This window comes from Ixodes scapularis, unplaced genomic scaffold, assembly GCF_016920785.2.
Source record: "Ixodes scapularis isolate PalLabHiFi unplaced genomic scaffold, ASM1692078v2 PGA_scaffold5__190_contigs__length_132052651, whole genome shotgun sequence".
Classification (NCBI taxonomy): domain Eukaryota; kingdom Metazoa; phylum Arthropoda; class Arachnida; order Ixodida; family Ixodidae; genus Ixodes; species Ixodes scapularis.
In genome coordinates, this window is record NW_024609880.1 from 97,854,165 (window position 1) to 97,997,111 (window position 142,947).

Below are 142,947 nucleotides of genomic sequence, written 5' to 3' on the forward strand. Positions count from 1 at the left end.
GGGGCTAAAAAGATACAGGTGAGCTGCTAAACTTTCAATATCTTGAACATCCGAGAGTAGGAACAAAAAGCCTACAACACGCACACAAATGTCATTGTATTAATTATATTCTAGACTTTAGAATATAACAACTACAGTAACCTTTGTGTGCGCCCAACTAAATGTGTGAACTGCCCAAGATACCGAAACTTGAATGTGCAAGAGCGATATGGAGCGATAGAATCGGTAGACGGTTTTTAACACTGACGTTATTATTCCATCAACGTTGGATATTTTAATCACGAAACTTTTGGTTATAGTAAATTATTTGTACTGCCTGGTAAATATTGTAGTTTTGGTTGAATTCACATCGTTGCGTAAGACCAAGCGTAAGACGCTATTTAGCATGCTATTTAGTTGGCTTGAGGGCTTAAGCTAGCAACATCGACAGCCAATCCAAAGCCGATCCGGCACATTCGAATTTCGAATCTCGCAAATATTGTCGTATTGTTTTGTCTTGCGCTTAGGAGCATGGGAACCGACGACGTACGCTCGAAGCTATGGAATACCGCCATAGAAAGGGCGAGTAAGGACCTCGAAGCTGTAGCGGCTGACCAAAGCTCAATCGAAAGGACCGTGGCAAGCGTCGACGCCCTTGTGGCCCAGGTGTCGCACTCGGTGGAGTGCCTCTTTCCAACCAACGGAAAAGAATCGCATGTGGTTGTCGAAAATGAAGATATCCGGAAGTATCTCGCGCTTGAGCGAGAACTAATCTCCACAGCACTTCCAGATCCACCAGCGGTAAGCAAGAACGAACGGCCGGAAGCGCCGGCTACGACTAATTCTCGGTGTAACGCTTCGCTGCTAGTGTACGACGCACTGAAAGCGGTAAACAGCGAGAATCCACAACAATTTTTAAATGCAAGCAAAGACAGGTGCTGCGCAGAGCTGGTTAACGAGCTCATCTGTAAGGGGAAAAAAAGGTTCCACTGCAAAACGTGGACGGTTTCCACCTCAATACCTGCGGGTTCAGCGGAAAGTCTGGCTGGTCCTGGAGAACAGGAGAAGCTTCCAGCCGTCATTGCAACCACTCTGGAAAAGCTGGTGACAGAGAACCTGCGCTCCAGGCTTGACGACATTTTCCAGAACGTCAAACCTCGCGACAATGTGGCAGAGGAAAAGACGAAAGTGTTGAAAGAATTCGGCGACCTGGCCAAACAGATGGCCAAGTCGTGTAGCCTCGACGTCATGGAAGCGCAGTACAGCCGACAAGTCGGGGAGGCGACTGCACTGTACAACAGGAGAGTGGAGCTTCTGAGGCAGCTCACAGATCAGCACGCGAGACTTCAACGTGTGAAAAGGACGCAGGAGCGACGCGGAGCCTCCATCGAAGCAGTCTCGGATCACATCGCCGAAACGCGTAGAGTCCTCGAATCAAGACTCGACGAATGCTCAGACATAATGGACGCCACGCAAGACCTGCAGGTCATGCCCTTGGACACACTTCCATTCAAATTCAAGAAGTTTGTAGCTGAACCCGGGTGCGCTGAGGACTTCGATAAGCTTTGCAAAGAGCTTCGCGGTAATCTGCCCGTCGAGAACCGGCGTCTGGAGGCTCTTCAGAACGACCAGCGTCATTTGGATGAGCTTGTGGCCGACTTCCATCGGGAACTGTTAAGACAGTGTCAAGGCAGCATCCCTGCCTGGTGCGCGGATCAGAAGGCGGCGATGAAGGGGAACCGCAACGAAGTCATCGTGCGGGAACTCTTCAAGGAGTTCCACCGTAACCCTGATAAGTTTGTAAAGCGCATGCGCGCCTTCAAGACTCGAGGTGTCCCTGGTTTGCGGGGGGCTTCTGTGGGCTCGTAGTGCACGCGACGAACTTCGTTTGCACAATAAATTGTGTAACAATTCTTTTTAACATGATGGTAACCTTGAGGCTGGGAAAGAAGAGAGTTAAAACGAACAGGAAAAAGGGGAGAGTGTGTCTCAAAGAGATGGTGTTTGTCCATTATGCTCAATAATCAATTACACCAGCTCGCCTGTACAAACTCTACAAACTTTTTTTTTTTTTCTCTAGGCGTATTTTGAAGATGTCAGAACGCCAAGCTCTAATTGTCTGATTGAAGAAAATAGTGGGTAGACCTCAAGGCATCTAGCATTGCGGTCTGCCCACTATACTTCCAGTCAAAGCCAATCAGAACACGGCGTCGTTCCGACATCACCGCAACCTCCTGCACAAGAAGCAGGCGACTTGTTCTCCGCATTGAGTTTCGGTAGACTCTAGCTATGAAGTAGAAAAGTGAGTACGAAAAATTTTTAAAACTTTCAGCCTTTCCACTCTAGTGAAGAAGGGAGAGCAGCGGAGCTTTAGCTTCTGTTCTCGGCTGTGGCTTTCCAGGCGAGCAATCTGCTCTTCTTTCGCAAGGGAATCTGAAACACTCGACGCAGTGGAATTTTAGGTGGTAGCGGCCTCGCGGCGGTTGCGGAACCATTCGCGCTGCTGCGCTCATCGCCGCTCGTTCCGTTCCCGCTCTTCTTACTCCGAAGAAATGTTGCCGTCATCTATGAGCGACGGCGGCAAGCAGACAACCGGCAAACGCAACACTCTGGACAGCTACTGCCATCTATGAGCGACGGCGGCAACCAGAGTGTTGTGTCGACATTTGTTTGGTACCGGACACGATCCTGGGAAAACTAGCCCTTACCTGTAATAAAAGAAAAAAAGCAGTTTGAGGAGGGTGACATTGCCGAATGAGGAGTAAACTTCGAGTAAACAACCCCAACTTTAGGATTGCCCTTCTATTTTTGTCTTGTTTGCTTAGATGTTTCGTGTGTAGTAAAAAAAAATTATACATTACGGCTGCTGAATTTACAAGATTATCAGTTATCTTTGCCAGTGGCGTCACTAGGAGGGGGAGGCGAACCGCCCCGGGTGTCGGACTCGGGGTGGTACGGCTGGGCAGGAAAATAGGCGGGGGGGGGGGGGGTCGTCGTTACGGCGAGCTACGAGAGCCTGGGGGGTTGTCGCGGCGGCCCAACCGCTACACCTATAAAAAAAGAAAAAAAAATGTGGTGGTTTATTCAAAAACCAAACAGTGGCTTACTTGCCACTGTTTGGTTTCTTAGCTTTCCTGGTTCTCTAGGATTAGCTTGATTATCATGCGTACTGCTGCTTCAATGACGCACACACGGTATGCACATTATGTGACTACTTCGGGATCCGATGAGTTAGACTTCTCCGCTCTTATTGCGGAGGAGGCGCCGTATTAATCCTCAGTCCTCCGCTGGGGCGTGCCAGATGCCCGTCGTTGGTTTGGCCAGCTGTGCGCCGTGTTTTCATGTATCAAGCAACCAAGCTGCCGCCCAGAACAACCGGACAGTGCGAGCCATGATCTCGAGCGGGTGCATGCGCGCGACGCGTGTATCAGGGACTGACCTAGGTGCCATACCAGTCCTGCCCGGTCCGTCACTGCTCCTCGCGCATGCGCAGCACGGCTCTCCAGGAGCCACGCGAAACTGATCAACCTCGGCCCAGTGTAGCTTACGCAACAAAAATAAAAACAAATTACCTCAGGGGAGCCAAAGTTGCATGCTTACGAGGGAACACGGACAACCACGGAACCACTCACACATCTGAGCAATGCTCAACGATTTAAGTTTAGCGCCTCTTTAACCGTCTTGACTACTTGTCACGGGATGGCGCTTGGAGTCAAACGAGCGCGCGAATCCGCACCCGCACAAACGTCGCGACGGGATGACGTCACCTGATTCGACTCCCGTCGTTCCTCGCGGCTGAAAGATGGCCGATCGAGGATTTTAGGTCTCCTAGGAAATAGTCTCTTCTCCTTTGTCCCCAGCGTTTTTATGAATGGTGTGCTCAATTCCTAGCGCGCGTCAAGGCTGACCGACATCGCCCGAGTGCGCGCCTACCGTGTTCCGTCCCAAGAACGAGGATTAGCGGCCCAGATGTTCAGCTGACGTGCATCATCGGGGCCAATCATGGAGACTGTAGCATAGGCCTAAAAGCCTCGGGATCGATAGGCTGCTAGCGCCGGTCATGCGCTTTATTTAGTCCCCACAAAACTGTGCTGTATTTATACCGATCATGCAAGCCCCAAACGTCCCCGAGCCTCCGCCCGCAGAGTGCAACATCAAAGTCGTATGCCGCTTTAGGCCGCTTAACGATGCCGAGGAGCGTGCCGGCAGCAAGTTCATCGCGAAGTTCCCCTCGGGTTCCGAGGATTGTACGGCGATTGGCGTGAGTACCTCTTGCACATCACCTTTTTCACGTATGTAGACCTTTTTTGAACGCGACACCTGACTCCTGTTTTAATCTTGGGGGCGGTTGCACTGCCCGGTAGGACGTCCTACCCGTCCTAACCTAGGCGTTGGCTCCCGGACTGCCCATCCAATCGCCCCACGGTCGCCTAACCCTAGACAACTTGCCTTGAGCGCTTCCACGAATTTCGTGGGTTGAGCGTGTTTGGCGAAACTTGCTCTCTCGTTGGTCATTCAGAAGAAAGCCATTCTACGCGACGCGCAGATCGAACGAAGCCGTTTTATTTGCGTGCGTCGGCGCTTGGCTCTCTCGTTGCATGCCGCAGTTTTTCGGGATGTCAGATGGCTGTCAGCGCGTGTGTTAGTACGGACCGACGACAGCGTGACCGTGGTCTTGCAGACGGTTTTGGTCGCTGCAGACGATTGCGGGACCGGTGACGCAACCGGGGAACGTGAGGTCCCCGTTTCACGCCCGCGGGTGCCGGTACACGACGCCGTCGGGTCTAGGTCGCGACGTGGAAAACAACGCCCGCACTTTCACTCACCGCGCTGGAGCGCAAAAATAATCGCTCCGCTTATCTCGAGACGCGGTGACTAAGAGACAACATTGCCAGGACCTCCGATACGAAGTGGCAGACTTTTTCCCCCCGAGTTTGTGTATGATTGGCGTCGGCCGGCTGCGAAGGTCCGAACGTGTGCGTTAAAACGCCATGGTACTAGTACTTCGGTGCAGTCAAAGTTCTCATAGTCGTTCTCATCCTGCCATTAACAATAGTAGATAAGTTACTGGAATTCGCGATTGTTCCAGTGCGATAACGTCAAATCGAAAACTGACCGATTGCCCCAAGACGTTTTTGCGATGGTGTGCATTCAAGCAACGTCCAGAGCGAGTCACGTTCGCGCTCTCGACCGTTTTCTGTTCGCGTTTGCACGCGCTGAGCACACCCCACGTGGAAAGCAGCAGCAGACAGAGCGTCCTTGACACCCCTCCGCAAAAGCGGTGCGCCGCCGATGATTATGTGGGGCGACCGCTGGCGATACAGCGGCGCGAGCAGTGACTCACGCCGACCGACCTGCAGTGATCCGTCAAGACCGGCGATTATTTCAAGCCCGTGCAGCTGCGAAAGGAACTTTGTAGTTTCTGCGTACTTTGTAGTTTCTGCGTTTGATAGGAAAAGGAACGGCATTTGGGGGGCCGAGTCCGCGGCTCGTTCTTTTTATCTATTTATCTTCTTATTTCGTATCTTTTACGGTGACAGGTGCGACCTCGGGCATTTTGCGTCTATTTCAATGTCTGGCTACGGAGGCTTGAGATCTACATTTCTTTGTTGCCCAGTGCCGACGCTTGAGCTTGACGTTTGCCACCTTTTGCATTGTCCAGTCCAGCCTAGCATGCTACGTCCAAAACGTTCAAATTATTCGGTATAATTTTTAGCAATCAAATACACGTCCTTTGAACTGGATCACTCACTCAAATGCAAGGTACTTGCTGGCGATATTCAGTGAAACCTTATGGATGGATGACACTTGCACCGCCTAGTCTAAAAAGATTTACACCGCTCCCCTTTCACCATTTCTCTACATTTCATGTCCCCTTTACATCATCTAACCCACCAATTTCGTGTATTATCACGCTTCTCTAGACCTTTTCCACCAATCTTCTGATCCTGTCTTTGAGACTGTATTTCGTTAAAATGTGCACAGGGCAAGGTTGCTTGTCTTGTGACAGCAGTCAGTCAGTATTTTTGTAGCTATGTTTAGGTGTATCTCCAAAATGTGTAGTCCCTTTAATGTGGATATCTGAAGTGTTGGAAATCTAATCAACATGAGAGTGGGTTTGGCTGTAGCATTACGTCCTCACTAGTCAACATACACGCAGCATTGTTTGAAAATATTTGGCAAACACTGAAGGATCCTCCCCAGAAGGACAATGGCTGTTGTTGTCTTCATATCCTATTTGCAACCTTGGCACTTGTGCATCTACAATGGAGTGGACATCGTTTTCGCAAATTGCAGTTCTCCAGGGGTGGCAAGACAACAGGAGATCTCAGAAGCATGCAAGTGTGTCTAATGTCACAACATTTCACTTTTTGTTCTTTGTCAGTTTGTTGAGGCTTTTGTCTACCGTGTGTTCATGCCCTTTATGTTCGTTTGTAGCAAACATCAGCTTACATAACCTCCTTCATGCTTTTAAGGCTGAAGGTGCATATGCGTGACTAAATTTATGGTAATGAGATTTACTCACGTGCCGAAGTAGCTTTCTAACTCACGATAAACCGAACATAGAAAACTCTTAATGACTTGAGTGAGTCTCTCAGAGGGATATAAATACATTTTTCACTCAACTTTGTCATGTACAGTTCTGTCCGAAGTTCTGGAGTCTGGGAATCCTTCCTGTACATTTAAATGACATCCTAAGTTTGCCTATTTGCTTAGCAAACTGTTTATTCTTGCAGAAGCACAACTCGCCACACGAAGTTATCCTAAGGGATAATGAAATGAAATGAAATGAAATGAAATGAACCAACTGAAAAGCAAAATATAAAGCTTGGAACCATTCATGCTGCTCATTTCTCGTGTTGTGTGATAACAATAATAATCCTTTATTTCTTTAGTGCTCCAGAACAATTATTATGCTTTGATATGGTTGCACAGACTTAAAAACAGTACTCTATAGTTCGGCGGGGATATTTATGAAAAAGTAAAATCGCAGTTCACATTAACTGAAGAGCGTGTATGACAAGGTTGCTATCGAAGCTTGCTATATCCTTTTGATATTGATGGGCGTAGTCCTCTTGGGTTATCCGTTGCAGCATCCGAAAACAATCTCTGCTCTCCTGGTATTCTTATCGGGTCTGATTGTTGAGGGATAGTCTCTATGTAAGAAACGAACAGATAACAGCAGCGCGATAATAACGGTGACCTCAGTTTGCACTTGGAACGAACGTCCTAAAAAATTCATAAAACTTTTTTTTTAATTTCCATTTCTTTATTTTAGTAATTTCAGATTTTACGTTCGCAAATTTGAACGCGTTTTCGGTGTTTTAGAGATAATAAAATGTTTTTTGTTGATTCTATTAGTTTTATGATTGATAGCGTGCCGCAGGCGGCTGATTACTTCTAAAATATTCCTAGTTCTATGTCGTCATTGCACGTGACCAAAAGCCGCCAAACCTCGAAACACAATCTTATTTAAACACACACACACACACACACACACACACACAACACGCACGCACACACACGCATAATAATCTAAACTTTAAAATAACGAAGAACACAAGCATACAAACAATTAGGCTGAATACATTTTTGTATTGTGTCGGCCGTTTTATTTTTGTTTTGGCTCGGGGTTTAGTTAGAATACGACACTTCCTAACCATGCGGATTATCAGCCGAAAATCTATCTTTGTTTATTGTTGCGTGCTTACGGTTCGTGTTTCCGTAAACATCGGGGCCCCGTACATGCCTTGTTTCCTCTAACCAGCTGGCCTGCACACATTCGGTTCTTGCGAGGGATTATGTCTTCGCGATGGATTATCGGATTAGTCGGGCTTGTCGGATAATAGACTCACAGGACACGCGCGGGCCCGTACCTTTGACTGCGTTGCCATAGAAAGTTGCCCCCAAATTAGCGAAGCTAAAGAGAGAAAGAAAAAAAAAAGACAAAAAAAAGACCATTTAATAGTTTTTTTGGAACATGACGCGTCTCCGTTCTCTGGAAGGTTCTGAGAAAGGGAAGTGATGTTGGGCACAGGCGTGCAAAACAATGTCCCGTCGAGTTTTGTGTCCTTTCGCCGAGCGAGCGTCTAAATTTGGAAGTGCGGGCGGAACGTGCGTGGACGCCGGCCGCCACGCCGACGAGCCCCTCCAACGTAAACACCGTGTTGACGTTCGAAGTGTTTTGTCCGAAGCTGGCTCTTCGTTGCTGCCCGCTGACGTGTGCGGGAATGAAGTCCCTGTCAGGCCCAGTTGGCTCTATCTGCTCTGAATCTAACCTAAACACGATGTGTAGTTGCAATTACCCTTTCAAGGACCGACACGAAAGAGCGGCACGAAATTGACGTCATGAGCATCGCGTGACCGCGTCACGTGAGGTGGTGCATGCACGAGTTACGTGCTTTGGTGTAAACACGATCGCACGGACGCTAACGGCACTAATCCGTAGTGTACGTTCAAGCCGAGGCTATGTTGCCGCCAGGGCGGGCGAATTTGCACGAGTAGTGGCTATTAAACGGGCCTCAAGTCTGGGCGCGTCATCGCGAAGCTGGGCGAACGGCCGGCCCTTGCCGCCGAGGTTCTTCGGTCGCGCTCTGGATCGATTTCCTCGGTCTGGGTTAGGGTCTTGGTCTGGGTAGGGTCTGGCACATGGGTTTGAACTCTGGGGGCCGTGGTTGCGACACGGCCCGCGCGAGCTCGGCTGGCACCCCCGCGCGCTGGACTGGCGGTGGCAAGCAACGCGGCATTGCGCAGCTGTCACAGCCCGTCGACTGCCGAGCAGTGCGCTCAATATTGTTAAAGTAATTTTTTTATGTTTTTTTTTTTTTTTTACGATTAGTGAATTGGAAGGTTCTTTTTTGGGTTAGGCATTGATCCCAGAATTGCTTATAGTCAGTTACAGGTTAAGAAGGTAGCGGCAAATGCCCCTCAAAGGGAATCAGATATCCCTCCGCCACCTTTGCATCCAATAGCGTCCCACCGTTTCCGTGACGTCGCGGACAACGCGCGAGGAGGGTCTTGCCTTTCTGTGCATATTTGCTTTATCTTTCGACTTTGACTTAGCATTGTGGAAGCCACGAGAGGGAGATTAGAGTTCTCCCCCACCGACGGAAACAAATACGACTTTCGGGGATTAGCTTCCCCCCCGATGGATACAAAGGCTGCTTTCAGGGGCTCGGTTCCCTCTCCGATGAATACAAAGGTCGCTTTCTTAAAATGTGGGATCGGAGACAAGTGGGAATCCATTGAAGCGGAACAAGGAGCGTTTCCAGTGAACTCTTCTTTCGACTGCGGAGGGATTTGAAACGGGCGCATCACACTTGTGGGAGGAGCTTCTCCTACCTTCTTGACTTGTAACCGACTATAGACGTTTATTCATTTGCTTTGAGGGCCCGTTTCAGCGTGTTACAATAGAAAGAGAGAGAGAGAGAGAGATCACACCAAAGGAACAGAAGCAGGCACATATAAGGATGAATAGAAATCATACAAACCGGAGTGTTCTGCTGTTGTACCTCGAGGCCATAAATTGATTGAACGCGTTCAATAAGTCTAGTATTTGGTAACGTCCCAAGAAAAATGGGCGTTAAAAAAAATATGTATATATTGGTTATGAAATAACAAAACGTAGTATTTATAGCCTTCGTTTACGGTAGCAACCAGGCAACCGTAACTATAATTCGATCTGGTCATTCGACTCAAATCTCCGCGAAATAAAAGATGCAACGAGCCCCGGCACCGCGGTCGTCGAGCGCGGGCAGTCTGTCACGCGCGTCCATTTTACGCTCAGCACTAGGATCGCTTAATTTCGAAATCAAAGACGCACACGTACGGCTCTCCCGGACAGCGAAGAAACTTGATCGAACGAATCACAGGTATTGAGTTTTTGAGGAAATGAAGGATGGATTGAAATATTAATTAGTATTCGCCCAAATATACCTTTAAATGTTAGCCTGAGCCCAGGTTTTCATAACACAGACCACTGACACGGACCAACTTTGTACTGCGTAAAATATTTAATAATTTCAATAATTGTGTTTCGACCAGTGTTGCGGAATGGGCACTCCCATTCCATTCCAATTCCATTCCGGGGAATTAGAGTTTTCGATAATTCCATTCCTTTCAACTCCTAGGAATGGGGACACTAGGCCCATTCCCACTCCTGGAATGGCTGAGTCGCTCCATTCCATTCCTCCAATTCCTAAACGTTAAAAGTGTCGCTTGACAGCTGCATTACGTTGCAGGGTTGGGCAGAAATATTGAGAAATGTATTTGGAAGTAAAAATACTGGGATAGATGAAAATAGTTGCTGAGATACTGATACTCAAGTCTCAAATATATCCATAAAAATGTATCGTGATACGTGTCGGAAATACATTTTAAGAAGAGGCAAAAAGTCTTTGGAAATACAAATACAAGAATACATTTTAGGGAGGGCAGAAATATAAATACTGATAATACAATACACTTTTTCAAATTTCTTTGAGACGCCAACTGAGATGAGGCTTTAAGTTTGAAGTGGAAGTTTCTTTTCTTTTTTTGGTCCTGAAATTACTTTTCCGCAGGCTTGGCACTTCGCCTTGAAGGTAGTGGTTCCGGACGAAGAGTCCTAAATGGGTTTAAAAAAAACGTTCCATCAAGGATTGACCGCGGTCCCTTCCCTGGCATCCTGTCTGACAGACCAGTGATGCGAAAAGACCGACCTCTAAAATAAATTCCGTCAAAAAATCACCACTTCCCTGTCCAATAAGGGTGCCCCTGTAAGCACTGCATGACGTAACGGTGGGATGAACCAGTATTCTTGAATCTGTAGGTGTTGCCTTGAACATGAAACTTTATCCACGCTGCTGTATGAAAGGACAATACGTACTTTCGTTGTAGCTGACCTCGTTGAAGACCATGCAGGCAGTTGCATTTGGAATTTTCGAGAAAACTGGACCACCTGAAGCATCCTGAAGCGCATGTATTATCTTCTGTTACGGTTGAAAAATCGATACGGTGGCATCCCTGTTGTGACGGTCCTTCCTGCCGACTCTCCGCCTCCAACACATGAATGGCAGTCTTCAAGTTTCGCCTAGCATAATTCAAACAGGGACCTCGTGGATTGCGACCTGAGATGGCCGGCACAGGTGCGAGCTCTTCGAGAAGCAGCGCGCTCGAGACGAGTCGAAAGTGTACGAAGTCTGGGTCCGCACAGCGAGGCCACGTCTGGCCTCCTTCCTGGGTATCGGTTCACCAGAGCAGCAGGTCACGTTCACGTCGGCTGATGACGTACCAGCCGTGCAATATTACAGGCGCAGACGCATTCGGATATGTGTTGAACTTCACTGGTGAAAGGCGCCACCGCCGCCCCCCCCCCCCCCCCTTCCCTCCCCCCTCTGTTCGTTGCTTTGACGCTTGTTTTTTGTATTGCATTTTTTTCTTTTGCGCATAAGTCTGCTAGGGCCTTACGCGGTTCGCAGTTTCCCGCTCATTTCATTTCTGAACAACACACTCCCTGACTGGGTCGGTATAGCTGAACGTAAAAAATAAATAAATAAAATATAAAGAACCTGGCCCATTCCATTCCCATTCCATTCCGGGCAAAAGGCATTTAATTCCATTCCAATTCCATTCCCCTGAGCGTTGCAGCCATTCCATTCCCATTCCATTCCGGGGTCGCGAAAATGCGGAATGATTCCGGAATCATTCCAACTCCGGAGTGGCAACTCCGCAACACTGGTTTCGACATCTTGTAAACCCTGAGATGGGGAACGATAAAAATTTTTTTATCGTTCCCCATCTTAGGGTTTATAAGATGTCAATCCATTACCAGCTCGCCTGCAGTCTGTCACTTCTTACAATAGTGTTTATCAGTTTTTTTCTTATTTTTTCTAAATTTTTTTTAGTCTCGGAGCAGATTTGTTTACTGACGTAATTTTTCTCGTGCATGCGAACTTGTGAACAGTAGGTTTATGTTAGAGTCCTGATAAACTCTAGCAAAAACCCACATACAAACTAAAAGAAAGCAAAAAAAAAGTAAAATCTCCTGGAACCGAAGCTGGGACTCGTTTCCACGTCAATTTCGACGTGGGAGCTGCAGATTTTTATTTTCAGCATGGAATAAAGCGTTTGTTCGTGACACGATTAAATCTAGACGTGAAACGTAGCATGAAGCCATTGGTTTTCGATTTTATTTCTCGCCCACGCCGTCAAGCACGACTGCGCTTGTGTGTCTGCCCCAACAGAACAGTTCGAACGGATAGAATGTGTTTCCAGGAGTGTCGCGTGATCGTAACAAGTCGGACGTTTTCTTACCTTATCTCCCGGGGCAGACGTCCGCGTCTGCTACTGTATCCACGTGAATATCATTCACGGGATCGCCATGGTAGGTCTACGTTGTCACAGTCACATCTCCACTCGTCGTAAACACGCTGTTTTTTTTTTTTTGTTGTTTTTTTTTGGAGAACGCGCAATTGTACACATTACGACGTCTTTGTCCCAATCACGTTATCCCTACTGGTCGTGAAAACGCACCACTCGCTTTTTCCCAAGCACGACCGAGCGCGAGTGGCACGATCCTTAGCACCTTGCTTGAACTACGTCCGTTAGGCGTAGCGTAGTTTGCCTTTGGCCAGCTCGGACACTCACGGCGACGACGCGCAGTTTGTGAAGCGTTGTTGTGCTTGCACACGCTCTTCCGTGCACGGTTCGGATGATTTGTGGGCGTCTAACTTCGTTGGATGCCGTCGGGTAGGGCCACGTAACTTTCGCCACGGAGGCCAAATAAAGCGAGATGCGGTGCTTTTTCTTTTTGGCGCCGTATGGTCCAGAAACACGCATCGATCTATCTTGCGTCCGGGTTTTGACGTACCTTTTCTGATTTTCTGCCCTGCAAAACGGAAGACGCGCTGCTCATTCTTGCTCATCGAAACATACGCAAGAAGTTGGTCGACCGGACGTTATCTCGGCCACAGGAAGTTCCGCCGTTACTTCTTTATGTTTTGTTTCGTCCGATTTGGCTGCACTTCGTGCACCGATGCAGAAAAGTGTAGGGCAGTGTACTTTCGGTATGTGTATTGAGATAGGACGGGAAGTACACCACCTATACACTTTTCTGCACCGGTACAGGAGCTGCGCGTAAATCGAACGAAGCTACTACACACATCGTGACTGTCATCTCGAGAGCTAATGTGCCTGGAGCGCGTCTCCGACTTGTGTGTTCCCTTAGTGTTCACCGTCGTATCCTGCCCCGTTGCGTCGACACTGGTCCCCAAGGGGCGACAAACTGCGTCGCAGGACCCGGCGTATCGTGCTATCGGGACGTCGCGATCCTGGCGATTGGTAACAGAAATGCTGGTGAAAAAGGCGAGCAGATGCGAGGGTCGAGCTGTCGTTCCAAAGGTCCGCACATCGTGGTCCGCTTTGGCTTCCGTCGGTTTTCTGCAGCCGCAGAGCGGCCTGCAGCGGAACAGGCGTCTGTCTCATGCACATCCACCGCTGCGCCACCACTAGGATCGCGGCGGGCGACAGCGTTATGACGTCATCGGGCGAAGATCGAGAGGCCACCTTTGGGGGCGCAGTAAACACACCAGTCCGATACGCGTTCCAGCCGTTCCAGGCACTTGTACCATGCAGGGGTGGCCAGACGTGCATATTTCGAAAGCCATAAGAAGACAAAACCAGAAAAGTAAGTCAAGAGTTGCATATATAGAGTTCTTCCAAAAGATTGCTCCCCAGTTAGCAGCTGTGGAATCCCTGTACGATTAATGGCGGACTAAAACCGCCACGTTACGGCACACTTTATACGTTTGGTTGGACTAGAAGGCAAAAAACACCCGCAAGAAGGGGATGGGTGCATGGACGTTGCACTTCCGACTCCGTTTGATTAGCTCGTTGGCTCCTAGCCTTGGCCGCGCTCCGATCTTCGCTATATTATGGAATGACTTTCACTTTCCATGATGTCAGTTGTTCCGCCATTGTGCCGTGGTTCCGACCTTCTATTATTAGGCACGTGACTTTGGAAAAAGGTCTATAGACTAATTCCTCAATGACGTCACGCAACTGGGGTGGCGCTGCTGTCGGTACTGGGCATGCGCAAACGGTTCTCCTCCCCAATTTGTTTTTTGCGCATCGCCCACACCTGGTGTGGGCGATGCGGGCTTTTCTTTGGAAACACTGTTGGTGTAAAGGGAGGGCGTGACACTTTTTTTTTTCTCAGCTGGGGTGAATTCCACTCGTAAAGCGATTGACCTGTGTGTTTTTTTTCATGTGAGTCCTCTCATTCGTAAAACGAGAACCTTGTCGGATCTGCGTATGATGGCAGAAAGCTGACAAAACACGAGCTGCCCTTTTTTTCTACATGCTGTCGTGAGCCGCGGTTTGGCCACGCCTGCACTATACCATAACACCACGGCCTCTCGCGTACTTCATCTAGCGTGTCATTGGAACGGGATATCCGAATAGACCTGGGATCGGGGATAAGCAATCAGTTTCGTGATGCACTTTGCGTTGTGCGTCGGATAGGTTTTCCCGAAATCTGTGATGAACGTCTGAACTGAGATCGACGTGTGTTGTTTGCTGGGAAAGTGCCGTTTCGTGACTGTCCACGAAACGCGACTGTTACATTTCTGACTCTCTGACAGGGGCAACAGGGGTGGTAAAAGAACAGGGCCGCGAGTGCCTCCACAGCCCGCGCTCGTCGCCTTCAAACGTGTTCTAGCTTCGTGTCCACGCTCGAGGCTGGCGAGAGGCCGCTATCGAGGGTAGGAAAGTTCGCGCTGGAGGATGAGAACGGCTCCCGTTCTCATCCTGCCAGAGTGCGGACGACGTGCTCCATCCGGTTCGCGCACCGAGGTGGTCACTCGTTGAAGCCAGACGTTGGAACGCCAGCGAACGTCGTCGAGAAACGGCTTTTCTTTTGCACAGGAGACATGGAGACCTTTATGTCTGCTGCGCAACATTTGTAGTGCCAGATTGACGCAACCGCACGATGTGTTCTTGATGGCCGCAGTGCTGGAATTTCTACGTCACTTGGGTTACCATATGGCAGCCTTCCACTGGGTGTCGAGCTCTCACTAAGCCCCATACTCGCCCCAGGTATACATGACGTAGGAAAGCGCGTATCAACATGATGGTTCTTGCCGCCTACCTAATTTTCTCACTAAATCGTCTAATTTCATGGACATTTGTTGCCTTTATCTAACTCGTCCATCTCTCTTTCTCGTGGGTATTTACACCACCGAGAATATGTCTGCAAACACGGTACCGTTCCTCGCGGTGTCATGTTCAAAACTATCCGTTGATCTTAGCCCGAGACTGAGGCAGGAAAAGAGGAAAGGCTTCGAAGTAGAAGAAAAATGAACAGTCGAGGACATGTCATTTCATTTTTCTTCTACTTCGAAACTTTCCTGTTTTCCTGCCTCAGTCTCGGGCTAAGAACAAAATGGTTAACATCCACCAGCTCGCCTGCGCAATCGCTACGTTATCATGTTCAAAACGTCTGTAATTTTTTTTTTTTTTTTGGTGTGGGGGGTTGGGGGGGGGGGGGGGGGGGGGTTGCGTTATGTTAAATTGTGGTAAAGTTTTTTTTTTTTTTTTTTTTTAATCATGAACTCTTGTGGCTTCTGAGACATTTTTGCAATGTGCCTTCTTCTGGCAGCACGTGATTTTTCGATGGAACCCGGCCCCAGGTTGTGGAACTTGGAATGGCAGTCCGTGTCCCGAATGACCGGGCGGTTGTTGTATTCGGTCGACGCACGGGAAGGGGGGACGGTATTCGGTTGTCTTCACTCGAACGCCTACAAAACGAAGCGACCTCTGGGGGTCACCGATCGGCCCCGTCCCGATATGTTGGGTCGTCTCGCGGCTGCCGCGCTCTCTGCCGCCTGCACGGATGGTGGAAGCGTGCGGTCGGCGCGGCGTCCAAGATACGGCCGCTGCCGGCCCGCGAGGACCGCGATCGAGCGGAGTCGGACGCGGCCGCTGTTGCGCCGACGTATCTGGGCCAGTGTCGTTACTCGGGCAACGTCCACCCCGCGCGGAATGCCGGATCTCGGTTTTTCGGGCCTACTGGACGCAATGGACGCCCAGGGCTGGCGGTCGTGGCCGAGCGTGTATCTACACCCTGTATACCTATAAAGTCCCTAGATAATAGAGCTTCCTACAAGTACCTACATTCTTTCAAGCGCCGACCGCGTGACGCCGTGACGGTGCAAGTTTTAGGAACCGAATGGCGGCGCACAGTGGACGTTTGAACAGGATACCACCATTTTGTTCCAGCGGAATATGCTTTGTCAGTTGTCTTGGTTGTCGTTACTTGTAAAAGAAGTATCCAGGGACTTTATGTATACCAACACCACCTAAACATTGCGAGGCCGCGGGGTCTGAATGTCGGTGTCATCTAGACGAAAAAACCAGTACCCCCTAGAAGACAAGGTCTGAGTCACTCGCCCTAGACCCAGCAGTCGTGACGTCAGAGTTGAGTTGGTGTTTATATACTGTCGACGATGTTCGCACCTCCGAGGCACAAAATGCACGCATTCACATGCGTGTTTTTCCGTGAAAGCAAGCGCTTGCACGAATGAATGTTACGACATTGTAGTTAATGTATACTTTTGTGCGAACGTTACGGGGGAAGGGGTATCGAAATCGCCCTCGTTTCAATCGATCACGTGTGATCTATTCTCTTTCTCGTTCCATTGTTTCGTATCCGACGCTGTGTTCTTCGTTATAGTGTATCGCGAGCTTCTACGGAGAACGCGTTCCGCGTCGCGGCGACATGTCTTCCGGAACGCCGCTTCGACGTATAGCGAACTGCGGCGACGGTGTGGAAAATGACGCCATTCCTATGCAGCAACTATGCGTGCCGACGTCGTGGTCGCGCAGTTGCCGAGGTTCTAAGCGATCTCTCGCGTACGTTATTACTTTCTTCCCCCGACCAGTTGCTCCAAAAATAGGCTACTATATCGGTTCGTGGTCATTCTCGTTATTGTCGTCGCGACGGTTCCAGGTCGGGGAGTGACTCTAGGCGGACTGTGACTCTAACCGGAACTCATTGTACTGGGGAAGCCGGGATGCGGCGATTTTGCGGAGATTCTGGTTCGACCAGATTCGACTGGTTCGAACTCTTAACGCAAAGTTCGACGAAGATTCGACTGAAGTTCGACTATTATGCGCATGCGCGGGAATAGGGAACCAGCTGATGGCCACCTGCTGGAGAAAGGTGACAAACTAACTTTAAAAAATATATATATAGTTTGCTTTTACATATTGCGTAAACTTTGGAAATTATTTTCTGAAATTAAAAATAAACTACTTCATAATTTTTTTTCTTCACAAATGATTTTTTTTTTTCGGGCAACATTATTTAAAAGATAGAAGTACAGGGGAGAAAATGATACAATCACGAAGAGAAAGTCAGAAGATTGGGGAGTAAAAGTGTAAAGAAGTTTGTTGATAAAAAATTGGAGGGGTAGACGATTTAACGGGGGATATGGAATTAAGGGCAACATCGAAAAAGGGAGGGGTGTAAATGTTTCTAGTCTAGGTGGCGTAGGCTGCCACCCGATTGGCCGCCAAACCTTCGTCGATTTCTGTCAAAAGTACGAAGGTTCGCCGAACCATGCAGTCGAACTCCGAGTTTCGACATCGAAGTTCGCGACAGCGCTAACTGGAACAGTGGTGGCTGTGTTTTTGGCCGAGAAGGCGACAGGCGGTTGCTACAGTGTCGGGCAAACCAGTGTAATAATTCTAAAATACAGCGCGGCACGGGGAACTTTGTGGGTAGCAGCTTCCTCCACGCGGAGATGTCTATCGAGACGGGCCCGCGGCCGTTCCGACCAATTTGGATAAGTGGTAATTAGTGCTGCGGAGAAGCCGATGGTGGCGGCGATTGAGGACGCCTTCAGCTGGATGGTGTGGTCTGTCTCCTCGGGACGTTTTGGAAGCGAGAGGTGCCTCCTCCCCCTCCTCCGATGCGAGAGTGATTCCGCGTATCGATTATTGGGAACGTGTTTGTGTGCCTTGGTATAACTAGGGTGCTTTCATGTCCCGCTTCGAACATGAAGGCACTCTAGGGATAACGCTGCCAGCGGGCCAAAGCGTTATCTACAACGTACCTCGAACAAAGCTCGAAGCTGCAACAAGCGCTCCTTGCTCCTAAAAAAAAACAAAAAAAAACTACATTCTTTTTTTTTTTCTTTTTCTTTTTTCGTGTTAGTTTTACAACGCGTTCGTTCTCCGGCACAAGACCCGTCGATTCGAGCGGACCACTCTTGTTGCTGTTCTAGGAGCAGAACGCGTCTCTGCACCTATAGACCATTCCAATATTTAGGAGCCCTCAGCTCATCAGCCTGGGCTTGTAAATATTGGAATGATGTATACTCCACCTCACAAATGTCTGCAGTAATGACAAAAGCACAGGCGCGTGGTCCTAGCTCGGCGGTATGCGTTTGTTTGTAGGAGGACTCTTGCATAAGGGGCACTTTCTAAAGCCACGCACTCGTGCTCATGACTTCGTCCTCACTGCAGGTCCTCACTGCCGATGCTTGTGAGATGGAGTATAGCTTGCGGTGCATTCGACTAGAATTGATGATGAGTTATCGAATGACACTTACCAAAGGACAAATTGTGGAATGGCAAGTGAAACACACGCTACCCCTGGTAAAAAGTATTATATGTATAAGAAATTTCTTTGTCCAATAAAGGTATGATCAAATAAGATCTTATAATATATTGTTCTTATATGGTTCTTTGTATGCTCTTGTAAGATCTTATTTGATCATATGCCTTTATTGGACAAAGCAGTTTCTTATACATATAAGGTTTTTTTTGCTGAGGACGGAAGGTGCAGTGACAAGTAAGGCATCCAAGTATAATTTGTAAGATTACCTCTTTCTATGTGAGTCGGCTCTAGCGTGCACAACTGCAAGAGCTATAAATCAAATTTATTGTGACACCCATTTTCACTGGTTGTCGGGTGTTACAGGCAGAAAGCCACCTAAATATGGCTTGATTGGGCTGCACCCCCCCCCCCCCCCAAACACACATACACACTGTTAAAAAAAATGTGCAGGGTGTGCGAATAGTAGGGCGAATGGAATAATGCAGTGTCATCCATAGCTTTTAAACGGTTCTCGTGAAACAACACGTCTCTTGTTTTTGTCCCTTCCGTTGTCTCTCTGTAACTTAAATCAGCTCGCCTATCTATTAACATCATCGAGGTTCTCGCGACTTTCCCTTGCTCTTGAAGAAGACTATGAACGACGCAACGCTATTCGATTCGAATCACTAGAGAGTTTTAGTAGATCGTTCCCATGACTCCGATAACGATACCCGATACTCCACCACCGCCTCCCTTGAGCATGCATAGTATCGTTATCGGGGCTATCGGAGGTATCGGAACGATCAACTAAAACTCTCTACTATTCGGACATCCCTAGAAATGTGTATTCATTTAAAAGATTAGTCTGTCTACGTTCCCGCGTAACTAAAAAAATTTAGTCCGTTCTAATGTTTTGTAGTTGAACAGTGTCCGTGTAAATATGGTTAATTTATACCCCAACAGAAAGAACAGGAACGTCGTTCAACGCAGAAAACGCGAACGAGCTCCCATTTGACCAGTGCAAAACGCAAAGGCGGAACGTGTTCCAGAAACGTCCGCATACAACACCTATCAGACCGATCTCACTACGCGTTCCACGCATGTGTGACGCCACCATAGCTGTAGTATCGTACAAGGCAGGCGCCAGAGGCAGCTCGCGCCGCCTAGTGCTTTGTTTGCACAGACCTGCCGCGGAGTTGCACGTTTCAAAAAGGTAACGGAAGTGACGTAATTGCGTCTGATTGGCGGATCCCATTGCCTCCACCAATCAGACGCCATTACGCCACTTTCGTGACCTTTTGAAACGTACCTGTAAATGTCAAACCTAGCCATCCAGTTTTCACGATACATCGTGAAACTGTCTATTGTTCGGTCTGTTGTCTCTCGCAAATAGCTCAAACTGGGAGTGTGTGGTTCGCGAGGCTCGGAGCAAGGTGTACGGGCCAAAATCTAGAGGCTCATGCCGTTCACCTCAAGATGTCAGATCGCGCAGGCACGTGTCGGCCGCTTTTGCACTTTTTCCTCGGAAGCCGCTGAAGTCGCTTGGACATGAATTGCTTACTTCACCTGCATGACTGGCGGAGACGGGCAGGAAATTAGGTAGTCTTTCCTATGCCCGACTGTCCCCACTTTTTGTTATTCCTCGGACCAGTAAAATTGCAGGACACATCCCCGACCGTTCTGGGTATTTTTCGCCAATTTCTTCTAAATAATAATGACAATAATAATATCGAATAACTGGGCGTTACAAGTTTTCCGGGCAGAAGTCTGTAAACCCGGCTTCGTTGTGACGCCAAACTGCAGCACTTCGCCCACTTCTAAGCGCACTCATAACACAAGACTACACTTTCTTTTGCGGACGTACCCCTTAAAGCCGATACTTTCCGTTCTTTCCGACCGCCAAGAAAACCCTCGAATAAAAAGAACGCCAGCTATTTCATTCTTATTATTCTAGTCATTCGTAGTTCGCAACGAAACACGAAACCACTATACGAGCGCGGCCGAACCTCCGCGTCAGCGATATGCCCCCCAAGAGGCGGCGCGCTCGTGTGTGTGTAGCAATGACTTCCGGAATTGCTCAGGCAGGAGGCCCTTTGTTTTCGGCTTACACCTGGGCTTACGCACGGTCGGCTCTGAGGGAAGGAAGGCTGGGGCGGTGCACCAGTTCCGGTCAGGTGCCCGCGCGTCCGTGCGCGCGCTTTCGGGGGCGGCAGCGGGACGGGGTCGTTCACCCGCCTTTCCTGACGAGCCTCGATAGACGCCGCCCGACCGCCTGCAATTGCTGGCTCGCTCGCTTGACCCGGGACAGCGGAGATCCGTCGCGGCGGTGTGTTTCCAACGGCCGGGAATCGGCCTCGGAACGTGCGCTGAGGACAGAGTTGACGCCACTCATAACCTCCTCCTCTATACTGACAAAGCCTGGCAGGTCGCCACGAGAAGCGGCCGCCGAAATGGAAAAGGTGGAGCGGCAGACAACGGATGAGAGGAGAGCCACGTGACTGGCGCCCCGCTGCGGCAAGACGCCCGAAACACACTTTTCCCGAGCGAACGAGTGTGTTTCGGGTCCTCGCCTCTGGGAGAGCTGACGTCCAGGTTCCCCGAGAAATTGCTCTATGATGCTCTGTGCCACCAGATCCTCGCGCTCCAAATCTGCGATTTTATGGCTTTGTCGTCGAACTGCCGGGCCTTGTGAGAATAGAGGAGGCTCTAAATGGATCGTTTTAGTAGATCGTTCTGAAAACTCCGATAACGATACCCGCTACTCCGCCGCCGTCTTTGTGCGTGCAACGTATCGTTATCGGGGGTATCGGAACAGTCTACAAAAAACTCTAGTAAGTGACGCTTAGAATGTAGACCTTTCCAAAAATATTTGACCCCCCCCGCCGATCTGCTTGAATAAGTACGACGTTCCGATGCACGGTACGTGAGATTATCCGGGAATCGAGGACGAAGTTGACGTTGGCTTAACATTTTGTAATTTCAGAACGCAGAGGAGGCAGACAAAACAGAGTATGTTATGACCTCATTTCGCGTCCACTTTATTCTCTGTGCGTTCTGAGCTCCTAATTATGAGGGACAATGAATCTTGCCGCTTACACGGTATAGACCTTTTCCGCGAGCGCGCCGCCATCTTTAGTGTCATCACTTCTGGTAGGGGGAAAACATCGTTTTGCCGTCGCCACGCCAATAGAATGCATTTAGGATATAAGCGTCACCATCGCACACTTTCGTTTTGCCTCCCAAGCTGAGGGGACATCGTTTTGCTCTGTCGCAGACGCTTTAACATATCTGGAGGACGGGAAAACATTTTCTGCGATTTTAGATAAAGTCAGTAACGTACGTTGCTAGGCTGGTCGGTGCATATTTAGGTACAAACAAAATACCCCAAAAGAGACGATGGAAAGTAGGCAGGACAGGCGCCTCTCCTGTATACTCTCTTGTCCTATTTTGCCCCTAAGTGGCCTGTTTAGGTTCTGTAATTGCCGCAAACACAACACTTTTTTTTTTTTTTTTTTTGCAATTTGTTTAAAGAGAACATCGAGAACATCTTGTTCTGCCGTCGTCTAGTCGAGCACGTTCCACTGCACTAATATAGTACTGAGAATAACCTTTGAGTGATGAGAAAAATACAGGAATGACCACGGATCGCGCTAACTGTGTCGCTATCTGTACCTCCAAATGTTTTTACTAAAAGAAAATTGGCCCGTTTAATTTGAGTTTGCATATTGCTACTCGAAATTCTGGAACAAGTCCAGATTTGGGAGCAGGATCATTTCACTTGTTGGAACGACGCTAAACCCAGATGTCGAAACCCCTTCCTCACATTGAACAACGGGAGCTTTATTTAACGAATAATGGGGCCACTCATACTTTTTTTTTTAAATTTTTATGGTAAGTGTTTATAAGATGTAAAGCAACGAGATCATCTTGGATCCATCTCCGCGATATAACCGTTTAAAATTTGGACGACGTCGCGGTTTAAAAGCCACGGTGTCTTGATGGGAAAAGAAATATATAAATGTTAGACCTACATCGGGTTCTTCTCAAACTTAAGACACTCCTGTATTATACATGTTTCTTTTTTTTTTTTTAACTACTACTTTTTTTGTATGGGTTATTGGGCTACTCCGGCCTATATTTAGGTTTGGTGACCGCTTCTGTTAAGCTTTTTGCTGAAAACAAAAATACATTGAGGCCAAACTTGGGCCGTCCGTAATATGCGCCTGGCGTGCAGGTATACGCGTGTGAGCTAAGCTGACAGTTTTGTTCGCTCGCGGATCAGTTTTGTTGACCGATGGAGAGCTTCGAGTTTATCGCACTCGCTGTACCCCCCTTTTCTCAAGATTTCATTTTTTTTTTTTTTTTTTTCATTTTCTTCCTGCTTAATCTTGACGGTGTAGGGGTTATGCTACCAAAGACAGCGCCTTTCTTCTCTATGCGGTTATGCGAACGAAGACAGCTTCTCTCGTGTTTCATTCCTTTATTTATAGGCACTTCTGTCTTTTTTGTGTGGTATTAAAAGACGTCCCTTATTTCGGGAAAGCGGAAGCCTATATATTCGCAGCAAACTGCCACTCAGAGCGAGAAATTTCTTCTTTTCTTTTCTTTTTTCTTCATATTTTTGTTTTTGGTCAGTAAAATAAAAAAAAAAAAAAGCATCAAAACGCGAAGAATCCGCTTTTGCTGGGGAACTGGGTGACCTAGATGTCATCCGTTGGACGAGCGAGAATAGACGAAAAAAATAAACAAAACAAGTGTAGTTTCGCTTAAAATCGCCTTCTCGGATAGGAGTGGACACGAGGTGCTATACCGCGGACAATATGCGCCGAATCGGTCCCCCGTGCGTCTTTGGCTTTTCTGGCAGTTTTTTAAAGAAGCTTTGGTTTACACTTGACTTGAACGCGATGCTTCGGTCTCAATCAGGAAACTCGTGGGAACTGTAGGCACGGTAAACTTCTAGCTCGTGTGTTTCAGCCTGTATTAATCTGGGGTGTACACCCATAGCGCCATGTTTCTGACGTCACGCCCTGACTGTGGGGTCTGGGACATATGCAAATCGTTCATTAAAAAAAAAAAAAAAAAAAAAACACGCGATATGGGGTGGTTTTTTGACAAAGTGTGGGTCGTAGATCAGAAATATGATCACGTACTGCCAGTCCAGTCCGACCCTTTCACGCAGCGTCTTCGATAAAAGACGTCGTTGATTTACTTGGGTGTCCCAATTCATTGCTTCAGTGACGAGTCTCGCGACCTCGTCACTGATCATTCCTTTTCAAGAATGTTGCTGCCGTCTTTCTTCGTTGCACCGAAACTGAATAGCAACCCATGGCATGTACAAATGCGTTCTCATCATGAAAACCGAGTTAAATGCAGAAGCGCCGCGTCCATAAATGGAAGATGTAAAAAAAAAAAAAAAAAAACTCAATGTGGCGGCATGATGGCATGATGATTATTGCTAGTGTGAATTTTTCCGTGTAGCCTTTGCGGTGTTTATACATGTGCCGCTTGTATCCCGTGTTTGTGTATGAAATTGGTTATAATTACGCGAACGTTGTCTCGTGTCTGTGGGCGACGCTCGCGCTCTGGGTCACCACCCTTCTTACAAGTTGCTAAAAAATATAGCGTTGTGTTATTTCGCCAGCCATATTTTGTGCGCAACGCGGCATCGCCTTTTTTTTTTTTTGCGTTTTATTTGTTTAGGCAGCACAGCAAAATTTCACCTATTAGGTTGGTGCCCTAAATGAGCACGTTTTGGCGTTATTAGTTTCATATGACAGCCTTTATATTCTAGACAAAAAAAAAAAAAAAAAGCTGGCGGTCGCTTGTCTGTGCTGTGTCGAAGTCTGTACATCCCTCAGTTTTCCAGGGAACGAATCACCATTAATGTATATATACACCTGCTAACTTCCCAACCTGTTGTAGAACGAGAGCAGCTAAGGGTGAGTGTGCGACCTCACTCTTAGCTGCTCTCGTCTTTTTATTTTTCTGTTTTTTTAGAGAAAAGCAAGGCACCAGCCCGAGTTCTGAAATTAACCCAAAGCACCGTTTGCTCTCCAATTTTTTTTAGCGTCGCAGGTGTAGTGATCAAAGTTATGCCTAGGCTCTCTCTCTCTCTCTCAATCATTCACACTCGTTCGTTCATAATTGCGTCGGTTTTCGAGTTTAATTTTCCATTAAAATTGTATTACTCCGTTGTACTTCGGCCTAGTCATCCTCTTCTAGAATCAGCACTGTACTTGTAAAGCCCCGAAGCGGTAATCAGCGGCAGAACTCGCTCACAAATTGCTCCACTCCAAGAGTGGTTTCCATCACTTGGAGCAGACCGCGGCCGGAACACCGTTTTTAGTCCGGGTTGCGTCCACTCTCGCAACGTCTCGCCTGAGGGTCATGGCTAACTTGCTTCACGTTGTTGCTGTGTAAAACTTTTTTTCTTTTTTTTTAATACGGGAGAGTCGCGCGACTTTTACTGACGGCTTTTCTTCGGCTCCTGAAATTGGCCGGGAGGAGCGTCACGCGAGTATATTTGGCAGGGCCCTGGCTACAGCCCTCCGCCAACTGTCTCGGGGTTCGTCCACCCGCGCCCGAGGCCCTTGTTTTCCCCTTCTAAATTTTTTTTTTTTTTTTTCACGTTTGCTTTTAATTTGTGTTTTGTCCCCGCACTGTTTGGGTTTTTCCCTTCACTGTTTGGGTTTCTCCCCTGAACCTTACCCCCTTTTTTTTTTTTTTTTTTTTTTATTGCTTTGTTGTGTCGCGTTTTTGTACTACTACTCCTTAGTGTCTTTTTTTTTTTACGCTTGAATTTACGGTTTGCTTGGGGATAGAGTTACAAAGTACACTGTTCGAGGTGCGCGCTTCTGATTAGATTTGCCTGAGTTATCCCTGGTCCTCTTGTTTATCACTCTCTGCCTCGTCTCTTTCCTCTTCCTTATGCACATGCTTCATCTCATCCCTCTTATTCCCGTTCTCCGTCTTATTTTCTGGCTTTCTTCGAAGCGTATTGTATTTTCCTTTTTGGTGAGCGAGTTCGAAGGAAGGAAAAGCCCGTCGATTCCTCGGCAAAGCCAGCCGCGGCGCCTTGCAACATCCTCTTATCATTCCTTATATTTATTTTTTTATTCTCTTCGCCAGTGGTCTTTTTATTTGGTCGTCTCTCGTCTACTCTCGCGTGGTCGTGGTTCGGTATTTTCCCGGAGAGAGAGAGAGAGAGCACGGGCTCTTTTATTCCGAGTGCCGTTATTCGGGGAGGCACGTACCGCTTCGGTCACGTGACTCCAGTCTCTCTCGAGCGGTCCCCAGCTGTCGTTTGGTTTCCGGAAAGCGCATCCCATCGGAAAGTCGGTTGTCGGCTGGCGCTCGTGCTGGGAGTGAACTAAAATACTTCTGTGTGCGGAGTGTCGTTATACAATGCCGCCAGTTCTCTGGAGGCTGGATCACGCATGTGCGTGTGACTCTTACCGACTGTGTTACTTCGTTGTATTATCGCGCCCGGTGTGAGCTGAAACAGTCCTTCGTGCTTCCTCGACGTGCCCGCCAGTTTTTGGAGGGACCTGTGGTCCGAACCAGGAATGGAATGCGAGGTGGAGGTTAGCGCTTCTGCTGACCGAAGACGAAAAGAAAGGCCGGATCGGGCGTTGAAGCTCACATTGATCGTGATACTTCGTAGTGGTACTTCGTAGTACAGTGTATTTCGTAGTACGTTAGTTCGTATAACTTTGTAAGCAACTATAGCGTCACAATAAATAAATGAACGAGCTAATGAACGACGCAAGTACCCAAACAAACGGGAAAAGGTGCGTCGCACCGCTACCTTGATCCATTGTCGCAAAACTTTTCGCGAACACCTTTTAGCCGCACAGGAACAAAATTATATATATATATATATATATATATTGTTGCGTTGTTCCGGGTCCAAGCAAGGAGACGATTGTTTGCGGTTCGGCTTTTTAATTCCAAACTGACCGCCACCGGCGCGAGCCCCTCGCTCGAGTCCGTGGCGCCGAGACAGCCCGTCGTCTTCTTCCTCGTAGCAAATGCCCGGGGAGAAGCGTAGGTCGTCCCGACCGTAGGCTGCAGGCGTTGAGGGTGATGGGGAAGGGTGCTATGGTGTGAATGGGGGATGGTAGGGCTTTATGCGGCTGACGTGAACAATGTCTGTTGAGGTTCGACGGCGATCGTGGAGGGGTTGCGGGAGTTGCACTCTGTAGGTGACGTCGGAAGTTTTGGCGATGATTTTGTAAGGCCCGGCATATCGATGAAGCAGCTTGGTTGCTTTGCCTAGTTGTCTAGTTGGCAGCCAAATCCAAACTAAGTCGCCGGCAGAATACCTTGCAGGCCGATGGGTGGCGTTGTACTGCAGGGATTGTCTTTGCTGTGAGGCGCGGGTACGTTCACGTGTAAGTTGGCGTCCTTCCTCCGCTCGACAGATTATCTCTGCAACGCTGGGGGAGAGCCGGGTGACATTGTCGCGGGAAGGAAAAAGTGTGTCTAGCTGGGATACTGGGAAGCGGTTATAAAGAAGGAAAAAAGGAGAATAGCCGTGTGTGTCGTGAACTGCAGTGTTATAAGCGTATGTTACAAATGGGAGTACTGCGTCCCAGCGGCGTTGGTCGACCTGGACATACATAGACAGCATATTTGCAAGTGTGTGATTGAATCGTTCGACCATGCCATTTGTTTGAGGGTGGTACGCAGTCGTAGGCGTGTGCACAGTGCCGCAAACATGCAAAAGATCTTGAAGAATCTGAGAAAGGAAAGCACGACCACGATCGCTGATCAGCTGGCGAGGTGGGCCATGCCGTAAAATGACCTGAGAAAGAAGAAATGTGGCAATTTCTCTGGTTGTACCTTGAGGCAAAGGGCAAGTTTCCGCGTACCGCGAGAAATGGTCGATTGCGACAATCACCCAGCGGTTGCCTGAGAAGGATTTAGGAAACGGACCGAGCAAGTCAATGCCGACTCGCTCAAATATATAGTGAGGTGGTGGGAGGGATTGAAGGAGACCGGCTGGTTGTTGGGTAGGCTTTTTCCGCCGCTGACATTTGATGCAGGACGTGACGTATTTGAAGATATCACTATACATGCCTTGCCAGTAAAAGTTGGTGCGGGCCCGCAGGTACGTTTTGTAAACGCCCATATGACCGGCAGTAGGGTCGTCATGCAATGCCAACAGAATATTCGCTCTGAGGTGTTTGGGAACGACGAACAGGAGATCAGGACCGTGTGGATTATAGTTTCGGCGATACAGTATGTTATTCTGAAATTCATAAAGGCGGGTTCCTCGTTTGTCCTTCTGGGTTAGGTTAGGGTTTTGAAGAGTAGCAATAATCCTCTGTAGTTTTGGGTCCTTCTGCTGTTCGGTACCGAAATCAACGGACGCCGTTAGGGACACTGCGGCGGCGAGGGCTCCATGGTTTTCGGGGCAAGCATCAACTGGATTCCGAGACAGGCAGTCGGGGGCTTCATGCTTCTTTCCAGATTTGTAGCTACCACCGGCCATTCCGGCCGGTGGTAGTTGGCGGTTGCTGCGAAGTAACGTGATGGCAGCAGAGGTGCGAGGAAGGACCAACCTCCACCAAGTATGTTGCGTTGTTCCGGGTCCAAGCAAGGAGACGATTGTTTGCGGTTCGGCTTTTTAATTCCAAACTGACCGCCACCGGCGCGAGCCCCTCGCTCGAGTCCGTGGCGCCGAGACAGCCCGTCGTCTTCTTCCTCGTAGCAATATATATATATATATATATATCGGGCCCTGGAGGTTTTTTAATGACCATGCTGGACTTAAAGGGGCACTGACACATCAAAATCTTTTTTTTTTTTTTATCCGAAACGATAGAAAACGATGCCGGGACATTACTCTCAAAATTCGAAACTTAAGAATTCAGTACTTGTGAACTAAAAAAAAAATATATATATAAATTTTTAAACGCCGAATTTGAACTTCCCGCGCGATCCGCGCCAGTGCAGAGAGTCGAATTTTGCGGTCTCCTGCGACTCGACTTTCTTTCGGACCTCCGCTCCACGTTACGAAGCAAAGCGCCGTTGCCACCGCGACCCGAAGCGAGGAGGAGGTGAGCAGGCGGCATAGAAGGGCGCCGGCGCGGGAAAAGAACGGTTTCTTCCCCGACTCGCCGATCATCCTCTGCTCGAGCGCCGCCAAGTTTTCCGGGGGAGGATACAAATCCAGGAAGCGACATCACACCGGACTCTGATTTTTGGTATTTCAAAAAGAGGGGCCGTGCGTTCGCAATTGCGTTAAAAAACCTGTTTTACGATTGCCGTTATTAAATGTTACTGGCGACGTGAGCGATCGAAAGCGTCGCTGTGGTCGGCCCACCACAATTGGCCGAATGCTGACATGACGTCAGCAAAGGATGTCTCATCGACGGAAATAAGAGGAATGTAAGAGCTTCAATTTTGACGGTCTTGACAATGTTGCTTCGAGAGCGCTATGATTTCAGGCTTCCTCCTGCTCCTTACACACACCATTCAACTTGTTGTTCACAAGGTAATGACTTCACGAAAGGTTACTAAACCAGGGCGCCACCGAAACATCTCGCCGCTAATAAAAATGTCGCCTAGAAAGCTTCTAAATTTCCTGATTTTTGACGTCACCGATCCAAAGAAGCAAGGAGGTGAGCGGCGGGAGATATAAACGCCAATAATAAACAGGCGCGCGCAAAAAAAAAATTTTTTTCGCGATGCGTTTTTTTTTTGCATGTCTATGACTACAACTTGTATCCTTTTAGACAATAAAAAAAATACGGCCTTTGGGGTGTCAGTACCCCTTTAAGGGGGTACTCCGGCGTTTTCTTCGTGATCTTCGATTTGCCTGACAATTTGCCGAACACACCAACAAACGTCGCTGAATAGTTACCCAAATATTGGGCCAAAATAATGTTGTTGTTGTTTTTCGTGTGAAGTTATCGAATTTGGAATTTCGGTCCTTACCGTGTTTTTCAAAGTGAATATCTCTCCGGCAACAATGAAAAAATGACGTCACCGCAAGACGGGGGTTCACTCTTTTGTCTGTAGACTTTGTTCCCAATTGACTACGAGCTGTTTCACGGTGCCAAATGAATCCAAATGAATGCTTTGGAAGCTCGCTTCAGCACCCACGCACCAACACGAAACAAATGCTCGGCATAGTCCATGTTTGGACTTCCCGCTCGGCCCGCAAGCCTGCCTTCCCCGATGTCACGGCACTGAAATGTGCTGGTATATTTGAATGTTGTTTTTGACATCATTTTCACTTCATTTTCGCAATAACTATACTCAATTTTGCGATACTAAATAGCATAACGAAAAAAGGCAAAGACCGGTGATTCCGAAAATGCAGTTAGTTGTTGTGGCTTACAAGAACTCCGGAGCGCCCCTTTAACGATCCGATGATCGCTTCTTCATTCGAGACCAAGAAAAGGGGAAAAAATAATAATAGCGATTGACGCTGATATAACTGGGTAGTAACCGAAAAAGAAGAAAAAAAAATGTAACCAGGGAGGCGTGCGTTGAATGTGCAATTCGCAGCTGAACAAGCGTGTCTCTAGAAAAAAAAAGGGGGGGGGGGGATTGTTTTGACAGTTTGTTTTTGTGGTCGTAAGAATTTACTAGAGGGCGTTCCTCTTCTAACTGAGGACAGCTGAAACTAGGCTGCTGTTAGTGGGTGTTGCTCAAACAAAAATCGAGCTTTATTATTATTATTATCAACGGCGTCATCACTATCATCATCATCGTCGTCGTCGTCGTCATCATGCTTTTCTTTCCGTTTTTGGCGCACGTTGTGTTTTGTAATTTTCGAGGTCTTCCGACACTTTGAGCGGGTTTTCCATCGCGCAGCATGTGAGCTGCAGACCCTGCTCATTACGTCTCGGGGTCGAGAAGGCGTCTGGACAGGCGCCTGCCCTTCTTTGGGCTCGTTTGTTTCGCTTTTGGGTTGGGTCGTGCCCTTTCGAGACGCTCGTTTGACTGGACTGACCTCGCCCTAGTTGGCGCGCGACTGCAAAAACGGCGGGATAACCGACACGCGCGAAACAAACTCCGGAGATAAGTCTCGGTGCACCGGTCCACCGCTCTCCAAGTGCCAACGCGTTACTGACCGTTATACAGGCTGTCCCCTTAAAAAAATTTACAGGCTTTTTTTTTTTTTTTTTTTCTCTTCACCGAAAATGAATTACGCATTACCGAACTCTCATTCTCCGCCACAATGTAGCGCTAGCGGTCCGAACCAGGTGGCAAAGTTTCAGAACAAACGGTTATCTTATTCGAAAGTTGCGTTTTTACAGCGGAGCTGTAAAGGGCTAGTTTGCCCAGTATCGTGTCCGTGGGCAAACAAATCTCTACACAAAACTCTGGACAGCTACCGCCATCTATGAGCGACGGCCGCAACCTTTCGAGCCTTTCCACTCTGGCTTGCCGACTTGCGGCCGGACATTACTTCATTCCCACCATAGTACAGCTTCGCTGGTCTTCCTTCTCCACTAAAATAATAAAAAAAAAACGTTTTTTTAATGGGAAAACGGCGGCCGGCATGTAACTGAATGGTGCCAGTTGTCGAATACGGGCTCCATTTTTCCATCGAAAATTTTAGAGTCCCTTCTCTCGAATAAAGTAACGGTTTGTTCTGAAACTTGGGCATCTGGTTCGGACCTTTAGCGCTACATTTGGGCAGGAAGTGAGCGTTCGGCAATGCGTAAATTATTTTTGCAGTGAAAAAGAAAACAAAAAAACTATACATTTTTGGGGAAGGACACAATTCCTACGCCAACATGCTGTTGACGAACAAGCGCGCGTTCGCTCACTCCCAGTGTGGGCGCTACGCGTGCGAAGAAAGCAGATTCGCCCGAGATGAAGCGTCTGCCCATGCGCAGGGCGGACAGTAGCGCCGCCGCACCGGCGTGACGTCACTTCCTCTTCCGATATAGCTGAAAACGATGGCGTACGCGAGAGACCCGATCGAACGAAAAGTTAATGCGCCGAGAAATTGACGGGGAGGAGGAAACGAGCCGAGCTCTGCTTCGAATGATTAGTGAGTAGATCTCAGGTCTACCTACGCAAGTGTGCACTAGCGTCGAGCTGGACCGAGTACGACTGCAACTGCTTGCGACGTACGCGTTGCTATGGCAACAGCTGCGTCGGCTCCGACAAAACCGGTTTTTACCCCGTTTTGTTGGAGCCGCCGCAGGTGTTCCTATAGCAACGCGTACGTCGTAAGCTGTTGCAGTCGCACGCGGTCGGACTCGCCGCAAGTGTGTAGATAGATCACCCTTAACAGAGTCTTTAGAACGAGGTACGCCCGCGTCCGCCGTTTGGTTTTCTCCTTCGAACGCTTTTACGAGTACACTGGAGATAAAGGCAGCCTTTGTCTCCACTGCACTTGTCGAACGCGTTCGAGGAACGCCGGAGTTCACTTCACGATTATCGAGTTCAGTTCACGATTAATACAACGCAAAGCGCGGCATGAAGGCTGAGACAGCTTACTAAGACGTTGTTTCTCTGGTTCATCCATCACCTTTCCTTCCTTCTTTTTTGCTTTGTTACTTGTAGTGATTGACGTAAGTCATCATATAGGACGAAGTGTTTTTTTGTTTTGTTTTTTTTCTTCCCAGAAGGATGTGTTCGGGTGTCAGTCTGCGCGCCCTCGTTTCGAGTTTTAATAAGGTCTCTGGGCGTGCTTCTTTTCATTTGGGGTGTGCCGCCTTTTTGAGCGAAGAGCCAGTAGTAGCTGTTTGTGTACGCTGTTGAGAAAGAAAACGGGTGGGCATACAACGGGCAAATCGACCGTTCAGTGTGACGTTGGACGTGACCTTGGAGGTCCTGTCTGTTGCACTCGAAGCCATTGGGCATCAGCCATCAAATGTTATTTTTATCCGTACATAGCGTAGAATGCTCTTGCTTGGTGATTCGTTCTTCGACGTCCTCATCGTCTTCTACTGTAATATCATTGGCTGCAAAAGTGATAATAAGAAGCTCGGAACTATAATTTTTTTTAGGTCAGCTTTTGAACTTGATTTTTTTTCTTACCTGTATATTTTTATTGGCCCTGCGGTGTTCTTGAGTGTAATTGAAACCGTATGCCCTCGGTAGATATGCTGCCTCTCCAGAAATACGGCCTTGTCCCTTTGCCTAGAGAACAAGAGAGGACCACCGTAGCTCGGGTATCGACGACCGCACCCCAATGTGTGCTCTTTTTTCCCCCACCCAGGGCAAAGTCTACGTGTACGACAAGGTGTTCAAGCCGAACGCGACGCAGGAGAAGGTCTACAACGAGGCAGCCAAGGTCATCGTCAAAGGTGTGTGGCGTCGCAGTCTTTTTTGCTGCTCCGCCCCTAGCGCTCTCCCCGCGAGTCTTTTATTATTTTCGTCGCCATTATTCTCCGATCCCCCCATTTTCTTCTCTCTTATTTTTTTCTTTTGTGCTTACGGCGTGCCTCACTTTGGCTGTCAAAGCCCTCGTCGCGAAGTGGAGGGCGGGACGGCGCCAGTTCCTTTTGTAGCCAAAGTAGCTGTCGCGGTGCGTGATAGCTAGGACACATGGATGACGCAATGTAACAGACCAAGCGCAGATCCTGCCTCCCCTCCTCGTCGTATCCCTCTATTTATTTCTCTCTCCGTTCCCCCCCCCCCCCCCCCCCCCAAATCTGCGCGATTCTAGCTTTCCTGCAATGTGTTGTGAATCGGGTCACGTGGGCGTGACGTCACGGCCGCTTTGTGACGCCCCTCTTTCTGCTGTGCACATCCTCACCTTCCGGTGCCTGTTGCATTGGATGCCGTGACCATGACTTTGACTTACCAGGACTTCGACATCATCTCTCTCTTTCTCCTCCTCCTCCTCGACCCGCGTATCCGTCCCTTGCGGCGTTTGTTAGATGTCGAACATGTCGGGACAGCCCTCCATAACAACACACTCTCCATCTCCTTCGTTTTTTGTTTTTTTTTGGGCTTTATTTCTTTGGCCGTGACCATGACGTCGATGCCATCTTATATAACATTCGTGATCGTGATGTGACGATCTCCTTGCCGTCTTTTCTGGGTTTGCTTCATTCACTTTGTCCTTCGCCTGCTGGATGTTGGGCAGACACCTGTGTCACGTCACGGTCTCTTCGCTCCATCTATCGTCGTCGCCACCTGTGCTCTCTACGCTGGCCACGTGATTGCGACGTGAAGCCCTTCAAGTCGTGTGTTTTTTTTATTTGTCAACGAAGCAGACTGCTCTGCTGAGCTGGAGGCGCGGCACTGGCGACGTTTGCGACCACGAGCGTCGATCTGGTCGGTCCTCCACTATAGGCAAAACGCCCACTGTGGTGTCTTTACATGGGTCGAATTGTAATGTGTCAACTTCGACAGTGTTGGTCTAAGAACGCCCTCCTTCCAAGCTTCCACCTTTTTTTATGCGCACCGTTGGAACATGTTCCAACGGGGCCGTAGGTGGATGCCACCGAAACTTTTCGTCACCGCGAGCATTCGGTCAACGTTACTAAAACATTCAGTTGGGAAACTCGCCCTTGAAGCCCAGACCATTCCCGTCCGCCGAGACCAAACTGGATGCGACAACCGCGCCGCCCATTAGCGACGAGTCAAAACATAAAAGTTCGTTTATATAGCTACTGCGAGATGGCGCCACCGGCCCTTGCGAGACTCGAGCTGAACCAATACGTGCAGTTGTGCAGTTCCCGGAGTGGCCGCTGCGGCAGAAATGGCGGCGTTGCGATCGCCTTTAGTTCGGTTCCCGAGTACGGATCGGAGCCACTTTTTCAAAGCCGGCTGTATGTCACTTTCCCAACCGAGTTCTAGCAACGTTGCACTCGGTGCAGTGTGCACCCTCTGTTGTTTCCGCGCAATCGGACGGTTAATCTTTATCTTAATCTCGGGATATTTATCACTGTGACACGGCTCAACCGTCGCTGCCCTTTCGAGTGATATCGCTTCCGCTGCCCTGACTTCACCCCTGGTTTGTCCCGGGTGTATCTCAAAACGTCCCATTCGCATTTGAACCTTGCACATTTCGACCCATTCTCATTTGGTCCTTCTCGTTTGAACCTTCTCATAAGATCCGAATCGTGTTTTTCGCAACTGGACCCATTCTCATTTCGCCCGTTCGTGCTACGACCGAATGGCACTAGTTCGGCATGGTTCTAACGTCGTAATGCCTTCGCGGCTTTGTTGATGAGCCTTGCCTTGTTTGGGCACCCAACATACCATCAGACATATGCTACGTGTAGAGGTACGCACTGAGAAGCGTAAATTGACGCCTGCTTCCCTTCCTCTCAGCAAACGAGAGGAAAAAAAAAAGCGATGAACATTTAATTTGGAAACTTTGTTTGAACAGAAATAGCATATTTAATTGCAGAGGTTCTCAACCATTGATGTTTCGCGGACGCCTTGCTGAAAGGCGGAGATGATGCAGGACCCCGTTCTGGGTGAGGGGCATATTGAGGTATAGGTTATCATGATAATGATTTAATAAATGGATATAACTAATTGCTAGTGTACAGTAGACTTATCTCATTGACATACTGACGTGAGTACTCTCCCGAAAATTAAAACGTTTCTTCTCAACGTGAAAAAAGACAACTAATATTGCCGTGCCTGACTGATGAGACAGGGTTTCGCAGAGACCCCTAGGATGCCTTCGCAGACCCCCATTTGAAAACCTCTGCATCATTGAAGTGGTGGCAATGTCCCAAGTCGAGAGACCTCAAAAACTTGACATTTCGGAATATGATCTTGCTGCGATAAATAGTTGGTCTGTTTTATTGTCAGCTAGTAGCTTTTCACGGCGACCTCGACGCACTGCTAAAATCCTTAGCAGAGTATGCCTGTAGTGTGGCACACACACACAACTTATATCAATATATTAATATTACCCCCCCCCCCCCAAAAAAAAAAAAAAAAAAAAAAAAAAAACGATTTTGGTATAGAAAGAGTCAAGTGCGACGGGTCAAAGCGAGATATTTTTGAGAATGCCTGTTTTGAAAAGGGCGAAACGAGAAACGGGCCCAAATGAGGAGAGCTGGAATGCGAAAGACGAAACGGGAAAGGACCAAATGCGACAGGTCCAGAAGAGAAGATCTTTTTGAGAATGGTTGTTTTGAGAAGGGCCAAGTGAGAAGGGCGAAACGAGAACGGGCTCAAATGATAACCACCCGTGTTTGTCCCCTGTCTTTGGCGGCTAGATTCCCAAAGCAATCGTAGTGGAAATTGTTGTCAGGCTCAGAAATCTATATTTGCCGCTTTTATTTATTTATTTTTTTACTACGAACGTTTCGTAACAGTCGGAAATTTTAGTAGATCTTTCCGATGACTCCTATAAGGAAACCCTGTGCTCCGCCGACACCTTTGCGCATGCATCGTGTGGTCATCGGGTATCGTCATTGGAGGTATCGGAACGATCTATACTACCCCTCCCTTATAGGGAGTTTCAGTAGATAGTTCCGATGACTCCGATAAGGAAACCCTTTACTCCGCCGACACCTTTGCGCATGCATCGTGTGATTATCGGGTATCGTTATTGGAGGAATCGGAACGATCTATACTACACCTTCCCTAGTAGTGAGTTTTAGTAGATCATTTCGATAACGATACTCCACCGCCGCCTTTCCGCATGCATCGTGTGGTTATTGGGTACCGTTATCGGAGGCATCGGAACGATCTATACTACGCCTCCCTGATAGTTTTAGTAGATCGTTCCGATAACTTCCGACAACGATACTCCGCCGTCGCCTTCACGCATTCATCGTATCGATATCGGGAGTATCGGAACGAACTGCTTTGTCTCGCTTCTTCATTGGGGAGCTCTAGTAGATCGTTCCGATACATCCGATAACGATACCTAATGAAGATACACGATGCATGGGCAAACGCGCCGGCGGTGTATCGGGTGCCGTCATCGGAGTTTCTGGAACGATCCACTAAAACTCCCTGTTCATACCCCTCTATTGTTCGCCTAGCGAGTTTTCGTTTCTCTCGAGACTGCCATCTGTGAACAGGGTTGAGTTGCGTACCGTGATTTCTACGGAAACTGGAACGAGCCGTACAAATCTGCTCACGTCTGTCTTTTCTCTCTCTCTCTCTCTTTTTTGTGTATGTATGTTACAATTTTTGTTTGTTGGCTGGGAAACGGGTCCGCATTGCTGGAGCGTTTGCGCTCAGCACTGCGCGTTTTGGCGATCGCTTCCCGGGATTCTTAATGCGGTGAATCTCACAGAACATCGCAACCGAAGAGTATCGATAATTATTCGCCAGTAACGAAAATGCAAAGTTGCTCAAACCCGAGAGAAAACAAATAAACAATCAAAACACCTGTCGCTTAAGATTTCTTTTTTTTATTATTAGATACTGTTCTTCGGATGCCATATACTGGTTTTGGAAATCGCAACAAGGCATTATGTTGGTCTAGTTGGTACATAATTATAAAAAGGTAAAACAGCGCTGAAAAGAGACGAATAAATGGATCTACAGGCCCTGTGCATGTACCTTCCCTGTGTCCTTCGTCTATTTAACGCTGTGTTACCGCTTTGGATTTTTTTTTTTTTTTTTTTGCGTTAACCATCAGTTTTAGTTCATTTTCATAGCCGCCCACATATAAATGATACCATGCCACTTGTTAATGACGGATGTTTTTACAGTTTACCATTAATTCGCGCTCATTTTCATAACCTCTCGATAATGGCTGGGTTGCTGTTTACTGCTTTTATAAATCCCTTATAAAGTTAACCATTCAATCGCGCTAATTTTCACAACCACTTGGTACAAGTTGACACATCGTTCGTAAACGAGGGAACGCACATAAACGAAAAAAAAACAACAAGAAAACCTTAATACAAAATCAAAAGAAGAAGAAAAAGTTGTGAGGGGAGGTTTAAACGTCCACAGAGGGCCTTACCGGCCTTACACACATCCGCTGAAAGTCGACTGGGGCGGAAGTCGACGTCTGCTGCGAGCTCGGAATGAGTCTCTTGGCGAATGTGGGCCGCCCAAGAAATGTTTTCCGTCCCGCCAGGCGTCGTCAAGGGCGCAGAGGTTCTATTGTGCTACGCTCGGACTTGGTTTCATTGTTCCGCTTTTTTTTTCTTCTTGCCTCGATTGCGACACCGCTGTCGCCGGAAACGGGTCACCCTCAACTCGGAGAAAAGAAAAACAGCAAGGAAGCAACAAAAGGTTGGAAACAAAAGTTTCAGCGTACACCAAATACGAAATCGAAAAAAAAAAAAAAAAAAAAGTATCTGACGCGGAACTTTTCAAATTGTACATCGGCACTTTTTTGTTTGTTTGTTTTGGTTTTTTTTTTTTTTTTTGGCACTGGTAGCGGTTGACGTCGGAAGGTGTTGTAGGCTGACCAAAGTAAATGTAGGGGGAGAAAAAAAAGAAAAAAAAAGGCGGGGACATTTAAAGTTGCGCGAGCAATACTGAAGTAAATGAAGCCTCGCTGAAAAAGCAAAATAAGCCGCGTGTGCGAAGTTTCACCCTAGGAAGCGCAACGGCAAATGATTCCAAACCTTCGTTCCAATGCGGCGTCGCGAAGCGCGTCACTTGATGGGGCGCAGCCCAGCGATACGAAACTCGCGCGACACGCTGCCGGCTCAGGATCGCGCTCGTCGCAGTCCAAGCCGAGAGCGCGAGCAAACGCCGTCGGTTTCCCGGAGATTTCGTGGGTGTTGCGGATCGGATGCATTTCCGGCAAATGGTGTTTCGGCTTCAGCCGCTTTTTCCGTGTGTGCTTCTTTTATTCTTCTATTCTCCTCTATCGTCTCGTGCAGTTGAGAAACACGCTTGTGTTGGTAGCTTTTGTGTCGGGTATCGGGGACACGGGCCACTGTGCGGTGTGGCGTCTGCTACAACGACTCAAAACTTCTCCGTAGAAAAAAAAAAAAAAAAAAAGAAAAGAAAAGGGGTTGGACCATTTGCTGCCCGCATGCGTGACTCAGTGGAACGATGACTGCACAAAAGATGCCGCCTCTGCTGTGAGCAGTCGGGTCAACTCTGTTTTATTGAAGCTTTTTTTTTCTTTTTTTCTTTTTTTTTTTATTACTAGCGTTTTTTTTTTTTTTTTTTTTTTTTTTTGGTGTTTGCTGTTTCGTGGACTGTTTCTAACGGTGGGCTGAGAAAGGGTAAGGCGAGGATGGGTAAGAAGGGGAGAGGTGTCCCCATTCGAAAGAGCCGAAATTTAGTGGTCGGTGACTGCCACTGTCTGTTTGTTCCCCTTTCTCGATCGGAAATCGAACTGGGGGTTCATTTATAATACTGCACCACACCCCCTTCTTTACTTATTCTACTACCACCATTTTTATTATTTTTTTTTACTTGTATTTTGTTCTGTTGAGGAGAGAGATTGGGGGAGGGGGGGGGGGGGGAAGAAACACTTGAGGCGGAACGTGGTAGCAGCTTTTGGTGCAGCGTTTACATTTTTTGTTCTTGTTTTGTGTATTTAAAAACCCCTTGTATTTTTTTTCTTTTTTTTTTTTTTGTATACGACGGGTGCTTTATGAAGAAACCAGTGCAGTGTACCCGCGTTTGTTTGTGAAAACCTCAGTAGCCAGGCATCCTTGACTAGAGACGATTTCCGGGTCACGTGACTGGTGGTGGTAGAGCTTTTTGTCTACTAACCCCGAGTCAGGACCACGGTGGTAGGAACTCGTGTTTAGTCTAGATGGCGCGAACTACCGTCCAATTGAAAAGGAAGTCGGGTCCGCCGTTACACCGAGTCACTCATCGATCGAAAGGAACCGTTGACTTAAAAGCTTTGTTTCAGCTTTTTCTTTCTTCATTTATTCTTTTTGAACACGCAATATGTGTTTAATGGCTCTCTTTGGTTCCTGTCAGTCCATTTGGGTTTCCTCGAGGTTTGAGTAGCCATTGTTTGTCCACGTTGTCTTGGGGACTCGGATGGACGAGAGGTCGTCCTTGCTGCCTTACTCCGTGTCTCCTTACGGATGGACCTGAGCGGACGCTACGAGTCATTCCAGCCAATTGGAGTGCTACGAACGTACCACGTGACTACGCGTGCCGTGTCTCTGCGCCCTTCTGAAGGTCACATGATGCTCACGCCACATTGGGCTGGCTTTGATGGCGCGTGTCACCCAATGGCGGGCTGCCATTAGGTGACACGCGGGGTTTTTTCTGCCGTGATCTCTTCTGCGGGTGGCCCGCATTGCGCTGTCGTGTTTTGACGGCCGCTGTAAACGAACAAACAAGAGACTGGATGGATGGGTGAGCGCCTTGGCTTCGTAGGGACGAGCCGGAGGCGCGCGTTGTCGAGGTCTAGGGGCGGGCGATGGGCGGACGTTTTGTCCGGTCGCTGATTTTCGGTCGCGACCTACTTTTCCGGAAGGTAAAGGTTAGAGCGTATGGTCGAATTCGAGCGGGTTCTTCTTTGGGCTTCTGACGTGTGCCTAAACTTTTTTTTTTTTTTTTTGTGTGTGTGTTCGAGTGTTTAGGCAATTTGGGAGGGGTGGGCGTCTTTGTGGTCTCCGCGGTGGTATTGGAGCACGAGCGGACTTCAGCGTGCTTTGTTTTCTCTGCGATCAAAGCGAGACTAAGACAGCGAGAAAAAGAAATGATAAGAAACGCTCGGGTGACAGTTAAGTCCCGTTTACACACTTGCAACAGAGTACGACCGATAGAGACGAGACCGGTTGAAACCTCTTAAAATTTCTTTGGACGAGTAAACACACTCGGAGCCTATCTATGGCTCTGAACACACTGACCCGCTGCTGCCATCTATGCAGTCACCCTGGAACTGCATTTCACAAGAACGAAGGTTTTGCGGGATTTCCGAGGTCAAATGTGCGTAATACATATGAGAAAGGCCCGTTTATAACGTTGCCAAAAGTTGTTCGAGCCAAAAAGGAAAAGATAATGCGCGAGAGAAATAGACAATATGCCGAACCGCCAAGTTTACACTGCTACCCAATAGATGGCCCCAGTGTGCCCCTAACCTTTTGTAAAAAATATAGACCTTTTCCACAAGGGCGCCGCCATCTTGAATTGTCGTCACTTCCAGTATGGGCGACGAAAAAAAAGTAAAACATTTCAAGCTGTAACTAGTAAAAAAATAGAGGCGAGCCAAAACGAGAATGTGTGACGGTTAGGCTTATATCCTAAATGTCTTCTATTGGCGTGGCAACGGCAATGTTACGTTTTCGCCCATACTGGAAGTGACGTCAATTCAAGATGGCGGCGCCCTTGTGGAAAAGGTCTTGCATTGACGTCACATCGCACACATTTGCACACCAAGTAAGAGGAGGAGAGGGAAGCTGCTTTTGTAAGAATTTTGAGTGACGGGTTAATCTTCTATAATCTTCTGGGAGGAGAATAGCGACGCCTGTGCAAATCCGGAAGGCACAAAGGAGGGTCCTGATAAGAGGGGAGCTCCTTCTTCCCCTCTTCTCTGGAGGGTATCGGAAATGACGTCATGTGCAAGGAGCCTATAGTTACACCACCACCATCTCGTCCAGATCCGTATATGGGGAGAGTTTGGCCAGTCTATGATCTCGCCGCCGTAACGTCCTTCTCCCGAGTGAGCCAATCAGCCCGCGGCTCAGAGTGATAGGCGTGAGCGCATGCGCGTGAACTCTCAGCTGCTCCCAGCTGAGCGGAGGTGGTCGCCATTTTCATTCCTTCGCCTGGCGAAATGCATGGGATCGACATCCAAATTTCGGTTCTTTAGTTTTATTTGGCAGGCTGTGGCAAGAAAATGATATAATGTTATTCCTCGGTGGCTTAAAAAGCTAACGAATTACGTTTCTTCACGTTTGAACGCAAACTTTGGTTCAGGCGAAAAAGAAATAAGCCCGTAGCAGACGTCGCGTAGCCTCGACACTGCTCCGCGCCGACAGCGTTGCGTCAAAATGGCGGTCGTCTCTTCTTTGCTCCCTTCTTTCTCTCTCGCTCCTCCGGCGCTCTCCTCCCTTTCCTTTACTTTTCTCCTCTCCGCCGCCTTCGTCGCCACAGCCGTAACAGATAGTTCCAAGGCACTCGGTTCTACGAGGTCGCAAGTGTGTGAACGGGCTTTTATTTGCGATATAAGTTAGTCACTAAATTTTTCCCTGGATGTGAGCGTTCAGTCATAATAGTGAGTTTTAGTAAACCGTGTTTCCCGCTCCGCTAAGCCCCTCCGCTACCCGGAACTCTACAGCCAAGGCCATCGGCGCGCAGGCGCAGTGGCGATTCCGCGCTCCGCTCTGCAGAGCGGCTGCACGAAAACGATCTACTAAAACTCCCTAATGTAGAAAACCCGAGACTGTGGTAAAAGCAGGGAAACAGTGTCGGAGAAGAAAGACAGGGGAAAAAAACGTCTCAAAGAAGTAACTTTGTTGGTTGCGGGTAGCTTGTGGGTCCATAGAAAAAAGGGAAATAAGCCTGCTTCCGGAATTATCAATGAAAAAACTGTGAGTGCGCAGGCGAACTGGTGGATGTTGATCATAATGTACAAAACCCGAGACTGTGGTAAAAGCAGGGAAACGGTGTCGGAGAAGAAAGACAGGGGAAAATAACGTCTCAAAGAAGTAACTTTGTTGGTTGCGGGTAGCTTGCGGGTCCATAGAAAAAAGGGAAATAAGCCTGCTTCCGGAATTATCAATGAAAAAACTGTGAGTGCGCAGGCGAACTGGTGGATGTTGATCATAATGTAGAAAACCCGAGACTGTGGTAAAAGCAGGGAAACGGTGTCGGAGAAGAAAGACAGGGGAAAATAACGTCTCTTTCTTCTCCGACACCGTTTCCCTGCTTTTACCACAGTCTCGGATTTTCTACATTATGATCAACATTCACCAGCTCGCCTGCGCCATAGCCTCCTCTATACGGAGAAAGCCTGGCGCGTCGCGTGAAAAGACGGCCGCCGTAAATGGGAAAGGAGGGGCGGAGAAACGGGAGCGGAGAGAACCTTGCTCGCTAGCGCCACAAAAGAGCGAGCGGCCAAACGCAGAAACAATTTTTTTTTTTTTCTCTCTCTTTTCTTGTCGCTATCGTGGAGAGGAGAACCTCAACGTCCACCCTTTCCCGTTTCTCCCTGCGCCCTTTCGAATCGCCGCGCCCGTTTCACCCGGAGTACAAAAACGACGGTGACGAAAACACAAAAACAAGCGTGGTTCGGGGAGCGGCCCCTCACGACCCAAGCGCTCGCTGTCTAGGTCTGCCCTTTCTGCTCTGCGCTACCATATTGGTCACCGTTCGGCGCGCTCCTCCTCTCCTTTTTCCTGCGGCCGCGCGCTCTATGGCTCCGTCGTCGATGTGCCAGGCTTTCTATCGCGACTCCAGCAAAACGGACGCCACCAAGCGGGAAAACTGGGAACCAGCCGGTCCAGGTCGCTCCGCGCCTCTCCGCGTCTCTGGTGGCTTTCGCGGACACCTGTTGTCGGCGCGGTGGCGAACAGTGTAATTTCACGAAGGTCCGAAAATTTCTTAAGTTTGCCTGAGTGTTCATTAGTGTGGCGAAGCCTCAGTAGATTGTTTCCTTCCACCACGTGTTTTCGATTTCTTGGATGGGGAGGAATCGCGGAAAAACGTTTTGATTTCTTGTCTGTCTCGAATCACATTCAAAGTGACGAACACTTGGTAACTGATAAGGGGTTTCTTTATAAGGATGTAGATCAGTGGACTGAGGATGACAGACGAGGTGTTTCACTGGAGGGAGCACGAATGGTGCGGTTAAGTGAATGGGAGGGTTCGATAGCTGCTTTTCTTGAGTTTGGTTGTGTTCGATTAGCTTCAAGTTTGAGCCACCACGCCGGTCGGTGCGTTGACTCTTCACCTTGGCTGCTTTTCGCCGAAAAAGCCTCTGGACCACTCTGAAGGAGTTGGGCTGATTTCGCAATTATACTTGATTCAGGAAAACCTGCTCGCTGCAAATGATCAATGAGGGAAATTATCTGTTTTCAAAAGGTGGGGGACGCGTCTCGCAACGTAAGAAGCTGTCACGGCCTTTTGATTTATCACGCCTCCAATATTTATATTATACCCCCGTCGCAGCCAGCAGCAATATATGTCTACATTGCTCAGCTTGATCGGCCATAAAAAATACTTATTTTCTCCGTTCAGGATTCGAAGCAAAGTTCAATGCAGAGAGGTTCTGCGTGAACTCCAATGAAGACTCTCTTCAGTTTGTCTCCGTGCTGCCGGCTAGAACCATTTGGCTAAGTTTAAACAGTATCTCTCTGTCTGTCAAATATACTTCTATTCACCAGTTCACCTAATAGCTAGTCAACTAAGCTCATATTTCAACCCGAAGAATATACTAATGTCGCTTTAGTGGGACATAGTACGTAATATAATACATAACGCGCTCGTCGAAATGAATTCTCGATTGCTACTAAAACCTGAATTGAAATACGAGTATCAGCTGCTTAGTGGGGTGCCGGCGGGTTAACATGCTTCTTGGCTCAAAAGCGCTTGCGTAATTTTTGTAATTTTCCTCCAGCTTGTGTTGTTGATCGAGCAGACGACTGGAGCTGTTTCTTTAAACGCGGATACGCACAGAAGCTCGATTTCGCGGACAGATAAGTCGCATGGTCGAGGCATGAGAGTTGGCTGAAAATTACTGTCGGTGGAAGAATTCTGCAGTCATTGTCGTTTTCCTTAGATGATCAAAACTGACTAGTATATTAGCGTCTCCCCGGAGCCCATAGTTTCGGTTTTGAACGAAATCTCCGAGACGAAAGTTTGACATGAAAAGAACAAAAAACACCGGGAAAACAAAACTATTCTCATCAAGTTTATGTGCAGCTGCTGCACTTAACCGTCTCAGTTCAAATACCTATAAAATGGGCCATTAAACAAAAGAAAATCTGTTAAATCGAACGCGCCACCTGTTCAGGCGGCCCGGCCGAGCCAACGCGACCTGGACTCAGCCGCCATGTTTGTTTGGTGGTGGCGCCCCCTATAGGTCGCTGGAGTCGCGAATAGAGGAGGCTATGCCTGCGCACTCAGTTTTTTCATTGAGCGTTCAGTGTTGAACTGCCCATGTTCGCTGCAACTCAAGAAGGTAGGGCGAGGGTAAGACAGGCTGGGTAGGAGGAAGCGGGCGAAACGCTGGAGAGAGGTCGTTTCCCTCTCCTCTCTAGCGTTCCGTCTGCTTCCTCCTCCCCGGCGGTCCTCTCCCTCGCCCTACCTTCTTGAGTTGCACTATGCTTTTCTTTTATTTCATTTCATGTGTGGGAACGGGAATAATACGAGGCAAGCTAAGAAAAACGGCTGCACCTACCTCCTGCTCCATCGGCCACTAAAAAAAAAAAAAAAAATAGAAAACATTAATTTTAAAAAAGTTTACTTGCATTTCTATTTGTCCGTCGAACTGTTATAATCAGAATTGCGTTTTCTGAGGATGTAGCCGACGCTCAAGTTCAATATCCGCCTTCCTGGCAGGCACGGGCCGCCGCGTCTTTTCGAAACGTCGCCTCGTCGTCGACACGCGGCGTTTTAGTTCGCGGCGCGCGGGTTCGCCAACACTGGGCCACGCCACGGCGCGCAAAAGGAGCTCGCGAGGTTTCCATAAAACGAAAAATGCAATTCTGCATAAAAACAGTTCAGCGCAAATTTTATTTCTGTCGTGTTGTCCCGTCGTTAAAATGTCACGGTCATTACATCCCTGGTTTAAACTGAGGCTATTTTTCGTACGGGAGAATGGCCTCAGTGCCGGACCACCGACGGTGCGCATTTTATAGTTCAGTTCGAGCGCGTCCACGCAACTCCACAACGATCAGGGGGGGGGGGGGCCACGCAACTCCACAACGATCGGGGGGGGGGGGGGGGGGAGGGGAGGGGAGGGGAGGGGATTTACGGGTCAGGTTTGAGGGCAGAGAGATCTGACGTCAAGGACGGATGTGATGCCAATGGCCAGATCTATTTTGGTCGTCGGATATTTGCCATTTCACCAAAAACTAAAGGTGTCTTAATAATAATAAAAATTGTGTATATAGTTTTTTTTTTTAATATATATAATAAAAAACAAGGTGGCCATGGGAGGCTTAGGGAGGAGGAGGGAGAGGGCTGCTTTCGTTTTAAATCCGCAGTGCTGAATTCGGTCGGGGGACTTGCAGTCCTGGCTGGCCGGTGATCGAGGAGCCTCTTCCGCGTGTGTGCGTCGGCGGGACAGCCGGCGGCGACTGATCGACCGGGCTCCGTGCTGGGTCCGTGGTGGCCACCCCCGCCCCGCGTCTCCTCGGCAGGACAGGCGAAAACTGGTCGCGATCGATGGCGTCCGCCGGCGCCGACGCGTCGGACGACCGACGCCCTCTCGCCCCTCTTTCACGTCGCCGCCGCCGTCCGTACGCGTTCGTGATCGGAGAGCGGCACACCTGTGTCGTGTGCAGGGTCGGACGGCACTGGTCAATCAGACTCTTCGGGACGGCCTTACCAATTCACAGTAAAAGCGAACGCTTTTTGTTTCTCTCTCTCTCTCTCTTTGTGTGATTGTATGCGCACTTTGCAGCTGCTGGTCATAGGACAAAGTTAAATTTATTTCCTGCTGAGGAAAATGCTACGATTCCGTTGGACAGGCGGGCTTTTCTTTTTATGTTGTATTTCCATTTTCTGTGCACCAGTATGAGCCTGCTTCTGTAACCCTACTCACACCTTCACACAGTGCACCTCCACATTTGATAATAATATTGTATGGTTTTGGGTGTCCATTTGCTCACTATTTCATAGTACACTTCCTTCATTTCTTTTCCCTTACATATGCAGTGTGTATCTATGGCTGACACCTTAAATACAAAACTTTTCCAATATTATGTTGATGTCATGGTTGAGATAGAGCTTACCCTTTTCACTTTGCCATTGCAAACAAAAACCTACACTTTAATAGTTTACATGGATGCAAACCTTATCTAGGCTCCTCACATATCTGGGTCACTTTAGGTGGCACTTATTTTTGGTTTATAAAGATTCACGGAAAGATTGGTCTGGAAACAGTATACTCTTGTAGCACATTTCATAAAAAGAATTTGTCAACATGTCTTGTTCAAAGTTTACTGGCCTCTGCAAGCTTAGACAAATTGTTGTTGCTGTAAGTATGAAAATGCAAGGATTTCTTTATTTGAAAATGTACATTGAAACAGAAGATTTATAAGTTTGAAGGAATCTTTTTGTTATATGGGGAATATTAAAAGTCTGAACATGATGCAATGAACTTCTGATACTGCAATTATTATACTTGTAGCCCATAGTGAAACTGAAGCAATACCTCTTTTGGTTTGCCTCCTCACATTGTAGCTATGAAGTCGGGTCCCCTGGAAAATCGAGACACGCCTCGCTGGGTAGCCTTCCTTTTTCCGTGAGAACAGAAAAAGAGCTGCTGGCTGTAATTGTTCCCAGTTTTTCTTTCTTCTCTGCAAGAAGTCTTTAGAGAGTGTAAAAGCAGGCGACCGGAAACCAGTTTATATCTTTGAAACCGGACTTGTTTTTGTTTTTATCTTTCTTTTTGCTAAGGGCGCTTACCATTCCTTGAATTTCCTCATCAGTCCCGATTATCAGCAATTAAAATGTGCGAGATTAATGAAGAAAATCATCAGTAATCTCTGATGTCTCTCTCTATACAATAATATTTTATCAAACAAAATCTCGGACGGTTGCAGCTTCTGCTTATTTATTTATTTATTTATTTCTGTTACACTAAGCACCATTTGCGACTCCAGTTCACTTTAGGTGGCCCCACTTATTTTCCAAAATGGCCGTCATAGTGAGGGTCGAGATACGTGCTGGAGATACAAGTTGCTGAGCCTCTCTAGTGTGCTTTCTTCACTGAGTGACACAAATGATTCCTGCTCATACGAGAAAGCTAAGGTGTTATGAGTGCAGGTCACCTCCTTACCCTGAAAACAAGAAAAGTGTTTAGCGTAATATTTATGTCAGGAGGCACTCTTTAATTCTGGAACGAAACCAAAACTAATCTCTATTTTAAATTTTATTTCTCTGTATAGGTGTTAATTTCGGATCCTTTCATAACTCAAGATGTGTCTCACAGCATAATTATTGAGCTAAAGTTGTTCTTAGAAACTTTATTTTGTTACGTACATATCCGATCCAGGCACTTCAAACTTTTTGGAGAGCTCAGTGTCCCTTTGAAGACAGGGTCCTTCATACAGCCTAGAGGTAAAATAAAATACTGTATTTGTAGAAAAAATTGGCGCTGATATTTGCATGATCTTGCTGCCTTTTCTTGCTGAGATGATTGTTGTGTGAAACAGTGAACTGTGGGTCTTTTAATGGATTTTGAGATATTTAGACGGGCAAAACAGAATTGATCCAAATTTTGCAACATATCTCCATGGGTGACGAGTTTAAAATTTTTTCGCATAACATATCAATTAAGAAACATTGTTCTCACTACAAAAACCCAAAGACCGAATTCGAGTCAGACAGCAGAAGCGTGTGTATATTCTTAATTAAAGCAATACGTGATGCATAGGACTTTATATTACATCCAGTGTTTGACTGTTTGTCTATCTTGATAACAATGGCAGTTTTTCATATGCTAAAAGGAAAACAAAATGAGACCTTTTTGGAAAGACTAATTTTGTGATCGTGACATTTATTGGAAGCCTACATTGCTGCAATTTTTATTGATGATAATAATACAATTAATATATTTAATGCATAGATTTTCAAGCTCTGATATAATTTGTTGGTTACGATATAATTTCATGTGCACAAACAAGCATGGCAATCAGAAGTGTGCAAATTATCATCATTGGTGCCAATTACAGCATTTCTAATTACCAAGTTATAAAATAAAAATAGCCTCAAATCAATAAAAACATTCCAGCTAATCTGAGAAATCCATGTAAAATTACATTAATTCTGGGTAAAGCATATGGTTCTATCAAAGTTGTGACTTCTGACAATCGGCAAAAACTTCCAAAGTCCTTCCAGTCCAAATAAATAAGAAAAATTTATATTTTTTATTTATTTAATTGGATTTAGAACATTTAGTTCCCTCAATTTTTATACACCGTCGTTTTGCCAATCTCATCCTTTGCAATTCAAAGGAACGCCTACCTGCTGGCACTTCTGCCCACTGCAGCACGTTGCGTTGGCATTGGAAACTGGTGAAACAGTATTGAGTTTTAGTATTGCATATACAAGCGAATGCAGGCTCTGTGTTTGCATGTTCTACACTGCGCGTGTGTGGAGCCCAAAATTGCGATCTTGAATTGGAGCACGGCAGCAGCGCGCGTGCGCATGCGTGGAGCACACAACTCTAACACAAATGCACAGCGCTTGCGTCCAAACGCAAAACTAAAACTCCCTAATAAGGTACAATCCCATACCAGCTGCAGCACTACATTAGGACAGTGAAGAGTGCTGTTTGCATTCGGAAATGACATTTCGCGAGCCATGATCGCGAGCAGTTCCGCCGTGCCCAGTGAGCAGGAGAACCAGGGGACCCTCAGTAGAGCGCTCCTCGTTTCCTGTTTCCGCCGTGGGGGGGAGGGGGAGGGGGAGGGGGAGAGAGGAGAGGAGGAGGAGAAGGAGGAGGGAGGGAGGGGGGAGAGAGAGAGGGGGGGGGAAGGGGGGGCAAAGGCGAGGGCGAGCAACGAGCTGAAGACTCAAATTGCTGGCAGTACAACCGCCGGGGGTGGGAAGAAAATGTATGCAACTTAGTCCATATGGATAAAGAATATAAAACAATCATGTCATTAAGTCATGAATGCTGTTAATTGGTTATAGTAGTCCCATTCATTGAGTTTGAAGAAAAATGACCAAAGATGTCACCACTGCGGGAAATTTTCCATTTCGTTTGCATTTGATCATACGGAAAGAAACAAAATGAGGAGCTCTCATATATTCATTGTTTTGGCTCTAAAAGTAGAGGTTATGATAATTGAAAATATTACAAATGTAAGTTGGAGGCACCACCTTCTCTGTGTATCGAGCACTTTCCATGTTAAATGTAAATCAAATTAGGTGGAACAGGTACTTATATATTTATCGTAATTACACTGAAGAGAGTGTCTGGCTAGGTTTCTAGGTTTTGACATGTAGATTTTGCAGCATCAGAACTGTGTCCCATTTTTGGCACTTAGCAGGATATAGTTTCTAGACAAGCTTGAGAAACGTTACAAGCCTCATCTTTTTTCATTAATCTGCACAAAACAAAATTCTAAACAACCAGTTGCATCTTAGAGCAGACATTTTTCGCAATATTTCAGTGAAACCAAATTGATCTTAAGGGGATAGTGTAACGAAATTCTAGTGCCTTCTTTATTGTCTAAATGTCTGCCACGTTCTGGCCACGCCATGGATGCACCAATCTTTTTCTTGAAAAGATACGAAAACATTATTTAAAATAAATAAACCAAATGTTACGTCACTACTCACTTAAAAGCAGCGCTGCTCTGCGGAAGTGCACCGGCAAGCTGCGTCTGCGTCAGCTTTGTTGAACCGGATTTCCCTTCTCTCCCGGCGTATTCAACCCTTGCGTGGAGCGGGGAGACGCAACTGAAAACGCCCAGGTTGTAACTTGTTGGCGACACCAGGTGGCGGAGCTCATGACCATGCCAGCCCCCAAATGGCTTTGCCCGTGCTGGACCAATGGACGTCACGTCCCTAGACAGCTCGTGCCTTCTCGTGCGCTGCATGCGCAGAGCTCCAACTAAAGTTCCCTCGATGCATTGCGGCAGCGGTGGCATAGCCAAACTGGTTTGTGAGATTGGTCTATTGGTCCAGCTCCCGTGATGCATCGGGCTCTTCGATGGCTGATCTTCGAGCGCTTGCTTTAACCGGTCGTTTGGAACGGACAATATAGCCATCCATTCAAAATACAAGCGTGGGATTGTCACTAGCAGATAGAGTTGATCATGTTTAGCTTATTTCTTAATGCAAGGGGTTTTCGGTATCCCTTTAAATGGATCCCTGGGAAGTTCAGAAGTATCATCAGCAAAGATGAACTAACGACCGTTAATAGCCACGCACTGACACCCGACAAATAAATATCCACATACCACGGAATAGCTCCAGAATCCACGCTCTACACATCCAGTTTAAAAATTAATAAGCAATTTAGCTCTAGTTTTAAGGCTCTGCTGAGGTTGAGAAACATTGAATTGGCAGAGCATCTGTCAGATGTTTTGGCCGAACGATGAGCAAATTCTGCTGAGATACCCATGGCAAGTCCTTATGGAACCCATGCTGGGATGTCTGTAACATAAAGAAGGCATTTATATCATTAACAATACTCCTATAATGTGTTTGGTTTTTAATTCTGTTCCTTTGAAGATTTAGTGTTTTTGGAATTGTTTGAGTTTTGAAGTCATTTTTTATTATTATTACTATTATTATTATTAGCAGCTTTAAGCAGGGACAATATTTGAATTAGATCTATTTCAATTTGGCTACCAATATGATTTATCAACCTGAAATTTGCTGTTTTCATTCTTTCATTGGGTTCTATCTACCGTAAAATTCCGAGCAAGCGCCCTCTCAAATAATGGAAATAATCGCGAAAATTGGGGAATGGCCGCCTGTTAGGTCATCAATTTTACCTATATATCCACTGTGCCCATTTTTTAATATGTTGCGAATTTGGGTGTGGGCGCTTAGTATGGAATGGGCGGATGCTTGGTGTTTTACGGTAATTGAGATAACTTTATGAACCTTACTTTTTGGGTATCTTATTTGATGTTAGTCTTTCTTTTGTTTTGTTTTTTCTTGTCTCCCTCATTTCTTTGCTTACTTTTTTTTTACTGTGGAATTTTTCTAGTCCAATGTGCAACAGAAAATATTTTTTATTGTGCCTGAAAATTTTAAAAAGCGAATGACATTTCGTCTTTTTTTTACTTGCGTTGAATGCAATAGGCCAAAGGTAGTTCTGCCCAAAGTTATGCACGTAGCCTGGCGCCTCGGTGTTTAATAGACGGTGGAATTCGCACTTTGGCTGGCCAAACTCTCTACGCTCCGATTCACACAGTGCCTCGTTGAGATCTGGGGCAGGAACGTTAAGTAAACTTTGTTCTGAGGAAGCTTTGCTTGGGCGGCTGCTCTCTTTCCTTTGCGTTAGAGCTGTTCGGTATCTAACACAACTGATTTAGAAGAGGCAGTTTGCGCGGCTTTGTACCATAATCCTCATGGTAAACTCTGCCACTTTCAAAGTTTGTTGTTCCAGCTCAAGCGTCCTCCCGAGCTTTGGGGTCACAAGGCCTGAGGGCATTAGACCTATTTCTATCCCGGCTTCACCTGCACAGAGCAGCTATTTGGGCCCTGCGATTGTTGAGTCTTGATAGTGTCCGAATAGGAATAGGCTTGTCCCCGTGTGTGATTTATGAGGACATCAGTTCCCCTCAGAACCTTGCAGGAATACATTACATGATGTTGTGTTTTAGAAATTATTGCATGGCTTAAGGTGGATGCAAAACTTTCCTTGGAAATAAGAAACTGTGATAAGCACACCGTTACCTATGTTTGATTTTGCCTTCCCTGTTAATGGCTCAGCATCATAAAGAGAGGCATCTTACTATATGACACCAAGTGCATTATGTCGTGTGGTTCTATCTTCGGCTCTCTTAGTGTGGAGCTATTCATCCTTGCGTCTTGCCCCATTAGAAAATGGTTGAACTGCATCCTATAGGAGCACTTGGGACAGTTTTGACCTTATTGCGATCAAGGCCATATTAGGACAGCCTGCTAAACATAGTTCACTGTCAACAAAGCTTTCAGGCTATAGGAGATTGAGCTGCTACGCTTCGAACAAAGCAAAGGCTTGTTACGAGGCACCGAAGGTTCAAACGACAAAGGCGCGTAAGCAACAAGTTGTCAACGAGCAAACACATCAGTCGTCTTTGACACGTTAAGCAGCATCAGCGTGCTCCCCACACACTCTTGTAAAGCATGTTTGTAAAGCGCGTCCCTTATCGTAAGAGCAAGCGAAGGCAGAATTTGGCTAATAACCTCGTCTAACGCGTGGCCTGTCTGTTCCTTCGTTGACTGCACTCTTCTCTCTTTTCAGATGTCCTCATGGGCTACAATGGAACCATATTTGCCTACGGCCAGACATCCAGTGGGAAGACCCACACAATGGAGGTGCGTCTGCCATTAGCAGAGCTTATCTTTCTGGGACTGTCTCGAGAAGAAAAGCAGTGCTGAATAGAAGTGTGCTCTCTTTTGGCGGTCTTCCTCGTTGTTCTTTGTTTTCTTTTGTGCTGTTTTTTTTTTTTTTTTCTTTTTCGTAATTTTTTTTTTTTTTTTCTGCAGGGCGTTCTCGGAGACTCCTACAGCCAGGGCATTATCCCCCGCATCATTAACGATATTTTTAATCACATTTATTCAATGGATGAAAATATTGAGTTCCACATAAAGGTCAGTTGGCCCATTTCGTCTCTCCTTGTTGTTAATGATTGCCGAATCAGTGTCTTTGTTGTGTCTCTTTTTTATGCTTTGCTGCTGTCTGATGGTGGTTCGTTTGGGATTGTTCCAGGTTTCGTACTATGAAATTTATTTAGACAAGATACGTGATCTCTTAGACGGTGAGCCTGCGTGCTTCTTCTTTTTCACTTGTCGTAGACTAGTGGCTATTCCGGGTGTGACACACCATTCTTTCCAACAGATGCTCTTCGTCACTAATATGTCAGTATTTTACCTCATCATGTTTTTGAGTCTTTTTTAATGATAGATTTAAGCTGTAATAAATAATTATTTCAAAGAGGTTTACTGTCCTTTTTTTTTCTTCACTCATGGAAACTTGTATTACATTAAAACACCTTCAAGCACAAAATGATTACCCTCTCGTTGCAAGAGAAAAATTGTAATCCCATTAAATAGTCATGTGATAGAAATAATGTTTTCTATTCTGTTTTAAATATTTGGAATTCCAACAGGGGCAAGGTAACAGAATTTCTGGTATAATTTCATGCGACATGAATAATAATTTCACAATTTAATGCGACATGAATCATAAAAACCTTTGCTGAGTGTTAAATCCGTTAGTGGCATGCTCATCACGCTGCACGTTTGTTTTGCTCTGTTTCAGTAACAAAAACTAACCTCTCCGTTCATGAGGACAAGAACAGAGTTCCCTTCGTCAAGGTAGGTTTAGTTTTGGTGCTGCCTTCTAAACTGTTTTGCTTGTTATGTTCATGTGGTGCATTCCTCAGTCAATCATTAACCCATCGTTAATGGCCATTAATTATTCGCCTCTCTGTAGGGTGCAACCGAGAGGTTCGTCACCAGTCCAGAGGAAGTGATGGAAGTCATTGACGAGGGAAAATCTAACAGACACATCGCCGTCACAAGTATGTTTATTTTGTTTTTTCCCCTAGTCTTCCCTTTCACATTTTGGGCAGACCAGCAGGCAAGGCAACCCCTGCCATACATGAAAATTTGTCTTTTTCTGTCAACTCAACTACTGTTCTTAGTCATAATGGTTAATTTCCAGATACCTAGACTGTAGAAAATTTAATTTATTTAATTTTAATTAAATAAATCAAGAAGTAGAGCAACAAATTTAAATAAATTTTATTTAAATTTGTTGCTCTACTTCTACAAGTCTTTGGTTGCATCAGAAGCAGTGTTCATGCTTGAAATGCTTTTATACAGTCTACATAGCTAGGCATTTGCTTGTCTGTTTACATATTTGTTCTTCATAGTTTTATGTCCCTGATAAATTTTTACAAGGTCTTGCTGCTAGCTGGAATAGGTATCTGTATCACTTGTTCGAACTGAAATTAGTGCTGTCAAAAAATACCCACCATGCCTCGAATGCTAAAAAAAGATTGTTGAAACTACTAGAAATAGTGTGTGTCTTTCCTAAAGCTTATGCTTGGAAACTTTAACATTTAAGTTAAACCCAGATTGCAAGTGAGTGGATTTCGCATGAGACCGCTTAATTATTTTTTAATCAATACTGCACTTTATGTGCAGTATTGCTGCTACAGTCCACTGCGCTTCGCTCTCCAGGCTGTGGACATAACCAAGGAGAAAAAACAGTGACAGACTTTAGGACAGTTTTTTATTGGTTAGTATCTCTAGGGAGCTAGGGTGACATACGAATGAGAACCATAAACCGGCTTACAGTCTATGCAACTGAGGCACTTAGTCCATCGTTGGTGAACCTCGAGAACGAAACAGTGTTAAGGTTTCTCGTGGGGGTCTGTGGCAAAATTCGCATACACCAGCTTGGGACGAATCCTTTTGAATTTTGCTGCAGACATGAACGAGCACAGCTCGAGGAGCCACAGTGTGTTCCTGATCAACGTCAAGCAAGAAAACCTGGATGACCAGAAGAAGCTCAGCGGGAAGCTGTATTTGGTCGACCTTGCGGGCAGCGAAAAGGTGCATTTGCTTTGCTTCGTTCGAAAGGGGCATCCGGTTCTATTTGCAGGACGGTGTGCTGGGATGCCAGTGGGGGCAACTTTCTGCAAAGCTGCAAATGACAGTAAAGCATAGCTTTAAAGCATGCCTGTGTGGGTGTATTCGGAAAAGTTTGTCAACAGGCAGATTTCTGCGCTCTTATCAGCGTTTCGTGGACGTCGCGTCGCCTGGTTTACTTCACAAGCTTTTCTGAGTACACGCCTGCGCTGAGACTGCAGCAATCTTAAGCAGGTTTTAAAGGGTGACACCATTCAGTTCTGAAGACTTCAGGGTGGTGTCTAATCTCGGCTCTAGTTGTATAAACTAATGACCCTTTGTCGTTTGTTTCCCATAAAGTAAAATATTTTGCATACAACCTTTCCTTAAACAGAAGGACGAACTGAAACTTTTGCTGTCGTAAGCCACGAGGTGCACTATTTAATCCCTGTTCTCTCCCGGTTTATCAGTTTCTTATCAGTGTTTTTGCTGCACCAGCCTTGCGCCTGTAGCACTAACTGTTTCTTTTGCACACCACCACACTTCTCGCACGTTTCAAGTTTTCGAGCATTTTAGGGTTCCTTTTATGATTCCCAGCAAGTTTCTAATTAAAATTATGTTTATGTTTACTAATTAAATCATTAATAGAAAACTAATTAAAAACTTCATTAGCTGAAACATTGTTTGTCTTTAAATTGCCCCCTCGGCAGTGATGAATGCAACAGCAATTGTTTCTTTCACGCGCTGCATAGTTTTTGCGAGAAAATTTTGGCCAGCATTTCGTGAAACACCCTACATAGGCTTCTACTATTTTGCCAGAGCAGGTTTTCTCTGAGTGCCGACCTGCTTTTAGGCTATGTCACTCATTCTAGCATACCTTTATACTTGAGACCAAAATACTTCCTCTGCTTTTATGCTAGATACAGTAAAGCAAGTTTATATTGTGGTCTAAGGCAGTACTAGGACCAAATCTATTTGGTTGAGGTGGAATATTTACTTTTAGTATTGTTAAATTAGTTCTTTTCTTCTAGCTCCTAACATAAAGTAAGGCGTATTTCCTCCGTTTTATTTCCTCATTCTTGTGATCCTGTTCATCTTCTCTGCACTTTAGTGTCATCTAAAGTTCTTTCTCTTTTTACAAAGGAGCTGTTAATGGCTATTTTCCCCAGGATCGTGTCCGTCTGCAAAGAAATGTCGACACAACACTCTGGTTGCCGCCGTCGCTCATAGATGGCGGTAGCTGTCCAGAGTGTTGTGTTTGCCGGTTGTCTGGTTGCGCCATCGCTCATAGATTGCGGCAACCTTTCCAGTCTTTCCACTCTGGCTTGCTGACTTGCGGCCGTCCATAACTTCATTTCCACCATAGTACAGCTTCTCCTGGTCTTCCTTGTTCACCAAAATAAAAAAAAAACTGAAAGTTTTTTTAGTTTTTTTTAAAGGTGTAGTTGATTGTTATTGTGAGTAGAAAAAAAGTGCCGTTTTCCTGCCTCAGCTACTTGACTTTACATTTCAGGCAGTCGTGAAAACAGTTCTGCTCTAATGTCTGCTGTGCTTTCGGTGCAGTCGAGGAGAGATAGGTTTGGATAGGTTAAAGGCACTGCGAAACACTCACTCTTGTGTTGTGGTTGGACCTATTTGGATGATAGCTCCTGAAATTGTGGGACCGTAATTTTCCGAGACCTATTTTTGAATTTTATCTGTACGGTAGAGTGTCAGATACAGGGCCAGGAAACTGAGCTTTACATCCACAGCGTTTTGGAGGAGAATGTTATCTTTATCTGGAGGGTTCATACTGCAAAGTTGCTTGCAGATGTCTATCGCTTTATCTTCCACCCACTCATGTTGCTTTGTGTCCCACTTGATAATGCTTGCAGTGATGTCGTAATTGTTTTAAAATTACAGCATTACTAAAATAGGTTGACCCGTTCCCTAATGCCTTTTAAAGCTTCTTCTTGATCTGTACTGCACGACGCTCAGTGGTGCAGCCAGGAATTCTTTTCAGGGGGTGCCGAGGTGACTGACATGTACTGACATGTCCATGGATTGGGGTGCGGAGGAGGGGAGGGGGGTCCAAAATGCACATGTATATTATAGGGTTGGGGGGGGGGGGTGGGGGGGTGGGCTTGAAGTTCTATCAGCCTCCCTCCTGGATATGCCACTGGCGGCACTGTTAGCGCAAACACAACATTGGCGCTTTTTTATTAGTAGCAAGCACCAACTGTTACTCCTCAGTTTAGTGCCCCAAATTAGTACTTTCAACCGGATTAGTAGTTTTGATGGAAGCTTTTCTGTTCGAAGAGAAAAATGACGATCTCATGTTTGCACTAACGATGTCACAGAGTGTACATTAAGTTATTCAGTGGCCCATAAAATGCTGGTAATATGTTAAACTTTCAAAATTATTTTTTTTTTTGCCAGTGAAATCCTGGAAGTGGAAGGTTTCTAGATTATATTCGTAGTCATTGTCTAACGACATTGGATGTAGACAAAAAGTGATATGCGAGATTTGAAAAAAATTGTTGTTGAATGCTGCTTAGGTAGAATGTTTTTTATAAACACAGTGAGACCCGTTTAGAACGAACCCACGTACACCAAATTATTGTCGATATCGAACTGACGGAAAATTTAAATAAAAATGCATGTAAAATGTACTTTTTATAACGAACAGCACATTGGCTATATCAAACTTTTCCCCCCCGAGAAGGCTTCCAAAAACGAGCAAACAATCGTCTTCAAGCCTGTCCCTTTTCCCCAAAAAAGGTAGGAAAGAAAGAAAATCCCAAAAGCTCATGCCGCAAACAAAATTGAGCGAAGAGAGGAAATTCAGAAAGAGAGAAAACTAAAAAAAAAAACTAAAAAAAAAACACCACACGCACACACAGAAAAAAGAAAAAACTTTTCATCTCAAAGCGGTTGCCCACGAAGAGAAGCAATTCAGAAGGGAAGATAATCCCCCCCCCCCCCCCCCCCCCCCCAAAAAAAAATTGCACGCATGCGAGAAAAAAAAATAAAAAAATTCAGCACGTTGTTACAAGGCGGAAGTGAAGAGATGAGAAAGAAAGAGAAGCTCTTGGCTTTACAACGAACGCGTCGTGGAAGTTCGTTGTAAATGATTTTTGCTATACCGAACTACTTGCTATATCGAACTGATCATAGCATTTCCTGCTGTTCGTTATAATTGAGTTTGACTGTAATCTGCCGGGAATTTTAGCAGCTGCCTTTATTTGTTGACTACTGAAATCCTCGCAATGCGAGCATTAAAACCGTGAAGCGTGAGAGCCATCATTGGCTATGTTTACCTTTACCTACTATTTGTGAGCATAAACGTTCCTAAGGCATTTGTGCCTAGCTTTTGAGTTACGACATTAATTGGTGAAATTGTCATCCACTAACCACACCTGTTGAAATTGTCTTCTTGCAAAGTTTCTCTTTCCTCTGCCAAACCGTCGACTTGTAGGGTTTTCTTTTAGATTCGTCTATTCTTTGTAGATCTTGTGTACAACCAAGTGGGACTGCTCATTAACAATGCCAAGCCATAGGAACATTGGAACATTTATTCGGGGCTTCTTTGTTGACCTTGTAGGTGAGCAAGACAGGAGCCGAGGGCATGGTGCTGGACGAAGCTAAGAACATCAACAAGTCGCTGTCAGCCCTGGGCAATGTGATCGCCGCACTGGCTGACGGAAACGTAAGTTGAACCTGTCTTAGTCTCTGAGTTCTGGGTAAACCAACTTTATTTCAGTGTTTGCTTAGTTGCACTACACCATTTGGTGGCTAAGTAGCTCTGCGACTTTCAGGTTTGTGGTGCGAAATCAGTGCCACAATCACGTATATCCTGTGGACGGCAGCATGTTTTTGTCGGTGAACATATTCAAATCTGGATATAGTAGAGATGAACAAGAGGGTTGTAATATAGTTTCAATGACAGCCCTTCAGATAATAAAAAAATTAAAAAAGCTTTTGCAATTTTCGAACATAAATTCAGGGTGCAAACTAGCTGGTCTTGCTTGTGCTAAATGTGCCTTACTCTGCGGTAGTTCCTGGTCCCCCTGAAATGGTTGACGGTAGTGACTTGAACTATTTCATTACTCCATTGTCAGGGTTCCTTTGAGTTGTGGTTGCAGTTCATTGTTGCACATATTTTAATATGTGGTTAGCAGTGAAGTTACATTCCTTACTTTATATCTACTATTATCATTGTTCGAAGTTGGTGGCATTGGGCAGTGGGGAAGGCAAGAAAGGACAAAAAAAGCTTCCGAGAGAAACTAGGGTTTACTGCCACCTTTCTTTTTGTCGGTAAAGCACGAACGGTTTGATGGTATTGACGTGAGGAGCACAGGCTCCTCACGTCGATTCAGGTGCCTTGCACGATTCAAGTTGAGGCATTTGAGCAGTGACACGGCATTTGTGTTGCTCCATTGCCCGTGCAGAAGTCCCACATCCCATATCGTGACAGCAAGTTGACGAGAATCCTGCAGGAGAGTCTGGGAGGCAACTCGCGGACCACAATCATCATCTGCTGTTCCCCTGCATCCTTCAACGAGTGCGAGACAAAGTCAACGCTAGAGTTTGGCAAGAGGTAATGCTGTACTCAACCTTAAGGGTGCTTGGTTGACCACACGATGGTCATGCTCGTTGCCACTGCGTAGACCACGCTCCAAGGACTAATATTGCGAGAGCCGTACTGCCGCAAACCATCGGAGCTGCCACTTGTTACCGGATTTTGCCGACATACCTAACTGAGAATGCAGGAGGTGTTTTCTGTCCCAGTCATTAAAGCTGTGGACGACCGAGCAAATTGGCTCGTGCCGTATCTTTCCAATACCGATTCTGAAATGCATAGTCACATTTCGGAACTACCATAAAATACCGAGCAAGTGCCGACCCACTATTTGGAGATAACCTTGAAAAACTGGGGGACGGGCATTTGTTTGATTCGATTGCAGAAATACAGAAGGGGCGTATAATAGATTCGGCTTCACCGCTTTGCACCGGAGTGCTTGGAGAAGTGGATGACAAGGAGGAGCATCTCGGTTACCTAAGCAGACTGAGAAGTCTGGGGTGGGCACCCGATATGTCCTTTGCTTATTTTTCAAACATTTAGAAAGCGGCAGGTGGCCGCTTCATGCAACATGGGTACTTGCTCAGCATTTTTTTGGTATATGTCAGAGCATCACTGTAACACAAGACAGCCTCGTTGCACTCGAGGAAAAATGTTGTCGACAGCCTTAGCATAACCTTTGACTGGCTTTGATAGTGCCTAGCCTCACCCGTTGCCTGTTCGCCACGGTTGCAGGGCCAAGACGATCAAGAACACGGTAATCGTGAATGAGGAGCTGACAGCCGAAGAGTGGAAACGGCGCTTCGACAAGGAAAAGGAGAAAGTCACCAAGCTCAAGGGTCAACTCAGCAGAGCGGAGTTCGAGCTGGGGCGCTGGCGGAATGGTAGGATGGCCTCTTGCTCCCTCTAAAGACACACTGTAGCACTGTAGTCTTCAGAACCTTCTAGACATCTAATTTAGCTTTCCTAGTTGTACTGGCACGGTTTTTTCGTCGGTGTTATGTCCAGGGCAAAACTGAAAGGGAACTTGGAAGAAGTATTGTTCGGACCGAATTGTCTTTCTTGTCCTCAACTCCGGCCGTTTGAAAAATGGCTGGAGTCATAATTACAAACGCGTCGGTTGTAAAATATTAGAAAACGGCATAAAAAAACGGGGGCAAGCAGAGGAAGGTCACGTCCAGAGCATTGACTCATGACCTTGTCTTCTTTTACTTCTATAAATTCTTAAATAAAAGAAGCATGTAAAGGAGTCAATTGGGACATCTCTTTGCCATGCCACCCCATAATCCAGAGCCTGTGCTGTCACACAAATATGTCCAATTCTCTAAAAAAGCGGAACGTTCCAATAAGACCAGGCTTCCGTCCAGTAAAACTGCTTTGTTGCAAAAACCAGGCGTGTTTTATTGAAAATAATATTGATCTCCGGGTGCTTCTTTGCGCCAACACGGTGGTCCCAGTGTAGCTCAACTGGCTCTAGAGCAGTTGGACACTATAATCTGTCTCACAAGTTGACTTCCATGCCGGCAAAGGCGCGGGAACAAGGGCGTGACTCTGCAGAATACTTTGTTTGCACAAGCCCTCGTGCAAGGAAGCACTTTCGCAAGCCACGCGCTTGTGCCCATGCCTTTGCCGGCACAGAAAACAACTTGCAAGTTATTATTTTTTGCAACTTTGCCGGCAAGCCATTACCTACAATCCCGAGTGATTTTCGTTGCCTAAGTGTAAGTTTTTCCGCAATAGTGTAAGCCTAAGTGTAAGTTTCCCCCCCCCCTCCTCCTCTTCCTCCTCTCCTCCTCCGCCTCCAAAAAAAAGTTGTGTTTTGTGTTTAGAGAGTGTAAGGTCAGTCTGCCTGCCTTTGAGGAGCAGCGACACTAGTTTACGCTGTCAACAAGAAATTTAGCCAGTGCAGTAATACCACGGCTAGCCCGGGGTCTTTAACGTGTGTCATGCAGTAGGGATACACGACCGCACACCGATATGACGCTCATCCAGATTGAAACGGGCAGGCGTGGGGATAGAGCCCAAATTCCCGGGGTCCTGCAGCTCAAGGTTTCGCATTACGGGCTATAAGCTGCGGTGCGCTGATGCGCTCTGCTACCGATTCCTCCCACAGGAGAGTCGGTGCCCACGGAGGAGCAACTGAAAGACCTGGAGAGCAGCACCCTGAGCCTGTCGGAGACGGCGTCTGCCAGCTCGTCGTCTGCCAACCTGCCGGCTCTAGCCGCGGCAGCCGGCGCCGGTGCCGCCCCCGCAGCCGGGGGTGCCGGTGCCAAGGCGGACCCCCTGGTGGGGGAGGAGCGCAGCCGCCTGTATGCGCAACTGGACGAGAAGGATGACGAGATTGACCGCCAGAGCCAGCTCATCGAGAAGCTCAAGGAGCAGATGATGGAGCAGGAGGAGGTGGGGGCAGAGATTCATTTCAGCTGTGTTAGCACGTTAGTTTTATCGAAATTCAATTATATTGAATTTCAATGTACAGGGCATAAGGGTGCAAGTGAGCCGGTGTATTTACTTAAAAATACTTTCAGGGCCCGAGGGCATTACAGCGATAAGAAGACATACCTTCTCTTCTCTTGGTGTCAATTCTCGTATTTCCTCAGTCTTGGGTTGCCTCAAAATGTTCAGTTTCAATGTTAGTGAAGCTATAATTGGTGAGCTAAGACAAAAAAAGGAATTTCAGTTTTATTTAAATTGTTTTCTGTCCAAATGTTTGAGCAATGTGTATTTGAGCTGTTATAAATAAATTGTGGAGAGCAATTCGCAGGTTTTGTCTAAAAGGGGCACTAAGGTGGTTGAAACCTTCTTTTTATAGCACATACTCAATCTATGCACCCTTAAGCGTCCTATGAATGCCCAAACCACAATCGTGCATGACCTTTTTCGCCCTTAAAAACACAACCGGACACCATTGCACGCCTGTTGTCCGGGATATCTCGAAAAAAAGGCGTGTTGCGGTGTTTGGTCGCGTTTTTGATAGGGGAAAAAAAAACCACTCTAGGTTGTAATTTTAGGTTTTCCACGATAGTTAGGGCAGATAGATTTGAGTTTTCACCGTAAAAAAAGGATCTGAAATTCATTTTAGTGCCCCTTTAGGGCTCTGCTGTATGTGCGAAATCAAATCCATGCACTATCTACGAGAAGTGGTGGCTTCTAACATCATCAGGATTATTTCGAGCCCACGGTGAGAGAGTGAAGCGTGAAATATATGCAGGTTGGAAGTATTCAAAGGGTAAAAATAAATAGCTCCAGAGTCGATTACACTCGTACGCAAATCTGTGGACAAGCCTTCACAGCTGATAGGGCGTAGTTTCTCGACTGTGGAGTAACTTGCCCTGTTTCGTCGCCACGCAGCTGATCACGTCCATGCGGCGCGACTACGGGGGCCAGCAGCAAGAGATGCTGCGCATCCAGCAGGAGAACGAGTCTGCCAAGGAGGAGGTGAAGGAGGTGCTGCAGGCCCTGGAGGAGCTGGCCGTCAACTATGACCAGAAGTCCCAGGAGGTGGACACCAAGAACCGGGAGTTTGAGACGCTCAGCGAGGAGCTGAACCAGAAGCTGAGCCAGCTGAACAGCGCTCAGAACGAGCTGCAGCAGATGAAGGACCACAGTGTGCACCAGAAGAAGCGCACCACTGAGATGCTCACCAGCCTGCTCAAGGACCTCGGCGAGATCGGCACCGTGCTCGGAGGCAACTCGGCCGACGTCAAGGTGCGCACCGCGTTTCTGGGATTGTCGACTGCCTAAGAAACGCAGGGCGTGGCAGCTCCCGCCACGCTAGGTAGCGAATACGCAGCAAGGATAATTAGGATCATGATTAGTTTTGATTCTAGTTTGACAGGTCTGCCTTTCTGTCGTGGTTGAACATGCTTGAATCGAAACGCCATCATTCTTGACATCCAGTGTCCGTGCTGCCTGCACTTATTGTTTAACTGGACACCCAGATGTAATACCAATAGAATGTCCACTTTCATAGGCATGCAGCTGTACCACATTCTTGGATTACATTTAGAATTTCTAGGGAGTCGAAACATAGCGTGTTCATACATCTTTGCGGTGCTTATCGGCCTGCGAAAAATGCAGAGTCACCGGGGTCTGCATCGGTGCCTTGCGTCTGATAATTTGCATGCAGAAGAGAGCTCCTCTGCATGCGTTAAACACATTTTATAGCCCTGTAAACAAAGGGGGCAGTGCACAGAAGGCGACCACTGGAGTGTCTATGCCGGCCTGCGGCAGAGGCGGTTCTTAGGACCACAAGTCGACTCGCGAGTGTGTCCTCATGTGTTGCGGGTGCTTCTTCTGTCTCCTTTGTGGACAGCAGCCAGGCACAGACATGAACGGCAAGATCGAGGAGGAGTTCACGGTCGCCCGCCTTTACATCAGCAAGATGAAGTCCGAAGTGAAGGCCCTGGCTCAGGTGAGCTCTCACTTTTTCTTTTTATTTGGATCACGAAGTTTTCTCATCTCGCAGGCTGTCGTAGATCATCCCCTCGCAAAAGTCTTTTAGGAACGAGACAGCCTTGAAGGTCGCCGAAACGTACTGTGCTGTGTGCCTTGTAACTGCTGCTGTGAAATCTCTGCTAAAAAGAAAAAAAAAAAATGTGATGAAATGCAACATCCTGCGTGTGTTCATCCAGTTTCTTTGAACCGTGGGGTTCGCTTAGTTCCCAGCAGCCCAGAGGAGCCCCGTAGTACCCGAAGGCATTTCTTGAGAACTTAACGTTTCTCACTTTTGCATACCGATAAACAATGCCTCTTCTCAATTTAGGCATACCCAGCTTTGCAATGCATCGATGTATCTGCTGCGAGCCAAAATATTCTCGCCCTTATCTCGAGTTTATGCGTTTGTTAACAAAATTTGACGGTTTGTGACATGATTTCTTACAAAGACACTTGTATTTAATACATAGAAGATGGCTGAACAAGTTCAGAAGGTCAATTTAACAGTATGAGCATGTTTGAACTACCATGCTTTTAAAGTATGCTGGTGAGAATTTCAGTGAGGCCACTGCACTCTTACATATTATGTATTTCTTTATATATATGTATATATATATATATACATACATACATACATACATACAGTCTAAGCTCGTTATAACACACCTTGATTTTGACCAAGATTTCAATCTGTTATAAGAGGAGTATGTTGTATGTAGATATGAAGTGGAGTCAAAGGTATGTAGAGGAAAACGAACCAAACTTCACAAATATCCCTATGTTATATCCAAATGTCTGTTGTAACCAGGTCTGTTGTAATGAGCTTAGACTGTATATATATCCCCCTCGGAGACCACGTACGATGACGTGAAGTGCCCGTGTTGTATATATATATATATATATATATATCTTTTTTTTTTTTTTTTTATGGCTGAGGGGAAGTGTTTTAGCATCGGCTTAAGGTGATGCTTTATTTTAGTTGGAAGGAAGGGTGTGGCTCACTAGTGGCTTTGTTGTCTTGTCATACCCAGCGTTGCCACCAGCTTGAGTCATTCCAGTCGGATTGCAACAAGAAGATTGAGTCCAATGAAAAGGACCTTGCAGAGTGCAGGCTACTTATCAGCCAGGTGAGTCTCTTCTGCATTTGCACAAATGCTTATCCATCTCTGCAAGCTCTGAAGTTGTGGCCAGCCTTTTCCTTGATACGCATTCCTGAAACCTCTTGTATGTTCAAATTATGTCGAATTATGGAGTAGCGACTGTGACTCCTTGCTGCTTTTTGTTCAAAGAGGAAGGCAACTCAGCCTCGCACAAATGTTTTGAGTTTGGCAATGCATAATAATCTACTTTGTTGCCGAACTTCATAACACAACCAAATGACTCTTCTAATAGTGAATAGATAGCTGTCTTGCAGTCCTTAAAAATATTTCAGAGGCGATAAATTTCAAACCTAAATTCAGTGTCATTTGCATTATTCAGGGTACTCTGTGTTGCTTGGAATGTTTTGCTTCACTCGAGCCAGTTTGAAAGTGGGTATTTCTAGCCAAATTTTTATCAGATGATTTGAGATTGATTTAGGTCATTTTTGAGATTAAAGATTTCTGTTGATCAATTCACAGCAGCACTACAGAGAATGGACTATCTAATGCATCTCTAGCTAACGTAAAGATACATTTCGTCATATTACGACGAGCTGCGCTGTACATCTCACAAATGTCGACTTCAACAAGGAAAGCTTGTATACCTTGAAAAGACTAGAATTCAGTTGAAACTGTTTTTGAAAAGCGGTCATGTGGCAAGGCGACTTCGACGGTGCTTTGTTTTGCCTGTGGAAACCCTTCTGGTTGTGTGTTTCAGTACGAGGCCAAGATGAAGTCTCTTCAGGAGTCGATGAAGGACATTGAGAACAAGCGACGCTCGCTAGAAGAGTCTTTGGACGAGCTCAACGAAGAATGCTCCAAGCTCAAGGCAGCTGGTGAGCAAACTTGCTCGAGTTGGCCGCAGATGGAGAAGGCGTAGCTTTCAAGTGCGCCTAAGAGCTAACAGTAATGTCATTGCATTAAACAACATTGTTTAATGTAATGAAGTTTTTGCAGTAGCTATGCTGAATTGGTAGATGAAACGTTGGCTTCTTGTCATATCATGCTTTTCCTTTATGACACGTGTGGTGTGGAAAAGCCACCATTCCCGTGTGGACTCTGAGGAATAGCACCGGCCTGTGGATCCGCAGGTGGCGGGTTCGAATCCCGACCGAGCTGCTTACACTTAACAGAGGCTTATTGCGGAGAAGACGCCATGTAATCAAGATTTTGGTTGCACATCAAAAGATCCCCAGGTGGTCGAAAGTAATCCTCAGCTCTCCGCTGGGGCGTGCCAGATGACCTTTGTTGGTCTGATGCGCTAACCTCAAGTTTGCTTGTTCTTCATTGGGTAGGCTTTAAATAGATTTGCCCATGACTATTGTTTCCGATGCGGAAACAGTAGTTGTGTCTGGAACTTCGTTTGCGCTTAGTCTGCCTGGTTCTTCATCCCTTGCAATAGAGAGGCAAGATTCTCTCGCTCTTGGATGCAGTCGGTGATGTCCGTCTTTGCATGTTTGCGGCAATGCAGAGGAGATGCACATCATGGCCTCGAAGGAGAAGGAGAAGGAGAAGGACTCTGCCGAGAAGATGAAAGAGGCCCTGGAGCAGCAGATCGAGAAGCACAGGGACGCCCACCAGAAGCAGCTGTCCTCGCTGCGGGACGAGATCGCCGACAAGATGACCCACATTGACCAGCTCAAGGAGTGAGTTGGGCCCTTCCCCTTTTTGCCCTAAGGACGGTCAGCCTGGAGACACAGTGGTTTCACTTGGCTGGTCTCTTCCTCGATTGAGATGATCCCCCCGTCAACATACGGTGTGTATGCTCTCCTACATGTAGGAGGACAATATTCTACAAACGACTTAATTTTTGCGAGGACTTAAGTCCTTTGCGACATTTGCGACTTGAACAAAGTCGCAAATAATTGCTTTCACGAATATCGAGTTTTCACAAAATATTGAGTTTGGAAAAAAAAGATTTGTTTACCGTATGTAATTTTTGTTGAAAATACATGCAACATTTACAGAGCACAATACAGTTTTAACAAGTAAGTGATGTAAGGTTTTCTTCTTTTTTTTTCTAGTGACAGAGACTGTCACTAAAACTATTAGCGTGGTGAAACATACATGCCCATCTTAGGCACCAACTGAAGGAGTAAAATTCGGTGTTGAAAAATACCTCCCCTGAACGAAACCTAAATGTTGCACTCACATTGACTGGGTTTTGCGGTCTATTCTATCCGTGAACATGCTTTCTAAAAGCTTTTAAACAACTGTTTGTGTAATTGCCATGAACCAAATAATATAAGGAGCACAAGAATAGGAGTTTTCATTTAAAAGCGCCGACTCGGCAGCTGTCCAGGGCACTGCTCTCGATGATGGCGTCCAGACAGGGCTCTCCTCACTGTGGGCACCTGTGGTTTTGCTGCCCACCAGTCTGGCTGACTGCCCATCTCTACAATGTCCAGCCCACCTCTATATTTTAGCTCTGCTGGACAAGACAGTGCCGATTTTGAAAATGCGCGACGCACCAGATTGTTAAGTTTGGCAGATTTGTGTGGCACTACGCATCTGAACTGCCTAATCCCTGCAAACAAGATCGCTGGTGGAGGAGGGGGCCATAGCGGCACCAAAAAGTCCAGTTATGGCCCCCTCGTCCCTGCCAACACCCTGGGGATTGTCGTATCTCCACATCTCGGAAATTTCCAAGGAGAACCCTGCGTTCAGATGATTCGAGCCACTGGTATTTGCGCACCTCTAAAGATATCTCAATGTGAAAATTGGAATAGTTATGATTGACAAGTGTTTGCTAGACTCTTGTCCTCAAAATTCCCAGCCACCAGCAATGGTTTATTGAAGCACCTAGTAAAATTTCTTTATTTCTTAGAACTGGGAATGCTAGCTCTTTCCCACGATGCATGCCTCTTCAGAATTTCCTTGCAGGTAGCAAAAGGTTGAGGTGTGAGTCGTTTCTTCACTGCCGTAAACAGAGCATCTGCTGAAGCTTGTAGTGCCGGCTTTGAGAGATGCCTTGTGTGACTGGCGGCATTGCCTGTTGATGCAGCACCAACCAGAAGTTGTCCCTGGCACAAGACCGCCTGCAGCAAGAATATGAGAAGCTGAAGCAGGAGGAACAGGAGAAGAGCCAGAAGCTGCAGGAACTACAGTGAGTATGAGAGCAGCTTTGTTTTGCCCGAGCCTTTCTGTGCCCTTAGTTGGAGGCCTTCCAGATCTTGTCCCTACTCTCCGTTTTAAAGACAAGAGACAGATCTGCGAAACAAGAAAGCATGATCGTCTTTGAGTCTGCCTAACATTGTGTTTGCATAGCAGCTTCAGCAACTGCCAGAATTATCGATCACCTCATAGTTTGGGCTGGGGTTTGGTAATGCATTGCTCCCAGCTGTGTGCAGACTTCCGTGTCGTCTTAAGAGTGGCACCGAGTTTAGTTCGAGTCTTATCCAGAAGGGAGGACGCATTGCTGGAAACATTTTTTTTGTTCATTGGAGTTGGTGGCACCATTGCTTTTTAGGTTCACTCGTTGTCAACGAGACACCAAACCATGGGGTTAGGCCCCCGAGTCATTCTCGCCACATTTGGTGTCTAGTTGAAGGGTACGGCGAGGCTAGATGCAGTGAGGGTGATTCTTGGCGGGCAGAACAGTACATAGTACTAGTAAATAGTGAGCTTACTTACAAGGAAAATTGTACAGGCTTGATCATGCGGACAAATACCAGGGAGCACACAATGTGTCCCACACAAACCACACTCAGTGTGGTGTCGTTTGTGTAAGATTTTTCAATCTTTTTGTTATCTATTTTTATTTTGTTTATTCCAAGTATTTTTCGGGTGTTTTATTATTTTTTTGTTATAATTTTATTCTCATTCTGTTATTTGTTTTATTATTTTATTTGTATTGTATTTTTACTGATTAATTTTGGTTGTGTTTTTATTTGTTTTAAATTATATTTTCACCCAAAACCTGCCGTTCCAACCAACACGTTTGCATTCATTTTTTTTTACATTTTTTTAAAGATTCTGTGTTAATTTTTGAAGGCCAAGGCATGGTGTAGATTTTATCCCTCCAAATAAATCATTACCGTAATATCCCGAGTCATCGCCCATCCCCGAGCCATCGCCCACCCCAGTTTTGGGGCCAATATTGATTTCCGAAAAAACACCGAGTCATCGCCCACCCCTTCAAATACCCCAGCGCGGACTCTGCGATCCGCGAACACTCATCCTACCCGAATGACGCGGCCGCGGACCTTACAGTTGGAGGACGTCCGTGACAAAGTAAAACGAAGGAGGGAAAGACACTTCTTTTTGTTTACGCATTTCCTCCATGAGCGACCCCAAAGTGGTCGTGTATCCGTGCGAAAAGAAAACGATGGAGATAACAAAATAAGAGTTTGTTAATGTAACCGCGGAGTGTTAGGTCAAAGTCTGTCTCGGCCGAAGTAAGGTCACCGCGAACCCGCTCCTTCTTCCCGCCCGTCGCGACCGCGGTTGTGCAATATTTTAGGCAAAGCCAACGCGTAAATAAAGCTTTGCTGGAACGCCCTACACAGACGTTTGCAGAGCGTACCCACCGTGCATTAATAGCCCGCCGTGCACGAACGCACGTATGTACGCACCAAACAAGAAAGTTGCGCAAGAGCTTGCAATTGACAAGGCGCCCGACTTGGCCCGAGGCCAAAGTATTTGCCAACGCGACCGCCGGCTTTCCCGCTTTCCCAGCATTGCTCTTGGTCGCTTCTTTGGTCCGCTCGCTCGCTCGTTGCGCCTGGTTGGTTTTTCTATTTTCTTGTAGACTTTTCTTTTTTTTTTTACTAACTAGGAGAACATAGTGGTGACATTCTTTCACGGAACAAACGTACGCGCTATATGCAGATCGGCGGTGTTTCTAGCGCGTATGCAAGCAACGGACTTCGCTATAGAGCATTTTTTTTTCTATAAAACAATGAAGCTAAATCGAGTTTTGAGTTTGATGTATCTTTTGTGCATCAGCGCTAGATACGCAGAGAAAAATAGGCGGTTTTTTCCGCTTTTTTTTAAGTGTTTGTGCTCACCCACCGAGACATGGCCCACCCCACTTTTTTAATGAATTTCAGGCGGTAGGGGGGTGGGCAATGACTCGGGATATTACGGTAATTTATCCGTCCAGATCAGCTGTGCTAATAGCTTAGTGGCTACGATATCCGGCTGCCATCGCATCGACCCAGGTTCGAGCCCCACCAGTGTTTGAGCTTTATGTATTAACTTTATATAAAATCTTCACGATGGTCGTTATGACGCTTGTTCATGACGATTTCATCGCGCGAAACGCCTCATAAAGCACATTCTGCGTTAAACGATACTAGAACACGGCTCCTTTTATTCTAGCAGAAAGACTGTTTCTACTACAAAACCCTGCTCTCCTGCTTGAGAGTGCATCCAGCAAATGCCGAGTAACCACCTCCCGCACCAAATGCAGATTCCTGAATGCCCGGCGTGAGCAGGCCCGCCAGGACCTGAAGGGCCTGGAGGAGACTGTGTCCAAGGAGCTGCAGACACTGCACAACCTGCGCAAGCTCTTCGTGCAGGACCTGCAGAGCCGGGTGAAGAAGGCCTCGGCCGGAGAGGATTCGGAGGATGCCTCGGGGGGCAGCCTGGCCCAAAAGCAGAAGATCGCCTTCCTCGAGAACAACCTGGACCAGCTTACCAAGGTCCACAAGCAGGTGGGACAGGGTGCATTGCTTTTTGGACGTATGGACGTACGGCCAAACCCTTTGGATGGGGGGCAGACAAAAGGAGCAACGAAAAACGATACTTTGCGATGCTTTGCGGCACCATGAACACGGAGCTCGAAATAGGACGCTCTACAAACATCTGTGTTCAGCGTTCCAGCAAACCTTACTCATTGGCTTTGCTTCAAACATTGCACAACCGTGGTCGCTACATGCCGGGAGAAGGAGCAGGTCCGCAGCAACCTTCGGCGGAGACAGACTTTGACCCCGCAGTTATATTCCAGAATATGGGTCGTTCGCTAACCTCGCGATTCCTGAATGGGTAACTGCTTGTGTTATTTTTCCGACTGTTTTTTTTTTGTCCGACGAATTTTTTGTAAGCAAAACAAAGTTTCATTTTGTTATTTCCATTGTTTTCTTTTTGCACGAATGCACTACGACTTTGGGGTCGCTCGCGGAGGAAATGCGTAAGCAAAGAGATATCTTTCCCTCCTTTGTTTTACTTTGTAACAGACGTCTTCCAACTGTAAGGTTCGCGTCATTCGGGTAGGATGAGTATTCGCAGATTGCAGAGTTTGCGTTGGGGAATTTGTAGGGGTGGGGCGATGACTCTGTGTTTTTTTGGAAATCAATATTTGCCCATAAATTGGGGTGGGCGATTAGTTGTGGTTGTCTGTAGGTTCTCGAAGAGAGCACTTCATAGAGCGGCTATTGCAAGCAGGTTCTTTCTCCTAGCTGGTTCCCGATACACTGCAACTGTCTTGTTTTGTGTTGCCTATGTCCGTGCCAAGGAGCTGCCGCAGTTGTCCAAGCAGTTCCCCAACTTCTCGGTTTTCCTCTCCTGTGCAGTTGGTGCGTGACAACGCCGACTTGCGCTGCGAACTGCCTAAGCTGGAAAAGCGCTTGCGAGCAACGATGGAGCGAGTCAAGGCTCTGGAAACTGCTCTGAAAGAAGCGAAGGAGAGTGCCATGCGCGACAGAAAGCGGTCAGTGGCCCTTTTCTGCCATTTTCACTTGCTTTCCCTTTCGTACTGTTTCTGGCATTTGCATATTTTTTACATATTCGCATGTTCGAATGGCTGCTACACTCGATTCAAGAATGGCAGCATCAAAGACGGCATACCATGATGTTTCTGTGGAGTCCTAAGCGATTATCAAAGCTTTTATAAGGGATGGGGTTCATATGACGATATGAAGTGTAGGGACTTCAGCGTGAAAGTGCCCCTCCTTGAATTCCGTCATGCTATCAGGAACAACGTGCAGAATTCAGTGATTTGTATGGGCATGCATGGGTGCATTGGCCTCCAGAGGGACTGCAAGGGGGTCAGTTGCCCCCCCCCCCCCCTTGGAATTTTCTGGGGTATTGGGCAGGAGATCGGACTATAGGGGGCGCTCTGACCCGTTTGTTTTCCCCACGCTTGGTGTTTACTCAACACAAGGCCTGTGCACATGCCGACAGGCCTTATGGGCATGGCCATGTCATTTTCTACTATAGAGCGCGGGGTGCAGTTTAATAAAAAAAATACTAACAATTGACGAAGCGACGTTAAGTGCCGGATCTATCCTCAAAAAATGCGAGCTTGACCCACTTCGGCTTTTGTGATGAGCTGGGATCGTGCATGCTGCATTGTTCATGCGGGCCGAGTGGAAACAAAAGAGCCCCTCCTCCCCTTCGCCGGAGAACACGGAACTCCAGCCGAACGCTGACGCCGCGTTCGGTTATGTCGGCCGAACGCTGCGTCATTGTATTTGTTGTCCCCATCCGTGTAGTTGTTAGGTTAACCGCTTGGGGCATCACGGTCTGTCCTCCTCCCCAATAGGGTCCAACAGTAAAGCTCCACAATTACAGGGTTGCCTGTATCAGGAAAACAAATAGGGCTGTGCCCTTTCCTTCCCAAAAAAATTCCTGTGAACGCCCATACGGGCACGCTTTCAACTAATGCCGGAGTCCACGTTGGTTTACAAGCTCTGTCGAAATCTTCTGGTTGGTTAGCATGCCTGCTTTGCTGGGTTGCTCAACCAAGCATCTCTGAATGCCTCGTGTCTTTCCCACTGCAGCTACCAGTATGAGGTGGATCGCATCAAGGAGGCAGTCAGGCAGAAGAACTTGGCCAGGAGAACTCACATGGCCCAGATCGGTAAGAGCCTTTTAAATGAAGGGACATGTCATCCTAAACTGACATCAATCTTTTTTTTTCTTTTTTTTTTTTCCATCTTATTGTGTGCATTATGCACAGCAGTACAAAGCTGTGATAGTTCCCGAGCCAATGCACAGACAACGGTGTGCCTATGTGTGTGCATTAGCTAAGCTTGGTGTGGCTTTTTCATACTTGCTACTACTTTTCTTCCAATGGAACCTACCAGATGCATCTAGTAGACTTAGAGGTTGGTTGTGCCTGGAAGCAGCGCTGGTAACGTCGCAGCTTAGCGTAACCACTTACGGTGTGCTAGTCTTCAACAGAAGAGCTTGTCATAAGTGGACTTCGTGCTTAAAGGAGCTGTGCAACAATTTCAGGGCTTTGCTTAAATTATTGTGGAAGTTGATGCCTGACACTTTTGAAGTGAACTACAGAAAACAGATTTTGCCTGGATACCCTAGTTTTTATTTAAAAAGATTAAAAAGATCCAGGTTTTTGCTGCCTCTCAACTCATACGTCGTTTTCCGGGTCACGTGCGCAGTGACGTTGATGGCATAGGCGCGGGGTTCCGGAAAAGTTCTCTCCTTAGAGCCATCAGTGAGCAGCAAGAACTCAACCGCTCGCGACCGCGTGACCACGTGCTGGCGGGCGCCGCGCGAACAATAAGGTGAAAGGAGGAAAGTCTCATGCGGGTCCGGCTATACCCGTCCGGCCCTATCTCCCTCCCCCTTTGGCTTCTGGCGGCTGTTCGCAGTAGCAGAGAGAGCTGAGGGTTTTGTGGACCTAGGATAGATGGCGCCAATAAAACTCTGTATAATAAAAGTTTTGGCGATGATACCAGGTTTTTGACGCATTTATATATATGTTGGAATGACAAGATTTATAGAAAAGTTACCTTTTATCGAGCAGGTATTCGCACAACTTGCTATCTTTCTACAAGATTCCCCATTGACGTCACGCCGCATGTTTCTCATGGCCGCCACTCGCGGCTGCAGGTCGGGGAATATTCCAAGTTTTGCCTCGCTATTGCGCGGCAGAATCGCAATATTTTGATGAAAAGAGGTGTGTTTTCTGTCATTTGTGACAAGGTGAACAATATCAAAAGCAGAAGATGCCGATTCTTTCAACGTTAAAATCGCTGCACAGCTCTTTTAAAGGCCTACCTACAAAAAGTTTTTCAGCGGGTTAGGAAGGCCCTTCTTGACACCCTTCACATTTCCCCCTCTCCCACTGCTACCTTGACGGCGGGGAACGCCCTTTGTTGCTGGCTCTTGGAGCTGGCTAAGCCGGGAGAAGATCCTGGCTTATCCAGTCCCCAAGAGGCAACACCAAAAGGAGTCCCCCAACATAAAGATAGCAGTGGGAGGGGTGGATTGTGAGGGTTGGCAAGGAGGACTTTCCCACCCTGCAGAAAAACTTTTTGTAGGTCGGGCTTTAAGGGCCAGCATTTGGGAGTCTACACTTGGAAAAATCGGGTTTAGAACTGTACACTCCTTAAGTTGCGCAAATTTTGTGAATATGCTGATCAGTTCATTTAGTCTAGACATCTGCTCCCATCATTGCAACATCCATAACTGTAGAAGTTTGTTTTAAATTCTCTGGTGTGCAGATCACTTCTGATAATTAAATGTGCCAGTCACTTCAGGTTTGAATTAAATGAGTGCTGTAGCAGCAACATGCTTGGCTTGTCAGATAAAGTGTAATAGAAAGCTTTTTTGCTACTCTCATCGAGCAAGCAGATAGTGTCGAGTGGCATTTCGTTGGAAAGTTGTTTCTCTCGTTTTTAGAGCGCAGCTCTTAGGGGCCAGTTTCCGGCTTGAGCGGCGTCGGCGTAACCGTGCGGTGCATCATGGGAAATGTCCCATAATGCACCCCGTGAGCCCCCCACCGGGGTCACGTGACTCCCCTGAGGTCACGTGACCCCCTCCTCGAGGTCACGTGACCCCCTCCTTGAGGTCACGTGACCCCCCGAGGTCACGTGGCCCCCGCCGATGTCGCGTGACCCCCCGATGACGTCATCGTCACTGATGACGTCACCGGCATCCACATCGTCATCGTCATCATCACTGATGACGTCACCGGCATCCACATCGTCATCGTCATCATCACTGATGACGTCACCGGCATCCACATCGTCATCGTCATCATCACTGATGACGTCACCGGCATCCTCATCGTCATCGTCACTGATGACGTTACCGACATCGTCATCGTCATCATCACTGATGACGTCATCAGTGACGTCACTGATGCCGTCACCGCCATCCGCATCGTCATTAGTGACGTCATTAGACGTCAATGACGTCATTAGTGACGTCACTGATGACGTCATCAGCGACGTCACTGATGACGTCACCGACATTCGCATCGTCATCGTCATCATCACTGGTGAAGTCATCAGTGACGTCACTAATGACGTCATTGGTACCCGCATCGTCATCGTCACTGACGACGTCATCAGTGACGTCAGTGATGACATCATCGGCATTGGGGGTAACGTCACCCCCAAGGTCACGTGACCCCCCAAGGTCACGTGACCCTCCCCTGGTTAGTTCAACCCCCCCCAGTGCCCTTCCCTCCTCCTCCTCAAGAGCTGCGCTCTAATTCGGCGTTACAGGAAGTTGTAAGCGGCTTTCACTTTTTTTAAAATGCAGTCTTTTCTGATTGAACATGTGTGTGTCCACATTATTCCCACCAGCCAAGCCAATCCGAGCCGGGCAGCCACATGCCCCAGTTGGGGCGGCCATCCGTGGCGGCGGCATGGTCTACCAGCCACCCAGTGCAGCTATGGAGAAGGCCTAAGGTGACTACTCATGCAAGAGGAACACACCAGTGCAAAAGTCCTCTCTGTGGTCCCCTCTGTGGTCCCCTCTGTAGTCCCCTCTGTAATTCCTTTGGAGTTCCTTTGGAGTTCTTTCTGTAGTCCCTTGTTTAGTTTTTATTTTAGTTTTCTCTCTAGTTCCCTTGGCAGAGTGATACCTTAGACCCATGTTACGGCTAAGAAAAACAGGGCGCGGGAGGGCAAAAAAAAAAAAAAAACGCTTTTCGTGTAAGGCTTGTCAAATTACGAGGCACTGGAGAAAACCAGCCTTCTGTGTTAAGTCCTTATTTTGAACTCTTTTTGTTCATGTTCCGCCCATTGAAAAGCCTGTGGGAAGCGCCTCAGCACGCACCTCGTATCGCTGCGTCACAATGTTCTTCTGCAGCACAAAAGCCGTCTGCTTTCATCGCCATCACCATGACAATGAATACCGAATGACCTTTTCGGATGGCGCGTGCATCACTAGGGAGCCTGTTCACCCCCTCCCCCCCCCCCCTCCCCCCACCTGTGTTCACGCCGCTTTGCGGCGACAGTCTATGGCTCATTACAAAACTTTTAAAATATGGCTGGCAAACGGCGTTGGGAAAAATCGGCGTTCATTGCCATAGTGACAGCAATGAAAGCAGACAGCCTTTATGCTGTGGAAAAACACTGCGATGCAGCGTTACAAGGTGAGTGCTGAGGTCCTTCCCACATGCTTTTCAGTGGGTGGAACACGAACAAAAAGAGTTTGGAATAAGGACTTAACGCAAAAGATGGTTTTCTTCAATGCCTCAAAATCCGCCAAGCCTTGCACGAAAAGCATGTTTTTAGACCGGAGTTTGGAGATACCTTTTTTTACAACAACATGGGTCTAAGGTACCAGTGTGCCGTTCCCTTTTAGTTCCTCCCATGGTCCCTTCCACAGACCTTTCTGTAGTTCCTATGGAGTTCCTCCTTTATGTAGTTCCTGGCCGATATAGCATCTGTCCCTTTTGTAGTCTCTTCTGTAGCTCCTTGCCGAGATAGCATTTGTGCAATTTCATGCTGTCGTATCCATGCCTCTCCACACAACTTGCGAGTGGGGAGGATAGCTTCTACTATTTGTACTTAAAGGATGGGGACATGGGAGAGCAATGGACAGCTTTGTTTACATGGATACATGGTGTTTTTGCCGAGGTTGGGATCGTTCTAGTGAATGGACGGCAAAGTCAGTGGTACCTGAAAAGAAGCTCTCTGACTTTGTTGTGGTTTTACACAACTCGTGTCACCAGTGCAAGGACTGTCACAAGGAGCTGTGGGCACTAGGAATCCAGAGAAACGACTAGTCCTGCAGTTCACATAGCGTCTGCAAGGATTATGCTAAGGTGGCTTTGCTGCACTGCGAGAGTGTGAATTTTCTGAGGGCTCCTGCAACTCTCCTTCTAAGGAGCTTTAAGGACCGACAACCAGTTCGCACTTTCCACGTTTCCCTCGCTTCCTCCTCTCCCCCCTTCTCCCTGTCCACCGTTGCTTGCTTCCTCCTTCCCCATGGTGAGGAGGATCTTCTGCCTTGCAGAATCTCGAGTCTGGTCGTCGGCCTCTAAAGGGGTACTCCGGCGATTTCTTCATGGTCTCCGATTTTCTTGAAATTTCGCTAAGCTCGCCCACAAACTTTGTTAAAATAGAATCCCAAATATTACGTAGGTCAAAATATATTTTTTTCACGCGAAGTTATTGAATTTACAGTTTTGGTCCTCCCCGTGTTTTTCAAACTGAAAGTCTCTACTGGCAACAACGAAAAAGTGACATCAGTGGAACGCAGGGGCTCACTTTTTGGACTAGAATTTGTGCCCATTTGATTCGAAGCAGTTTCATGGTGTCAAATGAATGCTTTGGATGCTCGCTCCAGTACCCGCGCTTCAGCTCGGAACAAATGATTGGCATGTTCTATTCTTTAGGCCGCTTGCTCTACTCGCAAGCCTGCCCGCCACTGACGTCACGGCACTGAAAAGTGCGGGTATCTTTAAACGTTGGTTTTCGCATCATTCTCACTTGCCGATTTCACTATAACTATTATGAATTTTGCGATTCTAAATAGCATACAGGAAAGGGTAAAGGTTGGGGAGTCAGAAAATATGGTTAGTTGAGGTAGCCCAGAAAAGTCATCTTCTGTACCGCTTGCTGGATTTCATTCAAATGTGCAGTGGAAGTTTATATGAGTGGCAAGACCATCCCTGCCAAATTTCATTGTCCTATGTCAATTCTGAAACTTGTTTTGAATGTTACAATATGGAAGACAGTGTGTTCGTTTAAAAAATCCATCGTTTTAAAATAAAATAAATATTTCTAACATAATCATAGAAATACCCATAGCACATACCCAGCTAGTTACTTTGCTATATTACATTGTTTTTCATAAGTATAACTCCATAAGAAGATTAAAAAAAAAAAATTTCATGTCTGCTTTTTTTTACACATGTAGTTTTCTTTAGCATAAAAGAATGTTAAAGTAGAAAAACTAACCAGCCAGGCATGTTCCTCACAAAATTGTATCTCAGAAAACCACCTAAGAGTAATTTTCTGCTGTGTAATAGGAAAACAATAGTTTTCCTAAAGTGAAATTTATGGCAAAAAGTGGAACATAGAAAAATGTGTTCGAAGTGCTTCAACCGCTACCTTTCCTTTAGCATCGGTGGGTCGAAAATAAGCTATAAAATTGAACTATGCAGTGTAAACTAATGAAACGTTTTGGGAATGCTCTCTAGATGTTGGTGAATGTAAATATGGCATTTTTCAAAATTGACTTTTTTTGGTAGAAATTGTCTGTTTTTTGGGGGCTAGTGTCCCCCTTAATAAACTTATACAATTCTCAAAATTAAAAAAAAAAATAAAAATAAAAAAATAATAATGAAGTCCATGTTTATTGTGGCACGCTCCATAAAATCAGCAAGGTCTTAGATTGTTGCTCATTTGGTGCTTGAAAGAAATTGTCAAACTCTCCCTCTACACGTTTAGTCTCTCTCTCTTCCCACGCAGTTTCTTTGTTCTTGCTTCCTTTCCTTTTTACGATGTCTCTGACTAGCTGCTTGTCTGAGACATTGCTGCTAGTTATATGCTGGCTGGCAGGCTGTTTTCAATGTAACAACTTGTCACTCTACCCATGTAGCGACCGCAAGACGGTTGTTTGCCGGCAGACCCGATGACTTCCGTCTCTTCCGTTTGTTTGCAGCCGCCGCTTACACAGACCGCCGCTGCAGCTCCCAGCCGAGGAGGATGACAGAGACAACCAACCGAAGGCCTTGCTTGTGTCTTGCTCATGCATGCTTTCCCTGGAACATCTCTCTTCTGCACTGTATACTGCAAACCAGCACAACAGCTTCCAAAGAGAAGGCAAAGTGCTTTATAGAACCAAACCGCTTGATGCATTCTACCAGTCCATATGGTTAAGCCTACCTAGGTTGTTTTATGGTCCCCTGCTCTTTTTATGGTACGAACATTTTGTGTCTACTAAGTCTTTTTTTAGTGTGTTTTAATTTTTTTTTTCTTTTGTTGGGGGTTATTTATGGCATGCCGGATGGAAGCGGCTGGCTCGGACACCTTGGTGTTTCTAGCACTGCCGAGGGATCAGACGTGCGCGCTTTTCCTCGCAGGGTCTTAATTTGGCACTTCGACACTTCCAGTTTTTGTTGCTATTTTTCTTTGTTGCTTTCCAGTGTTTCCGTCCCCTTGTGGCGAACTGGCAACGCGAAGCTAGGGAAACGAAAGAAAGTGAAACAACACGCACATGCAGCAGCATCCCGGTTGCACACGCACACCTGCTCCGGAAGATTCGGGTTTTGTCACACGGTGCGGGACAAAGTGGGGCGCTTCCCGTTTGTCTCTGAGCGAGGAGGTTAGCCCAGAAAGGTGGTGCGAGCCAATTATATGGCAGAGCCTGAAACATCCCCCTCTCTCCCCCTCTGCTTTTCCTCTTTCAACATTCTCCCTTTTAGGAATACAATCGCGGACAAAATATAACTACAAAGCTGCTTTTTTTTTTTTTTTTTTTTTACTTGTTTTGCAGGGTTTGTGTTTTGCTTATTCTAGTTTGACTTTCTTTGAAGTATGCTGTCTAGCCCCTAGCCGAGCCGATCCGTGCCCGCCCTAGTTTTGGGGGCCCCGCCCACTGTCGCGATATGTGGAAACTATCTGCTGCATGCAGATGCTATCCGACGAGTGTGGCGCTGCGACCCCCTGCACGCTTATAACTGGCGGCGGTGGACTCTGGCTTGTTTTGCGGTTGCTTTTGCCGTCTTCTCGGCCTGTATATACTTTTGGGTGGGACGCTGCGATTGCCGGCAACGGTGGCGGCTGGCTTTGTGCTTGGTCGCCTTCTCTCCTGCCTTCCTTTCCTTTCCTTCGTGAGTGACGGTAGAAACGGCAGTATATTTTTGGACGAGAGCCGCCGCGATGGTATCCCGGAAGTTTGTTGTGCCTTTTCGTATCGGTTTGTTGCGGCGGTGCAGAAGCGAGACGAGAAAACGGAAGCTGGCGAAAGTGGAGGAGGAAGAGGAGTGAGTGGAGCGTTTTGTGTGATATATTTTAGGGGTCTTTGTTTTTGCTCGAGTTTTCTTGGCAGTTGTTTGGACCAAAAATGAGTATAACTACACTGGGGCCGCTACGCTATCCGTATGATTTTGGCGTGCAACTCTCGATTGATACCCGCATTTCGTTAGTAGCGTAGTAATCTTTTTTTAAAACTGTGCTCCGTAACGGTTATTTATAATCTTCGAAGCAGTCGCGGAGTAGTTGTATTTTAATTGTTTCGAGAGTATACCCCAACAGGTGCGAAAGAACTTTGGCCGGGGGGCGAGAAGTTGCCACATCTTGGTTTGTATTTCCCGGGCGCACAGCGTGCACGCGTCAGGCGCTTTGAAGCCGAACTAGGCTCATTGGCACCGATGGGTTAGTGCAATTACTGTGTGCAACACACCGTCTCTGGGCGGATTGCTTATAATGATTTGCATACAAAAGTGAACACCCGTTTTCGGCACCATGTTTGCGGAAAACTAACTGAGCATTTTTATTTATGACATTGTATTGTAATACCTGTGGCTTAATAAAACTTTCGTTTTCGGTGGTCTCAAGTATTGCTTGCCTCAAAAGATTCTTTCCTCTTGCCTATTTTGGAGGGTGTTGGAAGAGGGTTTTCATAAAGTTCTTTATTTTGAATATGGGGAAAAAGTTCAGGATGTGTTAACGACTACAGCTAACACCTGCTAGAATAATCAAATTGTAAACAGCACCCTCTGCCTCTACTTGATGTCATCACATTTGGATGGTGCCAACTTAGCAATTGGGCCCAAGTCAAATGCGTTGACTGGACGTGTGGTGCAGCAGAACGCTGTTGCAGCACTCGTGTCCAATTTATGTCTGCGCTGGATCTCGCTGTGGTGATGTTTAAATCTAGCGCACAGGCTTTCATCGGTGGCAATCACTTCATGGAACAACATTTTATCAACAGATAGTTTCATTGACATGCAATGTTTCATTGACAAATCGTTTTATCAACAGCTGAGATGAGCTTTTTTCTGTAATAAGCTGTATGAGACTGCCGTTTCAAAGCGGCGTGTACGGGTCAGCCAGGTGGGTTAGCATTTTTGTAATGAGCCGCTGCAGAGTGTCGCCGGGAACCGGTGTGAACGCTGGCGGGGGGAACGGGTTAACGCCCACTGCAGTGATGCACGCGTAATGAAATGTCCCTGCAGCGTGCAATTCGCGTAGTGATTGTCGATGAAACGTTTGTGTCAGTGAAACGTTTGTGTCAACGAAACGTGTGTCCATGAAACTATAGAAACCCTCCACGCAACATGTACGTCTGTTTGTCAGTGTTACTGTACTGGTCAATGCAATGAATTGAAGCTTTAGGCAGGCTCAGAATAATGTTTTGGTGGAAATGCTGGTTATCAAGTTTCAGAATGCATCTAAAAAATATCTGAAGAGCATAGCTGTAAAACCAAGTTGTCACAGTAAGTAATTTTGACAGAAGTTATTAATGGAGAAAAGAACACTTTTATTCAGTGGCGTACCAACTTGTTTTTGAGTGGAGAAGCTAACCAACCCCGCCACCCCCCCATACGCCCATGCTTTTATTAATGTCCGTGATAAGTCAAAATCCGCAAAATCTCGCAAAAACGAGACTGACCTAGTGAGGAAATTCGGGGGGAAATGGCGGATGTTAGCAGGGTGGAGATCATCAAGGTTATCTGGCTGGTGACAGAACTCTGGAAAGAAATATTTTATTTCCCTGTCGATCTGTTGGGCGGAAGGTGCGTATACCCGGTTCTGAAGGGGTACTTCCGTCACACGGATATAAAAACACAAGCCAGATGGCGCAAGCCGCCGCCTGTTTTGTGGCGTTTGTTATGCATTTGTCCACCCCCTTACGTCATGCGCAGTCATGCGCAGATCAATGAGGTGTGGACTGGTGTGGACGTATGGACGGTATGGACTGGAGTCTGTGTTGTGACACTGTTGTCTGTGCGGTCGTGTGGTGATGAACAGTCGGATGAGTTCATGAGGCTCTTTGGCTGTGGGTGTTGGTATGTGTAAACAGTTCGTGAGGTGAAGGCATTTTACATTCCTATTTGCGCCCATCGTACGCTTCGATGGTCGGTGCAACCGACGGAGGGATGTCACCGCTAGCGCGGGATTCCTCCGAAAAACGCAGCGACGACGGAACGGTGAATCCCGTGATCAAAAAGATCTCTTCGAGGATCCTGCCCGGTGCTCTTGCCCCAGCCAATAAAGATGCCATAGAGTGGTGAGTTGCTGGCGTTGTGTTTAGTGGAATTATTCGGATACCGCTTAAAGCATGTCACGACAATTCGGAGCATGTATAAGGCCGCAAAGACAAACGGTTGTGTGCCCCTTCCATGTAAGTGCACTCAATGTGCCTTAATAATTCTGGAGTACGTCATCTTCTCGAATTGCAGGGGATTCCAGTCTTTACTGGCATATGGGTGCCACAAGCATATCGTCGTCGTCGACACGAAGTATGCAAAGGTACGTTTTGCCGTGGAAAGTCTCAGTGCTACAAAAGCCACCTGTTGTGGCCACTCTTACGAATGTACCTTGACTAGACTAATGATGAAAACGGTGTTCAGAAGACGAACGGGCAAAAAATCTCATCACCTGTTAACGAAATGAGTACATCACTTGGTGAACCCACGACAATGTTCATTTTCGCCAAGGTTAATTGTATTGTATTGTATTGTATTTTTATTGCACTTTTATTGTACAGTGCCGCCTGGTGTGCAGGTATTCAGGGAAAGGCAGTGTGCCCATACACGTTTAGTGCCCCTGACACCGACCGGGCGGCGCTATAAATTGAGACTAGAAGAAAAAAAAAAAAAGGGGGGGGGGGGAACGAAGATAAGTATCGGTCAGGGACAGACAAAAGGGTCCAGGCACACATACTGTACAGTACCTAAAGAGGACATATATGTACACACACACACTATATGGGGGACGCGATTGCTCTGCACAGCTCCCGAATGTCATCACGGTGGTCGGGGAAAGTTTCTGTCATCTTTGAGGGGAGTGACCTCCAGAGAATTGCAGCACGTATGAGCCACAACTTGCTGTGGTGCAGGGTCCGCGATAGAGGGGGCTGCAGCCTGCCGGTGCGTTTGTTGAGGCGCAGTGAAAAGGGGACTTCAGGCGGACCAGTGCCCATAAAGAGGCAGAGCAACCTGATTGTTGCCACATCCCTACGGTGTTGTAGGCTCTGCCACTTGGCGTGCTGTAGGAGTCTTGCGGTTGGGAGGTCCCTCGAGGCCGTGTGGCACGATGATGGGAAGACGCGTCTGTAGAGCGTGAAGGCTGCTCTCCGCTGGATACCCTCAAGGTAGCTCTTCAGGACAGTTGAGGGGGGATCCCATATAGCTGAACAAAACTCGAGTTGAGGGAGCACCAGAGCCGTGTATAGATCTCTAAGTGATGCCGCCGGCATGCCGCGGGTGATGTGAGTAATGAATCCCAATGTGCGCCTTGCACGGGAGGTGGTCTCGTGCACGTGTCTAATGAAATTTAGGTGCTGATCGAATGTAACTGCGAGAATTTTGCTGTTGCTGACGTTGGGTAGGGGGATGTCACCAAGTGTAAGACTGCAAGTAAGTGATCTGTTATATGAGGACACGCTGATCGTCATGCTTTAGCAGGATAAGCTCCTCCAACGAAGCCCTCCACTCTTGCCACATTAGCAGAGCAAATGCTGGAGACGAGGAAACCACCAGTTGCTGCAAGCAGGGAGCTTTGTGGGAGGGGCCTGTCCTGCTATCCTAACATGCAGCAGATTCACATTTTATACGCCAGTGTCTTCTTTTGTTGCAGGTCTTCCAGACGCTTTCTGGACACAACCACAATGTCACCAAGGTGCGCCATCTACGGCTAGATGATGAGCTCAAGCCAGAGTTGCGCTAATCTGTTGCTTATGCAGGTCCGGTGGTCGCGCCACATGCACTATCACGATCTAGTCAATCCATACCACCTGAAGCTGGCCAGCGCAGACACTTCAGGCACGGTGCTGGTATGGGACATCTCCCAGGCTACTGTGCGCAGCACCCTGACCGAGCCGGACCGTGCTCTGCTTGGCAAGTGAATGCTGCAACCCCAACAGGGCTGCAAGTGATCCTACCTAAAGCCACTACATAGGCTGCACTTCAGAGTAACGACACTTAAGCCTTCTTGTTGCTAAAAATCATTGTTTTTGGTTATCTAAAGCTTTATAAATTGTAACATTGTATATCTGAAGCTCAAGGGATAATATTTTATCATTGTATGACTATTGCAAATTGCATCTGCTTTGCACTAGGCAACATAGTGGCAGTGCCCACAAGACTGTCAGGCAATGGAGTGCCGATACTTTAAACTTAGTTTATTTTGTGACCCTAGTCCTACTCATGCAACCACTCTTGTCTCGTAGAGGATTCTGTGGGTATGGCTAATAAATTTAACCAGAGCACATTTCATGGCAATACATGTGGGACCTTACAGGAAAGTTTTTCAAATAGTTGTCTCTATTCCAGCTTTCACAAAGTGATGGGCAGCAAAGTGTTTGTGAGAGCCCAGAATATGTTAGGAATGTGTATCACCCATACTTGCAACAGCCTTGCTTACTACTATTTGCCACTTTCAAGGAGCGGCAATTAGTAGTCGATTTGGAGTAATTGAACATGAAGTTCAATTACAGTGGAAAAAATGTATGGTCATAAAATATTTCGACTCGCAATTTACGAACAAATTCATTGAATTGATGTGCCAACTTGCAGACAAATGGGAGACTAGCAAAAATTGGCTAAATTGCTGTCTTGAAACATACGCTTGTTTGCATACCATCGGCCTTGCCACACTCGCCAACCCAGCCTTGCTGAGACGGCTGGGCTCGGACGACCTAGCCAACACTCGATTTCGCTTGTGCAGAAATGAACTGGCTGGTGGGAGGAGACAGCAGCCACCACCTCCTGCTGACTCTGTACTCGCTGGGCACTCTGGTCCTCTGGCATGCTGACAGCGGGGCACAGCTCTGGCGGAAGAACTATGCTGATGCCCTCCTGTCCTTCTCCCTGGACCCCTTCTGCGAGAACGCCGTCTGCTGTAAGTTCCGCTTAGTCAAGAGGCCTATTCAGCAGATTAAAGCAATAGCTTTCTATCGGAACTCTTACGGATCTTGCTTGCCTACGTTGGTTTTGGTCACACCATAGCGAGGCCATGGGAGGGAGTTTCAGCAGCAGAGCGCAGCTGTGTGTATTATAGTAAATTAATCTAGTAGAGTAGATTGTTGGGCTAGTTGGTTTTGGAACTTGGAATACATTTTAGCGCTCAAAACACAAGGACACAAAGACGAAAGTCAGACACCACAGTGTGCTTGTGGTGTCTGATTCTCGTCTTTGTGTCCTTATGTTTTGAGTGCTAAACTGTATTCAAAAATGATCTAGCGGGCACGGAGGCATTTCACTGTCAGTTTGTGTGCACAGCGGCATTTCGGAGAACATGACGCAGTGTCCCCAAAGAGAGGTGCATGTATGAAGGAGAAAAGTATTTCATACATTCACAATACCTCTGCCATGTGTCACGTTGCATAACCTTTCGTAAGCAAGTGCTGCTCATTTAAAGGGATACTGAACCGAAATTTGGAGTTTGCAAACTAAAGCCGCGGAACGCTACAAACTCCAAAACATCACTCATACATTGATATCTCAAACGGGCAGCTGTGCTTTTGGAAAAGAAGGGCGCGATCAAGCAAGGGCGATGACGTCATTGTTCCCCTGGAAAAATTGAGAATGAGGGCAAGCGGCCTCACTTCTCTCCTCCTCGCTTCGGTTCACCAGCTCGACAAGACGTAGCGAGGAGGAGAGGGAATGAGAATTGTGACGTGACTTGCCTCGTTGGCCGTGTTTAATCGCGTACTTCTTTTCCAAAAATACGGCAATCCGTTAGAGATATCGCCGTATGAGTGATGTTTATGAGTTTTGCAGCGTTCCGCCAATCAGTCCAGCCTTGTTTTGTGAGCTCGAAATTTCAGTTCACTATCCCTTTAAAGCTCCACCAAGTGTTATCGCATATTCCTTAATCTGACAGAATGTCAAAGCCAGGAATTTTTTTATTTATTTACACACATATAGCAAAGAGAGGGTTACATATAGAGTTGAATGAACACAGTGAATATGATGCAGGAAATATAGCGAGGATGGCAACAGTTTCCAATCTCTTGCAGTATGCACAAAACATGATCAGTAACAGTGTGGTACAGCTTCAACCTTTAATGGGTGATCTAGTCTCTGGGACAAATAGGGTGGCATCATCAGGTAGCTTTTCTTTTGGCTCATTTACAAACAAACAGGTACTGATCTAGCTTAGCGAGCCTGAAACTAACAAAGAAACGAGAAAAAAAATATTTCTGCAGTACTTTGGTCATACCTGACAAAATAGTCATACATAGGACATGTTGAGATACGCACTCAGTTCAGATGTGTTCTCTTATTAACGAATGGTGCCACACATGGTCAGAAATTGCTACGATGGTGACAATTCATCAAATTGTAGATAATCATTGTGTAACCTAAAATTCTGTTCAAATTCTGGCACGCACGATGACGCTGACACCGAAACTAAAAGAACTAAAGGCGAACGCAAATGCCCTAACTTGTTGGTAATATTTTGCTCACCTACGTTGTCTTCTTTCCTCTTTCATTCATCTGTGGCATTGGAGCATGAACATCTCAAACAGATTTTGAGCTTCTGTTTGCAAGAAGAATTTTATCACAGGAGGCAAGGTGTTCTGCATCGTTGACCCCTCTGTGGCGTATCAGCAAGTGCCACTCACTCCAAAGTCGCGACCATATTTGGTTGTGACTCTTTTAGCCTCATTTCAATTTATGGTGGATGAGGTGTTGGAGCAGTTTTCTTCTGGAACAGAAGATATTTATGCCGGTAAGTGTAGGTATTGGGACCGATTGTGGCAAACATATTGCTCCATGAACAAGTTCCCTTCGTCACATTGTTTGTGAGCCGGAGTTTATGTTTGGCTTTGGCTCTTGCACTCTTTCCGGTTGCTTCGGATGTGTATCCAGCTCGCCGAACCCGTGTTTCAGTTCTTGCGGCCGATTGCCTCCTCCTGGTGGAAGACCTGAGCGGGCAGCAGGCCCCAGTCGGCGTCGGCAGCAAGTGGCACGTCTCGGGTCAGCCGGGTGGTACAGCCAACGACGAGAAGAACCGATCCAAAAGCCGGCTACTGAGCGGGGTCAAGTCGCTCATGCGGGCTGCCGACTCCAGGATTGGGTGCGTGCTTCTCATACCTAAAGCGGCCGTATCCGGGAAAATATGTTAAAGAGAATTATCCATGTTTTTAGAGCACAGATCTTAGGCGCCTGTTTCCGGCTTGAGCGGCGTCGGCGTTGTGTCGGCGTAACCGCGTTGTGCATTATGGGTAAATTTCCCCGCTAAATCTAGCGGAAAATTTTACCCGCTAAATTTAGCAGGAAATTTTACCCACTAAATTTAGCGGAACAATTTCCCCGCTAAATGTAGTGGAAAAGTTTACCCGCTAAATTTAGTGAAAAAATTTCCCCGCTAAATTTAGCGGGAAATTTTACCCGCTAAATTTAACGGAAAAATTTCCCCGCTAAATCTAGGGGAAAATTTACCCACAGCAGAAAAAGTTCCCTGCTAAATCTAGCGGAAAATCTTCCCCGCTAAATTTAGCAGAAATATTTACCCATTAAATTTAGCGGGAAATTTAATTTTACCCGCTAAATTTAGCGGAAATATTTCCCCGCTAAATTTACCGGAAAGATTTCCCTGCTAAAGTTAGCGGAAAAAATTCCTCGCCAAATTTAGCGGGAAAAAATTCCCCGACAAATTTAGCGGGAACAATTCTCCGCTAAATTTAGCGGGACATTTTTTCTGCTAAACTTAGCGGAATATTTTTTCCGCTAAATTTAGCGGAAAATTTTCTCCTAAATGGGAGCCGAGCAGGAAAGGAGGAGGGGCATAGCCCCCTCTCCGTACCTTCCCCTCCTCCTCAAGAGCTGCGCTCTAATTCAGCGTTACAGGGAGTTGTAAACGGCTTTCACTTTTTTTGGCCTATGCACTCCGTGCGGGAATTATAGGGGGCGCTTTGAAAAACGTGCGGAGTGCCACTAGTGGAGGAGCTGGCATTCGACAATGAGAAGCCTGCGGCGCCTTTTGCGTGCTAAGCTGTGGCGGCGAAAGAGCAGACGGACGGAACTTTGGCTCTTTGAGCCGATACGTTGAGGGTGACGTTGCATCAGTGCTGGGGCAAACCTAAGAAGTTCATCTTACTTCTTATATATCCCATCATATATAGGAAGCTTCTTATATATCTAAGGAAATAAATTTTACATCTTCTATCAATCAGACTGTATGCTGGCTTCCAACGAGGAACCTTTTCTGCTTCTAGAAGGTCCAACCACTGCAGTTTTTCTAAAAATCGACGAGGCATTGCCATCTTGAAATTAATCTATTACAAATTTATTGAATTCAGGGTGGAGAATGAAACTCAAGATGATTTAAATCATGATTTAAGCTGCACCAACATCTATGATTATTTTCTACGAGAACACCCTTTTCCAAAAATCATTTCCCACAAAACTAATGACATAAATAAGTTTTTATTGTTGTTTGCCTGTACTTTGATGCTGCCCTTGTAAATTTATTGTTTTTAATTAATAAAACAAACACAAGGCGAATAAAATTGTATAGCACTTAAACGCGAGCAAAATGCGGTGCTTTTCTACGCTGAAGGAGAGGTGAGCTTTGTTTCCATCTTCCACTTCTTTCGTTAATTATATATATATATATATATATATATATATATATATATTCTTTTCACTTTTTGTGCGCCTGAAAGATCTTTAATACTTTGTTTGGAACCGACCTCAGAAGCTATGGCAACAGTCGCACCACGTTCATGAAGCTGATAGAAAACAATTTGGCTGGAGCTAGCAGATATTCTTATTTTGTTTTGCTGAAGTATTATAGCAAATAAAGCATTTTCAATAACCAAACAAATCAAGCTCTTTTTGTTTTAGCATGACGTGTTTTATGTCAAGAAAAATGTTTTTAATTTTTCTGCACTTTACGGTATGATTCAATTTACAGTGAATCTTTATTTTACCCTGTTTCCAGTGATTGGGCGGATTGAAGAATCCATTTACCGTGCTCAAAAAGACTAGAACGAATTTCTTTTTTTTAGATAAAGTGATTTGAAAAATATATATACATATATATATATATGTATATATATATATATATATTGTGAACGAAGAGGGGAGAAGGTGAATATTGAATTTATTGCATTAAAGTTAGGGAAAGGGAAAGGGAAAGAGAGCTGGCGAAAAATTGGGCCAGGAGCGGGGGATTTCCCTTCTCTTTCCCTTTCCCTAACTTTAATGCAATAAATTCAATATTCACCTTCTCCCCTCTTCGTTCACAGTATTACCACGGCTGCACTTGTCAATCTTCACTCGTTCCCATTATATATAGGTGCAGCCTATCCCTATGGGGAGGTGTGGTTCCCTAGACATCTTGGAAGACGGGCCCTTTCCGACATTTACAAGCTGAAATGACGTGCCACGTCACTGCCGCATGTCGGATATAGCGCGGGCCTTAAATCAGTAACGGTTGTCGTCTGCCAAGTTAAGCGAATTCGAAACTAAACAGTACACGGAGAGCTGGTCAGAAATTGAGTCCGCCGAAACCAGTGGCCGGGATGGTCTAATTGGTTAAGGCGTCGCCCCGGACAGGCGAAGGTTGCGGGTTCAATACCCGCTCCTGGCCCAATTTTTCGCCAGCTCTCTTTCCCTTTCCCTAACTTTAATGCAATAAATTCAATAATCACCTTCTCCCCTCTTCGCTCACAATATTACCCCGGCTGCGCTTGTCAATCTTCACTCATTCCCATTATTTATATATATATATATATATATATATATATTTGATTTAAATTTAAAAAAAATAAAAAATTTATTTGATTTTTTTTTTTATGAGAATTTTTAAAATTATTTTAAAGAGTTGTCTTGTACTAATTTCATCAAAAACAATTCTGGTGCTTTGTCTTGCAGTCACCTACTGCCTACCGGCAGCCCTATATGTGAAAAAAGGTGATTTCCACGTCCGAAAGGAGGCTGATCCAAAAAGAAAGCACACCACTTGAACTGCCATACTCAAACATTGATTGTCCAGCGACACCAAGTTTCATTGTAATTTTGTTTGGATTACCATTTGCCACTGTTTGTACCATTCAGATCTTCTTGTACGTTTGAATCCTTTTTCATGAAGTACAGACTGCATGCCATACTGGTCAAGAAATATCATCACATACGATGGGGACGAAACGTCTTCGGTAGGCATCCTTCCAGCGAAATTGGCACTGCACACCCGCGAGTGTGGGATGATATTTTAGTTTGTCCCCTTGGCGCTGACATACCTATTTAGGCGTTACTGGCACAAAGCCAAACACAGCGCGGCAGTGTAGAATATGTCATCGGTGCCGATACAGTGGGAGACATCATCGGGAGACCAAATCCCTTGCATTGTACGGCACGGGTCCATCATTGTCGCTGCCCCACAAAACAGCGGCGAGTTGAAAAACTATGAAGCCTTGTCCCCACGAGACACGACACCTAACTATTGAGGCTCTTAACGACGCAACAGATCATGCTGTCAACCCAGCACAACCGCACCACTCCAGATTCATGAGCGTACCAATCTACTCAGCATAGTTTCGTTTCGCTGGCGTTCTCACTGCCCACCTTCGGTAACGGCCGTGCGGCGGCATGCCGGTTGCATTGCACAGAGTGAATAAGTCGCAGTCTTTTTACAAATATTTCATCGGGTGTGTCTTATTACAAAAGTGTGACCGATATAAGGAGACCGATGGCTGAGCATGTTAGCGCAACGCAGCTCGGAGCACGTGGAGCGAAAGCTCGCGCTGCAGAACCTAGGCTCCTGGGTTCAATCCCCACCCCTGCCCGTTTCGATCTGGATGAGCATCATACCGGCGTGCAGTCATGTACCACTACTGCGTGGTACATGTTAAAAGACCTCAGGCTAGCGGTTGTGCTGCACTGGCTAAACTTATCATCTATGATGTAAACCAGTGTCGCCGCACCTCAGAGGCAGAACGACCTCACGCCGTGCAAACACGGACGTCAAATTTGTGGTGACTTGTATGTGTTTTCTTCTCATGCGGAGCACAAGTTTGTCTGCTTGGACAGGGGTTGCAATGGTGTCCGAACGCCGAGCTCTTATTGGCTAATTGAAAAAGATAGTGGGTAGACCTCGAGGCATCTGGCATTGAGGTCTTCCCACTACCCTTTCAATCTAATCCAATCAGAGCTCGTTGTCATTCTGACGACTTGCTTTCCGCATAAGTATGGACCTTAACTGCGCGAATATGCTGCGGGGGTCATATTTCTAGTTTGTTTCTTTGGCAAAAACGTTGAAACTGGCTTCTGTTTGCATGTATATCACTATATAGATATGTAGGCTTATGTTAGTGCAGTTTTGCCATGCCAACCCTCTAAATATATAAATGCAGCTTATAAAAGGTGCAAGTCATGTACCAACTTCTTTGTGAACACAGGCATTAATAGAGGGGTGCGACTTATACGTACAACAATGTGACTTCAGTATTTGCGTTGCTGCAGAACACCAGATTCACCAAAATAGAATTAAGGCTATCATGCAAGTCATTTGATGATCATGTGCCATGTGCTTAAAAAGATAGCAGTTGTTTTTAATGAGTTTTAGATATAACTAAATTTGCAGAATAGCCAATGTATATTTCCAGTTCTCGTCAACTTCATTACAACCAGGTTCGACTTGGTATTTGCTTGTACAGATGTTCGTGTTTCTTTGGAATTTTAGAGTTTATATTAGCAGCTGAAATGCTTGTACCGGATTCTCTTTTCAGCACTGACGAGGAACAGCCTCTGAGTGAATGCCTGCAGCTGTGCTACCATGGGGCACTCCGGTATCACTTGCTGCTACTGTATCCCAAGAGGCTAATGGTCTTGGACACAGAAATACAGCAGGTAAGGTAACTGCCAAAGTTGGTTTTTACCGGCAATGCTGCAGCGAGTGCTGCTCAGCATACCGTAAAATACCGGAAGAGCACCCACCACAATTTCAGTGAAAACTGGGTTAATCTAGGCATGGGCGCTTGTCCAATCAAATCAGGCGCTTAACATATAATTTGCAGAATTTTCAAGTTTTGGAAATGTTATTAGTGGGCGCTTGAACGAAGTGGTGCTCCTGCGGTATTTTACGGTAGGTTGGCAGTTTTGAGCCGTTTACTATCGCTTCAAAAAAGACCCTGTTCACGCTTGCTTCACGAAGTATGCCACCATCCAAAAATCCCCACCCCTCACACTGTGGAGTTCAGCCGTGCCAATCACTCACCGCCTGTCACATCGCAGACCTCAGCAATAACTGAGTGCCCAACAAAAAAGTTAAAAAAATAAATAAATAAAAAATTTTTTGTGGCTTTTAATATTTTTTAGGGTTGAGGGTGTGGCACGTGAAACTTTGAACTAATCCCACTACTTTTTCACACCAACAGAGCGGAGCCAACCATCTCAATATGAGGGAAACGCAGATACATTTCCACTCCCCCTTCTTGTAAGAGAGAGAGGTGTAAAAGAGCGAGGAGAAAGCTTGTTTCAGTGACATAGCTTATCATCTCTGCCTGCCGATGGTGCGTGTTTCCCCGCAGAGTATTTTATGACAAACTTTGAGCCCCAGGACTATGTTTTAATCTTAATCAGCACTTTTTGCTGTAGTAATGATGGTGCACTGTAGGCTTTGTTGTTTTCAAAGTTGTGCTGAAAAAGTGTGTAGTAGTGCTTTGCACTAGAACTGTATTTTATTTTTGGGGTCCTTTTAATGCAGCATATCTCCTTCTAGAACACCATGTAGGACATTGTGTTCTGAGAGGAGTTATTATGGGGTAACTGAGAAAACCAGAAAATGGCTGCCAGCCTAAGGTGAGCTGTGAAAAGACATACTGCCTGAAGAACCAGCTTGGCTAAATAAAAACTGAGCAGGCACGGCACAAGTGCAACACACTAAGGATCCGTTATATCCGCTGAGCATGGAGTTATGATATTACAAAGGATGCAACCAGCATGGAATGAAGGTACAGGCTGCTTGTCAAGCTAAAGCAGTGGTCTGTCATGACTCATGCAAAGGTGCAATTCAGCTGACGACGAACTCAGCGGAGTAAGCCATCCCTTGCTCACGCAGACACTGGGTGTGATTTCCCTGGAGCGCAACGGCTCTCCCTTTGTGCGGTGCCAGCCATGCTGGCAGCACGACATGATCCTGTGCCTTCACGAGTCCGGTTCGGTGAGCGCCCGCGTGCGACAAAGAGACCAGGAGGAGCATTGTGCCAGAGGTACGTCCGTTTGCCCCTCCCATGCCTGTGTGGGGCTCCGCCTCATGAGTGTGGCACAACCCTGGCTACGCTTCGTTCACAGCCAAGCTGATGCTGCGGTGCGAGCTAAGCGCTCGCCAAATCAGTCAATTGCCTCGCTTTCATCACCTAACCCCGCTTTCTGCTCGTGGGTAGCATGATCATGTGGCGAAAGATTAACATACGACTTGACCAACGAGCTCACTAATTCCACCACACTGTCATCTTGGTGGTGAACAGAGTATAGCGACAGGACAGGATCGAGCACAACAGCTAGAGCGTATAGCGAACCAATCAGCTTGAGGACTCCAAAGTGGTCACTGTCGAAAGATAGTCAAAGCTTCAGAGAGGCACACGTGTGCAGCACCGACACGCATGAAATGAATGGAAAAGGTATCTTCTATAAGCCAGGTTACTGAGTACCGGATAAAATAGTGATTAAATGTTAAATTCTAAGAGGTATCTGAACAGAGTACTAAAAAATTAGCTCAATACTTTCAAGTTACGTTTACAGTGAAGCTGTCTATGGCTAGGTTCTGGCGGATCATCTCCGGCGGCAGACCGAGCATAGACCAACAATTTTGAAACTCAACAATGTATGCCCCACTTTATACTCCTCTCCACTGCCGCCGCCTCTTTCCTGAGTTGTGTATACTCCTCGCCACGCGCGGCGTCTCTCTCCCCCGACATTGCGCAATGCCACACGCTCTTCGGCAGCAACTTGTGTGCTGCACTAGAACCTGTGCCGTGATTCGTGTAGCCGCGCTATAATAAAACGTCTTTCCCCCCTGACATTGCGCAATGCCGCGCAGAGCGCTTTGGCCTCGAGTGTTTCACCGACGCCACCCTACCCACCACTTGTCACCGGTCGTGCATCAACCTAACCTTCGGGAAGAACATTGAGGCAGTGAGAGTCCAACCACTTGCCATCTACCAGAGTAATCACAAGGCAATGATTACAATGATCACAAAATAAATGAAGATAACCAGGATCTTTGAGTAAATGTCTCTTTAATCGTCCAATAATCAACTTATAATAGCCAAATTCAACATAGCAAATCCCACCAGAGCACCAGCTTTGCTGAACTTCCCTCTTCACGGGGTGGAAGGGCTCTCAATTTTTTTGTTTTGCAATATACAGTCAAACAACTAACCACTAGAGGAAAAAGGGTTTGAACAGTGGACTGTCCTGCCTCAGTGAAGAAGATGAGGTGCCTCCTCCCAACACCTCTTAGATGCGGAGTGCTGGCTCTTCTACGTCAGCTACCAGAAGCACTGTTTGGGCACGAGTGCTGCATCAGTTTTTAGGTGGGGTGCTTGCTCTCACTGATTGTATACACGTCCCAGTCAAACACTGATGCAGAACTCGTGACCAATTTGCCCTGCACTAGCCTGCGGTAACTAACAAAAAAAATTTATCACGACGGTCTTCATGGCTATACCTCTTTTCACCTCAAGAAAAAAGGACGTTTTGCTCCTTGTTCATACGCCGCGCGAAGTAGTTCTTACAAGATTTGGTTGTTGGAGGCAGAAGCGATGCTTTTGGCGTTTGAAACGTGTATGTCTCAATAAGGTAACATGTATCTAATCTAAAATGCACCAACATATATCTCAATTCTCAGCATAAAGAGAAAAATTAATAATGCTCCGCTGGGAAACCATACTTTTTTTACTACGGTTTTTGAGGTGAAAATGGGTATAGTAGGTGCCGCTTCTCCCCCCTTCCCCCTCCCCTCCTCCCAAACCCATACCTAGAAAAAGAAACTCTGTTTCACTGTTGACATTTGCCAGTCTTTTGTGGCAGTCCTCCCTCGCTATATGATGCGTGTTGTCCCATGCAAGACCAAGGCGGTGATGACCTCACTGCCACTGCAGTGGGCTGTTGCCATCGTGGGTTCTCTTTCCAGGAGACTTTGGTCACGGGACGAACCAAGTGAACTACACCATGCGCTGCATCTCGGAGGCTCTGCGGCTCACCAAGCACTCTAAGGTCTTTGGGCTGGCGGTGCGTCGGAGTGGACAGCACCGGATGGCCCTGCTCATTGGTGACGGCCGCCTCCTCTTCTTCGAGCTGGCGTTTTCTAAGCAGGTGGGAGCCCAGTCTGAGGAGTGACTGCTCCTTCCTGTGGAACTCGTGGCGGTAGTTGCATGTTTCACAGGCAGCACTGATGTCCTAAGCACATTTCCAGGATATCCCTGGGACATTAGGCATCCTGCAGGATCTTCATCGAATGATCCATACTTCCAGGGAGGGTGTCTCCTTGGATGAAGAGCTGTGACAGCCTGCGTTTATCAGGGGACTTTTAGCATGCCTAGAGAAGTGGAGGAGTTTGAGAGAAAACGACTAGAAATTAGCTTCAGGGAAGAGAATCTGGAACACACATTATTTACCATTTGTCTTGCACAAGCGAACATATTAAAAAGACTTGTCGTAGCTGCTGTGCAAAGCGGCTCCGAGTCAAGAATTTATCAGCCACGAAATCATGCTTGTCGCAATTTATGAGGATGTGACTGTACAGATTTTAAAGCAAGATTGTTATCATTATTTAGTAAGAAATTGTTGTTACCAGGATGGGTACTATATAGACCATTCTACCAGGGTGAGAGGAGAGAGGGAAATGAGCCTTTATGTTTGGGCAGTTCCAACAGTACAGCAGCCTACCGGAACCTCCCAAGCAACGGTTGAAATGACCATGCAGGGCGGCCAGATTGTCGTCTGCAATTGGGATCGGGCGCGTGCCCTTTCCCTCTTTTACCCTGACGATTCCACTGAAATGCCTGGATGTGCCCGAACGAAACTGCACTGCCCAGAGAGTCCTTAATGAAATGGTCTGTATGTGAAAAAGTTAGGGAATTTCGAAGCATCAAGTGACAGGAAGGTCCAATTATCGCAGTCTAGAGAAACAGTTTAGCGAGGGATGATCCTCGTTGTTTTACAGCCCGGAGGGGGCAGGAGCGGCTCGCTGCCCGAGCTGCTGGCACCCAACGTGGGGCTGCGACTGCCAATGTCCGGCCTTCTCGAAGCGCTGGCTCCAGGGCCCCACCTGACGCGCATGTGTCCCCCGGTCACCTTCGGCAACTGGAGCAGCTACCGACCGCTCCTCGCCGTGGGTGCGTCCATGTACTTCATCCGTTTGTCTTGCCGTCTGAATCCCAGGGAGTGGACAGGAATGGTTACAATAACGAAACACAACAAGAGCAGAAATAATTTGAGCCGCGAAGAAAATGTAAGCAACGGCACTCGTAAGGGCCTATTTACACACACAGTGCTGGAAATGTTGCTGATCTTAGCGCTGATGCAACACTACCTTTGCACTGTATTAGTGCAGAGTGCTGATACTGCATGCATAACTGCTAATATGTTTTTTCACAGCATTGTTTTTCTAGTGTTGATTCAGCACTGAGATAGTGCTGCATTGTATGTGTGAACTTGCCTCTAAGGTGCACAACATAGTCTGGCACAGGGAACACAGAAAAAACACAGGGTCTCTTGCGTTATCCCCAAGATGATTTGAAGGCGAAAGCCTAGGCACTCATGTAAATGTGATAGCGAACCTCCGAAGACAGCGCGCTCTCTGATGGCGCACTTTTGGCGCCGTTTCATTGGCTCGCTCGGATCGTGGCGTCAGCTGTGGTCCTGGTGATAGCGAACCTCCAAAGACTGCACGCTCTCTGATGACGCACTTTTGGCACTGTTTCATTGGTACCTTTCATTTTCATACCTTTTATGTCGCCGACGTGTTTTCTGAAGGTCGACTGAACGATAAAACATTAAAGGCTTTTGCCTTAATAAAAAAGTTGCCCCTTTGCCGTACTGGCGTGGCAAGAGCAGTGGTAAGGCAGAATATGACGCGTTAATGTGGAAAAACTGTGTACATATGGATGGCACAAAGCAGCCCTGTGTCGTTCAGAGTAAGCGCGTGAGCGTGTATGTCTTACTTGTGGTTTCCATCTTCTGCGGTTGCACTGTAAATGCAACTTTCTACAAGCCTGTTAGGGTGTGATGTGCAGTAGACTGAGTGTGCGGAAAACACAACAATTGGAACGCGGCTGCACCGAGCGGAGCCTTGGCACCAGCTCGCAGCAAAAGAGAACCAAACACTCGAAACTACTTCAGCCCGTTGCAGGAAAGGAATCCGCTTTTTTTTTTTTTTCCACTTTTCTGTTGCTATTTTTCACTCTTTCTTTGGAGAAGCCTGGAGCACACTCTTTTGACGGATCAGAGTGCCATTCTACATCTAAGCACGTGATGTTTTGCCCCCTCCGGGAGTAGCACGTAGGCTCTCAAGGAGTAGGTTTTTCAGATACTGGTGTTCAATCGGTGAGAAGACGAGCGCTGCCTCGGCGCTCAGCTGGCAGTCTGTCTGTCGACTTCATTGCCTGGCACCTAACCAGATATGGTTAGGTGCCAGCCGTGTGACAAATTCTGTGTTAAAAAATGGGGAAACCAGTGTTAATATGCATTTATTGCCAGCGTTAACCAACTAAGCTGGCAATAAAATAAAAGGGAACGAGATTAAAATAGATTAGTTATGGAGTGCTCACAACGGTCCATTGGTACTTGAAACTGCCGCATGAATACCTTGATTCCAAAGCCTTCAGTGTCTGGTTATGGATAAGTGAAGCTGAATTAAGTTAATCAGCAACATAGCTGGGACAGGTTTTCTATTCACAGTTAAACCTGCAAAGGAAAGCGTGCATAACCACAAAATACGGAGCATGCGTCACCTGCAATTTCTAAGTAATGCATAAATTTTACTCAAGCGTCAACCCCCAAATTTCGTTATAATCTCGCGAGTTTTGGCAGCCACTTGTAGAGTATTTTACGGTCGCCGCATAAATGCTGCTTCTTGCAGTGCTTCAAAGGGTTTAACTTTGACGAAAATTACAAACTCTAACCCAAAATTTAATGACCAGATTACCGACGTTTTGGGACCAGTTCATGCCTCGCCCGTGAGCCGTACTGACTTTAGAAAAGGAGGATACAAGAAAACGCCTCTTTGTAGAATTGCAAAACGAAAGTGAATGCAAACCGTTTTCAGGCACCTTGCCCAGCAACCATGTTTCTGGGTTGCCCGACGTCACCAGAGCTCTTTACATCCGCGAAGGTATAAAAGCGGTGCATGCCCTAACTGGAGACTCACCCGTGAAGGAGGGATTGAATCAGTCCCAGAACATTGGGAATCTAATCGTTACATCCGCGGTGAGAATTTGTAATTTTCATGTACATAAATTCCTAGCCAAGCAGAGAACTGCCAAGTCTTTAAGGCCCATTCACACACTTGTGTTTGCCGAGGACAGAGCTCTTACAACGAGAGATCACGCTCGTGTCGCCTACAAAGTGACACTGGAGCTGCATTTCACTAGAGCAAAGGTTTCGCGGTGTTTGCAAGATTATACATACATACTATTTACAAGAAATGGTTGTTTATAACGTTGTCGAAAGTTTATAGAGAAAAAAAAAAAGGATGATGCACGGGAAATTGAGGAAGTATATAAAGAAATTGCAAAGGTTCCACAGCTACCCGATAGGGGTCTTAAGGCCCTTGGCCGTAAGCAGTCACAAATGTGTGAATTGGCCTTTACCTTGGGGTGTAACGTCATTACCAAGGCTTTCTCGTGCCCAGGAAACAATGCGGGTGGAGTCCAGGTGTTTGACCTGTCCACCGGCGTCTTGGAGAAGGAGTTCAACCTGCACGCGACACCCGTAAGGTGCGAGCGCCGGCCATCCGTTGCCGTCCAGGCCGTGACGCGTTTCCATTCTGCCCAGGGGCATCGAGTGGGTGAGCCTGACGTCGTTCCTGTCCTTCGCCTACGCCAACCTCACGGGCGTGGGCGGCAAGGTGAAGAACGAGATCGTCCTGACGAGCACCGGGTCGGGCCGGGTGCGGCAGGTGCGCGCGGACGCCAACGAGGAGTCGCCGGTGTGCGCCATCAGGGTGTCGCACCTCAAGTGGGTGAAACAAGCGCCGGAAGTGTACCAGTCCGAACGGAAGTTGTTGTCTGCGCGTTAAATGGCAACTCCGCTCAATTCCGAAGATTTCGGAATGATGAGTGATTTCGCATTAAAAAGCACCAGTAAAAAACACTACATCATACGCTTCGCAAAAAATGGGATCTTTATCATTAAATCTAATTTTAAACACGAGCAGAAATCAAAACCGAAACTTCGGATTTGTCCCGCAACATTGGCGTCGGGCTGCCAAGAACATGACTATTACGTGGTACGAGATGTCGCGTGATCCTCTACGCAACGACGGGCGGAATTGGGACGGGCGTGTACCAGGCGCAAGTGTCGTGTGCCCCGCACTCTTTACCACGTTTTGGTGTCTACAACATTCCATGATGTCTGCACAACTGCGACATAAGTCTGCACACGTAGTGTCCTTAGTGTGAACGAAACTCCGAGAGACGGTAATCACAAACAGTGAGACGACCACGGCGAGACGGCCGGATGGCTTCGAAGAAGTGCACTGCTCGGGTGCATACGCCAATCACGTGGACACCGCTGAGCACCAAGAGGAAACTTTCTGACGTCACCCATTCCGCTTGCCCAGAGAAGTAAAAACAAGCAAAGAGGGGCAATGGTGGTGACATTTAGCTCAATGTTGTCTATGCCCACGTCACAGCCTTGCCTGCGCTGTTGGTCGCGCCTCGGTTTGCCCGCTCAAGTCAGCCGATTTCGGCAATTTGGCGAGTTGCAAAGTTTGCCGGACTGTTTAAGAAGCATTTAGACAGAACTAGGTTGTAATATTTGATGTGTGGTCTTCCTAGATGATACTAAAGAGGACTGCATTGTTTTTTCAAAAACAAAAATGAAGCGGAGTTGTTTTTTAAATGCATTGCATTTATCGGGCTTAGCTCTGTCGTGTATGTGCTTGGGTTGTAGCCTCGACGGTGACGTCATGCCGATGGCGTCCTAGCGTTAGTGCGACATCGTTACGTGATGGTCCTGACTTGTCGTGTGACGTCACGTCATGTGGTCATGTGACATAATGTCAGGTGACATCATCGATGTGACACCATGACAACAAGTGATGTCATGTGACACTGATGTCATGTGGTGTGGGGACACACGACCACGTGCCTTCCTTATGTTCATGTGACATCCTATGATGTCACAGAGGACTTGTAAATGTTGAGTGCCTTTAAGACATACAAAGAGGCACTTCTAGCTTTACCGGTTTAAAGAAACACCGAACATCCAGAAAACATACCAAAGAGACAGTTTTAGCTTTGCCGTTTTAAAGAGACACTGAACATTCAAAAAGGCATTTTTTTAAGTGTTAGGATTGCACATAAATGTCACAAAGTGAACTTTCACCCCGCTATATATTTGAGTATTCCTCTTTTTTTATATTGCGAGGCTCATTCTAAGTTACGAGCAATTCCGAAACATGCTTCCAGTTCGATACATCAACCCCAGAATAGAGGCACGTTTTAAAATTGCTGTAACGAGTCTTGAAACTTTAATGTTGTGCAATAAATAAACTTTTTTTCTTTGTGCTATGCAGGTGTTAAAAGAAATGTTCTTTTTTTTGGGAGTTCAGTGTCTGTTTATGAAAGTCTGATTTTGTACTTGTAACCGAAAGCGGAGGTAGACCCAACAGTACCAATCGACCAATTCAAATAGTTATTCTTTGCTCTCACAATTTGGTTCAAGGCACCACACACAAATGGTGTTTGTTTCGCATACCACACCAACTTTAACTCCGACCATTTTTATTTTCGTCTCGGATTCTCGCTGCCCTTTGCTCATTGTCTTTGACGAAAAAATATTTCTTAGACCGGAAAATATGGGCAGCATATTGAATACACACTAGGGTTGTCGTACAAAGGGATTTCACCAATCGACCGGCTGGAGGAAGAGATACGCGCCCTCGTGTTGCAGGCAATACTTTGTGGTGCTCTTCAAAGAGCAGCCCTTTGAGCTCTGGGACCTACGGACCCTCACCTTGCTGCGCACCATGCCAGACAACTTCCCCTGCGTGACGTCCCTGGTGAGTGCCTCGCCATTGTGCCTGGAACGCGTCTCCGACTGGTGTGTTTACCCGTCCTCATTTGCAGTTTCTCGATTTCCGCCCAACGACGTCGTAAAAGTGTCGCGCCGTTACTTGCTGCGATCCTGGCAGTAGCATGGCAGTGGAGGTGGATACAGCAGACGCTTGTTCCGCTGCGCATCCCTTTCTGGCTTCACGCTTCACAGAAACTACCGCAAGTAGGGACACCGTAATAACGGCGACACTCGCTTTCGCTCTTACTTTTTGCCTGAACTTCTACGACCAACTGCCAGGATCGCAACATCCGATAGCGTGAGGTTGTGAGGTGCTGGCTCCCGTGGCACAATTTCTTGAAACTTAGGGGCAACCTTCGGTGCATGGGCAGCGTTAAACGCTGGGCACACCAGTAGAATGCGCGTCCAGGCACCATACCCGCGCTTGTCCCGGAGTGTTCGAGCCTCGGGACCTCCGTACGCAGGAGTGGTCACCGTTGGTCAGTGGCAAGGCCCAGCTGCGTGCCCGCCAGGCGTCCGGCCGCAAGGACACCGACGCTTCTGTCGGCGACCGCGCTGTCAACCAGCTCGAGAGACAGCCGTGAGTCACGCTGCATTAGGTCCAGAATTCCACATTGATTTCCTTCACTGCCCACCAGAACTGGCTCCAAATAACTGTGGCTTCGGTTTTAATTCTTATCGCAGGCGGCTGCTACTTGCCCTACGTACACACTGCTTGCTTTGTGTTAATCATGACACTCCGGATAATGATGAAACTAAGAATTAGAATCAGCTGAACTGACACGATTTTTGCAATAAATGCAACCTATGTACTCTCATAGATTGAGAATTTTCTTAACGGCTCAGTGGCAGCGCTATGGTCATAAGAAGCTTGAACGGATAGATGAAATGAGAAGCGCGCAACGGGTTGGTGATGTACGGTGAAATGTGAACGGCGCAGAAAGACGAGGTGAGACGACAAGTGCGCTGAGAGTCGCTAATATGCGGATGCCGTGCAACTTGAATTCGTCCGGAAGCCATCTGCAGATGGTCAATCCTTTCATTGCAGGAGCCTGCCGTCGGCCGGCCCGCCGCTTCGGGAACAGCTCGTCTTCACCGACGCAGATGCGCAGCTCTACTACTTCACCGTGGAGGGAAACGTCGTGAGGGACTGCACGCGCAACCCTCCGGAGGTGAGTGCGCCCGTACCGCCCGCCGAAAAGAAACGGTGCACCGAAGGTGAGTCTTTTTCGTGCAGGCCGGCATGGCTAGCATCACCAGCATCGCCTGGAAGAGCGACTACATAGTGCTAGGAGACGCCGACGGGACTCTGACCGTGTGGGACCTCAAGGGCAAAGTGCTGAGGTGGGCTCCAGAGAGGGCGCCCTGATTCAATGGGCTCCGCAACTACAATGCCTGGAACGCGTCTCCGACTGGTGTGTATGGCGTCCTACGCCACCCATGCATCGAAGGGGGTCCCGATGTGGCAACCGATCACGTCACGGAAGCTGACACCTCATGCTGTCGGATGCCACAGCCCTGGCGGTTGGTCGTAGAAATTTAGGCAGTAAAGGGGAGCGAATAAGAGTGTTGCCATCGTCGCGACATCCCAACTCGGGGCTGCCGAAGCCTCTGTGGACTGTTAAAATGGAGAGAGACCCACAAGAGAATGGGCGTCTGCCGCTTCCATGTCTCCTGCTGTAACATGGCAGATGTGTGATCGTGGCAGGAAACTGCATGACATAAGTTTGATGTCATCAGGAGGAAATCGAGGGACCATAAATGAAGGCGCGGCAAACGCTCTAGTCGGAGATGCACTTCAGGTATCGCAACGGCGGTGTTTCGTTTCTTACGGCTACGGTGGCCGCTGCAACTTTACACTCCCATTCATCCAGTCAACGTGCTCACAAAGGTGGTACACCGGTGGGGGCGATGAGCAAAACTGGAACCGTCTTGCAGGACGTTGCCGACGCAGAGGGGCTGCGTCAAGAGGCTCAAGTTTGGGCCCGGCAAGGGAAACATGAAGGTCTTGGCCTTGTTCGCCGACGGACTGGACGTGTGGGATGCCCAGGAGGCAAGTGGGCGACCGTAGAGCGACTAAACAAGCAACGCCTCGGTGTAGCGACACCTCGGTTACCTTGTTGCTAAATGCCATCGTTGCCAGTCATTCAAAGCCACATCTGGAATCGGGGGAAACACTTATCCGTCCTTCAGAAATGTTAGTACAGTCCGTGGCAAATTAAAATGGCGTCACCTAACCTTTCTAACACTGCATGTAAGGCTCAGGAAGTCACATCTTCTAATCGTAACTGTCACCATTTGCACTCGCTCTGGACCCGGCAACAAAATGGCGGCAACCACAAGACACTCAAGGAATGAAGTTTCAATACAAGCAGAAGTAATTGTGTGTAGGTACATTTAGACAGTGGCAAGTTAGTCGGTCACACTGGGCGTCTGGTGTCTCCATTGTAGATGAGAAATTTAGCCAGTGTATCGCAATTTTTAGCCCGAGGTCTTTAGTGTGCATCACGCACTGGTGACGCACGACCAAACACCAGTATGATGCTCATCCAGGTGAAATAGGCAGGGTTGAACCCAGGATCCCTCGGTTGTGCAGCGCGAGCTTTTGCTCCACATGCTCCGAGCTGTGGTGCATTGTCACACTCGGTTACCGATTCCCCCTTAATACTTTAGGCGAAGCTTGTTTAGTTGTCTGTAGGCAATTGCGCGCCTGGGACAATGGATCCTCTGGCAACACTGTACTGTACCGTGCAGGTGCAGCTGTCGGTGCAGGCCCGCTGTCCGCAGGATCTCCCGGGCGTTTCAGACGTCGACTGGGCAAAGTCGGACAAGCTGGTGGTGGCGACTCTGGATGGATGCGTCCGCATTGTGGACATGGAGCTCAAGGGCTGCTCTTCCCCTGTGGCCAGCCAGTTGGATACGAGCCGTTTGTATTTTGCTCTTCGTGCCTCGAACCGTCATCAATGAGGGAGTCGCCAACAGGCGGCACTAGAAGCACTAAATCAGCAATGCGTAGAGTATCAACACTCTATTTCCCTATTGCCTCGTTCCTTCCCCTTCGCCTCCTGTACACTTTCCCACCACAGTGGGAGTGCGGTCGCTTAAAGGGGCACTGACACCCCAAAGGTCACATTTTTTTTTTATTGTCTAAAACAATGCAAATTGTAGTCATAAACACGCAAAAAAATTTGCATCGCAAAAAAAAAATTTTTTTACGCTCAAGCGAACCTTTTTATTTTTGCCGCCCTTCTCTCCTGCATTTCACCTCCTCGCTTCTTTTAATTCGTGACATAAAAAATCATGAAATTTAGAAGCTTTGAAGGTGACATTTCTATAACATTTAATAATGGCGATCGTAAGACATGTTTTTTAACGCAATTGCGAATACACTACAGTCCTTCCTTCTTTTTGAAATACCAAAAATCGGAGTCCAGTGTGATGTCACCTCCCTCAGAAAACATGGCGGCGCTCGACGCACATAGCAGAGGGTGATCGGGGAATTGGACAAAGTAGTCTTTTTTAGGTGCCCGACGGCCTCAGACTTGGAAAAGGAAATCGTCAAACGTTCAAAACAACTGGGTTTGGAATTTGTATATAGTAGTTTCGATTTTGACTCAGCCGGGGCAGCCTTTCAGACGTCAAGCGTCGTCTGCTCGCCGCGATAGGCAGCCGGCACTGCACGCACGGAGGAAACCAAACCGGTTTTTCCCACTATGCCGGCGCCCCTCTCTCCCGCTCCTTACCTCCTTTCTCCGGATCGCGGTGGCAATGGCGTGGTTTGGAGTGGAGGCGTGAAAGAAAGTCGACTCGCAGGACTCTGCAATATTTGACGTCACCGCACTGGCGCGGATCGCGCGGGAACTTCAAATTCGGCATTTGGAAATTGTTTTTTATGGGCGAAGCTCTTTAGAGTCTAGCCTTGTCCGTCCGTCCGTCCGGCCGGCGTCCGTGCTCACATAAAAAGAAAAAATGTTTGCGCAGTCGACAGGATTCGAACCTGTGCGGGGAGACCCCAATGGATTTCTAGTCCATCGCCTTAACCACGACTGCGGGACGAGTAGGGGGCTCTGAGATGTGGTATTAACTCAAGAGCATGGGATGTCATGGATGAAACGTTGCATGTAGCCGCTCAACGTCTATACAGGAGAGAGCGCTGCGGTCATTTGCGTATATAATCGCGTTAAACTTTGCATGCATTGGCTCAATGTTTATAGACGAGAGGGCGCTGCGGTCAAATGCTCAACTGCGTAAATAACCACGATCCATACCACACATTTTCTTTCTGGCATGAACCGTTGACTTAAAGGGACCATGAAGGCAGTTTTGAAGTTTTATTCGACGATTGAAATGGATGTCAGGCACGTCTCAGACACTGTTGACCAAGTTCTAGCCCGAACAGAAGTTTGGGTGCCGCACCAATCGAGCAAACAGGCGTTGTAATAATAGCGCCGGGAACGATGCCCGAGACCCCATTGAGGTGGCGCCAGAAAGGTGAACTAAAGTGCGCCGAAGCGTGACGACAAGGGGCTCCTCGTCTGGCGATTGGTTCAAACGATAGACGTGCTCTTGGTTTCGATTTCGGTGGTGAGATGTGATGAAAAGAGTTTATTTGAACGTTGGATAACCTTTTGGAGTTGTAGTTGGGAATTACTAGGTTTCATACAGTGTATAAAAGCATAATCTGAAGCGATTCCTCCGTTTGTCACTGGTTGAACGCATCCGGCACTGCTACCTCGGGCACGTAACAAGCATCGAGCAACCATGGACAAAAAAAAAAGAAAAAGAGGTACGAGCGCCGGGGGCGGCGGACTTTTGGTTTTGGTTTCGTGCGTCATCTCGTGTTCGGTTTGCGAACTGGTGTCTCACCAATCATGCCGCATTTATGTGCAGTAGTAGGTTGCGCGAAAGGTCGGCTAAAGACGTGCGGTCGATCGGGCGACGTTAGTTTGCATAAACTGCCGACCGATGCAGCAATGCTGCGCATTGCTGCATCGGTCGCCAATCCAGAGTTCTGCGTCCTTAGCAGCATCTCCCGTTCAGTCGGCGTGAGGTCGCTGAACAGGAGCTCAAACTTGTTTGCGAGCGCGGCGTTGTCGCCCATTTCTTCCAGGTTTTCTTCACAGACCGCCGTGCACTAGAGCGAACCACGGGAACCACACCGAGTTTGCACTAAATCCTACCGATGCCGACAGTGCTCCCTGACGTCACTTCTCTTTCCAGAGGCGAAAAAGGGAAGAATTCTAAATGTTTGTTTCGGTTTCGCAAATTTATTTTGCAGGTACAGAAATAAGAGTCACAATGTTCTAGAAAAAATTGTGTGGCATGCCAGGACCCCAATGCTTCCTAAAACACCTTTTTTTTTTTTTTTAATTAAATTGCCTTCATGGTTCCTTTAAGCGGTGGAGATGCGTTCCATGGCTTCTAGCTTAGCCAATCTGATCCACTAGAAGAACCACTGCCTCTGCATTGCACCGACCATAAAGCATAAATAATGAAGTTGAAACGCAACCCGGAACTCAGCACTACCTATGAGCAATAAAAAAAAATCGGCACCATCAGCATTACCTATGATCAATAAAATCAGTATCATCAGCACCACCAGAGCTTTGCCCCAATCAACATCATTCACCACGTGGAGATGCGGTCATATTTTTTTTTTTACTTCACAAATACTGAATTTCCAAGTTTCTAATTTTGAAGGTAATGTCCGGGCATGGTTTTCAATTGTTTTGGATAATTAAAAAAAAAATGATTTTGATGTGTCAGTGTCCCTTTAACACCTCCCAGATTACAAGTTCGTAGTGCTGGATTTTCTATGTCACCTGCGGGGCACCAGCACGGAGCACCAATTGTGCATGAATGCTGCGTCGGCATTTGGCTTGGACTCACGTTTACACACTTCGCCGAGGACACGAATTCCAGCCAAACTCTGACACAGCACTTGTGTGATGCTTTTCCGTTACAGCAGGGACTCTCAAACTTTGCCTATTTGTCTCCAATGGTAGCTGGAGAACTCCTCCCGTTCCCGGCATTCGTGTAACAAAGCGCTTCAGAAGCCTACAGATAGTGTAAATAGTAACACGCGTACTAAGGAATGTTAGCCATATTACCATGGGTCAATGGATGGAACGCGTCTTCTAACATAGTGCTTAAACTGGGAGAACACTTTACTTAGTTGCAGGAACAGCCAAGGAAATCGGGAGCTTGGGGAACACCTGAGGGTTCTTGGGGCGATTTCCGTGTTCCTAGGAAAGTGCCAGGACCCTGAAATATAATACATTGTGTGCTAAAAAATTTATTTGACCAACTCTATTTCAGGGGTGCCCTTTGTTCCCCACCTGCTGCCCCCCAAGGCCACCCTGAGACTCAAGTCCCAGCTGCAGCACCTGTCCCCGGCCGGTCTGGCGGAGCTGGTTACGCCGGAGAGGGCGCCGGGCGAGACCGCCCTCGTCGACAAGCTGCTGCAGGCCTGGGCCGCCCAGCGGGCACCCTCCGACAGCCTGGCCACCGGGGTAGCCGAACGAAGCCTCAGTGTTGCCAGGTGGGCGGTCGACTGCTCGCGAGGTGGTTGGTAGAAGTGCTCAAATATTCTAAGCTTCGTATCATTTGCGAATGGGGTTTGCTCTTCAATTATATTTGTAGTACTTTTTTTTTGTTGTTCAAAGTATGAGAGCTTTTCAAACGTTGGAAAGTTACTAATAATGTCTTTAGAATTTCCCGACTTCTCGTGTCAAGCTTCACTGCTTTGCACCAGTGCTCTGTTGGCAGCCTTCGCTGCTTTGCACCAGTGCTGTGATGTCAAGCTTCACTGCTTCACACCAGCACTGTGGTGTCAAGCTCCACTGCTTTGAGCCAGTGCTCTGGTGTCAGTTTCACTGCTTCACACAAACATCTGCACATCAAGCTTCACTGCTTCGCACAAACATATGCCCATCGAGCTTCACTGCTTCACACGAGTGTTTGCGCATCACGCTTTGCTGCATCACTCAAGTGTGCCCAGATCAAGCTTCACTGCTTTGCATCGACATGCTAGGAGAAACAACTGACATATTGGTTGGCTTGATGGGCTCTGAAAGTATGTAAAATGGTTATAGTGTAATAAAACTGTTATTTGTAGGTGTATGCGAATACCGAATAGTAGTTATCGAATTGAATACCGATTCGAATTAAGAAAAAAAAAAGATGAATATCGAATCGAATATTGAATAGTGATTTTACCTGTAGGAAATTTTCAAAGTTTGCTGTGAATGAGATTATTATATGTGCAGAGTATGCGCCTGGTGCAGAATATACATCTTGTACGGAACAGAAGCTCAAATGTATAGGAGTTCTGGTGGAAAAAGAAAAGAAAAGCAGCTGCTGATAGACGTTGGGTACTAAAGATCCAATTTTATGGCACAAACATGATCTATCTACCCTAAGCGTCACAAGAAACCCAAAGTTACAGCCACGCATGCCTTTTTTCTCGTTAAAAGCACGACCTAACACCACGACATATTCTTTTTTTTATATTTATATATCTCAGAAAAGGGGCATTTTGCAACATTTGGTCTCAATTTTAAAGAAGAAAAAGGGCACCAGGGATTTTTTTTAATATAAATAACAGATAGCTGTTAAATCTGAGTAAACAGTCTTAAACAATATAATCTGAAGTAAGAAAAAAAAATGTGGTTAGGTGGCGCAAGTCACCATCCAACTGCCACTATGCATCCATTCCTCCATCCATCTATCCTCTTTTAGAGAGCCTAGATTTAAAAGAGGGAGCAATCGAAACTGAAACTACGGAGATACCTCCTGCGCAGATTGGTCATAAGTGCGCATGTGTGGTGCTGTCGCATGGAAAGAAGGTGAGGCGCGCAAACAGAAGAGTGACGACGCCTGCCCGACCGAGGCTTTCGTCTTTTCGTCATCTTCTCGCAGTTCGTAATTCAAACGCGGCTATCAAACTGTTGGAAACCCCCTCAAATCTAGGCACACTATTTTTCCATTCCGTTCTGTTCCGAATCAGAATTTGTGGCTTGCGGTTCCAAAGGAACGACAACAACTCGGCTGGTTTCATTGGCATGGTTAAAGTGGTTTTCTTTTTGTGATCTTGCAGTCGCCGATTTCTGTGAGTGTGGCAAGTGTGTTCTACATCGGCGCTTCAATTTAGACGAGGGGCTTTACTCCTGAAAAGAATTAGGCATGACGCGGAATTCCGGCCTCCCAACAATTCCTCTCTGGAAGCGGTGCAAACGGGATGTTTCGGTAGTGATTCAAGGTTAAATTGCGTTCCGATCATGGGTAAATCTGCGTGCTATAAAGTTTGTGGCATTCGTTACTTTTATTTTTTCGAACCTGTGTGTAAGATTTTTGTGGAAAGGTACGGCCAAGAGGTGTTTCTCGCATGCTATGTCGAACATCACGGCGCTAACATCGGGAGTAAAAACAGCTCTTTTGTCAGCTCCGCGCCGACGCGTGTCTTTGGCTGAATATATTGAATATTCATGTGACCGAATACTAGGGATTCAATTCACGGAATTGAATTATTTGGGAACTTGCTATTCGATTTGAGTATTTGCATACCCCTAGGTGTTTGTTATTTGCATGTTTTCTAAAAAGACGTCGAGCCATAATTTATAGAAGTATTGTATAAATTCGCATTAGACGTAAAATACTGCAAAAGACTTATTATTTGCAACAGCCTAATTTTTTCTAATTTTGCGACTCGAAAAATATAGCAGAAAATTGATCTCGCAAATTTATCATTCCACAGTTATAAATACACAAAATATCACTCCAAGACGCGAAAATGTTTTGTACCCGCGAAATATTCCCGAAATTCGCAAAATATCGAGCCCGTCAAAAAACTAATTCTTCTTCGGTATTCACATTATACAATATTCAGATTCTATTTGCAGTAGCATCTCGATATTCCCGCGCAATTTAGAGTCGAAATACATACATTTGCACACCTCTACCGTTTGGTTCCGTCCAGTTGGTTCGGAGACGAGGAGGCCCTGCGCTTCTGGAGCGTGGCGCTCCACTATTTGGCTTCTCGTCGGCCAGAAGGGGCCTCTCCCGACCTTCCCGCGGCCGAGGCAACCCTGGGCCCCTGCTACGACCTGTGGTGCCCCAACCCCTTCTACAAGGTGAGCAGGCTGGCAAAAGTCTTCGACATGGAGATAGGAAGCTTCTGGAAACAACATGGGGCCGCCAAAGGTGAAGCTAGAAGTGGGGAGGACACGCCCCCAACAACGACCAAGGCCAAGAGACACTGTTGGACAAAAAGGAGGACGTAAAGGAGAGCCAAGTCGGCTGTCCTTTTTGTCCAATAGCATCTCTTAGTTTTGGTCGTCGTCGGGGGCGTGTCCGTCCATGGTTCTCGAGGCTGCAGTCACTCATCTTCGTGGCGCTCGCGCTCGGAGCATCCGGCCGAGCTGTGGTCTCGGGTCGGCAAGGTAGCTCGAAGGTGGTCGGTAGTTTCGGCTCGGTTGTACGGGTTTTGGGCTACGCCTATTCCAGACGGGCAGCAAACCCCACGTTGCGGCACTCAACGTGGTATCCTACGTCGCTGCTTGTTCAGAGATAAACAGCTGTTCATTTCTGGAGCTCGGCGTTCAGTGGCTGAAATTGCAGTGGCTGTGCCACGTTCCATTCGCGTGCTCTGTGTCCCCTGCCTTTGCCCCACGTGCCGCTCCTCGTGCTTCCTTCGCGTGCCCACTGCATCTTTGGCAGTGTTCACTTAGTGTCTAATTTTATACAGTACATACTATAGAATGCCAGGAATAATGTGATGAATGGACGTCACTTTACACCTCTTTGGCGCATCTGTATAGCTGAGCCAACCAATCACGGAGCACTAGGCGTGTGCGAATAGTGGATTTTGAGTTTGAAGCGAATAATTGTTTTGGCCAAATATTTTCTAATAGAATATTGAATAGTTTCTTGAAGTCTTTTGCTAACGTGCACCGTGCTTGAACAAAAATTCAGCTGAACTTGTGAAGGTTGTTCCCCACTTTCCTCTTGTCCACTTCTAAACTGAGTTCAATTTAATATAACTACAGTAATCCCTCATTATAACGAAGTCACAATTTTTTAATTAGCGCTTTTATCGAAGTTCAACAGGGTCCCAACCGAAATGCACGCATTTTTAACCGGATAATTCTAAGTGTATTAGCGGTCGACCATGCTTATTACGAAGGCTGCGTGCCAAAAGCATGCAAGCCTACACGGAGGTGCACAGGAGACCCTTGCATTCCCTCCCCCTTCTCCGCCAAGGCAAACGGCAAACTGAGAAAACTGAGTGAATAGATAATGGAGGACAGAGCGTGCAGAGCACCACTTCCGATGCGGGAACGCGGGCAGGGAGCAGCGTGAACGTTCCAACGCTACTTACAGTGCCCACGGCTGGTGCTGCCCGACTCTTGTCGGAATCAGTTCAAGGGAGTGATGGAGCCTGGAAGAGATCATCCCTTCAGGAGCCCCCGACGCACACACCTGCGGCATACTACACGCACACGTGCATCATGTGAGATTGGGAGTGTTTACCAAAAGTCGCTTGTGGTTGAGAAAAGTGTCCGGCCCAAGTCCAAAATCGCCGAAGAATTCGACATTCCGGCATCGGCGGTTCGACATTGTCCATTATTTTGCAGAACAAGCGAGGCATATTGGACGGGTTCGAGAAGTTTCTCATGCAGGAGAAAGCGCGCCCGTGACCCGAAGATGAAAAATCACCAACTGCTTCGCACACGTCAAGTTTTCTTTTGTGTGCATGCTTGCTGAGCCGGCACACGATTCCCATAGCTGCAACGATCTCCACAGGAGTGTGTGAAAACATGTTGGCAAAGTTACCGAGGATAACTTTGACTCGTTCGCACTTGTTGATGTGGACGTTCCCGTTGTTGCTCCTGCCACGGATGCTGCGATCGTAGACCTTGCGTGCGGCCATGGTAAACACGAAGCAACGTCGGAGAGGCACCTCAGGAAACACGGACGACAGTTGAGAAGCGAAACATCCTACGGCTACTTCGAAACAAAGTGGAGTGGAGCGGCGGTAAGTGTTCTTGCGATGCCTGGAGCAGTTTGAGGAGAACTGATGCCCGGATGAAATTATCAGCTAACTCCACTTAATTATTTTTTTACTCAGTAAAGCTGCCGCAGGATGTTCATAACCAAAGTTTTTTTGATTAAATATACTGTCTGAGCGTTCTGCAGTGTCCCAATCTACCTTCAAGGCTGCTGGCACTGTTTTTTTTGCTCTATCATTTTTATTGAATTACCGCTTATATCGAGTTTTTTTGCTATCCCGTTGACTTTGTTATAACGAGGGATTACTGTATATGAACTGTGCCATGTAAACTACCTATTTGTTGCAGCTATCCTTATCGATGGGATTTATAAATCTGCTTGCTATGTGCATATATTCTTCTATTTCAAACTTGACAAAAAAAAAAGACAAGCATGATTGATCAATGCAGGCTGTCAAAAGATTGCTGCCTAAAGTCTGGACTCCATGGGATGAATATGCTGCGAAAAATTGACAAATTTCACCCGGCGGCCTTTGCTCTGCGCATGGCATCAGCACAATGGGTGCTACGTTGCACGCAAAGTGGGCATGTTGTCGGGCGGCATTTGTCAGTTATTCATCGCATAGTTCGCTCCATATAGTTTAGCCCATATACTCACATAATCGCGGCGGGTTAGCCCCATTCAGTGTGCTTCTCACCAAGCCCCTGTGCACTGTGGGGAAGCAATACCCGCGCAGCCCGCGACCTCCGCAAGTATTGCTTCCCCGCAGTGCACAGGTGCTCTGTGAGAAGCACACTCAACGGGCCTAACCCGTCGCGATTAATACTTAGCGAAGTATGAATATTCCAGTTCATCTCGAAGCGAACATCAAATAGCGGATTATTCAAAGCTACTATTCGAATATTCGCATAACACTACTGAGCACTGTTGCTGTCCTCGACGGACGCTACAAGATACCACACTCTGGGCACATTTCGTGGCTTTAGCGATCAGGGGGCATCTTGAAGCCGCGGAACCGAGCTCCATCTGTTCCCACACAGGCGTTGCAGTTGGAGCGACTGCTGCTGCACGAGAGCCGGCGGACGACGCACAGCCACACGCAGCGCTGTGCATGTCGTCTGCTCCTGCTGGGCCAGTCCGACCGGGCCGTGCAGCTGCTCCTGGAGACGGACACGTGCAGCGAGCACTTCCACAGCGACTCGCTCCGGTGAAGATCTCCTCACTTCGGGAACAAGGGGAAGCTTTTCAGAGGTGAAGAGCGACTTGGGGACACGAGAGGCACCACCTAGATACTGACAAGGCCTGATTATTCTCCTGCATGACGTCACGCTGAAGGCCCGTTCACACAGTACCGTCTGCTGACGTTGTGTTATGTTACGGGAACTTACGGCTGCTTATGACATGAGTATGAAGCGTTGTAACCAGTTCAAGGAGTAGCTTGCATGAGGGCAAGAATGCACACCTCGTCAAACCTACATCCTTTGTAGGGTGGACCTTCCGCTGTAAATCCAGCCGGAAAAATTGCTGCTGGCGCATAGAAAGCTCAAACTTTCACTGCATGTGCACTGATTGGGTAAGTTTCACTAAGTAAAATTTTAAAGCGCAGTTCTCTTCCTGTAAAAAATTAGAGCAAAAAAAACTTACCGAAGTCAAGGTTGGGTGCATTCGCAAACGGCGGAGTTAGTGACGTTATTTACTTGTAGTAAATAACGCTGTGCCAATAGGCACAGCGAGCAGACAATAGAATGCGTCGTCTGCTTGCTGTATCTATCAAAAGATGGCACCGCAAGTAAATAGCGTCGCTAACTTTGTCGTCTGCGAACATGTCCAACTTTGACTTTGTCAAGCTTTCGACGTGAAACGTTCTTTGGCTTGTCAGGAGGCTCACCGGATTTAGTGAAGCCCAAAAAATCGACCGCGGAGCTCTATGCTGATTGGCTGGTGAAAAGGTCACACGATCAACGCTGATTGGCTGACTCCAGTGAGTATGGGAGGTTCTGGAAAACCGCCAGGGCTTTAAAACCCGACTAGCGCCAGTATCTTCATTCCAGGAACTGCTATCAAGTTTATATGCCATGTATTGAGTTATCTGATGAAAAGCACCACTAGCGTAAGCGCTGAGCTCAATAACGTTCCGTAGTGATACCGAAACGTTTCACGGGTAACGCGATTGTCCAGCAGTTTGCAACACATTTTTTGCTTTCCAGGAAGAGAACTGTTCCTTGAATTTTCACATGGTAAAAATGACCTGCTCAGAACTTTCTATGTGTCGGCGCCGATTTTTCCGGTTTGTTTTACAGCAGAAGGTTCTCTTGGGGGACACCCTTTAGATAAACGGGCAGTTGTGCTGAATTTGTTATGCCACCTACCAAAGGGCAGCCCGGGGCACAGGTTGGACACCAGCGCTGCTCCAGCATTCAGCTGGGACCGAATGCTGACTAAGCACTCGTGCTCAATCCATGCCTCGCTTCAGCCTCCGACAGGTGACGTGCAAAATCAAGCACCACGACCTTGTGTTCTAGGGGATGTTGGATCGAACCCCCGGAAAAGGGACGAGACGCAAGAGTGGTGCGTCTTTCCCCTGCAGGGCATGCCTGATTGCATCGCTCAAGACGGAGACCAAGGCCCAGTCGGTGGTGAAGCTGGTGGCGACAAACCTCATTGCCAGCGGCCGCACGTGGGACGGCGTGCAGCTGCTGTGCCTCATTGGCAAGGGCCTCGATGCCTGCCGCTACCTCCAGGCTGCGGGACAGTGGGGCGACTCAGTCTGGCTGGCCAAGGTGGGTCTTTGCCTAATGTAATAAGTCGGCTAGTCTACCGATTGAAATGGTTTTGCCAATCACAGCTAGATGTCCGAAGTTGGCCTCTGCCAATCGCAGTGGGTCTGCCGATCACGACTGGCTGGCCAAGACGGGTCTCTGTCGGTCGCGATTAGCTGATTAGTCTGCCAGTGAAAATTATTTTTCTGATCACAGCTAGATGGCCAAGGTTGGCCTCTGCCGATTGCAGTCGGTCTGCCGATCACGGCTGACTGGCCAAGCTGACTCTGGATTGTTCTGCCAGTCACAACTATATGAACAATGTTGGTCTTTGTCAATCGTAATGGGTCTGCCGATTACGACTGGCTGGCTGGGGAGTGGATCTCTGCTGGTCTCGATTGATCGTTTATTATTCCAATCGTGACTGGTCGGCTATGCCTATTTCTAAAATCTGTAGACATAATTTTCGCGAATTTTGCGACTGGAGTATTATTATTGCAAAAAACAGATCCCACGAGTTTGTTTTGCTATAGTAACAAATTCATGGCATATACCACCCCAATTCGCGAAATTTCGCGCTAGTGAAATATTTTTAAAGACCAAACTCATTAAGTATCAAACCTGCGAAAATAAGTCGTTTGCAGTATGCCACTGCCCATATATATTTATGAATTGATAGACTTAAAGCTACATACCCATCGACCTCTTAGCTGCGTGTTCACTGAAAACTATGCCGCGCCTTGTGAAGTAAAAAGTAGGGGCAATTTCACCTCTCGTTGCGGCTGCGGAAGCTACGAACGCCACAGTTCTAGTTGGGTTAAAACACCGTTTGCATGCACCACTTGCTGACATGTGGTGGGCACCGTCCTTCGAGCATCCAAGCTGACCACACTGTTGCCCCTCGCAGTGCACCCTCGGAGAAACAGAGTGCGGTGAAGTGGTACGCAGGTGGGCCGACTACCTTTTGCAGCAGCACCAGAAGGTGAGGAATCTCTCAAGGGGTGATACAGCTACATTCACTTGAAAACCTTGCACAAGCTTACCTGCACTAGTGGTACCCAAGTATACTCATACTCAATGCCACCTACCTAGTAACCTCTTTGTTGCGTTGTAATTTCAACGTCAAAAAAGCAAGCATTTACCTTCAATTTCTTCAACGCAAAGCTTGATGGCGTAGCTTAGAGGTTGCAGTGTTGGCATAATTTCCCGAGCTATGATATTTGAATATGGCTTGTAGATTAGACTCGAACATTGCGTGAGCACTCAATTTGGGCTCGTGACACTGATCAATGGCTTGACAAGCCTTCGGGTAGTTGCTCGTGTCCAACTGCTGCAATGACGACAATAGCTGATGAACCCTGACAATGTCTGGAACTCAGCGCGTGTCCTGCGCTTTGCACAGGCATATAATCGGCTCCAAGTCACATGACCGCTTGTTCTGGCTGCAAGCTAAAAAATTAACTTTTTTTTTTTTTTTTTTTTTTTTTTTTTTACAGCAGAGTTGTTAAAAGCTAGTTTCCCCATTTTTTTTGTCCGTGGACAAATAAATCTCGACACAACCCTCTGGACAGGTAGCGCCATCTATGAGTGACAGAGGCAACCAGGCAACCGGCTTGCCGGTTGTCTGGTTGCCGTCGTCGTTTATAGATGGCAGCGCATAGTACAGCTCTGCTGCTCTTCCTTCTTCACCAAAGCAAAAAGGCTGAAAAAAAAAAAAAAAAAAATTTTTTTGTCTTTACAATTGCGTGAAAAGAAAAATTAATGCATGTTTTATAGGTTATAAACATCCGCGATTCATTCTAAGCGATACAGTCGGATCTCGTTAATTCAAACTCAAGGGGAACCGAAAATTTGTTTGAATAAAGCAGAGTTTGACTTACCGGGAGTTTTCTTACGTAGACATGCATAGGATGGGACCTGCATGTTAGTTTGAATTATCCGCAAGTTTGAATTAAAAGAGTTTGAATTAACGAGATTGGACTGTATTTGCGCAAAGTATGCCCCTTTTACGGCCAGTCAGAAGCGACTTACTAGTGTCTGTAGTAAAAGAGGAGAGTTAGAAGGAAGGGGGGGGGGGGGGGGGGGGGGGAGAGTCAGGAAATAAAAGCTCTGCATTACATAAGCATAAACATGCACATTTTTCAAAAGTTCTTGATTGAAAACACCAGTGCTTTTCTTCCCCATCTTTTAGCAACGGGGAAGAAATGTTGCCGACCAAAAGACGTTGAATTCAGTAAAATAGAAGAGTCTCCCGCACTCACATTTATGTGAACAAAATGTATTAGCAGATGCATTTGCAGTATGTTTTGTAGTGTTTCTTTTTATAACATTATGTCCGTGACAAGTAAACATCCTCTCGGTTTTCTTCCATTCACTTAGTACTGATTTTGCAACCTCTATGCGTGTTCCCACGGAAACCCGACATGAGGCTTTGTTAGACCAAAAATACAAGACAGCAGAAACGAACCTCTAAAACGGGGCTGTCGCGGCCAAAATGGAACATCTGGTCACCCTATTTCCAGAGTACCGCATTCCTTTTCTCTTTTCCGCTTGTCTTTTACAGCGGAGCTGTTAAGGGCTAGTTTTCCCAGGATCGTGACGGGTACTAAACAAATGTCGACACCCGTGGTCGACACAACACTCTGGTTGCCGTCGTCGCTCATAGATGGCGGTAGCCATCCAGAGTGTTGTGTTTGCCGGTTGTCTGCTTGCTGCCGTCGCTCATAGACGGCGGCAACATTTCTTCAGAGGAAGAAGAGCGAGAATGCAACGATCGGCAATGTGCGCAGCAGCGCAGAAAGTTCAGCAACCGCCGCGAGGCCGCTATCGCCTAGAGTTCCACTGCGTCGAGCGCTGCAGATTCCCTTGCGAAAGAAGAGCAGATCGCTCGCCTGGAAAGCCACCGTCGAATCTACAGCTCTGCTGCTCTTCCTTCTTCACCACAGTGGAAAGGCTGAAAGTTTTTTGTTTCCACTTTCTTGTGGTTGGCTGCGCAGTTAACGTGTTTTGTCCTGAAAATTCTGACCTACTCTGAATTAGCCAACCCTTGGTCGCCCTAATATGTCATCGCACCGAAAGCATTTCTCATGAAGATCGGTGTCTCTGGATCTGTCATGCTATTACCTACTCAGCTTTGCTTAACTTCACTACCTACTCAACGTTGCTTAACTTTGCTCGCTAATCTCAAAAGAGTCATCTTTAATTCCTTTTTCTTGCCTTAAAAATGGCCGAAATAATGCCCCCCCCCCCCCCCTCTCCCCCGGCAAAATTTAGTGCCTTGAGTGGCTGCATCTAGTGGAGGCAGTGCAGACCTGTGCGCCTACTTGCCTGGCTCTTTTTAGTTTGTGAAAGCAAGACTTTGTTCCAAAACTAAAGAAATGCAGTTTATTTGTAAGTTCTTTTGTTTGAGATCAGTGAAGAATGATCCGCTCCTGGATGCAGTGATCAATTTCAGGCCTAACGAAATGTCAGTGTACAAGAAATCGTTTTTATAAAACAATCTCTAACTGCAATTTTGAATTGGCTCACTCAGAACGGAGTGGACAAAAACAAGCTCCGCTGACAAGTGGCCTCAATATGGCAGTACACTGCCCAAAAGGAGCTTTGGTACTCAAGAATCCTATCAAAGTCCGAAAGGGAACCAAAGAACGGCTGCTGCTCCTGTGAGATGCTACTCCCGCTGTCGGCTTTTAAATTTTCTCAAAGTTGATGGTATTGGCGATGATAAGTTTTGGTAGCTCCCTCTTATGGCTCCCATCCGTAATGTCACGACCAGGACTATCGACTGCCAGCAACAATTTCAATTGTGTGAGTAAAAAGCATGATGGAAACTTGCAGTCATCAAGTCCTTAAGCCAACACCGTCAGAGTCGACAGTCTGACATTCTTCTTATTTCCAATAATGAAAGTAGAATTCATTGTATTTAGGACGTCATAGTGAGCATTTGGCTAATCGTGGAAGGCCGACTACAGCGATGCTTTAGGTTGCGCACGTCGCCTTTAGCAACTCTACGAGCAACGTCTTAACGAGCGTGGTCCTTTCAGGGCAAAGCCCTGCTGACTCTGCTGAGCATCGGCCAGTTTACTCGCTGCATCGAAGTGCTGCACACCTCCCGGATGGTGGAGCGGGCCGCGCTGCTATTGGATGCATGCATCGAGTGGGGGCTGCTGCCCTCTGGTGACCTGGGGCCCCAGCAGGCTCTCGCCACGAGTGTCTGGCTCGACTACGCCCGCTACCTCCACTCGGTGGGCAACCGGACGGCCAGCCTCCACTACTGCCAGCTGGCGGGCGACGCAGCCAGCGACCTCTGCAGAGAGCTCGAGATGCTCCTCGACGAAGAGGCGACTCAGCTTGACGTGTCTCCGCAAACGGACAGTTCATAAAGTAACATCTGTCAGCAAGGCAGGAGAAAACCGGTCTTGTTGGCAGTACACACGGAGTTGTTTTTAGAAACTCCTTTGTACGGTTTAATAGTAAATTATATTCACTTCCGTTTGTCTGGTGCATTCTGTTTACTGCTGTCAAGCAGACAGTGACCAATGGCCAATGATTGGCCGATCCTTGGAAGTCCATTGGGCATCCGAGGATGGCGAGTCCAACGGACTTTCACCACCTAGCCGTGACTTGGAAGTTCAATAGTCTTCCAAGTCATTGGCCACCAGGTCTCGTACTGCTAATTTAATGGTGTTGGTTTTGGAGCGCGCTGGGATCAGTAAACCAGATCCGAGATGGAGCGCGCAATCTGAATGGAGTCGCTCCGCCTCCGGAACCCTCGTGGAACATGACCACTCCTTCGGGATCGGCAGATACCTTCCCGTCATTTACCTTTCCAAGAATACCCTTCTCACGGTCCTGGATCTCGAAGTTAGTCCCAGATTTTGGCACTAATAACATGTGTTCAACATACGAGTGAAGTTAATCATGATGTGAAAAATGTGTGTCGATAAGCGATGTGCATCAGCGTAGCCCACTTGCCTCTTCATCGGTATACTCATGAACGGTGTCCAAGTATGTCTCGATCTTCAACCTCTTCTGCGGAGGTCCGGAAGGGCAGTCGAATTCATGCAGGACATACAAGCAATCCTTGTCGTCGCAGCTACTTGAGCCGCTGCTTCTGGAGGAGCAACTTGACGACGAACTGTCATCAAGCAGCAGCAGCAGTAAAGCAGGTGGCACTTATCTTGAGGCGAGATCGGGCAGCTGACTGCACGCTGGCTTTTACTGAATTGTTTAACAATAAATTGCAATGGTATTTTTTATTTTTTTAATCTCTGTTATTATTGTGCAAGTGGAAACCAGCATTTTAACATTGTGCGTAACTTAAAGGGAAGCTACGGAGCTTCTTGGAAAAAATGAGTTAGAAGTGAATTCTAGTTTATTTTTACCCCGTGAGCCCGAATACCCAAACCATTTGCTGCGTAAGTATTCTTAAACGCGAAAAAAACGCGAAAGACAGTCCCTGTCCGTGACGTCATCGACGGCTCTTTTGGCTGCCCAAGGCTAGGTAGGCGGGGCTTCAGTCCTATTTTGAAATTGCTCGTATGGCTCTCCGGCGCGTCGCATTGAAATACAATTTTGATATCTGTTAATCTAAAGGCCAAATGAACGCAATTCAAGTGTTTTTTCTCAAATGTAGAAGTGCCCCATCTTCCCTTTAATTCAGCTTGAGAAATGTGTTTTGCATCGAAAGAAATTTATATACCGTAATGTCCCGAGTCATCGCCCATCCCCGAGCCATCGCCCACCTCATTTTTTGGGCCAATATCGATTTCCGAAAAAACACCGAGTCATCGCCCACCCCTTCAAATACCCTAGCGCGGACTCTGCGATCCGCGAACACTCATCCTACCCGAATGACGCGGCCGCGGACCTTACAGTTGGAGGACGTCCGTGACAAAGTAAAACGAAGGAGGGAAAGACACTTCTTTTTTGTTTACGCATTTCCTCCGTGAGCGACCCCAAAGTGGTCGTGTATCCGTGCGAAAAGAAAACGATGGAGATAACAAAATAAGAGTTTGTTAATGTAACCGCGGAGTGTTAGGTCAAAGTCTGTCTCCGCCGAATAAGGTCACTGCGAACCCGCTCCTTCTTCCCGCCCGTCGCGACCGCGGTTGTGCAATATTTTAGGCAAAGCCAAAGCGTAAATAAAGCTTTGCTGGAACGTCCTACACAGACGTTTGCAGAGCATCCCAACCCTGCATTGATAGCCCGCCGTGCACGGACGCACGTATGTACGCACAAACAAGAAAGTTGCACAAGAGCTTGCAATTGACAAGGCGCCAGACTTGGCCCGACGCCAAAGTATTTGCCAACGCGACCGCCGGCTTTCCCGCTTTCCCCTCATTGCTCTCGCGGTCGCTTCTCTGGTCCGCTCGCTCGCTCGCTCGCTCGTTGCGCCTGGTCGGTTTTTCTATTTTCTTGTAGACTTTTCTTTATTTTTTTTTTTACTAACTAGGAGAACATAGTGGTGACATTCTTTAACGGAACAAACGTTCGCGCTATATGCAGATCGGCGGTGTTTCTAGCGCGTATGCAAGCAACGGACTGCGCTATAATAAAATATTCTTTCGTGAGCATTTTTTTCTATAAAACAATGAAACTAAATCTAGTTTTGAGTTTGATGTATCTCTTGTGCATCAGCGCTAGATACGCAGAGAAAAATAGGCGGTTTTTTCTGCTTTTTTTTGAAGTGTTTGTGCTCACCCACCGAGACATGGCCCACCCCACTTTTTTAACGAATTTCAGGCGGTAAGGGGGTGGGCGATGACTCGGGATATTACGGTACTTATGAATTTGGCAGCAATTATTTTGTGCACGTCCGTGTGAAATAGTTTTGGAAGCATTCACACGAGTTCACAATATGGTTGAAGCTGTTCTTGGTATGCATCGCAACCAACATTGAACCATGCAGTTTAGTTTGACTAGGATGTTTTATTAATTTGTATCATGACCAACGTTGGATCAACTTAATCTGACTTACAGGGGCACACCTGGCACGACTGTCAAAGTCATCAAATTTGAAGCGAACAAAACTCTGCTTCGATAAAGTCCACTCACGGTTGCAACAAAGGGCCAAAATTCATTGTTTGAGCATCTCGGTGGCTCTCGGAAATCTAAAAGAGCCACTTATAAGTCCATGTTACTGCGAATTTCAGGACGTAATCCAACAGCGGCGTACTGGTGAACAAGACTTGCCACGAAGGGTTTCTGCAGCCGTTCACACTGCAAAGCCCCGTCTTGGTCCCAGCAACGCCACACGCTTTCGTTCTTTCAAACTGCTCGGCTGGCTCGGCGCTCAGTGGCTCTGCTTGGCTCATCCTCTTGTCATGGTCCATCGTCCGCTCATCAAAGTCTCGCACGTCTCGCCGGTCTTGCCTTCACGCTGCTCTCGTTAAACCTACCAAATGGAGCGGGTGCCTTATACCGGCGTGCACAGTTGACACATAGCGCACTGCGTCCGCTCTTCGAGCTTTGTTTGGTAAAACCTTCCGGACGCATGGCAGACTGCGACGAGCTGATCGCGGTCCGTAGTCTGCTCCTCGGGGCCTTGCCAGCCTTGTTGCCACAGCCTCGCCCGTCTCGACTTCGCTTCGCTCACATAAACCTTACCAGATGGAAGCAATCAATGCTGGCATCGCTACGGCCACATTGCCACATTCCACGCAACCAACCACCCAACTAGCATGTGTAAACTTTTTATGGCTAAACATTAAAAAAAAAAAAAGAAAACATGCCAAAGACTCTTAAGATTGCTTATGTGTAGGAATGAAAAAGGCATTGTTTTGCGGGTGAAATGTTTTCGAGTAATGTTTCTACACGTATTCAAGTTGTTGCTGTTGGTATTGTATTCGGTGCACACGGCCCTCCAGCGGTGACATCACGCTCCCCCACTGCGCAGGCGCGGCACCCCCGCCATCTTTATGGCTTCCGTGACGAAGCATCTGCCCGCCCATGACAAAATGCTGTATGAAAGGAAGGGGGAAGAGGAGTCCCCAGCAAAATGAAAGATTTTGGGGGAAGGGCCCTTCCCCTGGATACATGCCTGGCATTTAGTGCAGGGGTCCAGCTCGACAAAGGATGGGAACTCCCAGTGTTGGGAAGTACTTTAATTAAGTTTCTTGTACTTGTACTACTTCAAGTAGGTTTAGGAAACTTGTACTTGAAGTACATTCACTGAGCATGTACTTGTACTTAAAGTATTTTTCCTGTACTTTCCAAGGAAAGTATAATTCCCGACTTCAAAGTACATTCCCTAAATTTGGTTTTGTTAAATTTGCATCACGAAATGATGCTTTGTCAACTTTGAAGAAATACTGGGAGGGATATTCTACTCTCACCAGAAAACTTAGCAAGCGACGCATCGCTCCGTTTGTTCTGGGGCGGTTTCCCCGTAGCTTTTTGAACTCTCACGACTTCTCGGTCGGTCAGCGCAAAGGAGGAGGTTTAAAATATTAGGAGAGCAAAATTAATCATAATCACCTGAGGCTGTGGTGCGCAAAAATTAAACTTTCAAGTCGAAGAAAAAGACAACAGAGGAGAACATCGCAATGTTTTGAAACATTCTCTTTTGTCTCTTCTTTTGACTTGAAAGTTCCTTATTTTTTCGCACCCCAATCTCAGGTGTCACATTATGCTTAAATATCACCAGCTCCCTTGCAAACTTTTTTTTTTTTTTTTTTTCATTAAGGAGAGGCATCCCTGTATGAGAGGATTGCTTGCGGAAGCTGCGGGGCTGGCGTCGTGCTCTCTCCTAGTACATTTAACCCCCTTGGGTGCAACAATCCAGTGCAAGCGGCGTTAAATTCAGAAGAGGGACTTCTGAATTTGGCTTCATTTATAAAAATAACTACTCTGTGGCAACTTGACTTTATCAAATATTCGCCGCTGTTTTCGAAAATGGGTGATGCAGCTGTGATTACCCCTGGGCAATGCGTACCAGTTGAAGAATCATTGTCTTGGGGAATGAAAGGGCATCATGAAAGTTAAAATACTTGTACTTTACTTTGAAAGCACATTGCATTTATAGTACTTTACCTCAAGTACATTGCACCCAGTGCGCTTACCACTTCACTTGAGGTACATAACGTCTCATTTACTCTGTACTTTACTTGAAGTGCCTTTCAGATGTACCTTATCCAACACTGGGAATTGTAACATCGCAACGGTCCGCACTGTTGTCTTCGGAGAGCCAGTTTGTTCTCTCGGGCGTCGGTGGTTTTGGATGTAGCCACCACAGCTTTCCTCAGTCGCCGCCTACAATCCGCATACTGTTGTCTTCAGCCAATCTGTCCTCCCGTGTGTCAGCGGTTTCGCGCAAACGGTGGCAGCACTGAGCCTCGGGTTTACGTTACCGCGTACGTTGTGCCACTGCCGTGGGTGCTCTATTACCTGCTCTCCCCGCTTCCACAGCGCGTCATTGGAAGCATGCCAGAAGATTCTTTCTCTCTTGTAAAGTGGACGCAACGGGCGAACGAAAGGAGTGAAAGAGCACAGCAGGAACCGCGTGGCGGCCTCACGAAACCAATCTACTCCAGTCCAAACCACGACCGTCCAAACGAAAGACAGCTGCAAGCACGAAAACAATAAAAACGAATGCATTAAAAAAAAAAAAAATTTACGCTGCAAGGGATGTTGTTATTGCAGCTCCGTGATGTTGCTGAGAGCAACGTTGCGACGCTCCTGATACATACCATTTATTGCTACATAATTCTTGGAGCTCTTCTGTTTCTAAACCGGCTGCTCACAAATGCGCACATTCCAGAAATAATTAAAAGTTAGGTATTCTTATTACTATTGGGTGTTTCCATGTTAGATCGTACAGGTCCGGGTCATATTCTGTATATTTATGTGAAACATATATGCAAAAGCCGTGTTCTTGGGAGGAGAATTCAGCTCTAAGTGAATGTTGTAGCACATTTTCTTTTGAGATATAAAATTTCAAGGTGTGGAGTTTGCCAAGGTTTCGACTACGTTACTTTGTTTAGCTGTCAACTCCGCACCGAAGCATGCACATAGTTTATTAAATTACTAGTATTACTAGTAATTTAATACAAATTACTAGCAATACAAAGAAATTTGATATTTGATAGCAAATCTGAAAAAGTACTATAAAAGATTTCTATGCAAAAAAAAAGCTGGAAACACATTTTAGAAACAGATTTACAAATTATTTACCAACAATCTACTTCATATAAAATGGTGCAAAATATAGCATCTTTAAATGCATTTCACAATGATGTTACGGTCGAAACGTTTCCCAGAGATCTATTTTGTTGACCCAATATTTGATATGTCACCAGATACTACTTTTAACTATAGTCCGTTGCAACTCAAGAAGGTACGACGAGGGAAAGGAAGGCCAGGGAGGAGGGAGCAGACAGTTTCCCCCTCTTCTCCAGCGTTCCTTCTGCTTTCCCCTCCTTGGCCTTCCTTTCCCTCACTCTTCCTTCTTGAGTTGCAACAGGCCATAGTGTATATCAATTTTTTCATTAAAAAAAGATTCACCTTACAATTTTTTTTTTTTTTTTTTTGGGGGGGGGGGGGGGGGGGGGGGAGGCGGGGGGGGGCAGTCGTGTGGTTGTGCGGGGCCCGGAAGTGACACCGCCTGTGACTTCAACGGTTACTTATTTCGTGATCCGGGAGACGGGTCGAAAGTTGAGCCTGAATTCCGCAGTAGTCACTCAGGGGAGGGTGGTCCACCCTCCTCGCCAACCTTTTGCAGAAGCGAAGGACAAACCAAAGCGTTTCTGTATTTAAGGGGAAAACAATTTAAATTGTCTTCATTTGGCCTCCAGGATCACGAATATGAGTATATTTTTCAATTTGGTGCACGTGGGCTGCAGAAAATCATCTTCGAAATACATAGTTCTCACGTGATGTCACTTCCTCTACTCCCGCCCGCCAGCCGCCATTGCCAGGTACCGAGAAGCAGATGCGGACGCTGCCGCCGCCGCAGCCGCATGTGCGTTGCTCGATTGCGACTTCACTACGGAATCCGTATCGCCCGTACAGCACGATGGCGAAAGCCATTCACCATGAGTTCTGCCCTTCCTATTTCGAAGAGCTTGTGGGCCCCACACGTGCTCGGTATGAGTATAAAGTGAAGATGTGCGACGGCGTCAATTCATACAGCCACGACGGACGTGTGCATCCTACCTGGCTATGTCGACGAACTAACTGTTGCTGCAACAGATGAAGGCCTTCAAGGCCCTGGATGTCCATAACTATTTCACGAGTGGATGGGTGAAGAGCCCAAAAGCGATATGCCTCCCAAAATTGGGTTGTGTGTATGTTCATACAGCCTAGAACTTGGTCTGCCTCAACGGGCGACGAGTCTCCCAACTGTAGATGAGCAATTGAGCCAGTGCAGCACAACCGCTAGCCTGGGTTCTTTAACGTGCATCACGCAGTTGTGATACACGACCGCACGCTGGTACGATGCTCATCCAGATCGAAACGGGCAGGGGTGAGGATTGAACCCCGATGCGTCTCCCATTGAAGCCTATCGTTGTGCTGAGCGAGGCGAGTTGACAGGCAATAAAACAAGCGTATTTTTGAGCCGAAGGTTTGCCTGCTAAGGAAGGGATGTGCCCGTACTTGCTGCATTAGGATTTGCAGCATCTTAGCTGGGTAAATTCGGCGCTGCCGCCGCAACGCCATTGACACAAGTGTGCTACATACACTACACAAGTACAGAAACTCTGCGAGAAAGGTAAAAGCAAATCCCTGCAGCGTGACGCTACCAGACACCAAACACTGCCTCGGCCGCTATGGCAATGCGCACAGGGTGCAAACAGAAGCATTCAGCAGTCCACGTACAGTTGAGCAACGTATTTCTTGCTGGTAATGAGGTGACAATAACCGCAGACACAGACGTCCAGGTTCTTAAAGGGGCGATGCAACAATTTTAACTTTGAAAGAATTTGCAGTCTTAAAATTCTTACATTGTTTATCTTACCAAAAGGAACTGAAAAACCGCCTCATTTTTTAAAAATATTGCGATTTTGTTGCGTAATAACAAAAAAAAGAACGGGAATATTTTGCGATCCGCAGCCGCGCGGTGGCGGCCACAGGAACTAAGGCGTGACGCACAATGGGTATAATGTAATAGGTTGGCAAGATGTGCCATTATGGGCTCAATCTAATGCCATATTTGGTAAATATTGTTGTTTCAACATGAGTAAATGCGTCAAAAACCTCATGTCATCGACAAAGTTTTACTATATTTAGTTTTAGTGCGCCAGCTGCCCGAGGTGAAAAGAAACTATTCCTCCCTTGAGCCTCATTTCGTTGTGCTACTACGTCAGTCAAACTTTCTTACAAAAAGGCCCCCCCCCCCCCCTCTCCCCTTCTCCAGATCGCTCAGACCAACCTGCAGAAGCCGTGCATGCTGGTGGAAACTCTGAAAGGGAACCCAAGTGGTCCTTGCCTATTCCCATTGCACGTCACTGCGCACTTGACTCGGAAGACAGTGTACAAGTTGAGGGTGGTTTGGAGGTGCCCAAAACGTCAACTGTTTGACATTTTTTAGAGCGCAGCTCTTAGGCGCCCCTTTCTGGCTTGAGCGGCGGCGCAGTCCGCGTAACCGCGCGTTGCACTATGGGACGTTTTAAAATAATGCATTGGCAACAAAAAAAGGTTGCGCAGCTTTTGAGTCGAAAAGATTGCCTGCTAATGACGCCGGCTCTCAATGCCGTATACTTGTTCGTTGGTGGCAGTTGATGTCACGACCACTTGCGCCATCTCTTGTCTCCCGTGACCAACGGTGCCGTATTGCTTGAAGTCCGATGGCTTCGCTGCATTTCCATAGGAGTTAAGTCTTTTTCTTTCTTTACTTTTTTCTCAGGTAAATTCGCTCTTTGCAAATTTCACAAAAAAAAAATGCACCATTTGTGGGCAACGCTGCACAAAATCGTAGCGCGATAGGTTAAGAAACCGAATTTTGCGGTCGATTTAAAGAGCCTGGCCGTTATTTGGGACACCCGGTGCGCTTTGCCGGTGCTCGGTCCTAACCTGTCCTAACCTATCCTAACCGGCTGTACAGCTCCCGTTGTAGCATTTAGCCATGTCACATCGCCTGTAGAAGAAATGTTCAGCGTCTCCACTCTCGTGAAGAAGGAAGACCAGCGAAGCTGCACTCAATACACTGTGTGCTTCTTCTTCGTCGTCGTCTGTTTTTTACGATGAATTCCCACCAACGCGCCCAACTATCCATTCTTCTATTATACCTGGACAGCTACCGCCATCTACGAGCACGGCGGAAACCATACTGGTTGTGTGCTTGCCACCGTCGCTTATAGATGGCGGTATAGCTGTCCAGGTAGGTTTGTGTCGACATACTGGACACAATCCTGGGGAACCTAGCCCTTAAAGGGATACTTCAACAAAATTTCAGTGCTTATTTTTTGGTCTATATGTGTTCAAAGGAGCAGTATCACATCGAACACACCAATATCTTCTTAAAAAAGTCACGAAAGGGAATTTTAAAACGAATTAGACGATTAGCAAAGAGCACCTGGTGGATGTCGCTAACGCCTCGTTTGTAATGCCCGTCTAGGAACCTTGACAGGTAGCGACGGTAACTGTCTCGCCTCCGGCCACGACGAGAGAAGAGGGGAAGGAGGAACTCCCCTCTTCCCGACAATCCTTTTTTGTGTGACCCAGAAGTCGCTATTGTCCCTCGACAAGATTATAGAAGATTAACCCGTCACTCAAAATTCGTACAAAAGCAGCCGCTTCGGTGGTTGGAATGACTAGGCCATCCTCTCGACGTCAGCCTCGCCGTAGCTTTGCTCGTCCCGAGACGAACCACGTCACGATTGCGTTGGATGTCACATGGTCTCCGCTGGCTGTTCTCAGAGCGCTTGCCCGAGGGAGCCGTTTATAACAAAAAATACAGCCACCAGGCTCAAAATGCAAACGTGCGATTGTCATTTACGGGTATTGTGGATCATATTCAACCTATTTTTGGACACGACGGGTATATTTCAAATTTCGTTGAAGTATCCCTTTAACAGCTCCGCTGTAATAATTTTTGTCTCATGTGAATTCGTGTTTCTCGGTCCGTCCCCCCCCCCCCCCCCCCCCCCCCCCCCCACACACACACACACACACATGCGCGCACACATTCTTTTTTTTTAAGTTTTGATCTCGACCTCGCAGCATTTGGGTTCGCGGAAAAAGCCATGAAACCTTCACATTTCTAGTGAGCTCCTGAGCAAAATAAACTCAAATTACTCTGTCGGAATTCGGAACACTCGGGTTTCAAGCGTCTACAAATTTGGCGCCTAAAAACTGAAAATGACTACTTTTGGCTCCGCTTGACTTCGATCGTGGCTGACTGCTCCAGCGGCTACGCTTATTTTTTTGCTGTTCACGGTTCACGGCAGCACGCAACACTTCGGCACTTCCTCGGGCGATCAGTCGTGCATCATCGTTCATCGTGTCACTGTTTGAGTACGCGCTGTGGTTTCTGTGCATCTCAACTTCAGCCCTCGAATCAGCGATTGCATCGCGTTCTTCACCGTGAACGTGCTCAGGTGAAACACATCGACATCCTGCTTGTGTAGCTGATTCCTCCCTCGCCACCCGGGGCATTTCTCGTCCACCCAAATCATTGACCTCAGAGACGCAGATTGCACGATGTAATATTAGGCGCGGTTAACTGAATCCTCGACCTTGCTTCCTGGCTAAGCTTCAGATCTGAATCGCCGAGTGTTGTGTCCTTGAATCGTGTACTTCCCCGTCAAGCGTACTTGCACCGCACGAACTTTTTCCTCGCAGAATCTGGCCGCCTTCAAGTTGGCTAATCAAGTTCGACCGTGTACCTGTGTATCTCTGTATTTTGCTTGTTAACTTTCCATGTCCCCTAAACTACGAGTAGAGCTTGCTGCAAACAGCTGCTGGAAAGTAACGTTCGTTTGCGCCGCTCTGCCGGTTCGCATGTGCCTTTGCAATGCACGAATTGCGTTGCCAATCGTGAATTAAATAAAAAATCGGTTCATAAAACCGATTTTTTATTTAATTTTTTTAGTCAGTGCAGTGCTTTCAAATTAACAGCTGACAAGTCATGCGCGTTATCTTAAACACTCGCAGGCTTTATCACTCTGAGCTGCGGCACGGCAAAGGTAAACTGGAGGAAAGAAAATGAATGGTTATAGAGAAATTGAGTAATGAATTTGAATATGCATTTTCTACGACGTGTGATGGCGGTACCAATGCTCGTACCACCAAATCGTTCGGGCCTTACAAGGGGCCCCAAAATAAAAGTGGTTCCTTGCTAACCTGATCAGTCTTGGCTTAGTGCTTCGTGCTCATTTTTAGTCGTGAAAGCCGGAGCACCAATCGAGAATTTTTGCCGTGCCTAGCAGATCCAGAACGCTTACTCGGAATAAGTATTCCTTACGAATATGTTGATGTCAAACTCAGATCACTCCCAATTATAGTTGCTAACAGGATGAAAGTGACAGGGAGGAGTTTCAGTTTTTCCGCCTCCAGCACGTGCTTCCTACCTTCGATAAGGCTTCGGCATCTCGCAAGCCTCAGCGTGCATGCGCAGCCAAAGCACAGAGGAAGGCAACGTGCACTTGCTGGAGGCCGGATGCTTGAAAGAGATTCCCTGCCGTTCTCATCTAGTCGGTGACAATAGCTTCCGCCGTGCCTTCTGTCGACGCAGGCATGGCCATCTGCAACGGGTTTCTGAGGCATCCCCTAGCGTTTCTGCTGCTGCTGCTTCTGTGTCCCCGTGGGACCCCCAGTGCCAACCCGGAGGACAACGAGTTTGCGGAGTTTGAAGAGTTTGACGAGGAGGAAGAGCAGAAGGGGGTTCCGGGGGGATCGCAGGGAGCTGTCCCGCTGCCCCAGAAGGAGCAAGAAGGGGAGGATGAAGCTGCGGTAGAGGTAGGTGACCTCATCAACATACTAGATTTCACCAGTGAGAAAAAATTGGAGATTTCTCCATGGTTGGTTTGCATTGTGAGCATGTGAGCGAGCGGCATGATGTGTTCCTGCGGTGCGTATTTTACGTGTCTTGCTGGCCCACTTTATCGCTGCACTTTGCATGCAAGAGGTTGCATATGATCGCAAATGTTATGCAGCTTGACGCATACTTTTGCTGAGCCACAGCCTTAAATACGGTTTTGACTGGACGGCATTGCATGATAATTGTAAAACCAACAAAACGTGACTTTGCATGGTTAGGATGGAGTGGCTCCCAAGGTTCGCATAATTGCTGTATGTCATTCCAAAGCAGAAAAAGGCACACCACCACCTATGGGGGCAGCTTTTTACGTCCAGTGGCTGTGCACATTCATTCTAAATCGCAAGTGGATTCAGTTTAATGAGTGTGAGATAATTGGAGACATGAGCCTGGGATTTCAATGCCATTGCCCTTTCGTCTGTTGTTCTTTCGGGAATAAGCTGCCGTTCAGCTTTTGTTAGGGACAAACTAACCACCAGAAATGCACACCCAACTTTTGAGGGGGTGACTTGTCAAATCGGACTTGGACTTGGCCTTGAACGGTTGGATAGACAGGTATCCATACTCCGCGTCAATATTTTGCAAAGCGCTTGGAATAACTATGTGTCTTTCTTAAATGCCCGTTCACACACGTGCGTATGACTACAACCAACTGAGACAAGACCTGTTTTTAAGCCTCTTGTGACAACTTACGACCGGCTGCATTGCTGCGCAGCCGGTTATAAGCCGTCGTAAGAGGCTTAAAATTCGGTTTTGTCTCACTCTGTCATAGTCACATGCAAGTGTGTAAACAGGCCTTAGCATTTCAATGTTTAACTGGTTCTGTAGTGAGCAACGCAATCTTACACAAACTTTGTGTACCCTCAGCTAAGGTGGATGTGGGTGTACTAACGTTGCTTAGAGTTCCATATATATTTGGAAGTCTCAGTGTAGCTGTCCCAACGGGATATCAAATGTCGCCGCTGTTTTTTTCAATATATGTAGAAATTATGATTCCTAACGTTGCACCGAGTTTTACGCATCCGCATGGATCGCATCTTCGGTTTGACATACTTGTTGCATGGCACTAGACGCTCTGACGCGTCGTCTGCTCCCCCGGTGCAGGAGGAAGAGGCAGAGGAGTTTGACCACTTCCAGGATGAGGAGGAGTTTGAGGGCCTTGACCAGGACAGACCCGTCAAGGCCAAGCCTTCGGGGGACAGGCCGGACCTAACCATCGCCAAGGCAAGGCACACCACTTTGTCTCCCATCACTTGCACTGTTTTACATAGCACTTGCTGCCTTTTGGGGCAAAACCCAATTTCACGGAGATTTGTGCTTCGTCCCTGGCTTAGCATCTTAAAGGGCAACTCCGCTTCATTTTTGGTTTTGAAAAAACAATGCAGTCCTCTTCAGTATCGCCTAGGAAGACCACACGTCAAATATTACGACGCAGTTCTGTCTAAATGTTTCTTAAATGGTCCGGCAAACTTTGCAACTCGCCAATTTGCCGAAATCGGCTGACTCGAGCAGGCGAATTCAGGCGCAACCAACAGCGCAGTCAAGGCTACGGCAAGGGCGGAGCCAACATTGAGCTAAACGTCATCATCATGGCCCCCTTTTGCTTGTTTTTACTTCTCCGATCGAGCATAGTGCATGACGTCAGCAACGTTGCCTCTCGGCGCTCAGCGGTGTCCACGTGATTGGCGTACGCGCCTGCACAGCGCGCTTCTTGGGAGCAGACCAACCGCCCGCCGTGGTCCCGCCATTACCGCCCTGTTCCGCGTCACAACCACCGTCGTCGTCTCACCGTTTGTGATTATTGCCTCTCGGAGTTTCGTCCACACTATGGACACCACATGCGCAGAGTCGCAGACTTATGCCGCAGTTGTGCAGACGTCGTCGAATGCCGTAGACACCAAAACGTGGCGAAGAGAGCGGTGCAGACGACACTCGTGCCTGCCGCACGCCCGCCCCCATCCCGCCCGTCGTTGAGCCGAGGATCACGTGACATCTCGTACCACGTGATGGCCATGTACTTGGCGGCCCGAGGCCAATGTTGCCGGACGGAGCCGAAGTTTCGGTTTCGATTTCCGCTCGTGTTTAAAATTAGATCTGAAAATATATATCCCATTTTTCGCGAAGCAAACGACGAAGTGTCTTTTACTAGGGCTTTTTAATTCGAAATCACTCATTATCCCGAAATCTTCGGAATTGAGCGGAGTTGCCCTTTAAGTTAGAAACACAACTATTGTTGCTGCATTATTTTGTGAAACTTTATTTTTCTTTTTGAAGAAAAATGGGGGGAGAGGAAAATGGATAGTCAAGTGTAAGGAGAAAAAAAGAATGTGAATCTTAATACTTTTTTTTTTGCAAGAACCAGTGTGTGTAAACTAAAATTATTGTTCTTTTTGTGCTTTATGAAGATAGTGTTTGTTCTAACTCAGTGGCATTGGAACAGTAGGGAACAGGAGGGTTGATAGTATTCCCTGCCATGTCAGACATTTCTAGTAAACAATTTTAATTTGGGGGATGGGGAGGGAAATCCTCCACCCCCCCACACACACTCACACGCACACACAATCTCCCAACACTTCCAATGCTTCTGTTCTTAGCACGAGTTCGGCAAGATAAAAAAAATCAGTTCATGGCCCCTTTAACACCCGGTGTACCGAGTAGTGTTTCAGTGCCCACGGAAAGCAGCTGCACTGACTGTCTCCCGTCTGTGCCTCTGCTGCAGGTTCCCCTGCACCTGCGCAGCAACTGGGAGAGCTTCTACATGGAGTTCCTGATGCTGGCTGGCCTGCTGGTCTACTTCACCAACTTTGTGGCGGGACGCAACAAGAACCACCGCCTGGCCAGCACCTGGTTCAACAGCCACCTTTCGCTCCTGGAGGAGAACTTCTCCCTAGTCGGTGTGTCTCCCCGGCACCCATTCACCCAGCTCGATTGGTGCCACTGCTCACCACTGAAGTGGGGGATTGGTCGCCTCTTCACTTGTTCCAAGGATACTTTTTCTTGGCTGTATTACCGGTTTGGTCGCAATCCACGCACGGGTTGTCAGATGACGTCTGAACGGCAGTTTATTTCCTTATTGTTTTGCCTTTCCTTTGCCCAGTAGACTAAGCTTTTCATCGCATAAAATAAGTAACAAGAACTGCTGGCCATTCCAAAAATTGGCAGCAGTCAATGATTTACAGAGAGCCACACAAAGAATTCCCAATTGGTGGGGCAGCTACTGATTTTAAGAGAGCCAAAAGCACAGGTCATAACTGATGCGCGTCCATGTCCCATTGTTGGGGTTCTCCAGGGGACGACGGCCGCAAGGAGCTCGAGGAGGGCAACCCGTCGGGGGGAGGGCTGGTCAAGGACTCGGAGAGCGCCTACACGCTGTGGTGCAGTGGCCGCGCCGGCCTCGAAGGGATGCTGGTCGAGCTGCGGCTGGTCAAGCGGCAGGACTTGCTAGGCCTGCTGTCGCGTCTCGTGCGTCCCGTGGGAGACCAGATCGTGAGTCGCTGTCTCGTTCAGGACGGTGAAGAACACTAAATGGATGGGAAGGACAGAACATCCTGGAGGGAGTGCAGGGTCTAATATTAACCTCGAAGGGGGCAAAGACGGGAGAGATAACAAGAACATGGCAGGTTGTATCATTGGATCTTTTGCTTGCACTAAAATTCGGGCATGAGGATCTTGGATCATCGGCATTTAAGAGATGCTTTCGAAAGAGCAATACAACTTTGTCCACATTACACTCGAGATGCAAGGACAATGCAATGTCTTAGTAAGGTAATCCCCCCCCCCCCCCCCCCCCCCCCCCCAAAAAAAAAAAAATTGCTTAAGACAGCACCAGTCACTTTAGTTTCCCGAGTTTCCCCTTTTATTAATCCTGTTTGGTGCTTTGTTCTTGGGAAGCGTTCGTTTTGCGGGTTATCCCACATGCTCGCGGTAGTTTTGTAATCTCGGTAGTTCCCATTGTTTTTCGATGCAGAAAGAAAAATTGGACGTAATCATTGCAATGACTGGCTGCTAGGTTTTCTTTATGGATTGCCTTATTGCCTTTATGTGATAAAACATAGTTTCAGTTTATATCTGGTCTAGATCCGATCTAGATCCGACATGTAATTTTAGGCTTGATCACTGTGCCATTGTTCTAGCAAACTTGTGAGACTGATCATAAAATAGACATGTGTCTAAATTTCCCAATGAGCTGCCTTGGTGAGGTGTGAGCGTGAGTGTCTTTCCAGCGAAAAGAAAAAAGTGTTTGTGTTGCTTTGCTTGGGACGACAGGTGGTGAAAGTGACTATGAGCCCGGCCTCGATGGACAACTTCGTCATGTGCGTGGCCTGCAAGAAAACCGGAGCCAAGCTCATGAAGGGCCTGGCCGATCTGGTGAGTCATGGAAAGAGCCCATGGCCAAGCTTTGGACTCTCCTCTTGCTTCCATTATATCTGAGCTTTTCAACCTGAATTGCGTGACCCACAGTATAAAATAAGATTAGGACTTGGGTTGACTGCATGCTTCTCACTAGCCATATTGGAAGAAGCCAGGACAGTGGAGTACCTAATTTCAGATATCTAAAAGTCGCCGCATAATTTAAGTAAAGTTTTGTTTACTGTTATAATACCCCGAGAGATGCCCCACCCCCAAGAGATAACCCCCACCTATGTTTGGCACGATTTGCTATTTCTTTTAAACACCAAAAGATAGCCCACTTATAGTAATTGCAGGGCTCTGGCCAATGGTGACCTCGGCAGAAATGGTGTTACTTAGCCATGACGAGAGATAAGCTCATCTTGCTGACTGGGAAAGACAGTCGTCTTTGCAATCGCAAGTTTCGCAGGTCACAAAATCTAAAACTAGCATTTCTTTTTCAACTTTTTTTTATCGCACATTGAAAGTTAGCTTACTCTTTATTTTCACCCGATTTGCTTTCAATTTTAGGTGGGCTGTCCCTCCAGATATTATGGTAGGTATGCTATTGTAACTCGCAGTTAAATCTCGGGTAACCGTTTATGCTCTTTTTTAGTAAATTGTAAGTAGGGTAGAGTGCTCTCTCTTGAGTACTCTTAATTTTGTCGTGCCCTGTTTGAGAGGTCTGTTGCTCAAAGCTAGGAGCGTATCACACTTTTTCCTCTCGGCAAACTTTGGTGGTTAGGTCCCTTGCCAAAGATTTTTTCCGATGACCGAGACCGGTGTGTCCTTGCAGAGCACCTACTGCCCGGAGAAGAAGAAGCCCGAGAAGTATGGGCTGCCGGCCGGCTTCATGGTCATGTCTGAGATGGGAGAGGTGGCCAACGCCATGTTAGATGCCAAGGTTAGGATTGGCCATGTGCATGCACCGTTTTGTGAGTGTGTTTTAGCTGCAAGTTGTGCCAGCTACTGCTTGACCAGGCAATGCGTGGACTTAAATAATTCTACGAAGCAAGAATTTGGAATACGTTGTAAAATGTGGATCTTTCTGAGCATTGTACTATGCTCACGAATGTCGATACAAAGCGGGAGTGTATTCAAGTTCGACACCAAGGTGTGCAAGTCTTTAGTGTCGAGAGCAAGACTGAAATTTAAAGTTATTTGGGGTCACTTTCCGACAGTTCGGAACTTTTGACTGTTTCAGCTTGCCACTCATGAGCAGTTGAGACGACACACCATTACCCTGCTCGAAGAAACTGATCTCGCGGACTGTTTCTCATTAGACTGTTTCTCATTTTTCATGCATTAGGTAGGGCATTTCTCACCATTACTACTGATTACTGGAACTCTGAGGCATTGTCTGAGGCACAATCCTGCTGCACCTTCGGATCTAAAAAACAATTTAGGAGAGCTTTTTGTTTACTGTGTACTAATGATGCTTCAGAGGCCCAGTGCACCATGCTTGTAAGAAGTAATTCGCAGTAACCTCACTGGACTATACTGACTTTTAGAGCCTTGCGCAGGTAAGTGTTTGACCCTCCGCATCCGATCCGCCTCCGCAAACTTTTTGTCCGCACCTGAACCGCATCCTCAGCATTCTTAAATTGCTTTATCTGCATACTTTGTATCCGCATCCGAATAGCATCCGCAGATTTTGGAATATATCCGACCCACAATTTTACATAAAATAAATAAGCGTGAATCAAAAAAACGTTCAGCCTTTCCACTCTCGTGAAAAAGGAAGACCAGCGGAGCTGTACTCTATACACTGTGTGCTTCTTCTTTGTCGTCGTTTGTTTTTCGCGCTGTTTCCTATGATGAATTCCCACCAGCGCGCCCAACTGTCCATTCTTCTATTATAGCTGGAAAGGTTGGCGCCATCTACAAGCGACGGCGGAAACTATACTGGTTGTGTGCTTGCCGCCGTCGCTTATAGATGGCGGTAGCTGTCCAGGTAGGTTTGTGTCGACATACCGGACACAACCCTGGGAAACCTAGCCCTTCCGCCGTAAAAAAAAATTTTTGTGCAAAGAATTTGGAGTTTAAAAACTTTGATAGTAATTTTATTATATTCTGTTGTATCGTATTTACTTTAGAAGTGATGATCATTCCAGAAACACTTCGTGTCACTGGAAAAAATTATTGCGATTATGAGGTCGTCCTGGGAGTGTGTAACACTCTGCCCAGAAGATAAGCTTAAAAGTAGGGAAATTATCATATCTTTTTGCTTTGTAACGTGTACTTCAAGCAGACGCATATTTTCTAAACCTATGATTAACAGAGGACATTGTCATTTTATTCAAGTCAAACAATAAAAAAGTGGGAGAGGGAAGGCGGTCACTCATTGCAGTGGTCACTCATACATATGTGGTAAGACGTGAGCACAGCGGGAGGGAAGGAGGCTTCTTTTACTTTACGGTTTGTGTGTTCGGTTTGTGTTTTCTTTGCTTGAACGACGTTCTCCGCTCTTTCCCCGCCAACCAGGAAAACTCTTTTCGGGAGCGATTGACGCCCCTTTATTTTCTTACTTTTTCTAGTGACAGCATTTTTGCCGAGATGGAACGTTCTAAAGTGATCTTCAGTGAGAATCAGGTCTTCCTTGGTGTAAAGAAAAATTTTCACCCCAATTGGCACCTTTCTTTTATACACCGTCTCATCCTACGATGGACTAAAGCCCAATGCTACAGGCCGCCGGGTCCAATCACAGGCCTGTTAGAAACCACCAAGGTAAATTTGCTCCGTTGTATGTATCAGTGCACCAAGACACGTCATGCAGAGACGAGTTTTTCGTCTGCTTATCGACCCTCGCAGCTTGCTACTAGTGAAGACTACTGAAAGAATTAAATACCGTCTGGAAGCAATGCGGCGAAGAGAACCCGGTATCAGAAGCAGTGGTTCTAATATGGTCCAAGTTCAGAAATGAAGATGAGCCGGATCAACTGTTCGACAGGGAAGCCTACGTACCACATGCTGAAGGGAAATTTTGGTCCGGGTAGCGTCGTACATGACGATTGGATTGGATTGTTATGGCATGGCTGAGGCAAAACAACTTTATGTCAGTGTGGCCTGAGTGTCCTCCAAGTTCTCCAAACAGGTTCCATGTTTACGAAATGTGGCATGGATATTTATGAAACTAAATACCATGTTCCTTTACTTCGCCAATACAAAATAGTGTGCTATCACAGCAGAGAACCAGATGTATAAGAGTAGTGCTTTTCATACTCTGTGTATAGGAATTTCTCTCGTGCACTCATTGCAATGCGGATGCAAGCCTTTTTGAGGTGGTGCTCCGCGCTACAGTAAAACCTCGTTATAACAAAATGGGATATAACTAAACTAATGGGTAGAACCAAATAATCATAATTCCCCTTGCTTGCTAATAGTGGGAAGAAATGGACAGTGGCTATAACAAACTAATGGTTATAATGAAATGACTACGACTGCTCCTTCAACTTTTTTATAACAAGGTTTTACTGTAGTTGCATTTCATAGTGTGAATCACTTGTTCATTCCACACTTTAGGTTCACACACGTTTATGGTCTACCTCGGCTAAAATGTAGATCCGGACCTGCTGATATCCGCGTCCGATCTACATCCGCAGCCCCTGGAATCCGCATACGATCCACGATTCACCAAATCTTATTCATTTTTATCCACATCCGGTTGGTTGCGGATATCGGATAATCCACGGGTGTGCAGTGCCCTACTGACTGTATAGCAGCACCGCAATAATGCTCCATCATAACTTCCAAACTACCATAAAATACCGCGGAAGTGCCCACTTTGTTCAAGCGCCCGCTGTCTACATTTTTAAATTTGAAATTGTGCAGATTATACGATTAGTGCTCGATTTGATCAGACAAGAGCCCATGTCTAGTTTAATCAAGTTTCCAGTTAAAGTGGGCTGGACACTCTCCCGGTATTTTACGGTAAAATCTTTTGAAAACTTAATATCTGCTGAGACACCTGCCTGTTCAGTGAGCATTCTACATGATGTATGAAATGTTCCCCAGGTGCTGTCGATCATCAAGAAGTATGAGGACTGCATCGACTACATTCACATGTCCGACCAATACTCTGGGCCTCGTATTCAGGAGTGAGTGAAATTTTGCTATACTACTCCCACATCACACTTTTATGTCTCTGTGTATGTTCCAGTTTTCTGCTGGACGTTGTCTGATCAGGATGGTGCTATCTTTTTTATTAAAGATGAATTGAAATCAACAAAGCTGGTAAAGCCAGATAGATGTACTAGGTTTTTTTTTTTTTTTAAACATCACAAATTATGCCTGCAATGCTTTGAAAAAATTTCCCCATGTTTACTTGATTCTAAGCACCCCCTTTTTCTTCAAAATTGTGATGCCCAAGGAAAGGAGGAATCTGTTTGCTGCTTAATACTTGAAGCATGCCTAACTTTTGCCTACCAATCTTTTTATTTCTGTCTAAATGATAAATAAAAGCAAAAAAATAAAGCTTTTATTAAAAAAAAAAAGTGTGCTTTTATACAATATTAGGTATATCAGTTTTGTTCTATGAAAATCAATTCTTAATGTGTTCAGGAAATATGCACTTTTAAGTCTGAAGTCAGTTAATAATTGGGGAATATGCTATTGAAGTATCTGATGGGTTTGGTGAGCTGAAATGTGCATTCTATGTGCAATACTCCTATTTTCCTGGAACCTGTTTGACATGCAAAAAGAGGCCATTGCACATGAACCAACCTAGGTAGTTATTATATGTCTAACTTGTATGGATGTTAAATTAAGTTATGTATTCTAACAGGTGCTCTTGCATGTGGTTTCACGTTTGGTTGCCACACAATGAAGATTAAGTCACACCATTGCTTTCCAGAGACACTCAGCCCACCAAATTGCCTGAGGTGAAGAAGGTGCTTCTGTTTGGCTTCAACGGTGAGTGTGGAGGGAGTCTAACAACCCTGGCGGATGGCCGCCTTGCGTTGACGGCCACTTTTCTTAGTCACTAGAGCGACCTCTCTTTGAGGTGTTTGCTGGGCGGAAAGTTTGGGGCGAAAAATATAGATGTCTAAAGAAACCTTCCAAATTTACTTTGAGCATGAAAACAGAATTGCTTTAAGCATCACTTGACAATATTTTTGTAAAGGTTGCTTCTTTGTGAACGGAGCGGTGTCGGGCGAGTAAGCCGTTGCACTTCTAGGACTTCTGGAAACTGCAAGAACTCCAGATGTAGAGTTGTGCTTCAGGAAGAGATCACAAGTAGGACGAGGCACTCCAGTTTTGGAGCAGCCAGCTCCAATTGGAAGAGAGGAAGTTTAATTTTGAGCTCTTTTGGTTGTCATGCAATCACGGCAAGAATTCTGCAGCAGTTATTTACAGGTCCTACCTAATTTTGATTTTGTTTATTTAAAGGGAAGATGGGGCACTTCTACATTTGAGAAAAAATGCTTGAATTGCATTCATTTGGCCTTTAGGTTAACATATATCAAAATTGTATTTCAATGCGACGCGCCGGAGAGCCACAAGAGCAATTTCAAAATAGGACTGAAGCCCCGCCTCCCTAGCCTTGGGCAGCCAAAAGAGCCATCGATGACGTCACGGACAGCGACTGTCTTTCACGTTTTTCTCGCGTTTAACAATACTTGCGCAGCAAATGGTTTAGGTATTCGGGTTCATGGGGTAAAAATACACTAGAATTCACTTCTAACTCATTTTTTCCAAGAAGCTCTGTAGCTTCCCTTTAAACAGAAAATAAGACTGTGCAAAAGAGGCACAGAGACAAGTTGGAGAAATACACAGGCACAGCACTGACTGACAACTGCCATTTTATTTTGATCTAAAATGCAAATGCTTAACAGAAGAAGAAACCAAGAGAGAGAGAGAGACCATGTGTTCTTTTTTAATGCTGTTTTATGTTCCTTGTAACAAGGGCCGACTCTCCCAACCACAAACGTTGCTACTGTTGACTTAAAGGGACACTGACGGGGTATTTATGCTTGCCAAGGTTTTTATTTGTACATGCAATATGAGAGCCCAACTACCCAGAACACAATTTGCGGCTCGAATTTTGTTTTCTTTTCGCCCGAAAACCGCTGATCGAGAACTGGCCGGTTTGAGTCGCCCTTACTCTCTTCTCCATGGTCACGTGTCATTTTCTGTGGTTTAGAAACAACCACCAAAGATACTAATCAAAGTTGTTTGTCATCGAGGGCGCACACTCAATACTAAAAATACACAAAAAATATGATACCCATTTTTTGTGGCTTCCAGAAAGGTGCGAATACATTAATTGAAAAACTGGCAAAATACAAAAAGTTTTTTTTTTGTATTTTGCCCAATTAACAAAATTAATTGAGATTAATTAATGAACTTCTGAAATATTCAATTTAGAGGAAAAGTTACAATGACAATGTTGTAGAGTGTCCTCAGAAACATCCAATTCAGTCTTAACATGTTTTTGAAATCTGGGCTTCAAAAAAGGTCCGCGAATTACGAAAAAAAACATGTGACTGTGCATGTTCTCCTTGTATTGCAGTACTCTCAGCCTTGGCTTGATAAACTAGGCCCGCATGCTGAAGAGAGAGCACTGTTGACAGGGCGCTGTTGACAGATCCGCGTTTTTTCATGTTTTTTTTTTATAATTTGAGCGCTTTTTTCGATGCCCTGAAATTTGAACCATGCTAGAGGTTTCTTGATAAAAACCACCGAATTGGACGTTTCTGATGACACTCAAAACTTTGTCATCGGAACTTTTGCTCTAAATTAAATATTTCAGGAGGTCTTTAATTACTCTTAATTAATTAATTGGGAAAAATACAAAAAATAGTCTGACTTCCTCCAAAGGATTAACAAACTTGCTCCTTTCCTTTGGTTTCGTCTTCCTAAAATATTTGTGAACCTTGGCTGAAATATTGTGCAACACCCCTTACATAATAATACAATAGCACATGTTAGTACACAAACACACAACACCGAACTGAATGACATGCATAGATACATACCATTTAGTGAAAAAGTGCCAAGAACAAATTGTGCACCTCTACTCATCCTGTGCAGTAGTGATGAGTGAGCACTCAGTAAGCCGTTTCTATTGTGCACTGCACCTGTCGTTTTGGGACACACGCAGGCTTCAATTTCGCTACAGATGTCAGCATTTCCCGGAGACAGCCGACATATGTTTCAGCATATCCTCGTGTTCGAGCAAAGACCACAAAAAAAGTACCGCATAAAAAGAAAACAGAGTTTGAAAGCAATGAAGCAAGCACATTTTTATAATATCATGTGGACGTACATGCCCGCC

At 46.7% G+C, this 142,947-nt stretch overlaps 4 protein-coding genes across 5 annotated transcripts in view; all 4 read left to right on the top strand.

Moving 5' to 3' along the window:
* The first annotated feature begins 431 nt into the window (after positions 1-431).
* On the top strand, positions 432-1,900 carry LOC121045593. The gene has a single exon (XM_040498556.1). It carries the CDS (start codon positions 511-513, stop codon positions 1,846-1,848), a length of 1,338 nt encoding a protein of 445 aa, XP_040354490.1. The 5' UTR covers positions 432-510; the 3' UTR covers positions 1,849-1,900.
* Positions 1,901-3,733: 1,833 nt separating this feature from the next.
* LOC8041933 (kinesin heavy chain) lies at positions 3,734-80,675 on the top strand. Of its 2 annotated transcripts, none has more exons than XM_040222760.2 (23): positions 3,734-4,240; positions 32,754-32,841; positions 52,488-52,561; positions 52,733-52,837; positions 52,956-53,004; positions 53,508-53,563; positions 53,682-53,769; positions 54,684-54,808; positions 58,407-58,511; positions 59,254-59,402; positions 60,120-60,268; positions 61,498-61,784; positions 62,736-63,092; positions 63,703-63,798; positions 64,853-64,948; positions 65,679-65,796; positions 66,432-66,606; positions 67,965-68,066; positions 70,374-70,617; positions 71,476-71,612; positions 72,685-72,764; positions 75,463-75,567; positions 78,776-80,675. In XM_040222760.2, the coding sequence occupies exons 1-22, from the start codon at positions 4,088-4,090 to the stop codon at positions 75,564-75,566; spliced, it is 2,937 nt and encodes a 978-aa protein (XP_040078694.1). In that variant the 5' UTR covers positions 3,734-4,087; the 3' UTR covers position 75,567; positions 78,776-80,675. The 2 variants fall into 2 exon arrangements, with proteins under 2 accessions (XP_040078694.1, XP_040078692.1); XM_040222758.2 differs by having other exon boundaries at positions 3,745-4,240; positions 63,700-63,798.
* A 1,388-nt stretch (positions 80,676-82,063) lies between these two features.
* Positions 82,064-119,800, top strand: LOC8041939 (WD repeat-containing protein 11). The gene is made up of 24 exons (XM_040222755.3): positions 82,064-82,348; positions 82,521-82,590; positions 83,920-83,961; positions 84,026-84,179; positions 85,009-85,182; positions 87,180-87,366; positions 92,024-92,144; positions 93,355-93,505; positions 95,431-95,632; positions 96,477-96,634; positions 99,151-99,235; positions 99,294-99,476; positions 101,415-101,523; positions 102,002-102,117; positions 102,586-102,709; positions 102,775-102,881; positions 103,476-103,590; positions 104,292-104,463; positions 107,856-108,078; positions 110,515-110,668; positions 113,588-113,754; positions 115,135-115,327; positions 116,214-116,288; positions 119,350-119,800. Exons 1-24 carry the CDS (start codon positions 82,194-82,196, stop codon positions 119,686-119,688), a joined length of 3,576 nt encoding a protein of 1,191 aa, XP_040078689.1. The 5' UTR covers positions 82,064-82,193; the 3' UTR covers positions 119,689-119,800.
* A 9,832-nt stretch (positions 119,801-129,632) lies between these two features.
* LOC8029710 (PAT complex subunit CCDC47) overlaps positions 129,633-142,947 on the top strand; it is a 17,711-nt gene continuing 4,396 nt past the window's right edge. Inside the window, exons 1-9 of the mRNA XM_040222753.3 lie at positions 129,633-129,843; positions 130,980-131,203; positions 132,387-132,506; positions 134,002-134,176; positions 134,572-134,768; positions 135,549-135,650; positions 136,468-136,575; positions 139,686-139,768; positions 140,524-140,582. Coding sequence (XP_040078687.2) covers positions 130,982-131,203; positions 132,387-132,506; positions 134,002-134,176; positions 134,572-134,768; positions 135,549-135,650; positions 136,468-136,575; positions 139,686-139,768; positions 140,524-140,582 — 1,066 coding nt within the window. The 5' untranslated portion in view covers positions 129,633-129,843; positions 130,980-130,981. The remainder of the gene's footprint in view (positions 129,844-130,979; positions 131,204-132,386; positions 132,507-134,001; positions 134,177-134,571; positions 134,769-135,548; positions 135,651-136,467; positions 136,576-139,685; positions 139,769-140,523; positions 140,583-142,947) is intronic.

What these genes read in the sequence shown, in the direction of transcription:
- LOC121045593 (XM_040498556.1), top strand. Translation starts at nt 511, where the DNA reads ATGGGAACCGACGACGTACGCTCGAAGCTATGGAATACCGCCATAGAA.
- LOC8041933 (XM_040222758.2), top strand. Translation starts at nt 4,088, where the DNA reads ATGCAAGCCCCAAACGTCCCCGAGCCTCCGCCCGCAGAGTGCAACATC. An exon ending in GCAACTCGGCCGACGTCAAG is followed by an intron (nt 63,093 to 63,699) that starts GTGCGCACCGCG and finishes CTTTGTGGACAG; the next exon opens with CAGCCAGGCACAGACATGAA. An exon ending in CAGAAGCTGCAGGAACTACA is followed by an intron (nt 68,067 to 70,373) that starts GTGAGTATGAGA and finishes CACCAAATGCAG; the next exon opens with ATTCCTGAATGCCCGGCGTG.
- LOC8041939 (XM_040222755.3), top strand. Translation starts at nt 82,194, where the DNA reads ATGGTCGGTGCAACCGACGGAGGGATGTCACCGCTAGCGCGGGATTCC. An exon ending in GCCGGACCGTGCTCTGCTTG is followed by an intron (nt 84,180 to 85,008) that starts GCAAGTGAATGC and finishes TCGCTTGTGCAG; the next exon opens with AAATGAACTGGCTGGTGGGA. An exon ending in CTCAAGGGCAAAGTGCTGAG is followed by an intron (nt 102,882 to 103,475) that starts GTGGGCTCCAGA and finishes ACCGTCTTGCAG; the next exon opens with GACGTTGCCGACGCAGAGGG.